The 142,019-nt window shown below is 46.9% G+C and overlaps 1 protein-coding gene and 1 long non-coding RNA gene across 2 annotated transcripts; both read right to left on the reverse strand.

The window, feature by feature from the left end:
- Window positions 1-3,740: 3,740 nt before the first annotated feature.
- LOC115318147 lies at window positions 3,741-91,882 on the reverse strand. The gene is made up of 6 exons (XM_029977876.4): window positions 91,496-91,882; window positions 59,807-59,828; window positions 29,862-30,158; window positions 25,596-25,904; window positions 10,490-10,771; window positions 3,741-4,288 (listed from the first exon to the last, which is right to left on the reverse strand). Exons 1-6 carry the CDS (start codon window positions 91,688-91,690, stop codon window positions 4,221-4,223), a joined length of 1,173 nt encoding a protein of 390 aa, XP_029833736.2. The 5' UTR covers window positions 91,691-91,882; the 3' UTR covers window positions 3,741-4,220.
- Window positions 68,268-69,885, reverse strand: LOC115313603. Its single transcript, XR_005717669.2, has 3 exons — window positions 69,804-69,885; window positions 69,007-69,206; window positions 68,268-68,361 (listed from the first exon to the last, which is right to left on the reverse strand). It is a non-coding gene; the product is annotated as an uncharacterized LOC115313603 (long non-coding RNA).
- Window positions 91,883-142,019: the final 50,137 nt, after the last annotated feature.

The following is a 142,019-nucleotide window of genomic DNA, read 5'->3' on the forward strand; positions in this document are numbered from 1 at the left end:
AGAGCAGCCTACATAAGAACCACGACCAACTCTATACATGATAAGACCAGGGCCTCTTAGATGTGAGGCTCTGGTTCAGCTCACGTCGCGAATCTGTTCGCACGTGTCTTGCGCCACGTCGGCTGCGCGAGAACCCGTGCCCCCATAGGTGCTACTGTCTGCTCCTGCTTGCAATGCCTCAGCTCCGTAGACAGGAACGCGGGGATTTCATCGAATGCATCACCGTGACCGAGACAAAGGTGACCAAGGACAAAGACCACGCATCCAGTGCAGTGGACGTCAACATTACCCGACAGACGGCCTCGAACGAGCTCACCTGGAATCGCAACAAAACCATCGTGAGGGTGGGCATTGCTGCCATCATCATTCTCCTCGTCATCGACTTGACATTCATATTTCTGTATAGATCTTTACATGGACAGCATCACTGAATTCTCGGCCAACTACAATACAACAGGTGGGTTCGTGAGCGTCTCGAATATACGCGGAATGCAGCGGCTTGAATGACCCACCAACAGATTTAGAAACACAAAGCCCGGTTAGCCCCGGACTAGTTATTATCGTTTCGGCCAATGAGACTCCGGAATTATTACATAAAGGCGCCGAAGCACGAATTATAAATCAGTGCGCAGAGAATAGAGAACGTCCTGACTTTCTTAAGATGCCGGCGACTACAAGGCGTTATAGAGCCTGTTATACCGGAAGAGTGAACAATTCTAAACCTCGTCTTGTCTGCATAAACAAGATAAACCCCCTTTCAAGGGGAGTGTTTTAAAGGAAAGCCTCACGTCAGAACAGTACCAATTCCCTTCCCGTCAGTTTTCAATATTGTGCCCTAAACTGCACAGAACCGTTTTCACGCGTATCTAACCTGCATTTGGAATAAACGAGACGAGAAGCTTAGGCGCCTATGGCTGTCCCGTCAAGGGGTCTTTTGAAAGGACAACAGGTCTGCTTGGTCTCGCTTAAAGTCAAACAGCAGTCGGACTTTAAAAAAGCGTTCTGTCCTCACCCCTTCTTCTCTTCCTAATCATTTGCACTTTTTCACATCACACAGTCGACACGATCTGAGGAACCCAAGCAAGTGGCGCGAAAATTGCATCATCATTGCGCTTGTTGTTTTTTTGGGTTCGCTATCATCGAATAAACGAATCACCCACAAAAAAACTAACCATGAGCCATTTTACCTTGTCAAGTTTTATGACCAGCGAAACTGTTTATCCCATGGCACAGACGTGACACAAAATTTGGTACAAATGTACGAACGACAGACTTCAATATCAAGTCTGTATACAGACTTGATATTCCCCGCCCAGAGGAGCCGGAAGAAACTAGACACGCGCGACGGGACCGCCACCCAAGGAGAGTGGAGGGAAACTAGGCGCGCAAGCGCTTGGAACGACGACAAATAAAGGGCGTTGCGATATTTTATTGACGCACAGAAAAAATCCGCGGAACCCTTGCTATAGACAGCTTCGTTCTGAAAACGCACAGGATCCTCTCGCATTCACTTTGCTTAGAGCGTTTAATGTGTGAAACCAAACGCACGGTCTTCGAGCGCCGAAACAATGCCTTTCTGTCACTACGTGAAAGGCTCCATTGGATCGAAGCGTCGGCTGGAGTTGGACTTAAAGGGAAACCAAGTTTATGATCGCGCATTCCGCTCTCGGTGAGTTACTTCACCCCTTCAGATCAGAAACGTTAAGGCAGCAGGGTACTGTCGGGCGTGATTTCACTTTGATTCGAGACTGCGTGTCCACCAAACTGGCCGGAGGAGTGATGTGAATCACGTTACACGTGTAGGATTCTACTGTTAATCCTAAGTTTTTCAAGACTCACAAGAATCATGTATTTCAATAATGTGTCGCTTAGTTAAAAAATGAAAAAAAAATACTAGTTCGGGATAACCGCGTTTTTGCCTTTTCGCTCCGTTATCTCGTGAACGCGGAAGGAGCAACTGAAAACCCCAGCTTCGATTGTTTTTTTTTTTTGTTTCAAGCGCTTTAGGAATGCCTAATATAACCCCCCCCCCCCCTCCCCCGAACCATTTAGTCACGTAAACAATGTTTTGTAGCATAAAACAAAACGCCACTTTGAGCTATGGCATCGCGCAAGCTTGGTGTTTAAATGCGACTCATACTTTGGCGATATTGTTTGTGGTGCCTTCATATTCAATAATAGCTTCAAGAAGTTGTGTCACCAAGATTGTCTTCACGTTGAGGTCCTTTTTCCCCTGCCCTCCCTCCTTGTATGCAGTTGCTGTAGTTCATTGAAAAAATACCGTTTGTGCAGGTGGCCTCATTCAGCCCCTTCTCGCCAAGTCTGTCATCGACTACCTCTTTGAAGACACACGCCAAGGGCTTGCATTGCTCTTCGACCATTACAAACAAATGGTGCTTGCTCTGCGTTATAGGGGGTTTCGATAATATGGAGTGACGGGCAAATAGCCATGACTTATCTCTCTTTCGTTTTTGAAGCAATACCATAGGAACTTGAGAATATTGCGGATACAGTTAGTCACCCACATGCTGCGTGTTAACCCATAAATAAAATCGTTTTCTTATTGATTTTTTCGATGTTTTCAAAAGCAATTGTAACAGCTCTGTTCAAGTTTAACCCCCCCCCCCCCCCCCCCCCAACCGCTCCGAAACAAATATATATTTTAACGTGCCTTAATATTGTTGGAGGAGTACTGACAAAGCATTTGAGAAATTTGCATTCAAGTAACAAGATTGATTGATGGGGCACCCGCACTGACAAGGCAGGTGTGGCTTAGGGCACTTATTCTCACCACTACATGTTTTAAATTGTAGCTAGTGGGTCCTAAGAGCTGGTTCAAATACTCTAATGTGATTACTGCACAAGGTCAAAAACTAGCCCAGTTTTCCACTTTGTGCTGGTGTTTACACTATTGTTTAACATTTTCATCAATATCCTCTTCAGCAAATATTGTTGCGCATGTGACTGCCCATTACGCTTGTACATTTTTATAATCGTTGTTGGATTATGCAAGTTTATACATCTCGTAGATCAGTTGAACTTGTTATAAATAAAACTAATGAAATTGCAACCCTTTCCGCGGTTTTTCTAATTTTCAACGCTTCAGCTTTGCGAACAAAACTTTTGACATTTTCGCAACCTCTTGCTTCCGAACCCAACGAAGACTAAATGGCTCCGTCCAGGTTTTCTAAACTTAATGACATGGCACGGTTCAAAACGTGAGAAAAGCGAAAATAATGCTGCAGCATCCAGACCATTTGTGAATAAAGCAACTGATTTATTTCTCATTTCATGTTCATTTGGTTGAGAAAGAAATCTGCACATTTATCCGAGCAAGGTCGTTGTAAAGAGGAAAAGTATTTGCTGTTTGCACTTAGATTAGAGTAGTTAACATCTTTAGTAAGCTAGCAATAAGCCATTGGCAAGGGTTCTATAGCACACGTTATTCGAGGGTTTCGTCCAGTGCTCTGGGTGAGGGCGTTAATTTAGCTGGACAGCCTAAAATATCACTAAATCAGGGCAAAAGCACATGAACACACAAACAGACACACATTTAAGGATGCACTAGACGGTTGCTTTTGTTACAGTGATAATGAATGAAGTTTGCGACTGCGACGTACCCTCGGCGCTCAAACTTTAACACCGTTGGACCTATTAGCTTTCAGGCAAAATTGATGGAATATTTTTTTCTTAATAGCTTTACATTCCAGATCTGCTTTCTCTGTGTTTTTTTTTGTGTGTGTGTGTTTTTTTCTCTTATTTGAGTCCGTGTTGCACAAACGCAGCATATTTAAATGATAATTTTTGTTTGAAGAGTGATTCAATAGTGTGAGGATCCGAGAATGAAACGATAACCAGATTCAATAGAACGCATTACCTGGCCTTGGGGAGTGCTTTCCCATGTTTTTGACGAGTGAAGTATTGTAGTTCGTTGACTGGCTAAAGTCGCTTTTCTCTTCTCATGCTGGGTCTCATCAGTCCGCTGCGTACCGATTCGGTCGTTCATATAAAACTGCAATGTGGAACATGCGGACAAGCAGCGCGAAAAACTAATTTGCATCAGTTTGAAGAGCTTGATAGAAACTTGTATTCTGACTTGTCGCTGCGTGTTGGAGGACAAAATGGCGGCATCGCGAAGACCAATGCTAAGTGATGGACGGATGTAGAAATGTCGAGATGCGGCGTCTCCCAACTGCCTTCTTTTCTGTAATCTGGTGATCTCATCGAAAACAAAATAAGAAAATTATCAAGAAGATAAGCCATAGGTAACTTGACTGTTGGTCAGCACCTGGAACAAATCATACGAAAGTAATTTATCATGCCCTTCGAGTGTAAGACCAGTAAATCGAAATAAAAATCAGCATGCCTTTTCACTTTTAGTGCTTACAAAAGCTTTTTTCTTTAAGTTCCGATGAACTGGGGAAAAACTTAATCCTAAAATATTTTACATAAAATATGACAGACGTTTACAATCCCCTGTAATGCCGAACTAGAGCGAAACTCTTGAGGAGCAGGAGGGGAAGGTACGGAGAGGAGTGTATGCCCCTCCTCCTCATCCGTAACCTCCACTCCTCTTCTCCTGCTCGTCTCCCATTTAGCGGGAAGTTTTCGCTAAATCTCCCGCTAAAGTTACAGCAAAAAATTTCCCCGCTTAATGTAGCGGGAAAAGTTTTCGCTAAATCGCGATGCCGCTTATGCCTGTAACAAACGCCTAAGTGCTGCGCTTAGAAAAAAAAAGATAGGTACATACTATAGCTACTTCACGCAATTGCCGACATATTAAGGAAGTTGCAATGACGTGCAACAAGCATTTGGTTGCTCTTTCTCGAAAAAATAGATTGCCGACTCAATCTTGGTTACTTAAAGGGACACTGACAGGGTATTTATCATCGCCGAGGTTTTTAGTTGAACTACGAATAGACTTCTCCCCGTTCAGAACTTCAGAGGCTGTGGTGGCCCCCCCTTGTCCACCACATTCGTAATGTGGTGGATGGGACGGAGTCTGCCCCGACCGCATAGGCCCGGACTAGGGCTGGGATGTGGAAAGCTCTATTTCCACAATAAAGTTTACTCTCTCTCTGACATAAGAGAACCCAACTACCCAGAACAGAATTTGCGGCTCGAAATTCGGTTTCTTTCCGCCCGAAAACCGCCGATCAAGAACTGGCCGGTTTGAGTCGCGCTCATTTTGTTTTCTGTGGTCACGGGCCGTTCTCTAAGGTTTCGACGCGACCACCAAATTTAATCAAAGTCGTGAGTCATTGAAGGCACACAGTCAATATTAAAAATAGAAAAAAAAATATGAAACGCATCTTTCGTGGCTTCAAAAAAGCTGCAAATACGTTGATTGAAATAAAAGGTAGCACAGAAAATCGGGAGCACTTTGTGCGTTCACTGCATAATTCTCAACATGGCGTCGTTCCCCGTATCGTGGGACTAGCGGATGGCAGCGGATGACGCGCCTTGGACCTCTACTTCAGAACTGTTGTTCACGGTACCGGCGATTTCTGTCTTCCTTCGAAAGAGAAATTTTGGACCGAGCAAAAGAACTGATATGCATTTCCGTACGACACGCCCGACCAGCAAGCCGATTGCGCGAAGACGTCGCCGAGCCGTCGTCCCGTCTCGTGGTTGAAGACATCGCTCGCTCAAACGGCAAGCACGAAGTGCGTACTTCGAGTTGAATACGCACGCGTACGGTTTCTTTATGAGGTGCGAATGTGGAATATGCGTGGTGTTGCCCGACTTCAAGCCGGGAGTGCATGTATTGAAGGGAAATCGGCATCAAACTTCCGACATAGAGGCTACCCGCCGCATTACTACACATAATTGAGTTCCTACAGTAGCTCAGTGGAAAGGCGTCCACTTCACACGCAGTGGGCACGGGTTCAATCCCTAGTGTGAATGTACCTTTTTTATATCAAGCATTTTGCGATATTTACATTTCTTTTTTTACGATTATCACAGAAAAAAAATTGTTGTAGACTATACGTCGCAAAACTAAAAGGTAGGGGACTCCATTTTTGACACCTGCGAACTCAATGTAGTCACTTTCCACAAAATGCAAAGAGCATATGAATGCGGTAGCGTCCGCTTTCCGAACTTCGCTTAACTCTTCTACAGGAATTGCAGCCAGCCATTGATCCCGACCCGTTGATCTTTCGGAAACTTGTGCACTCTGTCGCACAATGCCACTTTCAGATGCAGGAGATGTGAGGCAACTTTTCACGCAACATCTTGGGAGTATTCTTTTCGGAGCCGATCACGGGAATTCACCACGGCACTCAGGCACTCACTACTAATTGCCAACACTTAAATGTACAAAACTCATCTTGAAGTACAGAACAACGAGCGGACGTAACTGCAAAGGAATCGCACGGCGAACGAACGCATTTCGTCTGCTACGTGCGGAGAGAAAAAACGAAAAAAAACAAAAAAACCCGCACTATCGGGTGTAGCCACATGACTACCGCCACTCACTCTATTCTCTCCACTACTTCGTGCGGTGCAGGAATTTCGGTTTCGGTTTCATGCAGTTGCGTTTTTTGGCTTTATTAAAAAGAATACGTGGCTCTGTAGCAAAATATTAATTGGGTAGTGTTCCGACACCATAATAAAGCGCCTGACAAAAAATAAAAAAATTGTGGGGGGGGGGGGGGGGCGGGGTGTCAGTGTCCCTTTAATCACGAGATTAAAAAACACCGTCAGTCGCCACGGACGCTTGGGCCGAATCTTCGGGATTCCGGGTCGCACTACGTATGGAGCTGCGTGTGACCTTGTCGAGTCACTCTTGCTCGCGGTTGCTGTTACACAGCTAAATAGACCATTAACTGTATTACCCAAGCATCAAGGAGACTGCAGAGATTGGTGTTCCACGCGCCACACGCGCACGCCTTTTCTACATAAAAGGTTCGAAGTAAATAACCAAAATAAAGCGTTGACGAACGCACGTGGAAGATGCCATTTGGTTTAGGTATTTGCTTTAAAAAAGTTACTACTGCTGAGTCCAGCACGTGCTTCGCGTGGAACACCAATCCCTGCATTCTCCTTGATGCTTGGGTACTATAGCAATAGGTCTATTGCCGCCTGCCTGTCGCTGTCTCTGCGCTCGTTCTTTATTTCGTATGGCAGAAGTTCGCCTCAATAAAGTCTCAGTTTGCAACGGTTTTTTTGCCGCTTCTGCTCCTGTTGTTTGTGACAATGTTAACTGAAAATGATGAAATACAGTCTCAATAAACACGGATGACGAAGGCAGAACGAATACGATAGGACAACGGCTGACTCGCCAGCGAAGTTTGTTCTATAAAAAGGAAACAAAGAAAACTTCTTAACCATATTACTAACACACAAAATAAAACGAACGCCTGCCAGACAACTAGAGGCCACAGAGATATCGTCTGGTTAAGTGCTTGGCCAGTGTTGGAGCCTAGAAAGCAAAAAGCATCCCATGCATTCGATTGTTAATCACTCTGCGTGAGGTCAACGTTTCTCATACTCTAGGCAAGTCGGCACCAAGCTTGGGCTCGAGCCAGTCCTGAGACCTCCGGAGCTGGTGAATCTCGAAACAAAGGTTTCTTACAAGGCCTTGGACTGGGACCGTCGAAAAGCCTCTCCGGGTGTGTGGACTTCCTACATGGTCTGAAAACACCTGGTGAACAGGTGGGACTACTGAGGCATTTGGTCAATTACATGATAGACAATGAGTTGCGCGTGTTGGTGTCAGACTAAGAGGCGTTTGAAGGCATGTTTGGTAAAAACAATTCGATGCGGCTATTCATAAAACCTTCAAGCGGGTGGATGTTGTACTGAAAAAGGCAATGGTGCGGGGACATGAGCTGTGCGATAGCTAAGCTGTGAGTCATTTGGGAGCGAAGATCAAGAAGTCTGAAGGTTTGAACCTTCCAATTGTTTGGAGCGCAAAACAAAAAAAAAATTCTGTCCGTTTAAGCCTATTGTGCCTGAGAAGGGTTCCTGGCAAAAGCGGATGGGCTTATCTCTGACAAAACAGCGGTCATGTTTATTTACTGCGGAGGCGTTTAAGATTGCACCTCTGACCTGGTGTCCAATTTATTTAAAGGCATTGATCAATGTGTTTTACTTTTGCACCTCAATTTGACGATGGTGGACAGGAGTGTTAAGTTATATTTCTAAAAAAAACGGGCGTTTGTGTAGGGTCGTGTGTGGCCCCAATTCGAAGTGATTTTTTTTTATTTGGAGAAGTTGACAGAGCTATTTGAGGTGATCTGAGGATACCTCCGTGAGGAAGGCGTTTCGCTATGTGGGTGATTGTTTTTCCTGGGCGACAGCGCCGCGGGGATATTCCTAAGAAAAAAGTTATGACAGTTTTCGAGAAAAAAAGTGATTTACGTTTGAAGAGTATAATGAAGGGGTTATGCACTTCCTGGTTCCTAACTGTTCCTAAAAACATGGTTGTTGGTATTTTTGTTAGCGTTCTATGAAGGCGATACTTGACTAGATGTCCATCCACCCAAAAAATAGTAAAACGGGTATTGCCGCTTCAGGGCTTGGATCGGCCCTCAAAAAGTTATGAAAGACTATTTCATGGAGCACGGTAGTAGAGGTAGGACGTCGGGGTTTCCGTTTGGGCCTTTTGACTGAGGTGGCCGGCTCCCTTTCGAAACAGTCAAGAGGTATAGAGAAGAGAATGTGTTTGGAAGAGAAGAGAGGATAGAAGTTCTGAGGAAGTCTAATGGTGGTAGTCCCCTACATTTATCGGCCTTCCCACATCCTAAAACAGGTCATAGGTCAGTACGGCATCCTTGTTGTGTTCTCAGCTCAACAAAAGATTAGCCAGGTATACGCGAGAGTTCATGCTGGCGCTGAAAAACGTCTCCAAGCTAAGTGCACACAAAAAAAAACTGTGTGACCTATACATCGGGTGTCGTCTACCGGATACCCCTGTCGTGTGGGTGATCTTCTCTCCGCTAGACACGAACGTGTTTGAATGAAACGTTGAGAGGGAAGGATCATTCTCTTAGGGCTACGGTCAGAGGACTCCTACCGCTTCATTCAAGGGATTGGTCATGTATCCCCCCTTTGGTGACGCGGCTGTTATGGGTAGACTCCCAGACAGAATGGCTCGGGAATAATTGAAGCATTCTTTATTTCTTCGTGGGCAGAGAGATGAGTCAGTGAGCGATCGGTGCAGCTATCCGAGAAAGAGATAAGGTACCTTCGGTCTAACTTGAATTCTAATTTGTAAGGCGATACCATTGCAGCTTCTAGTTGCCTGGTAGGCGTGTGCGTTTTAATGTTTGTGTGTTTTGTTTAAGAAGTTTCCGTTGTTTCCGTTTCATAGAATTAACTTCAGTTGCGAGTCAGCCGTTGTCCTTCCGTGTTCGTTCCCTCCTCGTCGTTCGTGTTTACAGACACTATATTTTATCATGTACATCCGTTACCAATTGGCACAACTTACAATCTACTTCAGTTGATATAACTGCGTTAATTTGTACGCTAATTATGTAATGGAGTATATAAAGTTTGCATTCCCATTCTGCGTATCTTAAAATAATTTTGTTACTCTTGTTCGTTGTAACTAATTTCATTGGAACCTAGAAGAAAGAGTCCTAGCATATTGTGCTTCAAGCGGGTTTCACACAAGAGATAAATCCCGGTGATTTCTCTCGGGCGTATGCATCACGTGACAAAAACGTCAGGCTTTTGCGATGTTGAGCTGTGATATCGTCTCGGCGGCGGAGAGAGGGAAGGATGCTCTGTCGGTATAAACAATGATAGCTCGGCGGCGGATCAGTTTTATCTAACAATAGTTTCTCATTAGACGCCTTGGTGTCAAGTGCGCAAACCGCTGAATTCGTCTACAGTGGTGTAAAGAATGGAAACCGCTAAATTGAACTGCAGCACAGAAATCTTTTCACCCTGCAGCCGGTCAGTGTGAAAAACGATGCTGAGGTAGGATTTGTGTACACTGCCGACGTCCCTCACGTAACTCCGCAAATTTATCCATTCAATCTTTTTTTTTGTAGCGTGAGCTACACTGGCTGAGGTTGAGCAGTTTCGCGTGGCTCGCATAATGAGCCGTGCTCCGTGCTGCGCATGCGCGAGGAGCAGTGACGACACACGGCGCACAGCAGGCGCACCGGAGCCGCCGCCGCCGCTGCGCCCGCCTCGCCGGTCTGTAAATTCCAGAGGAGTGACTTCATAGCCGCGGCAGACGCACTGGCGCCGCCGCGTGCCCAGCTGTGCGCTTCCGTTGCGCAGTAGCCAAGACTGACGCTGCACCGAACCGGCTTGATAGCGCCTCTCATTGTGTGCGCATAAGCTCAAGCTACGCATATCCTGGCATAGCCGAGCTAAGCCACCGCAATTTTTTTTTAACTGCGGAAGCTGGCCGGTGGTTAGCACATAAGTATGATCGGTCCTGACATAAAAACTGCAGACGAAACTCTACACGCACAAACAACGCTCCCTTCAATCAGCACGTCTACAACAAGCGGGCAGCCGAACTTACGGTTTGGTGTAAGGACGCCAACCTCTTGCCTTGTCTCGAGACGCTGACCATCGTGATTATTGTAGAATGTCACACGGCAGGTGTATTGGCTACTTGGGATGAGACCCTTCACCTCTATGTCCACGTCATCTGGAGCGCAGTTGGTCTCGTACTTGTTCTCAGAAGACGAGCACTGCGCGGAGCAGCCGTCCAAGTTGCCGTTTTTTTCTTTGGGAGGATCTATGAGCAGCCGAATGGATGAAGGGCTCGTTGCCTTAGCAGTTACTGTGAACTTCCCGGGCGCTGTAAAAAAATGAGGCACGTATTAAATCAGGGAATTTTAAGCTGACGATTGTGAGGAGCGCAACGTGCAGCGCTAACAAAGATTTTTTTCAAGCTATAAAACATTTTCACTGGTGCCCATAGCTCTGTGAGTGCAGAGCTGCCAAGGGCATATGGACGTTGAGCTTTCACGGAGATATCGCAACGTTAATTCCACACCATCAAGATTGCTCCTCTTGAGAACCTACAAGGAAGGTGATCGACCGCACCCGAACTCGAACGATAAAACCGTAACTAAATCGACATTTTTCGCCGAGTGGAACAAAAGTGTAACTGAAATCAAAGTTTTGATATTGAACCCGAACTGGAAAGGAACCGCAATCTGCTGTGGCTGCTACCGGTTCATTGGAAAATGTTTCGGCGTATTGAAGTGTGAGCTCCGTCTATTTCTGCGGTTGTCGAGAGGAGGTGAATTAAATAATCGCGACGGTGGTGTGAGCGGCGCGTTGTTGACTACAGAAACTACAGCGACAGAAGGACGGCTCAGTAGTAATGAAGGAAATAAATAAATGTCACGTCTATGCGCAGCACGACTTGGCGTCGATGCAAAGGACTACACTTTTGTAGTCGCAAGTATATACATGGAGGCGTGGAGAATAGAATCGGGATATAACTGTTGTGATTTGGCAGAAAGGAAGAAACAGAGGGACTGGGAGCTTGTGATTGTTTCTTTTAAATTCGATGCGCTATGGTCGCGTCCATGTAAACGCAGCCTACGATCCGTTTTTTCTTGCGATGGAACGCAGCGAAAGCTACGAGTCAACGAAGTTGGTCTGATATTGATAGACGTGCTGCGCTGCGAAGTTCTACAGCACAAACGCGTGACCAAAAATGGAAAGGAAAAGGATGAGTTTACATTGAATTGAGGAGAAACACAACGAACACGAATGGGCGCCAGTTCGTTGTGTTTCTCCTCATCTCAATGTAAACTCGTCCTTTTCCTTTCAATTTTTGGTCACGCGTTTGTTCTGTAGAACTTCGCAGCGCAGCACGTCTATCAATGAACAACCAACTAGCCCAAACCCAAGTCCAAGCTTTATTAATCGGTCTGATACCGCGTGATTGTCACGTTGCGCTTGTGGGGAGAAGCGACTCGCGGGGCGCGCAGTCGCAAGAAACGATTACGTCGCTGAAGTCGCTGGGATAAAGTTGTTAGTTGGGCGAGTTGGTAGTGATCGAGCATGGTTAAAATTGCGCACAAATAGAAACGAACAATGAAGAGGGGAAAAAGAACAGACAACGCAAACTCACAACTTGATGTATTGAGGGAAGAAAAAAGAACAGCCCGCGGTATCAGCTCGAGCCAAGGCCACAATCGCACGAAGGCACCCGAGCACGCGGAGGACACGCGGAGAACACACACGATCAACCACAGTCGAAACGATTGTAGAAAGACGATTTTCTTGTCGGTAAAAGCCACAGAAGGATGGCTGACAGAACGCTCCCCTAGGCGGTGTATAGCCAGCCGGCAATGGTCAGGCGGCGCCAGCAGCGTCAGAGGGCACGGTTACACCCTGTCTCGTTGTAACTTGGCAAAGGGTGAACGTTAAGCGCCACATTGCGTGCCGAAGGCTTCAAAATGCGCGACGTATAAGAGCGCAACGCACACATATTGGAGCATGACGCAGCGAAAAGCCTGATACTTCTTCGGAGTTGAGGCGCGCTCCGGTGATACGCAGTCAAGTTCCGATTGGCCCGCCAGGGCCGCAGCTTCCGCTCTACTGGCACGTTACGCGATCACCACTTCCTAGGATACCCAGTATTTCTTGCTTCAGACACTAGGCTAAGCGGCGCCACCAGAGTAAAAGCTCACGTTTGAACAATGAAGCCGCTACTCCCAGGGGTACCCAATATTTCTTGCTTCAGTCACTAGATGGCGCCAGACCAAACAGCATTGCAGGTTGCCTATACTAAAAGCTTCAGAGCTTTCCCTAGTGTGTTTTTCGTGGAATCTGCCAATTATCGTTTTTTTTTTTGTGTTTTTTGTTTGTAAAGAAGGTGTACACACTTGCACGCTTGACAATGCTGAGGTAGGTGAGCCCCCACCGTTAAATTTAGAGAAAGATTGTGCTCCCTTAACCGGCCATTAATACACCGTCCTTTCTGTCTTACGTAGGCTCTACCACAGAAAAGGGGAATGGTATAAACCACTGGTAGAACCAGAGGGGTTTATAGCATTCCCCTTTCCTGAGGTAGATCCTACGTGGGAAAGATAGGACGGTGTGTTAATGACCGGTTAAGGGAGCATAATCTTTCTCTAAATTCACCGATGGGGGGTCACCTTCCTCTGGATTGCCAAGCGTGTAAGTGTACACCTTCTTTACAAAAAAGACCGATATTTGGCAGACTCCACAAAAAAAAAAAAGCACACAGTAGGGAAATTTTTGAAGCTTTTAGTATACTCCGCCTAGGCGAGCGTTCTGTCAGCCATCCTTAGGAAATCACCCTTCTACAATCGTTTTGAGTGTGGTTGATGATGTGTGTTCTCCGCGTGTCCTCCGCGTGCTCGGGTGCCTTCGTGCAAGTGTGGCCTTGGCTCCAGCTTATACCGCGGGCTGTTCTTTTTTCTTCCTTCAACACATCGAGTTGTGAGTTTGCGCTTGTTTCTTCTCTCTCCCCTCTTCACTATTCCTTTCTATTTGTGCGCGATTTTAACCATGTTCAATAGACGTATTGCTATATTACCCAAGCATCAAGGAGAATGCAGGGATTGGTGTTCCACGCGCCGCACGTGCTGGCTTCAGCAGTAGTAACTTTTCTAAAGCAAATACCTAAAACAAATGGTATCTTGCACGGTGGGCACGTCAACGCTTTACTTTGGTTATTTACTTCGAATCTTTTAAACGGGAAGGCGTGCGCGTGTGGCGCGTGGAACACCAATCCCTGCAGTCCCTTTGATGCTTGGGTTATATAGCAAATGGTCTATTGCTGGGATGGCACGTAGCGCCCGCCGCTCTCCGTCAGGTGAAAGGTGTGTATATTCACTGTGCCAAGAGTCAAAAAAGCTATTTTTTCTCTGCGTGTGTTTTTCTTTACTTTTTTGTTGCTGTACAATAGTAAGAAATAAAAAAAGAGGTACAAAGTAAAAAAAAAAAAAAGAAAATCCACGGCTGTTGGCATGTGTCTCTTCCGCAAGGGCAAAAACGAGTCGCCACTGAAGCGGCGAGGTTCCCGTCGCCGGGACGCCAATCGCCGCGACGCCAGTCGCCTGGACTCTTCACGCTGTCCGTTGAAAGCATTTTAGTTATCTCTTGTTTAGTCAAGTGTCGCATGCCGCCTGTTTTTGTTTTTGCTCTGTGTCTGGTATTCCGGTCCGTTGTTCAATTATGGTAGTTTGAGAGTAATACCCGTGCCACACGGGCAACTCCTATGCGTTCTACAACGAATGATATTTGAACGATGGGCCAATCAGCGCGCGACACTCCGAGCGTGGGGCGTTCCACGCGCGACAGATCGCGAGCCGATTCGTTGATCACACGAATGTCATTCGTTGTAAATGGCATAAGAGTTGCCCGTGTGGCATGGGTATTAGATGTCTGTTCCACTGTCGCGGAGTCATTCTGCGTGCCGGCTGATTGACTTCATATATGTGAGTTCTGCAATATGGTACTTTTCCCGAGCGCCCGTATAGCTAAATAATTTGCATACAATCGTGCTTCGATAAATTTAAGGTTTGTAAAGAAAGCTACTTATGGTCAACAATTTTTTTTTATTAATGCGAATGATGCCGAGTTGGCAACAATTTTTGTTAGGACTGAGAGCAGTGTACATTTTGGTTGGTTTAGAACAAGAAATGCATTGGCGGCCGCGGTCTAAGGTAGCGTTTCGAACCAGTCTGAACCGGTTCGGGCTCAGTGGAACCGGTAGCCAAACCGTTATTTCAAATGAATGGTTCAAACCGGAAGCGAACCGGAACAAAATGCAAAGCTACTGTGCACCAAACTCTATCCAACGAAAATATTGCCCGGTTGGTCAACTTGCCTGTAACTGTGAACCTGTGCTGAGCACGCCAGAGGAAAGTGCACTCAAAAATTGCGTCCAGTGAATACCGCCTATAGGTTTAAGTGAGAACCTTCGACGGAAATGTCTTGCTCGTGTTGATCTCACCATACGACGTCATAATATAACGCGAAGTGTTTTGTGTCACGTGACATCACAGTGCGATGTGACGTCATGGTAATACGCAATGTTACTGTGTCCCGTGAGCTCGAAGTCTCACGTTTCGTCATCATGCAGAGTGACGTGACAGCACAACTTCCCCGCTAAGTTGCGCGCGAAAATATTTCCACTAAATCCCGATAGAAAGTGATGCTCTTTAAAAACTCCATCAGTTTTTATCGCACATTTATTCTATTTCAATGGATGAAGCAAGGCAATTCATTTCTCACTCTTTGCAGCCAGGACGTGCAGTAAAGCACAGCTAAAAAGGACAAACCTTCCGAACGTCGCAGCCTCTTTCCCGAGATTTTACTTCAGGGTGCTCAGAGTTAGGCAGTAATTATTTAAAAGTGAGACCGGATATACTTAACATTTTCATTAGAGCTCAAGAAAGGCCATGCAGGCAAGAGGCGGGAGGCACAACTCTCATATATTAGAGCGGGAATATTTCGCAACGTTCCGGTTATGTTTAAGATTTTCGAAAGTCTTTCGATATGATTGGTGTCTCAAGATGCAAGTTAAAAGCGGAATGTCGCACATTGCTTGCTTTGGGTAAAGATAGAGGAGAGATCTATAAGCTGTATATTACAGAATAGCAACGTTCGTTTTCCATCCAAAAATATTTTACGCTGTGCGTAGATTATTTACTGATCTGGGCCTGTAAAAAAAAACAAAACACTTTTTATTGTTTTGGAATGACAGCTGACTTGACTAGGGTGAGCGTAGAACATTTAGGAGAGCATCGAATAAAATACGGAGCCTTCCTAGTTCTTTTTTAAGTTTTTATTTCCCCTGAGCAAGCGAAGTGGTATTGAGAACGAGTGATTATGGAAAACGACTGGTCGGACGACATTCACCTCATTTCGAAACTGACTGCCTGGTTCTTAAAACGACATACCTCTTACTTCCTTAATTCTTAATTTATTAAAAGTAAGATCACTTATTTTCTATATAGAAGCACGGTGTAGACCAGGTGTCTACACAGTGCCGTCTTGTCATCTCTTATGTGGGACGGCAAACAATTAATAATTCGTCGCTCACTATCATTTAGCCTTTAACGAAACATTGCCGCTATAAAGTGAGCTGTAGAACGGCACCATGACAGAACAGCACATGAAAAAAACAGCACGCGACAAAACAGCACGGTCAAAACAGCACGCGTCAAAGCAGCACAGCGTTAAAACAGCACGGCGACAAATCAGTACGCGTCAAAATAGCACGCGACAAAACAGTACGGCGTCAAAACAGCACAGTGTCAAAACAGCACAGCGACAAAACAGCGCAGCGTCAAAAGGGCACAAAAGAGCACAGTGACAGAAGAGAACGGCGTCAAAACAGTACCGCGACCAAATAGTACAGCGTCAAAACAGGACATTGACAGTATAGTTAGGGTTTGGCCTTTTCGGTTTTTATTATTTTAAAATTCGGCGTGCTTTTTTCGTTTCTAATTCCAAACAGAAGTTTTCGGTTTATTGCGATGTGTATTTGTAGACTCATAAACTTCTCACTTCTTTTCAGTTTATTGACGAAAACCAGTATACTGACGAAAATGCAATAGTTTTTAAAAGCGTTTGTTTAAAATGTATAGTGAGTAAACCATGTACTGGTTTTCTTATTTGTTGCAATCTGTGGCAGCCGAAGGGACCTGATCTGCAAGACGAACTGGGGCTCTGTTGTTATCTGCCATTATCGTCGTGTGCTCGTATTTGTACACAGGCCGAACATGATCGTCACCATACTACTTCGGACGGAGAGGAAAATATCAAAATCCAGAAATTCGCAAGCATTGTACTTACTCAGTGCGTTTTTTCCATATTTTCACGACTGCGAGAGGTGATAAGTTCGCGCGGACCACAGAAACGACAATAAAACCATCGTATTTATGCCCTCCAGTAGACGGAAGCTAGAGCTGTTAAAATGTGCCGCATTTACGGACGCCCATGATCTTCATTGTTCAGTTCATAACTAAACTCTTTTATTTGAACAAAGAATTCTGCACACAAAAACCTGTAAGGTTCAAAAACCCAGCTTTCGTCCTGAAGACACCTGCGCCCCGGGAACTTTTTTGAAAGTTGAACTGATCTCGAAAACAAGATGCAAACTGCGAAAGGAAGTGGTCATACGGTCAGTAATGAGTCACCCCCCCCCCCCCCCTCCAAACGCCCTGGAAAAAACTGACCTCTTTCAGTAAAAACAAAATTCGGAGAAATGAATTCGGCGTACGTTTACCGGTTTTATTCGGTTTAAGCCGACAACGATATACCCTAAATATAGCGTATGGAGTTAAAAAATGCATGAGTCAAACTAGGCACTGAAGAGGAATGAAGGGTCAAGGCCAATTTATTCATTTATTTCAGTACCCTCAAGGCCCGAGGATATTACGCAGGGGAGGGGCAAGTAAAAAACCATATTACAGTATGAGAATGAATACAAAAAAAAATAACAAGAGACAAAAAATAGTTGGTGAATGTAGTTCTAAAAGAATCAAATGGTGATGTAAATACTAAAGATGCGGGAAGCAGGCTTTCGACGAATGCCAACTCGTCGAAAGCCAATTTGCGATGCGATACCGCATTACCCCTCATATATCCACTGGGAAGGCCCCATGCGTACTTTTGCACCAGAGACACTATAGGACTGTGCTTGATTTGGTAAAACCCTCGGCCAAACCGTCCAGGTCTCCACAGATCCGCCACTTGAACTCGCGCTCGTTCGCAATTCACCAAAAAGTCTGGATCAAGCACCCTCTGAGAAAACAGCACTGGATTAAGGGTGTGATTCAAGGAAGGGTAGGCAGCGTGATTTTCGAGGTCCTGGATGAGAACTTCAAAGTTCGCCGTGTGCATGCTGACCACCTAAAGAACAGAGTCACATCCGACGCTTTCGAAGGCCTCCTGTTTCCGGTCAGCAGAAGTCCACCGGTGGAACGCACTGCGTCTCCAACGAAATTTCCGACTCCAGCAAGCCCAGGAGCTTCACACCGTAATTTGGAGCACATCCCAAGGTACCCTCAACGAAGACGCATGGCACCGGAGCGCTTCCAGTCTTTGTAATCGGGTAGATGTAGCAGACAGCCTGCTATCATTATCGAAGGGATCATCAAGCCAGGGCACGGGCTCGCGTGGCTGGCAGCTCGGGCGTTCGGCACCGTATGTTCCTGGCGGCCGGACCTGCTTAGTTTCGGCTTCTCGAAATAAATATATTTGCCACCTGAACCAGGTTACAACAATTTTGATATACATAAAATCATTGTTGCCAGTTATATCAATTTTTGTTTGAAACTGTGCGAAACGGTTTTCCATCCTTCAGAGTTCCTAGATTACTCCCCGACATAGCAAAACGCTACAGCCCAAATTTCATGACACTGTATCTAAACCTGATGAAATAGCAACAATTTGGGAATGGTAGCGGTCACCAATAGACCATACGCAAAGTCGTTCGAAAGTCTGGCGACAGTCTGTGCGCAGCCATCTTTGTTGTGTCGAGATTCCTCTGCTATTTGTAAATTTCGTAGCGCTGTCGGTCACGATCGAGGCCTAATGCTCACCGTCATCGATCCTCACCCACACCTGCGAGCCTAAGAGTTAGTATTGCTCTACACTCTTCTTACGCATGTACGTGCTCGTCGCTCCGTCGTTGCTCTCTTCTCGCCACAACCAACATGGCTGACGTGCACTTCAACTCTAAATTTGGCTTTGAGTGCCGGCAAAGATTCGGGCGCCTGGCTTTCCGAAGCGTTTTCTCTGCGCGAGAGCTTGTGCGAGCGAAGGATTCTTTGGAACGACGCTTTCGCGCCCTTTTGCCAGGGCGCGAAAGGCTTCGGCCTGGCCTTCGCAAGGGCTTCGGCGCTGGCCTTCGCCAGCGCCGAAACCAGCTGGTGAAACGGTGCATGTTTTTCGGCACCCCACTAGATGGCGCCACGCATTTCGCGTATGCTCTGTTGCTCCCGTGCTGCGCTATACACTAAAATGGCAGCGTCCACAAAAAAAAAGAAAAAAAGAAAAGAATTTAAGAATAAAGTGCCCATACTTTACGGGGAGCATATTTAGTGGCTTTTCTTAGTGCCATACTGAAACTTGAACGGCAACATGTAAAGGAAACGCATTGCCATTGAATATGATTTCCACTGATGTTGCTTAGAACAACTGTGGTATAATATAACGGTTTTCGAAAATGTTTTGTTCTCTTCCACTTCCTTACCCCGTTTGATTCTGGTAACGGTATTATGGTAACCCTATTCTAAGGCGATTAATTATTACACCATTTTCATAAGTGTGCGGACTCCGGCGGCTAGTGTGTAACCAGTCCGAGCGCGCCATTATTGCGGCGTGCACTTTGAACATGTGCTGAACAAGGGTGCGGCGTCACAGACCACGAAGTATACGGGTCCAATAATCCACATGATAGCTGCGTCAGCTCTACAATGAAATCAAATGCAATCGCACGCCTCGCGCTGCAAGCTGTTGCCAAAATATGGCGGCCGCCAGTGCCGCTTCATAGACTTTTGAAAATGGCCCATTGGCATGTCCTTGGTCCCAGCTATATTCGCTTAGTTAAGGTATATTTTTGGGTATAGCAGATAATCTAGCGGTATCAGTGCCAATATTCAAAGTGAAGTCAGCCTAGTTAGCTCCCATTAGGAATGAATAGAAATCTGCACAATGAAACGCAGCGTACATAATCCTTCAGAAACCGCATCTACCGCAATCATAAACCGTACGTACATAGACTTGGCAGCAGCAACGGCAGGAGCTAGCACGCTTACAACCCGTCATTTTGCAGACCGTGCTCTCAACCCATCCAAGAACGCATCATCATCCCTGTGTCCCGGTGGCCTGCCAGACTGCAAATCTGTTGTGCTGCCATCTACCCAGCGTTGATCTTCCACGGGACACCGTGCCATTGGTCAAGAGCTAGGGGACGTCAGCCCCTCTTCGCTACAAAAGACGCACGCATCTCGTCTTCCATCACTTGGCAGCAGCAACGGCAGGAGCTAGCACGCTTACAACCCGTCATTTTGCAGACCGTGCTCTCAACCCATCCAAGAACGCATCATCATCCCTGTGTCCCGGTGGCCTGCCAGACTGCAAATCTGTTGTGCTGCCATCTACCCAGCGTTGATCTTCCACAGGACACCGTGCCATTGGTCAAGAGCTAGGGGACGTCAGCCCCTCTTCGCTACAAAAGACGCACGCATCTCGTCTTCCATCACTTGGCAGCAGCATCGGCAGGAGCTAGCACGCTTACAACCCGTCATTTTGCAGGTTTGTTCCAATTTCTTACGTTAAATACTTTAAGCGTTGTCACCGTTGCTGCTGCCACAGCTTTTGAAAATTACGCCTGTCTGCTTGCTTTGTTTGTTTTTGAGTGATCCCCTATGACGAAGGAAATCTCCAAATTATTAAATGAACTTAAAGATGAACTTCGCCAGGAATGGAAGACTTTTAGGGAGACACTGGAACGAGATATTAGAAGTGATATACGTGACTTGCGGAATGATGTTAAAGAGGCGAAGGATAGTATGGATTTTATGAACCGCGAGTTTGAAGACATAAAGAAAAAGCTTGATACAGTACTTAAGGAAAACGCTCAGTTAAAGAAAGAGAACGGAAATCTCTCGCATAAGTGCGATGAACTGGAAACATGCTTGAGGAACTGCCAGGATCGGCTTACGGACGCTGAGCAGTACTCGAAGAACACCACCCTGGAAATTAAAGGAGTCCTCAAGCGTGATGCCGAAGTACTTCCAGATGTGATTCGTAAACTGGGAGAATCAATTGGGGAACAAATTACTCGAGCGGATATCGCCATCTGTCATCGTGTACCGACGCGGGACACTGAGACTACAAACATAATCCTACAGCTTGTAAACCGCAGCAAGCGCGACGCAATACTTCAAAAGGCAAAAAAGAAGCGCCTTACAAACTCGGATGTAGGCCTCGACACAAATACGCCGATATTTGTGAACGAGCAGCTTTGCCCGTCATTAAAACGTATTCTTGGCAAAGCGATTGCTAAGAAGCGGCAGTCGAACTGGAAACATGTCTGGGTGAGCAATGGAAAAATATTTGCTCGTCAAGCCGATGGTTCCCCACTCGTTCCAATCAAAAATGAAGCTGACATCGAGAAGATTAGTTAGCTTATCTACTCGGTCTCTTTGTGTTTCTTTTTTTTTTTTTTTTTGCAATGGAATACAGGGAGTTAGTTTTGCCTGTAGACCTTGGTCATTGCTTGTCATCGAAAGATAACACTCTAATCTATCACCTAAATGCCCGTTCCGTAACAAAAAAACATGACAGTCTCATATTACATTTAAATCAGTGCGGTGTTTCTTTTGACATAATAATGTTTACGGAAACCTGGTATCAGCATGAAGCTGACATGCTCATTGTACCAGGTTATAATCATTTCTATTTGAACCGAACAGATAAATGTGGTGGTGGTGTTTCTATTCACGTAAAATGTTCTATTAAATGTGAGTTGCTACATGCGTTTTCTCAAATATCAAGCGATTATGAGATACTAACTCTAAAATGTGGTAACACTATTTTTACTGTTATATACCGCCCCCCTTCGGCAGATTTTGGAAACTTCATTTCTTTTCTTGAGCGCTTCTTTGACCATGTCTCGGTAAATAACTATCGCCTTGTTCTTGGCGGCGATTTCAATGTTAACATATTAGATGCCTCCTTCTATTCAAATTCTCTCAGTAGTACACTCAACTCCAACGGCTTTGTAAATGTAATTACGTCTGCTACTAGAATCACCCAAACCACGTCAAACGCAATTGATCTTTTTATTACGAACGTTACAACCAAAGTTAAGGTATCTGGCACTATAAGCTGCAGTATCAGTGACCACATTCCCATTTTCTTGTCGATACAAAATTATAAAACACCGAAAAAAGTGAAAAGCACCACCACCTTCCGTAAAATGTCCGATGACTGCCTCCTGGCATTTAGGGATGCAGTTCTTAACTGTGACTGGAGCTTTGTTTATTCTAGCTTAAACGTCGATGTCTCTTATAATACTTTCCTGGACGTTTTTAAAGAACTTTACCATTTGCATTTTCCGTTAAAAACCGTAACCGTAAACAAAAAGATAAGGAAACCCTGGGTGACCGCCGTACACATTAAAATGATGCATAAAAAAGACCGCCCATACACGGCTTTCCTAAAAACGAGGGACCCAAACAGGCTCTCATCTTTTAAGAAATTTAGGAATAATCTAACTTCTGAACTTAGAAAAGCAAAATCTTCATACTATAAGCATATGTTCCATAATGTCACTAGAGAGCGCCCTGATGTGGTTTGGAAAATAATAAATGAAGTCATAAATCGTACAAAGGTGTCCCCCTCTATCGGTGAATTAAAAATAGACGGTCAAGTTATGTCCGATGAAAGTCTGGCGGAATGCTTTAACACTCACTTTTCGGTTGAACAACCCACTGCTTTTAATCCTAGTGCCCTTTCATTTGTGAGGCATAATAACGATACTTTTTTTCTAAATCCAACTGACGAAATTGAGATATGTAATATATTCTTAGGACTAAAAAACAGCAAAAGTAGTGACGTTGATCAATTACAAATAAAGCCGGCTAAATATGTAATAGATATAATCGCCCCATGCTTAGCACACATATATAATTTGGCATTATCATCTCGACAATTTCCAGCAAACATGAAGTTGGCAAAAGTTTCTGCTATATATAAAGGAGGCGATAAGAACGTCCCGAATAATTACAGGCCTATATCAGTATTACCTATCTTCTCTAAGGCACTTGAAAAAATTATACTCGCACGTCTAAATTCGTTTTTTACAAAACAATCTATACTATCGGACTGTCAATTTGGTTTTCGACAAGGTAAATCCACTGAAGCCGCTTTATTACTTCAAAAAGAAATTATATTGCAAAATATTGAAAAAAGGCTTCTTACGTTAGGTGTATTTATAGACTTCAGTAAAGCGTTCGATGTTCTCAATCACCACATTCCTCTTGCTAAACTTGGCAACTATGGTGTCCGCGGAGTACCCCTTGCTTTACTTACATCATATCTACAATATAGGAAACAGTGCGTAGTAATTGACGGTCATTACTCTTCCTTTCATAATGTTATTGCAGGTGTGCCGCAAGGAAGCATACTTGGGCCTTTTCTATTTAATGTATACATAAATGATATTGTTAACATCGATCACCAAGTTCAGTTTGTCATTTATGCTGATGATACGAGCCTCTTTGTTTCTGCTACTGATGCTGATGTTCTGATATGTAAAGCGAATAATATCTTAAGTAAATTTGACATGTGGTCCAATGTTAATGGCCTTAAAGTAAACACCCAAAAATCTAAAGCCATTTTATTTAGATCTCTTAATAAACCAGTTCTGGTTAAAAATGAAATCAAACTTGGTGATTCACAAATTGAATTCGTTAGCCAACATAAAATTTTAGGAGTACTTTTTTCCGAGTATATGATGTGGGACAGCCATGTTAGCTATCTAATTGCTAAACTTTCCAGAGTTGTCGGCATTATTGCCCGCTGTCGTCATGTTCTACCAATCAGTATTAAGTTAAAACTTTACTACGCACTATTTGAGTCCAATTTAAATTACTGTAATCTTGTATGGGCTACGACAACTAAGACAAACCTTCAAAATATACTATTATTGCAAAAAAAAGTTTTACGTTTTATCGCGGGTGTCTCATACAGACTATACAGAACCATTATTTTCTAGATATAAGATACTTCCCGTAGAACGCGTGTTTAATTATCGTTTACTCTGTACCCTTCGTTTCTCATCGCCAACACTCATAGATTTTTTGTATTTTATTTCTGAACTTCAGAAACGTGAAAGTAATCTAAACACGCGCCGTGTCGACACTTGGCTCCTTCCTCGGTGCCGCATAAATTACAACCTCCAATCATTGCATTACAAAGTACCATACGTGTTAAATAAATGTTCCACGAACAACATAAACATCTACACAATCGGCAAAAAAGACTTACGTACCTACTGTTTCAACTATTCATAGCTAATTTTGTTCTTCTGCTACTCCAATGTTATGTGACCTTGTTTTATTTTTCTTATCACCATGGTAAAGTGTTTTATATGTTTGCCGTCCGAGCTGCTGCCATGTATAAGGGGGACCCAGACCCAGTCAAGCTGCTGTTAGCAGCTTTTTGTCTGGGGACCCCTCCAGTACTTCTGGAAAAATAAAGTGTATTGTATTGTACTCTCTATCTGTGTCCCCTTTCTTCCTTAGTCGGAGCTGGCTGTGCCCCATAGAAAGGAGCGGTCATGCTGCATAGGTTCCCATTTTTTTTTCTTTTTCATCTTAAAATAACAACAACGAGTTACTTGTAAGTTGATGGAAAGTGAATATTCTTGAGGACTGCAAAAGCCGTTTGCAGCTGCCAACAATATTAGAGGCATGGCAGAACGTTCTAGCAATTTCATGATTAAAGGATCCACCCATCACACAGAGGGAGGATTGAAACCCGCACGCAATGAATCAAGCGAAAATCGCACAATATTAGAAATATGCCAGGATGTCTTCAGGCTATATTAAAAAATCGGGGGTACTTACCGGTCATAAGTATGATATTGCGTTGCTAAAAGTACTTCAGTCATTGCTCTGCTACAAATACAAATGCAATGTTTCTTTAAAAAACGATGGTGGGGATCAAATAGTTTACTCTAAATTTCTTTTGCTTTTCGGTAAGTTTTTCTTTTTTTAGAGGCTTTTTCGTTTATACGCTTGGTGAAGTATTTATCAAATTATGATTATAGAGTTCACTTAAGGAGAGTTATTTTTCCTAACCGCAAAAGTTGGCTAAGTACAAAACGCGCATACCTTGCTCACCCACCAAGAACACCCGTTATGAATAGATCTAATAATATTAAACACGGCGTAGAGGCCCCTTTTTATGATGACAGTTCATGGTTTGGAACCTTATAGTGAAAGCCTTTTATGCTCAATGAATGCAATATTTAAAGTCACCTCGTAATTAATTATTCTGCGTGTTTATTATAACAAAGGTTAGTTATCCGCAAAAGGTCGTCTGGTGTCTCTACTCTTGATGAGATGTTAAGCCATTTCATTACCACTGCGAGCGGGGCGCCTTTAGCGTGCACCACATAGCAGTGACAGACAACAGCACACAGGTACAATATTTATCTACATCGAAACGGGCAGGGATGTTGATTAATATTCAAAAGGGAAGCTTGTGCGTGTTATTAAGACATAACGATTAAAACGTACAGCGCAAAAAGACAGGACAAAACGAAGAGAACACGCAATCACTGAAGTTACAACTGAAGTTTTATCGTGAAGACGCAAACATATATTAAACGACCAATTAAACCCACACACACACACACCCTCCGATACACCAGGAGGTTGCAGCACCCTTATCACGGTCGCGGTTGTCGTGCAAAACATTGTGACTCAGCGATTGTGTGTCCTGTTAATTCTGTCCTGTCTTTATGTGCTCTAAGTTTTAATCATCGTGGTTATGAAACTGTAATTCCCGGACTCTGCAGCGACTCTGGAGCTCGAGCGTATTGCTATGTGCTCCCAGCTGCGTTGTGCTAACAGATTCGACCTCCGACCCCTAAAGACACTTACCAAAGGCGGGTGTCTTGAATGCCTTAGCTGCGGCTTGACTCTTGTGGACTTGTCCGAAGCACGAAGCGGTCGAATGAATGACGGCGCAGTAGTCAGTGACCGGCGTTGTGTTGATGACCAGGCTCATGGCACGAGTCTCCTCTTCGTAGCAGTCGACTTGCCGCGAGCTCGGACACAAGTCCGGGTTCGCACACACCGTGACCTTGTACGGACCCAGGGGTTCCCACACGAGTTGAGGAGGAGTCCAGTGTAACTTCGTTTTTCTTGGGTCAAAAGGGTCATGTTTTATGTACATTGGAGGTCCTGGATCTGTAGATCAGAAAAAGTACACTTCCAAGCGAATGTTGCTTTATAAAATTGTTTTACGCATAGACTACAGACTTACAAATACCTATACTAATATGCAAATGTCGTTCATCTTGCCCTCAATGAATATTATTGTTATTTGCTTTTAGAATGCCTATTGGCATTTAGAGTAATATATATCATTTCTGATGAGTCTGCTTATGCTCTTTTGTTCATGTTGTATGCGGTTGTATACCGGGTTCGTTAGATATAATCAAACACGAATTTTCGGTTTGCATAAATAATGTACGCATTGCAGAAAGCTGGCACTCCGCCCTATTAAGATACCAGTTGGATGAGATGCGCAAGGTTGAGAATATGACGTTACCTGGATCAAACGATAAAAGGGAAAGACAAAATTTCTCATCCTTGTTTCGTCAAGAACAACGAATATTATTGTTGGCACCTGTGCCATTTATTACAGTAAAAATGTTTTGCCAGCAAAAAATATTTTTGGGGTAATTTTTTACTGATTAGAAAGGCCACAGGCTCCCACAATACTACTCCCTTGTTTGACCAAATTAAATTTATGTGTTCGCCTTTTACCTTTATATTTGTCTTCGTCCTTCTCTTTTATTTTTTTTTCTTGATCAGGTAACGTCATATTCTCAAACTTTCATATCGTAATCCCACCGCTGACGTCATATTCTGACTAAGATTAAGCCTTCTGAAAAGCAGAGTTTATTTATGCAAACCAAAAAAAGAAAACGACATTAATTTTCTCGGTTGAACCAGGTGTATCATAAACCAGTCAAGCAAAATGCGCCAGGAAGGTAACTTTTAGTTTGAGATATATTTTTATTTGCACTAGTGGGCAATAGCCGGGTATATTAAAAATAGCATTTAACGTGGTCCCCTGTAAATAGAAGGGACGAATCTCAGACGAAATAAAGTTACAAAACCATTTGTTGAAATTTCAAAACTAATAGTACTGAGTATCAAACAATGAATAGTTATTACTAAGCGTCATTCACTTATTAGGCATTAATTACGTTTGACATTACAAGACCTCAATTCACTTGCCACCAGTAATCGGTAGGTCAGGTACACATTGGCTGTTCTTTGATATACTGCCTTGTGTCAAGCGTAGCTCGAATGCCTCGGTCATTCACTGTCATAACTTGGCTAAAACCTCACAACCTCTGCGAACGTAATTAAACAAGACTGTGTGGATGCGCCTTAGAGTGGCATAAGACTACGTTTCAATATGTTGTAAAATAAAGACAAGGCTTCGGTTTTTGTTCCGGTAAGTACCGATAAGCTCCAAAAATTAACTCCCGAACATTTCTTTTTTTTTTTTTTTGAGGGGGGGGGGTTGTTGAAAGGAGTTTAAGATTTAAAAAAGACCGGATTCGGGTTGTACTTGAATGAAACAAACTGAAGCTTGACGGAAAGTTTTAGGCACCAACTCAAAACACTACTCCCAATCAAGTGTCCGCAATAATGCATATTTTGTCGCGAACCACACACCTGACCTTGTTTTGTACATTCGCATCTTCCCGGGAGGATGTACATAAAAGCTAGTTCGCAAACTTGTGCCGGTGTCGCTCGAAGCAAACTAGACGACAGCAACGACGAAGTACATGGCCAAGTGTTTGGCGCTTGCGGCGTGGGAAGCGATGCGAGAGGTAGCTTCGCGAAGCCATTATGAGTCATGGCTGATCCGGAGTTCAACTCGCTTCTGTTGCTTTGGTTGTTGCGAACGAAACTTTCGCCAATGGCTGAATTAAAGTCATTACTTTCTGGAAAAGTAGCGCCAAACTCTCTCTTGGTCGCCATTTCGGTTCATGGAGTTACTAGCAGTTTCTCCTTGCCCCCTCTATTCGTGGCGAGCCAATAATAATTTCCTTTGACAGGTCGTGTTATAAAGTAATTTCTTGAATACGAATACTTTGCTATCCACACACGGGCGAAACAAGGGATTCTTTTCTCACCACCACCACATGCGGCATTTGTGATTGGCGGCGTCAACACGAAAGCGCCCACGTCTTGAAATACGCGAGAGCAACAATGCCCTTGTAAGAGATCTGTGGAGGCAAACATGATTGGTAAGTTGATTGAATGTACAGTGCCAAAACTCTTATACTGAGGAGGAACGCTTTCAGTGCGATAATGTTCCACTGCGATCTTGGTGCGACTGGTTCCGAACGACCCTTCCGAAGTTTCAACGATATGAATGGACAGAAATGGCAATTGTCATGGCAACCTAGGCAGAGCAGCCAATCAGCTTACGAGGTTTTGTCATCGATATTTTAGTTGCTGTTTGTGGCCGCATAGGAGGTAGGCAAGGCGATGGTGCTACATTCTGAGGGTTGAGTGACTTTAGTATAAGCCCCAATTAAGCCCCGGTAAACCAAAATATTCCTGGGTTTTTAGAGCGCAGCTTTTAGGAGCCCAGTTCCGGGTTGAGTGGCGTCGGCGTCGGCGTAACCGCGCGCGTTGCACAGTGAGACGTCGCAGTTTTTCCCGCTAAATTTAGCGGGGAAACTGAATTCGTGCTGATGTCATGTGGCGTCAATTCCTCCTCTAAATTTAGTGGGGAAACTTAACCCACTAACCTTGGCGGGAAAATTTTCGCTATATCTCCTGCTACATTTAGCGTGAAAATTTTCCCGCTAAGTTTAGCGGGGAAAGTTTCGCTACATGTAGAGCGCAGATATAGCGAACATTTTCCGTTAAATGGGAGGGGATGAGGAGAGGAGGGTACAGAGAAAAAGAAGGTGCGTACCCTCCCGTCCGTACACTCCCTTCCTCCTCCTCAAGAGCTGCGCTCCAATTCCGCATTACACGTTTTTAATTTTTCTTTGTCCGACAGCAAAAATCGAGAATAAACAGCACTCCCAAACGGAAGAAAAATGAACCTCCAAAACATAGAACACTAGTTAATACGTGTGAGGGCTTACGTCGAGTGGCAACTGCGAGTCACTTGGGCACTCGTGCCTGGCATGAAGCGTGGCGAGACATTTGAGTATACTTGTATGTGACATAATAACCAAGGGTGAGCAGGTGAATTTAATTTGGCCTCTAGAGAGCGTAGCCTGACAGAACATAGTCGAACGCTGGTGCACGAATGGGTTTCAAAGAGCGCACAGGCAAGATGCCACCGAGAGCGCCCCCCGTGATGACAATTTTGATCTAGACTAGGAGTGGTCACCCGTCAGTGCTCGTCAATGCGTGTCGCTCGTCGCAGCAGACATAAAGAAATCCAGCGTACAGACTTGTAATTTATAGTCAGCGACAGCTCAAGAAGAGCATGTATGTCTTATTAGTTATTCGCGTCTTGCTTTCTGATTTGTTCTTCGGCGTCCTTGTCAGTTAACACAACAAGCTCGACTGGCTGAGGATTGATAATAAGATGCGCAGACCTCGCCACACCCTGCGCAGCTGTCAGTCACAATTTGAGGTGTCGGGGGATGCTGCGGGGGCAAGGAGAAGCACAAAGGCCGTTGTCTTCATTTGTTGCGTCCTTTCTGCGTTCTACTTGGAGATTTTTGCAAAATAGTTGGTCAAACCCAAAAACACTGGATTCTGCAAAACGCTCCCGTTTTACATTTTCCTAACTGCGGTGTCCGAGCCCGCTTGAGCGTAGGTCTTTTTTTTTTTTTTTAGGCAGTCTTTGGAGACACATTATATCCCAGCAAATTTTCAGGTTTAATAAGGGAAAAGTCGCGCGCATATTTTTCTCCGGGTGCATGAAAAAATACTAGTGAGCATACAACCTGCTGCGTGAAAAGTTTGCTGATATCATTCCTGGAACCTTGTGTCCAAGCGAGCATTTATTGAAAAGAGACAAGCTAAAAATCTTGCCCAATAGTGGTTTTCGTTTGTTAGTTCAATTGCGACTGTGCCAATTTCCCTCTGCCCTTCCATCTCCCTCCCATTTTCTTTACACCCCTTACGAAGCATTTGAAGGAGCCCTACCTTTCCCTGGCACTTGGATGTCGCTCAGTGTAACTCCGGCTGAGATTTCAGATGACGAGGACGACTTCTGCGTGAAAACTGTCACGTCTAAGGTGGTACACGATTCGAGGTCCTCGCAGGTTATCTGCGTCTGTGTTGGGTCCAGTGTGGTTCCGTTGAGGCATGTGCCTATTCTGGTGCCGCTCGTGCGGAAGATCACCTTGTAACCTTCGAACACCGCAGGAGGTCTGTTCCAGGCCAAAGACACCGAGCTTGGAGTTCGGAACAGGACACGGAGGTTGGTAACTTTGGTGGGTACTGAAACAAAAAGAAAAAAAAAAATCACAACATCTCCACGTGGTGAATGATGTTGATTGGGGTGAAGCTCTAGTCGTGCTGATGATACTGATTTTATTGTTTATAGGTAGGGCTGATGGTGCTGACATTTTTTTATTGCTCATAGGTAGTGCTGAGTTCCGGGTTGCGTTTTGATTATTACTGCTTCATGGTCGGTGAAATGCAAAGCCAGTGGTTCTTTTAGCGGATCAGGTTGGATCCGCTAGAAGCCGTGGGAACGCATCTCCACCGCTTAAGTCAACGGTTCATGTCGGAAAGAGAATGTGTGGTATGGGAACGTGGTTATATACGCATTTGAGCATTTGACCGCAGCGCCCTCTCGTCTATAAGCGTTGAGAAAATGCATGCAAAGTTTAACGCGATTATATACGCACTTGACCGCAGGGCCCTCTCCTCAATAGACGTTGAGCGGCTACATGCAACGTTTCATCTATGACAGACAGATGGGATGGCAATCGGTGTGAGCATGGACGCCGAACGGATGAACAAGGCTAGGCCCTAAGGAGCTTCGCCCCTAAAAAACACACTGCCGTATTAAAAGTGGGATAACAAACATATCGTAACTAATTGTGCTTTTTGTTACGTCGGACAGCAAAACGTTGGTACACTACAATGTGCGTCTTGTGTCTCCTCTATTGGTGATAAATTTAGACAGTGCAGTACTACTGATAGCATGGGCTGTTTGATCACACAGTTTAGAGATACACGAATGCTGATTAAAACATGGTGGGTGCATGCTTATACAACCACAAGTTGATCTGCATCAGGGGGCGTCTGGTGTTTCAGCTGTATATGAGCTATTTAGCACATGCGTTACGACCGCTAGCCGGGGGTCTTTAACGTGCACCACACTGTAATGACACACGACCGAACGCCGGTACGATACTCATCCAGATCGAAATGGGCAGGAGTGGGGATTGAACCCAGGATCTCTGGGTTCTGCAGCGCGAGCTTTCCCTCCACGTTCTTCGAGTTTATGTGCGCTAAATCCATTGAACCCTGGAAAAGTAGCGACATTGCGTTTCCCTGCCTGCTAGCCAAACACAACAAAATATTCACATACAGACAGCCAAAACCTCAATAGGCGATTGGCTAATCGGTCTCTGTTGCCATGCAATCGCCATTTTTGCCCTTTGAAATTTTCGAAGCTTCGAGTGAGTCAATCTATTACAGTCGCACCATGATCACTATAGAGCATCATTGTAATGAAGGCTTTCCTCGCCAATATACGCAAATTCGGCATTGTATGCCTGCAAAATCTTAATCATGGCCACCTCCACCGATATCTTACAATTGACCGATCTCACAAACCAGTTTGACTACGTCACCGTTGTCGCAATGCATTAAGAGAATTTTAGTCTTTCTGCAGGCGCGACAACCTCGCTGGAGCTCTGCGCATGCACAACACAAGACGGCACAATATCTCGCATAGACGGCCGTCTGTCTCCTGTTAACAAATGTTATGGCGGCGTCACGCAAACGCGGAACGCTTAGTTAGATGTGTTTATTTTATTGTTCCTGCGTATTTTAAAACAGGAAAATTATTTTAAATGCTTCGAGGCTCCGGTCATCGCATGTGGTGATGGTACGAAGATGGACGCTTGTTTTGGTGGTGTGTGGATAGGAAAATCTGGGAATACAAGAAGAAGCTTTATAAAGTTATCCGTCACCGCGCATTTAGATCGGGTCACCAAGAATGGAGACATCATGGAGAAAGGCATGGGAAGCATTGCGCTACTCTCCCACAGTCCACGTGCTAGCTCACCGCGACTCAGAGCATGTGAAGCGTGTTCAATGCCCACACTTTCCCTTTTTTAATTGGATAAGTATAAGAGGGATCGGTGGCCGAGTGGCCGAGTGGGCTAGCAAACCATCTCGGAGCACTTGCAGCGAAAGCTTGCGCTGTATAGCCCAGGATTATGGGTTCAATCTCCTCCCCTGCCCGCTTCGATCTGGATGAGCATCGTACTGGCGTGCGGTCGCCTACCTCTACTGCGTGATGCACGTCAAAGTCCCCAGGCTAGCGGTTGTACTGGACTGGCTAAATTTCTTATCCAGAACTGGTAGACTCGTCACCGTTGAGGCAGACCAAGTTCTAGACTTCATAAACATACATACAACCCAAATATTTTACCTTTTACAGTAACGAGCGCCATTCGCGGAGGTGTTTTGAAACGACAAGTCAAGGGCAGCCCAACTCGCCTTTGCCCGTCAGAATACATCGGAATGGAACCGTTGTATTAGCCTTTGTTGCTTTTATGCCCCGAACTAGCGTATATTTAAACAAGGATTACCAAAAAAGAACAAGTGCATGTTAAGATACGTGCTTAAAAGGTTGTTAGAAAAGCACATTGTCCTGCGAAAATGGCGACAACGGGAAGCAAGGCCAAAAGATGTGGTGTACCCATGCCCTGAAGCTTACTGGAGAGAGGTACAGAAAGAAGGGTATGCCTTAATTAACGCAGCCTCATATTCTAACATTATATTATGTTGCGAACGCTTACGGACAACTCCTCGAGACATATTTGCTTCATATTCAACGTGGCTACCACTGTTCAAAGGGGATAGCCTGGAACGCAACATTCTGTACGGGCATATTTCGGTGACCTATAAGTAGCGTAAGAAATGGCTACTGTGTGAATCGGCCTTAGCTATTTTTTCAGCCTCCGCAACGCACACTGAAGCACATCCCAAAAAAGTACCTCCGATCAATCCAGGAAGACGTGTTCTACTGTCAACGATCTCTTTCACTAGTGTTGAAACACCATGGTACAAACAAACCCTTCTCTGCCATCAACATCGTAGCCAATAAAATTCCGGGATGTAGCTTTTAAAACATTTCTGAACACAGAGTAGAGTTTTCGCCATTCAAATTCGTCTGAGAGCATTCTGCCGCGGGCTTCTAGATAGAAAGATCGAGAGGGAGGGAGGGAGAAAGAGAGAAAGAGCACAAGAACCACAACGTGCCTGTAGAGTTGCTTTGGAAAAACGCTGTTTGAATACTTGAGAAAAAACAATCATGTGCACAAAAGACGAGCCGCCAGAAACAACTTCTTGTAGGTAGCCTTGAATCTCATTTCCACATACACAAAAAAGTACAACTTCAGACAAGGCTTTGAAATAACGCACTTTGCCCGTCGCGCGTAAAAAAAAATTGTCACATAGAAAAGAAATATTACAGTTTGCCGCAAAGATAAATTTAATGTGCCTATAATAAAACTTCCCACATAACGCGCTAAAAATGCTTGTTCGACTCGTTAGTTCCCAGAGAATATCGAAAAAAATACGATGCAGTTTTTATACATTTACACGCGAGCAGTAGAATACCTGCAATACGTGCTCCAAGCTCGATAAGAACGACTAAATTGCACACTGTGGAATGTGTAACAATCAACAGATGCCTCCCTGTACGCTTATCTGGCTTTATGCGCAGTTAAACAGCAAATTCCGCCTATACGGGCCACTGTAGAAATAGCGTATTTATAGGACTTTTATGTGGTGAAGTGACGTGGTTGCCCAACTAACGATTTCAGACAAACTAGGCTCATGATCGCACTCGCTAATCCAGAAACCTATACATTTCTGCCAATTTACAGCACTTCCACTATATTTCCAAAACTTGTTGACAATGCGCACTGCTTAAGTTATGCTATTCTTGTCGGCACAAAATAGGGTAACATTATTAGCATACGCAAACACCCGTAGCTCAATACTTGCAGAGTAGCTAAAAACAATTGTTTGAGAGTAAACACTTGCAAACAAGAAGTTTAAATAAAGATAAAAAAAAGAAGTGGCGACTAAAACAACCCTGGTGAAACTCGGCCATCACTCTAACTTCATACATCACGTGACGCAACAAAAGTCATTCAATATATCCCGATAATGAAATGTGGGCGATGAGTCTTTGAAGTGGCTGTTGGGTCAACCACCGAAAACATTTGCTTGACTACAAGTTAACATACAGCGCGGTGCATTGGTCGCTGTTCTGGCGCCATGCGCAGAGCGAACACACCTGGCCAATCGGAAGTGCCTTTTTTTTTGCTATGAAGTCTCTGCATTCATCATGTAAAGAAATCGGTTATAGAAATATGCCTATTCCTAATTTACCCAAGCATCAAGGAGAATGCAGGGAATGGTGTTGCACGCGCCACACGCGCACGCGTTCCCCGTTTAAAAGATTCGAAGTAATTACCAAAATAAAGCTTTGACAAATGCGCAAGCAAGTTGCCATTTGTTGTAGGCATTTACTTTAAACAATTTACTACTGCTGGCGCCAGCACGAGCGACGCATGGAACACCATTCCAATATCTATTGGATACGTACTAATGGGGTACCCGGTGATAGAATGAATCGACATTTTAATCTATAGACTATTAGTAACCCAATGCCTTGCGTCCCGTATTCGTTACGCGAAAACATTTTATCAGACTGCTTGAGCGGTAGAAATCAGGGTGTGTGAGAAATCGGTACAAGAAATGACCGCTACTTTTGCCATACTTTTTTATCTAACGTGATTGTGACAAATCACCGTCACATTTGGTGCGTTTTCATGCCTGGACTGACCTCATGGCAGCTGCAAGTGTGATGGGCTTGCTGCTGAGCACGTTTTTCCGATGGAGGTTTCTTTCACACCACTTAAGTTGTTTTTCTCGGCAAGAACACATAGCACAGCCTCCCAGTGCGGTGCGATGACGTTCTGTACAAACCATGCAAGGATCGCAAGACGAATCACTCTAAATTTCAATCTGTTGAAGCAATATTGTTGCTTCTAAAGAGGGTGGCCTGGTCGAAACATAATATTGTAATACACAAAGAAATAACTCTATTAAAATAAATGAAATTATATATATATATATATATATATATATAATTTCATTTATTTTAATAGAGTTATTTCTTTGTGTATTACAATATTATTATATATAATATATATATATATATATATATATATAGAGAGAGAGAGAGAGAGAGAAACGAAGCGCAGGATGACGAAAAGTATATAGGGAAGAAAACGCACCTGAGACGGTTGTTGGAGTTTTTAAAACATATTATTGGTAAAGTTGGTCGTCGTTTCGGCCTGAGACAGACCTTTTTCAAGACTGGCACATGAGAGGTCACATTGACGCTCCCTGACCACGTCACGTGGCATTCCAAACATCTGGTTTCTCTCAAGAGTTGACGGTACCCCCGACGCAGGCGTCCCCCCCCCCCCCCCCCCCCCCTGCGTAAACCTGACCCTGGTGAAAGAACTCGCACCATGTCGGAAAATCTAACTGAAGCAAAGCGGTGGAGGAGGGAGGAGGAGGGGCAGCCCCAAGAACAGCAAACGGCAAACTCTCGCCGAAAAAGAAAAAAAAAAAAAAAACTTTTGAGAAAAATGTTTCGAGCGGTGTCCGAGCGGTGCACCAGCCGCCCCCTCTGTCCGTGAAAAAAACACACATCTACACATCCCCCCTTCACGTAATGAACTTCAAGACAGGGAAGACGAGGGGTGGTCCTGGACGTCCTCGCCGAAAAAACAAAACAAAAAACAAAAATAAAAACGGTTGCAGTTTTTGAGGAAACTTGCACCAAGCGGTGCACGAGCGGTGTGCGAGCCGCCTCCTCAGTGCGTAAAAAAACAACACACACAGGCACACATATCCCTTTTCTCACATAATAAACTTCAACCAGGGGAGGTTCTGGATTTTTAAACCGATATGACTGCTCAAGATGTGTTAACTGCGTTCATGGACGTCATTATTCCAGGGTGTTCATTAAGGTAGATTGCATGCATAGATGATATTATACCGGGATCTTCATTAATACCTGCCCGGATTGAATTAAATTTGTTAATAAGATACGATTCTCTCAGCTCGCAACTGTTCAGTCAACAATATTATTAGAACTAACATGACATAAATTGTGGATGGCCTAAAGTCTTTGGAATGTGTACGCTCACGCTGATACAAGGAGGATCGTGAATGTTAACCGCGTGAATGGAAGACATAATGCCGGGATGTTTATTGATCGCGGCTTTGAACTTGTGAATCAGGTAAGATTCTTTCTGTTCGCGATCTCGGTTGCTTTTGAAACCAGACTGTAAAAATGTGACTTGGAGCTCATCAAATGAGTGTTTTGGATCGCTAACATGCTTTGAAACGGGAAGTGTGGGGTTTGATTTTGCATGTGATCTGTGATTATTAAACCGCAATCGGAAAGGTGTCTCTGTCTGGCCCACGTACTGCGCGCCGCAAGTGCTACACTGTAAAAGGTATACTACATTACTGGTGTCGCAATTTAAGTTGCCATAAATTTTGTAGGTGAAGTTGGAGTTTGTACTCTCTATGGAGTTTCTCGGTGTTACGTGTGGGCAGACCCCACATCCCGACTTTCCGCATGGCCGACTCCCAGTGCTCTCAGTGGCAGTTATCTTGGACCTGACTAAGGAATCCTTAATGTTCCGCGAGCGTCTGTACACCACACGTGGAACGGTAGTAATAACTTTTGCGAGGCGTTCACTTTGTTGCAAAATATTAAAATGTTTCTTTAATATGGCGGTGACATTCGGAGACTTATTGCTGAAGGTCAGCACGAGGCTGGCCTGTCGGCTTGTCTCCGCCTGGGGACCGCTGTCACCTAACAAGAGGTTGCGATCGAGGGCGCGCGCCTTACTAATTGCGTCATTTATGATTTTTTCTGGGAACTTCTGTTTTTTTAGAACCTCGCGTAGTTGATTGGCGTTGGAGTCAAAATCATCGTTATTAGAACATACACGTTTAAACCTGTGAGCCTGGCTGTACGGAATACTGGTTCGGCAAGGTCGAGGATGGCAACTGTCGAAGTGCAAATATCTCTGGCTGTCCGTGGGCTTTCGATACAGTTGAGTGACCAGAGTTGTGTCCTTAATTATTACTCTAACGTCTAAGTAATTAATGTCAGTTTTCGAGTAACAGTGTGTGAAGCGAATGGAAGGGTGCGCGGAGTTAAAATCTGCGATGAACTTGAGAAGCTCATTTTCTGAGTGTGACCAGATAAAAATACGTCATCAATATACCTCCTGTAGATATATATATATATATATATATATATATATATATATATATATATATATATATATATATATTTGATAGCATAATAAAGAGATTTGATCAGCACAGCAAAAAAAATGAGTAAGTCCTTCACCAGGCAGTACATATTCACTCCTGAGTATGACTAAAATATATCTGACCCATTTCTTTTTTGTACGAGATAACAAGATTTGAAGAATATCAGTACATTTCCGGATCCCTTGCTGGAGCTCTACTTGCAAGTCCGAGCAGCGGCGGCACTAGGATAGGTCGTGACGTCAAATGATGTTTCCGAGGGCAGTGGCTCCCTCCTTTACGGCGTTGTGCGCTGTAATAATAGTAAGCGTTTGTGGCCTTACGGGTTTTGACTTGTTTACGCTATTTGGCGCATACGATGAAGGGGGAGGGGGAGGAGGGAGGTAGGGGGAGGGGCGGCGGAGGGGTGAAGTAACTGGATCCTGGAAAAGTAGCGACAGTAACGCAAAGCTTCCCTAACCGCTCATTCACACTGGAAGCGGATCCGCGTTCGCAAAGCAGTTGCGAACGCGGTTGTATAAAGATCCAGTACAATTGCACGCGCACTCGATGACATCAAGTGCGCGTGACATTGAACTGGATCTTTATACAACCGCGTTCGAAACCGCTTTGCGAACGCAGATCCGCTTTCAGTGTGAATGAGCGGGTACGGTCGTCGTCTCGGTCGGTTAAATGGGCAACTTCTCCTTGACCGGCCGTTTTTGGTGAGCCGATCTAACTTAGCTGGTGACGTGAAGCTTTATGAAACCGTTTCTTGTAAACCGAGATTTTTCTATCCACACACCAGCGAAACAAGCGGACATCGTCGTGCCACCATCACTTGCTGTGTCGGTGCTTGGAGGCGATGGAAAATAAGTTTACGGTTTTGAAATACGCAAGGAGAATAATCTGCTTGTAAGAGATCCGTGGAGATGGGCATGATTGATAATTTGATTGCATACACAGTGTCAAAGACGCGTATATTAGCGAGGAACGCTTCCAGTACGATGATGGTCCGTGATGATCATGGCGCGACAGGTTTAGAACGACCCTCTGGAGGCCTTGATGTCGATCTTCAGGGCAACGTAGACAGATTAGCTAATCGCCTTGGGTGGTTGTGATTGTCTGTATGTTAGTATCTGTATGAGTCCGGCTAGCAGGTAGGGAATGCAATGTCGCTACTTTACCAGGGTCCAGAGTTTTGAGAAAAACAAATTGGGGAGGTAGTGCTGTCCAATGAGGTGCGACAGTACCCAAAAATATTATGTAGATGATTGACATTACGCCGGCTTCTGACCGAGACGTGTTTGCGAAGGGAAGTGGGCTCGAGAAGGCCGACGCAAAAGCTGGCTCCCAGCGCTCGGGTTGTGGTAGTCGACAGTTCGCACAATGGTGGAAAAAGAAAAAGCCTGCCATTCCATTTTGATTATATAGCGGCATCTAGGTCGACTTGTCAAAAATTGCGTATGCAGCCCTGGGGATATAGACCGCTCATAAACGATGCCGGCGAATCATACGCGAATTGCGAATCGTTCTAAATATCGTGCTGGAGCTATTTAAACATTTGCTGGGCATTGCTCAACTCAGACAAGCTTGATTAATACTAGTTCAACTTTTTTCCCGCGGAGGATCGCGGCAGACTTCTGACGGCTTCTGACGCTGGGCAAGACAGGCTCAAGCTGACCCTGCGCTGATATTTATACATCTAGCGTCATGGCAAGATGACAGAATACTAAAGTTGCAAGTTGGTTTCCATTTAGATATTATCCTTTTCTATAATTAAAAATTATTCAGACTCCATCTGAATAGAGACATTACTGGTACCCCCCTACCTATCCACACCCCATTCCCCCACCCCCTTCTCTCTCCGATGTCAGTGGACAATTGATTAGAGAGAGTCGTACGCGTTTTACTTCTTTTTTTTATTAATAAAACATGTTCAATCAATCAATCAATAATTAAAAATTATTTAAAGACTTTAAAGTAAAATTATTGGCTGCCCTTAGCTTACTTTCTGTTGCTCTTTTAAACAAATGTTTGATCAAAAACGTTTAAATTGACAGTTTTAAAGGCAGGTACTTTCTTTAAAACTAAATTATACATACATCGCCTGTAAGATCACTCTAGATCAGAAGTAATCAATCGAATTAGTATAAAACATAGTTGTGGGCTGGACGACCCCATTTCGATGCGACCAACACGAGCAAGCCCCATCCCATCCACCTCATCAAATGCAATCGGACCTCAATTTGATTTGACGAGATATTTAAGCCAGGCGATTTAAGCAGTGCGTTCTTCACTTCCCGAAACGACTTTTTTGATGTCTCCTAAACATGTGTGAACGATTTATGCTCAAGTAATTCATTTCATGAATTATAAGATTTTGAAAATAAGGGTAACTGTAATTTCTTTTTACAAGGAATTTGTATTGATGTGTTTTAATGTTTATTTACTTTTGACAAATCTGTGCATGTCGGCTGTTGGTTTCGTGAGGACGCTTAAACAATTATAACAAGTAACAAAAGATTTCCAATACATAAAGCGCTAATAACAAACAAACGGTTTAAATTTAATTTACCAGTTGTTCAAACCCTATCACGCTTCACGCGGTCAGATTTCCGATACTTTCAGACGAAGGGCGGCGTATTGGTACACGGGTCGGGGAACTTTTCATTAAGGCTGCGGTCCCACGGCAGCCATCTTGAGCAAGGCGATAGTTTAACCAATAGATGGCGACACGTACCCGTGGGGTGGCCGAAACATTGGTTAACAGTGGGATGGCTCGAGCACCATCACGTTCCCCTCGTGGCCTTGCTCGCGCCGCTGCCAGCTGTGCTCAGCTAGCTCAAGTAGCGTGGCCCATCAAACGGATGTATCCGAGAATGTCAGGCTGGGTATAAATTGTTCTCTGATATAGACGCTTTCAGGCAGTTGTGCATGGGCGCCGCCATAACTGACCTTCAGTTTTGATTCCCTCTTATTCCGTTCGCTTCACTTCATCATTACCACAGCAGGACAGGTCATTGCCATTTTAGGTGTTACTCTGTCCTCCTCCTCAGCATAGGCCTTGTAGAGACTGGTCAACGCCCGCTTCAGTAGCTCGGCATCTCGGTAAGACAAGAGAAGGTCGGCAATGGCGGCTAAATTTGTCACGCGCTGAAAGCGTCTATAGGAAGATGCGGTTCGGCGGTTGTAACGGGCTTTCGCAATAAATCTTACCAAGAAGGAATCAAATGTTGATTGACGTGTCAATATTCTATCAATGAAAATTTCTTCTGCAGGAATGCACGCTCAGTAGACTCAATCTTCCAAGACACCGTGGAAGCGGACGTCTAGTGAACGGCTTGCGATTTACGGTACTTACCTCACCATTTTAATGACGACTAAAATAACGTCACGATATATTGTGTTTCATGGGATTCGGAAGATGTTGTAAAGGTTGTAGCATTTAAGGGGGGGGGGGGGGGTTCCCAGAAAACAAACGCCGTTGCAATATGTTCGGAAGTACCGACACACATAATGTTGTAAGTACAGCTTAGGGGGAATATGATGAAAACCATCAGAAGAAATAGGGAGGCGTTTATTTGCAATGATGACGCTATGAATGAATGGCGTTTAGCGACGGCAAGTTATGAGCGTTCGGGAATTTATAAATTCACGTGATTGCTAACTATGGACATGCGTTTTTGTCGTGAGATGGTGTTGCGGTGATGACCTGATATCGGACGACTCGTGGCAGACGAACAAGCAAGTTTCGTCTCAGCGAATGATAAGTGTCCAGTGTCAAGCACAACACGTGGCTACCGACGTTGTCGACGTTTCGAACACTTACCGCTTCAGACAAAAGTCCTGGCACCTAGGCTAACTTTCTGGAAAGACTCAAGGTCTTCTTTGAGTCCGACGCCATCATGAACAGTAACTGAAAACGATCCACTATTCAATCGGTGGGTGGCGAAATGTATTCGCATCTGCAGAGTCATGGGCGATGCGTACTCTAAGTGGCTGGAAGTTTACACGATGCCTGCCACGACGTCCAAACATGTCATTGACGTTCTACGGTCTCTTTTACCTACTTTTGCCCTACCGAAAATACTTTTCTCTAATAACGCTCCAAATCTTGCTTCAAACAAAATAAACAAGTTTTTGAAGAAAAAAACCGGCATCAGGCACCACATTAGTGCACCATACCATCCTGCAACTAACGAACATGCAGAACAGATGGTGTGCGAAACAAAAAAAAGCCCTTACGAAGCTTACGGAAGAAGCAGTTCAGTGAAGAATCGCCAGGTTGTTGTTCCAGCAGCACGCGACGGTCACCTCTTACACGGTAAAAACACCCGCCGAAGAAATATTCGGTGGACAAAGAGCCACACCCCTCGATCTCATGATATTATGGCTTACAAACGAAGATCGAGATTCCCAGATCGGGAGTAATTGCAGTTTATTCGGTCGGACAACTCGTCTACGTAAGGAATTTCAGCGTAAGTCGGGCCTTCCATGTAAAACTTGAGTAGAAAAGGCTCTATGTTGGTTGACCAGCAGGTGTCATCTCTCTGTATACGTTGGATATCAACGTCCTTGAGTGTAAATATAACTAAATCCCAGAACTATCTTTGTGTATTGTGTAACTGCCCTTGTATTTGATAGTAGAAGCCATGGTGGGTGATTTGGACCTTTCACACCAGGCTACTTTTTATTATTTTTCGCCTCATACTCCTTTGCGGTTTAAGTATGCTTCAAGAATCTTTTGTAACGGGGACACTTTACGCCAATGAGGCCATTTGTTCCAAGTAATCAATCAGGGAATGCTGAGGGAAATCCGTCCCTCTTATTAACGAATAAGCCGCACTTCTGCACAGTGCAGTTTTCCTGTTCCACGTACAGTTGTAAAGTAGCATCCTCATTGATTCTACACTATTCTGTTGCGGGAGAAGAAAGTCTTTGGGTACACGATACTTGAAACAAGTATGGCACTGTGCGTTGTGGTTCGACTCTCACTAATGTCGTCGTCCTTATAGAGCCTCATCATTTAATCATTACCTCGTCCCCTCATATTGCTCTTCATCAACAGCAAGTACTATAGGCTACGGCCATATTACAATCCAAGAATAAAAAATTGAGTCGTTGAGTCCTTCAACAAGTTTATTATTTATATAATGTTATTACGTTACATTACCCCAAGACGATCGAAGTCCATCGTCGATCTGCAAATACTTATACCTGTATATAAATTAGACGCACAAGGGGGGGGGGGGGGTCGGTGGCCGAGCGACTGGTCTAGCGCACACCAGCTCGGAGCACTTGGAGCGAAAGCTCGCCCTGCAGAAGCCACCCCGCCCCTGCCCGTTTCGATCTGGAAGAGCATCCTACCGGCGTGTGGTCGTGTATCACTACTGCGTGGTGCACGTTAAAGACACCAGGTTTGCGGTTGTACCGCACTGGCTAATTTGCTTATCTACAGCTGAGATTCAGACGCCCACTGAGGTGGACTAACTTCCGGCTGTATAAACATACACACAACAATTTGCACTTAGACGCATAATAACAAAGAGCACAGCGTGCCGCCTCTTTTCTTTGGATGCCTTTTTTTTTTTAAACCAGCGCAAGCTCGCGCGTTCTATCTTTTGAGACGGTTAGAACGGTCGCACATAAAACCCGCGTTTCTCCTACCTGGCCGCTTCCTCATCTTGTGCAGAGCAGGCGCAACAGCCGATCGTCATGATTCAAAAGTGCGACATCCTCAGCATTAGATTCGGTGTTAGGAAGCTCATGTAATGTTGCTTCGCTTTGTCGCACACTGTTTAAAGTGGAAGACGGAAAAGCGTTTCTTGTGATTGCAGATAAAGCTTCAAATAACTGGCAACCATGATTTTAAGCCACAATATGGCCAAGTGTCGCTACTCTGACGCGTAGCTTATTTAATGACACTATTCATGCTCTTGTTCAAGAGGCGTCTAATACCTGGAGGGGCCAAGACGTAAGCACCGTGGATTCCACAAGCCACTACCTTTTGACACCTGCCTCTTCTTCATTGTTCCCGCTTGCGCCAGTAAATTAGCTACGGTTCAGAGTAACGACACTTGGCCATATTGTGTCTTAAAATCATGGTTGCCAGTTACCTGAAGCTTTATTTAAAATCACAGGAAACGCTTTTCCGTCCCCCACAAATGTCTAAACTACCCGCGACAGAGCATTTCAATATTGCATCAGCTTCCTAGCACCGCATCTAATGCTGAGGAAGTCGTGCTTTTGGATCATGACGATCGGCAGTTGCGTTTGCACTGAACAGGACCCAAAATGGTGGCGCCCAAAACAATTTTGGGGAACGGAGTGCCGATACTTTAAAGCTCATTCAGTGACTCTAGGCATGAAGTGAACTCGGGTGTATTATTTTCCTCTTCGTCTTTATTGTTTATTGATTTCAATCATATCGAATAATTAACACATTATATCACGCTACGCGTGTGTAATTATTTGTCTTAGATTTATTAACCTGACCCAGTACTTAAACCATTCATTTATCGATAGTAAATCTTCCAATATATTTTTTAAATGTGAAGGTAAAAAGACACGGCGATTGATGATGATACAGACGCCAACGCCGCCCTCGGAAATTTTTCGAACACTAGAAATCAGCACTTTGTCTGCCATCCGCCAGGTAGCGCAACAAAACACCCAAACAGTTTTTAATTGTTTTCAAAATTAGCTAAGCTCTACACCTATTCTGAAACCAAAGCAAGATCATTGTGAAAATTTAATACATCGCAATGTATGTCTATTCCAAACAATAAATGTTATTAGATGCCAAAAAATCTGTTTGATGTCCAAAAAGATATGCGTCAAAAACAGGTAAGTTTGAAGGGCTCCTGGAGCGTTATGACTTTGAAAATGAAAAAAAGCCATCGTCCACCTCTTGGGCAACCATTGTAGCTCTAAATGTTATAAAATATTTTATCATAGTTTAAATATTTCCTCAGCGGCATTTGAACTACGATGACTCAAAGCACAAAAAAGTGCTACGTTTGATATAAAATATCTAAACAAAAAATTTTTACACAACACTAATTTTTTTTTGCATATTACCAATTATAAGCACTATATCTGTAGCTAATTTCATTGCCTTAGCGCTTGTCAATAAAAACATATTTGTGCTGAAAAATGTCAATTTTAGGGCAATATTTGGAGGGATGAAAAAAACAAAGTAGTGCAAATACCAAAAAAGTGTATCGTTACATTTTGCTCCGACATCATCTTAACAAAACTGCTATATTGGAACCGTGCTATTTTTAATGGATCGTTCATAAAACATGAACTAGCGGAGCAAGTGAGGGTCCGCGCCATCATATTCGCAACGCTACAAACGCGCATGAACAGTAAAATCCAACACATACATAATATCAAATGAAAGAGGATTGCATTACCTTTCGAATGATATCAATCCCACAAAACAGTATTTATAAGGAGATGAGTAATGACCTGCCAAAAAGTACCTAAACTGCCACATTCAGTGGGACCGTGGCCTTAACGCAATTGCCCTGCAATTTTCCTCTTCTTTTACAGCGTGGCTTTAATGGGGTCTTCCTAACAAACTGATAATGACGTCAGGGTGATCGGTGGCCGAGTGGGATAGCGCACACCGCACACCACCTTAGAACACGTGGAGCGAAAGCTCGTGCTACAGAACCAAGGGTTCCTGGGTTCGATCGACACCCCTGCCAGTTTCGATCTGGATAAGTGTCGTACCGGCGTGAGGGCGTGTATCACTACTGCGTGGTGCACGTTAAAGACCCCAGGCTAGCGGTTGTAATGCACTGGCTAAATTGTTTATCTACAGTGGGTTACAATGTCGCCATATTCTGGCAGACTAATTTCCTTCTGGATAAACAACTAATGACTATTTTTTTTTAATGAGGTCTTTTGTTGATGTAGTTGCTGTAGTTGTAATAGTTGTCATTGTTCTAGTTGTTGCTGTAGTGTGGCAACGTCGTCGGTGTTGCCAAATCTTGAAAAAGGTCGACCGCCACCAGCGGGAATCGAACCCGTGTGCGCTGCCTGCGAAGTGGAGGCGCTAACAGAGAACTACACCATTTGTTTTTGTTTATTGCCTAGTCTTGAACAATGACATATAGCGCCATGCACTCATTAGATCCAGACGCTAAAAGACACCAATTTAGTGGCTGAGGCGGAAGTAACTAAATGCATCTGAAATTGGAAAACTCCCCAAGCAGTGGCAGCCACTCAGGTTGAGGTTCACCGAAGACCCCACAGTGTTAACAACACGCTCAATACTTGGTTTTCTATCTGTAGTACGGGTTGCAAAAGGTACAGTTTCTTTGGAAAGAATAATATTGATAACAAAATGCCGTGGAAGCATCGTTAATGCCAAGAGCTTGTGCCGGGAACTATAGACAATTGCAAGCATGGCGCCACAAGTGGTGCCCCATGCGTGCAAGCGCGTGCAACGCGCGGGTGAACGTAGCTTTGGCAAGCTCGTAATCGCATGGGCGTGCCTGCTCGAGCAGAGACATGGCGGCGGCCAGTTGCCCAGCTTGCAATCGTCTATAGGGAGTATTCACTGACGGCCATAGTTGTGTGCGCGAATGCTGAGCGCGTGCTGATGGCGAGCTTCCACAGTTATTTTGCAACGTGCATTCCGCACCATCAAAAGTGCCGGTCTTAGCAGCGTATTGATGTGAGCTCGTTCTGAGCATGCGCTCTAAACAGCACCCACAAATATGGCGTCTAGTCAATACTCCCTATACTTCGCCTCACCTTAGCATGGACTATTGCTAGCCACGCGTGCCGAAAGCCCGAGCTAGTTGCTTTGGATGAAGCCTCGGCGGCTGCACGAGCGCTCATGGAACGAGTGCTCCAGTCAAGGCAGTCGAAGCTAGCCGCTCGCGCTAGCACAGCCTTCGCAGTTAGTCCATGCTAAGGTGAGATGACACAGCCTTTTCACCTTAGCGGGGGGGGGGGGGGGGCAAAACACATGCCTTCCCCCCCACCCTGAGAGCTGGGGGGGGGGGGAGGCAAGGGCCCCCCTTGCCCCCCTTGCCCCCCCGGTTGGTACGCCCATGATGAGGAAGATGAAGTGTAATGCACCACAAAGATTAGAGTCAGCGCATTGTGAGTGTTCTTCCTTTGAGTGCTCGAAATTTATTTTTTTTGTGCGACTGCTTCCTAGCGCTATAAGTGTTAGTATAAATCAGCAACTCGCCGAAGCACAAGTATTGCTAATAAAGCTTGGCGGACTAGAGAAGCAAGACTCGACTGCAGCGCTGCTAGTTCTCGTGACCGCCACTGAGCCCATGTCGCAGGCGGAGCTGTGAAACTGAGCTTGCTTTAGTAACCTTGGTGCGACCCGCGTCGGCCGTGGCTACGCCCGCCCCACCCTTTCCTCGTCGTCGTCGCAAGCGCTTGCGTACCTAGTTTCCTTTCTTTTTGCTTTCCCGGGGTGGCGGTCCAGGCGCGCGTATCTAGTGTCCTCCGGCTCCTGGGGGCGGCTCTGTGTCGTGTGCTAAACAGCTCCGCTGGTCATCCACCTTCGCAGAGTCGAATGGCTCATGGATTGTTTACACCCTGCAGAATTTCTGCTCCGTTTGACGGCAAATATAAATAGCCTAAACGTGACGTCCTCGCAGTGCGCTCATGATTATTTGTGTTTGTTCTAGTCGCGAAGAACAAAGTTGGCGGTGTAAAATGTGTATTGAAAAAAGTACCCGGTCAGCAGCAAGGGCAGCACAATAGACCCTTTCCGAAATTCACTCTGGCCACTGTGATCACTATCATCATCATCTGAATAATGGCATATGTGCCATACCAATGGCGGCTTTCTAATTACTGATGAAGGAACATGTTGAAGATACTCCTAAGCTGAGGATTCGAGGCCTATATATTCTAGACGTTAGCACGTTGCGAAACCGGAATTGAATGCAAGCGCTGCGTAAGTGTTCATTTCTCTAATTCGAGCCCAGTGAAACTGTTAGTGGCACAAAATCGACTTCGAAACCCCTTGACTTTTACAACTTTATCAAGGCGTCTGTCTGGGTTGGCGCTTCGTTCTGACTGGTTGCATCGTTGTGGGAATCGACACTGGAAGAGATGGTCCAGAAAAACCTGTATAGCGAAAAGTTTATTCTCGTCTGCCGTTGACATGCAAAAGTGACGGTGCCCGATAAAATACTGCAGGCTACGGGTTTATTGCCGCCTTTCGTATGGCAAAAGTAAACCGCTATTTCAGCCACCAGATGGCACTGAATTTCGGAAAGGGTCTATTGCCACTTATTTGGCGCCAATGAAAGGCCGGGTTTGTTAATGTACCGCAGATCCAAGCATGTGGAAAAAGCTTTGCGCTGCGGCGTCCAAGGATACTGGGTTCATTCCACACCCCTGCCCCTTAGGTCTGGATGAGCATCACACGAACTTGCGGTCCTGCATCGCTTGCAACCCCACCCTTGGTTAGTGTGATTCTGAACCAACAGAAGGCGGTGGGATCGCCTTCAAGGCCGGTACATCAAGGCGAGAAATCGTGTGTGGTGGCGCTTCGATGCAGTGGGATATTTTTTCTTTATCCTGAATTTGACATCCCTGGTCCCTTGCTTGTTTTTTCTCTGCACGAGCTTTCTTTGGAACGCGCACAGCTGTACCAGTTCTCATGCAAGCGGGCCAGTTGCCTACGCTCCGAGCTCACGTCTCCAGCAAATGTAGGTAGAACAAAACGAAACAGAACAAAACAAAACTTGAGCCAAACAAAAAAGTAAAGAAAGAGCGTCTAGGCAGCAGAAGAGCAGGCGGCGATTCGGCAACGTAACAGATAGTGAGAGCGAGACTGACTCGACAAGGTTGCTGGCAGCTGCTTATTATTGTACAGTGCGTCACCATCTCGAAAGTTCGGTAAAGAAGGTTCGAGCGTCACGCGCTCGAAGCGAGGATGAACTGGCACTTTCGAAAACAAGAAAGCAGGGCGAAAGTTACGTCTGGTAGAAGAATGAACGCGAATCATCTAGAATTCCGTGACCGAGCGTTGCTTTTTTGGCTCTGCGGGCGGCAATATGACGGGCCGGCCCTTTTGTCGTGCATGTGTTTGGCTCTTTGTGGATTTCCAGGAAAACGTGATGACGTGATAGACTTGGGTTTCCGAAAATCTAGCTTGAAAAATTAACTACCTTAAAAATATAAAAATATATTTTTTTTTTTTTTGGGGGGGGGGGGAGGCGGTCAGGTGTCCTATTTAGGTGGCGGGTGTTTATTTTGACCTAAACCACGAGACTTTAAAACACAAAAAATGACACTTGGGTTTAGATGTTGAGTTTGGTAAACCCAAAGTAGGACTGGCGCGTGAGTCATAATAAAGAAATGCCGAGGTTAAAAATTAACTCACAATAATATACGATACGAATTAATTTTAATACGAATTCAGTGATAAATGCAACGACTGGCCAGGCAAAGATTCTGGGTCCATGGATAGCCTTTGCACTTAGTTTACAGTTTTTTTTGTTTTGTTTTTTACCGCAAGAATAAATTTGGTATCGCCGAACGCTCATTCCCCGCCCACTGTAGTGCTATAGGTCACAACCAGATGTCAAAGTTTCAGCCCGATCGGATACTTTATTCAAAAGTTGAGTGATTTTCTGAAAAGTTCAATGTGAAAATGGCGGCTGACGGAGTTTTCGAATACATGGAATTCTATGGCGCCAGAAACCGAAAACGCGCAAAAATGGGCTCTATTTTCCCATTGAAATTTTCAGGAAATCACATAACTTTTGAATAAGGTGTCCGTTCGGGATGAAGCTTTGGCATCTGGTTGTGACCTCTAGCTCTACCTCTGGGCGGAGAATGAGCGTTCGGCAATGCCTAGTTTATTTTTGCAGTAAAAAAAAAAAAAAACATATACTTTTCTTTTGCGGCACCCTGTACCAGTCTTAATTTGGTGATTTACGCGCGCAAGTAGTAGTGTGCAAAAATGAAAAGGTGCAAACAGGCAGAGTTTGGCGTTGTATACAATATAGTGTAAGCACGCACATGGTACACTGATTAAGAATGAAACAGCTCTACATTTCACACTAGCGGTGAGGGTATCGAAAGTTAAGGGTGCATCAAAAGCTAAAGCATGTACACATATACTGCTCAGGCCATTATGTTTCAATGCTCATAGCACTTTATTCCCCTCAGATTTTGTGTAAGTTGGCTCCTGATTGCTTACAACAGAAAGAAGGAATCATTCTAACTCTGGGCTGATAGAAAATCTCCACCTCTTGGCAGCTACCAATCATCTTGGCACCGATTATGAGTATTCACTGCATGCCAACGGTCGCGTGCTTAGAACGAGTTTTTCCCACGTGATTTTATACAATCACAATTGTTCTTGACAAACAACAATGTTTACTCAGACAAGCGGTCAGATGTGAAGCTTAGAATATTTTTTATTGATTGTGGCAAACATGGCAAGTTGCACAGGTTTTTTTTTTACAATCCGCGAAGTAGAATGCTCCTGAATTACCTTGGTCTCTATACCTTGTCTCATCCTACGATGGACTAAAGGTAAAAGCCACGGGCCGCCAGGTCCAATCAGTTTCCACGCTAAACCATGGCATGCTTAGCATTGGCCAGGGGCGGACAAATAATGCTCCGAACCCAAAAGCGCTGCGTCATTTCTATAGTTACGACACTGCAAACAGCCTGTATGTCATGATTTTTTTGCAATGTAAAATTGTTGAGTCATTCGGTGCCATTCGATTCGAACCACTGTCCGCCCACCCCCATCAGTGATCCGAGACGCGGGCACCGATACCTGCATCAAACCGAAATACCGCACCATTTCTAAGCGGCTTGCGATTGGATGTGGCGGTCTGTAGCCTTTGCCATCGTAGGGTGAGACGATGTATAGTGCATGTAGCACACAGAAGAGCACGAACTTAATTGCAGTGGGAAACGAAAACAATAATGATAAACAAGCATTTAATCACGTGAAAACTGAGGGCACTGCACATAAGCAGAAGGTAAGCTTTGTTTCACTAAATACATTACCAGTAAAGCATCTGGTTCTATCCTGCGAGTGAAGCGGAACATACAAGTACGAGCATACTGCCCTGAACTACACTTCCAGTGAACAAGCGCATCATCCAAAGCATCGAGCTCGCTTTTATACCTTTTTGTGCGCTCAAACCTTTGAAAACACATTTATAATCAATTGTATTATTTCAATTATTTGTATTAGGTGCGCCTATGTGCGTGTGTGTGTTTGTGTGTGTGTGTGTGTGTGTTTTGCGTTCACGTGCACTTTCTTAGTTATATAATATTTTTTTCAGAAGTCCGACAACTATAGTCTGTTTCATCATAAGTAAGAACCGCATAATCAAAGATGTAGACAAAAACAAACAAAAAAAAACGCGAACACGCGAACACACATTCAAATGCATTTGAAAGTCTTGAAAGTAAACATATTCGACAGATATCTGCCTGGTTGGGTGATAGTTAAAGTCTGAAAATGTATCTCCAACCAAAAATTGAAAAGCAACCTGACGTTTCAAAACCAACACGGTTTCTTCTTCAGGGGTGACTGAAGGCACGCGGACACAGCAGCAGCACCCAACCTCTTCGTCTTCAAAAAAAGAAAAGAAAAGAAAAAAAGAGAAAAGAAGAAATTTAAAAGGAGAAGTTAGGAAATTGAAAAAATCGTAAAATAACTTGGTAGTTATGAAGATGGTCGTCTCTTCCGCTTTGCCGTCAGGTCTCTGAAGCCATGCGCGTACACAGAGGGCAGAGCGCCCAGCGACCTGTTTAGGTTTCCTGGCGTGTGCTGGATTTGCCACGATTCCAAGAAAAGTCTTCTTCGAAAATTGGGCTCTGTGTCCACCACGTGCGGGTTCGCGAAGTCAATGCGATGGTCTTGGGTATGGCAATGTTCGGCGATGGCGCTGCGCTCACTGTCAAACTTCCGCACGTCGTTCTTGTGTTGGCGGATACGCTCGGGAAAGTTCATCGTCTGAAGAACTTTCCTGAGTTATGAAGATGGTCGTCTGAAGAAACGACCATCTTCATAACTACCAAGTTATTTTACGATTTTTTCTTTTCTTTTCTTTTCTTTTTTGAAGACGAAGAGGTTGGGAGCTGCTACTGTGTCCGCGTGCCTTCAGTCACCCCTGAAGAAGAAACCGTGTTGGTTTTGAAACGTCGGGTTGCTTTTCAATTTTTGGTTGGAGATACATTTCCAGACAATAAAAATGCAATGTAACGGCGCATTCAAAATTAGTCGTATAGTTTCTTTGAGAGCAGCAGTTTCGTTGGGCGACATTGTTACCCGTTGAAGGCTACAAAAAGCGCAGTACAACTGTTAGCTCGGGGTTTTTAACGTGCATTACGCAGCATATGTGGTACGCGATCGCACGACGGTAGGATGCAGATGGCCGACTGAATCCAGGGTCCTTGCTAAAGCCCCTAGATAAAGGCATTTTTACAAGTACCGCCAACCATTGTTGTGAAAACGCGCGAGACACGTGCCACGAGCGGGTGCTCCGTCGCCATTGGCTTTCAGGGAACAGTCATTTTAGTGCTGCGCCGCCATTTGCCTCCAAGGGCCGCTCGAGATACGGGACTGGCACCGTTGAGGTTATTTGAAAAACCAACGCAAACACATCGAGGGGATTTAGTCCCTACAGGTTCTGCAGCGTGAGCTCCGTGCTTTGAACGGAGCTCGAGCTCGAGCATTTCTCCACGTGCTCTGGTCTGTGGTGCCACACCACACTCGGCCAACGATCCCTCACCGCACTTGGTTTAGTCTGTGAGCTAAACTAAATGAGCTACGCTTAGAGTATCGGCGCTTTCCCCCCGATATTGTTGTGGCCGCCGCGATCTTGCTGGTTAGTAACAAATCAAACGCAACTGCCGATCGTCATGATTGAAATGCGCGACTTCCTCAGCATTAATTTCGGCGTCAGGAAGCTCACGTAATATTGCTTTGCTTTGTCGCGAAATGTTTAAACATTTGTGGAGGACGGAAAAGCGTTTCCTGTGATTTCAGATAAAGCTTCATATAACTGACAACCATTATTTTAAGCACCAAGATATGTATGAAGCGTAGCTTATTTAGTGGCTTTAGTTTAGCCCGACCGCATAGGCACACAAAGAGATACGAACAGCTTGACCTCGCGCTCTTGGCGCTGCTTCAGTGGTTTCATCAGCCCGTAGCGTCGGCTGTGCTCCGAACTAAGGTAAAGCGAAGCAAATACTCGGATCTTAGGGTATCGCTAGCCAACCCAACAAAAATCACTTAACACGCCCCCCCCCCCCCCCCCCCAAAAAAAAAAAAAAAATACTCCGGGTTTATTTTGACGAACTGGAGATCTTTTAACGTACAACCGAAATATCAGATTAGCCTCCGTCGGAATGCGGGCATCTCGGCGGATATTTAAGCCCAACCAATATGGATTCATGGGCCAGCGCGTTGGCTCAGAGACACTGAGGCGATTTAAAGTTTTGTGTTTTTCTTAAATATCATTGCCACTTAAAAAGCCACCGAGGTGGTTTTTAAGCAAAATATAGTCGAACCATTCTGACAAGCATAGTTTGATTGCGGAAATGATTTTTGCAAGTGATAAAAACATTAACATGTTTTCGCATACGTGGCCGATTTTGAAATTGCAGAATGCATTTCATGGCGCCCATTTCATTTGGATCGCGTCGGGCGTGTGTACCGACGCACAGTGGAACGCGCGCGAAAGTACCTGTGGTGCACCCTCAGCCTCGCGCTTGTTGTTCTGACATGTCTGGCTCGCTCACTGCGGGCATCCAGGCATCTGACACCCCGACATCTGGCGCTTTTTCCGTCTTTCACGTGGCGTTCCAAGCGGCACACGACGAAAAATGCACATCAAGCTGTTCTTGAGCTCGTGTCGCCATCTGTACTTTGTATTAAGAAACTACAATTATTCGTAACTTAATGGGAAAAGTTTGACGTCTTATAACATTCTTAACGTGTTGTATATCAATATGGAAGTTCCGGAAAATGTAATATCGACGCATGCTTCATAATTTAACGTCTCGTTACTTTGATTAGTTGACGTGATACCGTTTTTATAGCGCCATAAAATATTACCATTTTAAAATTTATTTTTTATTTTAAAATATACATTATCTGTATAGTTTGTTGCTTACTTCTTTCGTTTATTATATTCAACCGAACGCTCACGTAAAATATCGTAAACGGTGGGACGTTATAACTCGAGAAAACTTTTTTGCAGTATTAGAGACTGTGGTCTATTAAAAGGTGAATAATTAGCTAACAACTAAAAATAACTGCAATATCGAGACATTAAAGTATTGCTGAAAAAGTGCTGTTTAATTTGGCATTAACTTTATAATTGTAAGGTATATAGAAAAAAAGTTATAAGCCGTCAAAAGAGCACCAAAACGTAATGCACGGTGGGGTTGCACCTTAAGCACTCCAGACTATCGGTGGTTTTGCACTGAAAGAAACTCCAATCGGTAGCGTGTAACAATTCTGCATTGATTCTGACAGTTTAAAGTCACGTTGTTCAACCCTAACGGCAAATTTGTCTTTTGACTTTGACACACATTGAAGTATTCTCAAGCAATATGTTTCTGCCACGGGGAAGTGCTTCTGCTTCATTCGCGAAATTCAACCATGACCGCAAGTGTTGTTGTAAACACTAGTGTCCAGCTCGGACATGAATAACGCATACACACTGTGACACTCCTTAGGGACAGTAGATATATTAGATTGTTTTGGTCCCGAACCTCAATAGGCAGCGTGGAGGGTGCCTACCCTATTGAAAATTCCATCAACATACGTAATTTGGGGCACTGACTGCCAGTCAGCGGCCTTGGTGGAACGTGATGGACCATCAGACGTCATCTGATGGTCCATCAGATGACGTCTGACTGCCACTGCCAAGGGAATTTCATGAACAAGGGCAGCATTTATTTAAGAGTAAAGCTATACGCACTCATAAATATCGCCAAATGCCTCGATAAAACAAAATGTTCGAGAAAAGAGAAGCAGGACCACCGCGGATCGAACCCGCGACCAATTGCGTACAAATCGGACACCTTAACCGCTATGCTATGCCATTGCTTAGGAAACTCGATTTGACAATTCATTTTATACGAGATGCTTCGGCTGCAAATGCAGTTAAGCCTTCAGCATGTTATGCAAAGCACTCGTATATCACTCGCCGTACTTCAGTTCTACTCACCTGCCATGTAGAGTAATTTCGCGCCGTAGAACGATCCTTTTGTTCGCGCTTCTCCGGCCCAGTAGACCTGGTACACCTTGTCGTCTTCAACTACACCGCTAAAGTCCCTTACATCGTCGGAACTCACAACAGGCTGGGTCTTGTCGAGTAGAAATTCTACTAAAACATAAGACATTTTAGAGCCTGGGCAGGATCGACAGGTTGGAGCAAGCGGGCAAACAAAACGAGTCGAGAGCGATCGTTCATGAAAGCTCGGCGAAGCCTCTATGGGCGAAGCGAAGTCAGCGAACTGGCGTGTTCGGCGGGCTTCTGATCAAGGTTGTCGGTCGGCTGCGTGTCATATCTCTAACATGAACGGTTTTATGGGCTCGCGTCCCGAAATCGTTTTCTTGTGCATAGATTATTTTTCGTATTCATAGATTCGACGAAGTAGTGGTATCTGAAGGAACTTTACGTCCTTTGACCGTACGTCTGTCTGCACGTCAAAGCTTTTTGACGTACAGTCAGAGCCGATCGATGTACAATCAGAATCGCCATCAAGACATCTTGATGGCATTTCGCGGCGGCCGACTGCCACCAGCAAACCATCAGAAAGCCGACAAGTGGAGTCTGACAGGAGTTTGACTGTCGGTCAGAGTAACGTGTTGGCCAATCAGACATGCTTGACGTACAGTCAGGCACAGTCAGCGGTCCACTAGAAAACATTGACTGCCAAAGAGGGTTACAATGATAGATTTTTCCTTCGGGTACCATCGGGGACAGGGGTGATCTTGGAAAGTGGACAAGGATGCTTGATGGTATTTAATAGTTTTTCTTGCGGCCGACGGCGGAGAGTTAATCGACGTGGAGGCTCACGTTGTATTCAATACAACAAACAATAATAAACTTTACTGGTGCGTAAAAAAGCTACGCAAAAACAGTACGAACATTAAACACTGTAACAAAGTGATACACACGGCTAACGTAGTTAGGCAACCAAACAAAAACGGACGTCCTCAGGTGTCCTTCCTCACGTACGGTGAGGACAGCGGCGAGGCCGCAGAGCAGGGACTGTTTGCGCACGAGAGAAGAAACACGGCGAACTGCGAGCGAGAATTACTGGGCCCCTAGTTCGCGTTCAAACCCAACGGTACCCCGTCCGGTAAAGGGCTAAGACAGCGCCGACACCTGTCCCTTCCAATCAGGGTCTAGTCATAATCCCATTTGGTACGGACCCTGACGCACTCCCTACCATTCTGACTGAAAATACCACCCTCGTCTAGGGTGAACAAACGTAAGATTGACTCCAGCTGAAATATAAAAAGAAACTAGCTCCGGTTTGTTTATGAGCCGGAGAAGATATTCCTATAGAAGACAGTCTCGATGAGAAATGTCCAAACGTGCCTAACGAGGAAAACGGTCTTCTCAGAGGAGAGCGCGAGCATTAAGTACGTCAAAAAAAGATAAACGGAGGATATGCCGGACACAGCGCGCATGTGTCTCGCGAACGCAAGTGCAGTGGAGAAGCTCTGATTACGGGGAATTCTCGTAGACCGCATCTCCCCTTGGCTAAGCCCTCCGCAACGAAGAAGCCAATACTGCGCCTACGCTCTGTTGGCCTTGGCTGGAGAGTTACGAGTATCGAAGCGGGTTGCGGAGAGCGTTGGGGGACAAAGAAAGCGATCTACAAAAACTCCCCATTATGGCCTTTTCATAGACTGTGTTTTCCCCTCCGCTATCCCCTCCGCAACGAAGACGACAATAGGGACTTTTCGTAGATCGTTTCCGGTGTGCCGCAACGCTCTCCGCAACCAGCTACGCTAGCCGGAACTCCACAGTCAAGGCCGTCGGCGCGCCCGCGCAGTATCGGCTGCTTCGTTGCGGAGGGCTTAGCGGAGGGGGAATCACGGTCTACGAAAACTCCCTAATACCAGTGTTGCGGAGTTGCCACTCCGGAGTTGGAATGATTCCGGAATCAATCCACATTTTCGCGACCCCGGAATAGAATGGGAATGGAGTGGCGGCAACGGTGAGGGGAATGGAATGGGAATGGAATTAGATGCCTTTTGCCCGGAATGGAATGGGAATGGAATGGGCCAGGTTCTTTATATTTTATTTATTTATTTATTTATTTATTTATTTATTTATTTATTACGTTCAGCTATACTGAGCCAGTCAGGGAGTCGGTTGTTCAGAAATAAAATGAGCAGGAAACTGCGAACCCGCGTAACGCCCTACCAGGCTTATGCTCAAAAGAAAAAAATGCAATACAAAACACAAGCGTCAAAGCAAAGAACAGAGGGGGGGCGGGGGGGGGCGTGAACGTGACCTGCTGCTCTGGTGATCCGATACCCAGGAAGGAGGCCAGGCGTGGTCTCGCTGTGCGGACCCAGACTTCGTACACTTTCGAATCGTCTCGAGCGCGCTGTTCCTCGAAGAGCTCGCACCTGTGCCGGCAATATCAGGTCTCATTCCACGAGGTCTCTGTTTGAATGATGCTAGGCGAAACTTGAAGACTGCCATTCATGCGTTGGAGGCGGAGAGTCGGCAGGAAGGACCGTCACAACAGGGATGCCACCGTGTCGATTTTTCAACCGTAACAGAAGATAATACATGTGCTTTAGGATGCTTCAGGTGGTCCACTTTCCTCGAAAATTCCAAATGCAACTGCCTGCATGGTCTTCAACGAGGTCAGCTACAACGAAAGTATGTATTGTCCTTTCATACAGCAGCGTGGGTAAAGTTTCATGTTCAAGGCAACACCTACAGATTCAAGAATACTAGTTCATCCCACCGTGACGTCATGCGATCAGTGCTGACACGGGCGCGTTTTGATGGAATTTATTTTAGAGTTCGAAGTCTTTTCGCATCACTTGTCAGTCAGACAGGATGGCAGGGAAGGGACCGCGGTCAATCCTTGATGGAACGTTTTTTAAACCCATTTAGGACTCTTCGTCCGGAACCACTACCTTCAAGGCGAAGTGCCAAGCCTGCGGAAAAGTAACTTCAAGAAAAAAAAAAAGAAACTTCCACTTTAAACTTAAAGCCTCGTCTCAGTTGGCGTCTCAAAGAAATTTGAAAACTGTATTGCATTGTATTGTATTGTATTGTATGCTTGTATTTGTATTTCCAAAGACTTTTTCCCTCTTTTTAAAATGTATTTCCGATACGTATCACGATACATTTTTATAGATATATTTGAGACTTGAGTATTAGTATCTTAGCAGCTATTTTCACTATTTTCATCTATCCGAGTATTTGTATTTCCAAATACATTTTTGAATATTTCTGCCCAACCCTGCAACGTAATGCAGCTGTCAAGTGACACTTTTAACGTTTAGGAATTGGAGGAATGGAATGGAGCGACTCAGCCATTCCAGGAGTGGGAATGGGCTCAGTGCCTCCATTCCTAGGAATTGAAAGGAATGGAATTATCGAAAACTCTAATTCCCCGGAATGGAATTGGAATGGAATGGGGGTGCCCATTCCGCAACACTGCCTAATACTGCGCCTGCGCCGCGACGGCTTTGGCCGTAGAGTTCCGGGTATTGTAGCACGTTGCGGAGATCGTTGCGGGACGGCAAAAACGATGTATGGAAACTCCCTTTTCATCTTCGGCGTTCCGGGGATAGGAAAGCCACGCTTGACGGCGGCTCTGACGTTGCTCATTGCATGCCGACTCATAAACCCCAGTTTTTCTCAGAGCGACTTCAGCCAGCACCTGGAACCACCCGAACTTGACTTGATGGTTACGAGAACGTTGTTTGAGCTCGAGATGGGGGCACAGTGCTCGGTCTAGTTTGTAGAATGACGTGCCAGTCGTTTGACGGGAGCACCTTCTCGCTCCGAGCGTTCGCGTGGGCTCGAGTGGGATCGCGTTTCCGGACACCCCCGGGTCATGAGCAAGCTCCGAGGCCATGGCCCCGCCGTGGGATAGATATGTCTATGGTCACGGCGGAGAAGCGCGGTTCAACATTTACAGCGAAATACAAACAAAATACCTAAAACAAAACGCCGTCACGGCGGCAAGCGAAAATGCGGCCACCTCACAGGGTCCAACCGACGAACCTACCTCACATGCCACTATCTTCCAAAGTCAGTAATTCCACTGATTCAGAACTGGCAAGTCGTGCCTGATTCTTGGTGAGGTCCGACGGCACGTCTCGGAACGGAGTGTTTTCACTAGAACATTTCTCGCTTAGAGCAGAAATTTCCAGCAGCAAATGTCATTTTTGGTTATTTTTTAACCAATTTTGTAATTCTGACAGCAGCGGATGGTTAGCGGTGTTCTTCGGGAAAAACCAGGGATGCTGGGTTCAATCCCCATTCCTGCCCGTTTCGATCTGGATGAGCATCTTACCGGTGTACAGTCGTGTATCACAACTGCGTGGTGCACGTTAAAGACCATAGTCTAGCGGTTTTACTGCACTGGCTAAATTTCTCCACTTACAGCTGAAACACAACACACACAATGAGCTGATTTACTTCCGGCTGTATAAACATGCACGCAACACAATTGGTTTACCGCCTACATAAAAGAAATACCAATAACTTCGCTCGTCGCTAGTAATTTATTCAGAAAGTTTTTAATGCTTTTTTTTAAACTCAGCCATATGGGATTTCAGTGCCGCCAACATTCGCATTTCTAATGGTCGATAAAAACCCCAATAAATACTTACTCGCACAACAAGCTTGCTTTCAAGACATATTGCGCCTCGCATTTGAGCATAAGCAACAATCGCAATCTGTCTCTGTTGGCTATGTTGCACCGTATTTCATTACTATTTATGTAAAATAATCCTACGACCCATCCTTTAAAAGACTTTCCATAAAAAGTCTCAGGGAGCTTTCATTTCGCACATGCATCTTCAACCGAACCGCAGTTGTAAGCGCTTGCTTGCTAAACTGTAGTTGCTTTCCTGTTTCTTTTTTTATATAAACAGTTCAACAGTTTTATACCATAGTTACACGGGCGCCCTTAACCAGAGTTAAGTGCGACTGTGGTCAGATTCAACCATGGTTAAGTGTGCCCGGCGTGCATTATAACCGAAGTTACGCTCAAGTATATTTAGCAGTTACTGCCAACTGTACCCTAGTTACCCGGTCACCCTTTACCGCAGTCTGAAATGAAATCAGTCACACTTAAATGTGGTTACGGGTGCCCATGTAAGTGGGTATAGACGATTCCATTTTTTTTATTGCCAATATGCGTAACATTTTTCGGTTGCGCACGCCGCGAATAGTTTCGAATGTCTACAGCGTTTGTAGCCTTGAGCCGTCACGCCTCATCCTTACTAAGGCATCAAAGCAACCAAAAATATTTGAAAGATATAATGAGACAAAATGACTTACGAGTGTCATGGGGAACCTTTGCCTGAAAAAAGAGAAAGAAAGAAAGCAGATGTTTCAGCTTACTACACGAGCTTCTTTGAACACACTAAAATACGTGCACTAGCATTTCAACGTTAATACATAAAATAAAGTGAGCTCTCGCTTTCAATGCATCCATAGATTTTCATCAGGGCCCCCGTTGCAACACGGACCTCAAGCGGCCGTAAGGATCTGCTAGGGCCACAAATGAGCTGCGCTTATACTTCGTTTCAGCTTCGGTCCAGACGCAGCCGATGCTACAAGCGCGAGCATGTGGCCCAGAACAGTGCTTGCACTGCACGAGCGCGCGTGCTTGGCAGGGATGCTGAAAGCCCGGAGCTCGCGCTTGTAGCTTTGGCTGCGTCTGGACCGAAGCTGAAACGAAGTATAGAGTATCGGCACACTGTTCCGCAATTTTGTTGTGGGCGCCGCCATCTTGCTGCTTAGTACAGAGCAAACGCATGTGCATATCATCATTATTCAAAAGTGCGACTTTCTCAGCATAAGTTTCGGTGTTAGGAAAAGATTGGGTGTTAGGAAAGGCCCGTAATATTGTCTATCTCTGCCTCGAATGGTATAAACAATAATGGAGTACGAAGCGTTTCCTCTGATTTTACATAGAGCTTGAGATAACTGACGACCATGATTTGAAGAACCAAGACTGGTTAGTGTTGTTACTCTGAAGCGTTGCTTTAGCTCTAGGATCTTCCTAGGCCACATCCCCTACCTTCCTGGCGCCCTGGCTACTACTGGAGAGTGGAGCACGATAATCCCTGCTCACGTATCATTTAAGAAGCTTAGGGCATTGAGGAGTCAGTGGAACAGGATGATCGGTCCACCATACTTCTTCCATATGCTATCATAGTTCTGTATTTACCTTGCGCGCCAACTCTGGCAGATTGGGTGCCCTACAAACGTGTCCCAACATTCTATTGGTATTCGTAGGCAACACCAACAGTCTTATAAAATTAGGGAAAGTAACATATCCGAAACTTGAAGCGCTGTATTTGGTCATGACTGGATGTCGTGAAGTGAGACTGGAAAATCGAAACTAAAACTGCTGCCAATGGTATCGCTAGATGCTTCGCGCGATACTGTGCCACTAGGATCGCTTCGATTTTGCAAGAGGTCCATTTCCCACTCGGCGTCATCAGAGTGTGACGATGTATACGTGGAGGGAGAGAAAGTTGTTCGCACCCTTGGATTTCATGATATTATAACAATTTTCTCTGCAGTGAAGAGGTTGCATTTTAGTGCCGGTCTGAAGAAGTAAAGAAAGAGGGCCGCGAAATTCTGGAAAGGAAGTGTAAGCGGCGAGGTCGCAAGATTCGTCACTCAAGCAGTGAACTGGGTCACCCAGGTCAGGGGACAGTCTTTATCGAAGACGCTGTGTGAAGGGTTCGTACCGGACTTTCAGCAGGTGATAATATTTTAGTTCTACGAGTCCCACTTTGCCGGGACAATTGTCTCTTGGGCGAAACTATCGGTACCGGAACCTTCCATATGGCGGAAATTTGGCAATTGATGGCGCTTTTTTTTTGCAAATTATGCATTCCTTTTAATCGAAACATAATTCGTGTGCCTAGCGTACATGAACGACAGAAATTAAAGGCCGCGTATATTATAGCACCAAAGCTCGGAATAGGGTCGCTAAGCTAAACACGTCAAACACAAATATTCTTTGTGTTATGACATAGGGGGAGGGGGGGAGGGGAGGGGGCGCCGAAAGATTGCCGCGAAGTTTTCTTTTCTCACGAATCCGCAGATCCGTTTATCTTCGTGACGTTTTTCATTGAAGGGGCAAAAAATCCAGACCTTTCCGTCGGTGCCGAACAAGGGCAGCACGAGAGAGCGCGGAGACGACCGTGGTCCATACGTGTGATGTCGCGACAAAATTATCAACTGCGACCATCATCTCTGATCGTCTTTAAAAATCACGGCGGAGGCCAACGTTACTGGAGTGAGCTGTTTCGCAGCTCCCTATTCTCGCCTGCAGAGGCGAATGGCGCAGGTGGCGGTCACGAGAACTAGCGGCGCTGCAGTGGGATCTCGCTTCCCTGTCTCGCGCGTCGTCTACTACCACCGCGTTGAGAGCTTCTCTTTCTTTTCCTTTCTTCCTTCTTTTTACTTCCATCTGTGTAACAGCAGAAAAAAAAAAGATGAGGAAGATGAAGTGTAATGCACCACAGAGATGAGAGTCAGCGCATTGTGAGTGTTCTTCCTTTGAGTGTTTCAAATTTATTTTTACGTGCGTCTGTTTCCTTGCGCTGTAAAGTGTTAAGCCTGATTCAGACAGTTGCGATTGACTGAGTTTGACTGCGTTGCGGCTGCGAGAAACCAGGGGGGCTATGTTGCGCTTTTTGCACTCCCAGGAGACTTGGAAGAGGGAAGTGACGTCAACGACTAGAGCAAATGCAGATTGGATGCTGACAGAAGAAAACAAAATCAACATCCAATCTGCATTTGCTGCGTTGTTGACGTCACTTCCCTCTCCCTAGTCTCCTGGGAGTGCAAAAAGCGCAACATAGCCCCCCAGGGGTGCTATGTTGCGCTTTTTGGACACCCAGGAGACTTGGAAGAGGGAAGTGACGTCAACGACTAGAGCAAACGCAGATTGGATGTTGACAGAAGAAAACGAAATCAACACCCAATCTGCGCTTGCTGTGTCGTTGACGTCACTTCCCTCTCCCTAGTCTCCTGGGAGTCCAAAAAGCGCAACATAGCCCCCCCCTGGACATCCCTGCTACTTATATCGCGTGCGAAGATGATTCATTAAATTGGATTTAACGCTTCATAAGAAGCGCAGATATGCCGGTGACTCGCTTTCGGTTTTCGACGCAACGCAGTCAAACGAACTCAGACGCAAATGTCTGAACCTCCCTTTAGTATGAATTGCCAACTCGCCGAAGCTCAAGTATTGCTATTGAAGCTTCGCAGGCTAAACAATCGGGAAGTAAGACTCGACTGCAGCGCTGCTAGTTCTCGTGACCGCCCCTGAGGCCTCGTCGCGGGCGGAGTTGTGGAACTGAGTTTGCTTCAATAACGTTGGCCGAGGCTTCGGCTAATTGCATTTTAAAATCAAAACAGTCGAAATTGACAGTCTGGCATCGTTCTCATTTCCGCTGATAAAGAAGGATTTACTGAAAAACGTCGATAGTGTTCTTTTCATTGCTGTCAGCATTTTAATATAATAAACGTTTAGTCCGACATGGCTAGGTCAGAACAAACCTAGTAGCGTTGTCCGTTTTCGGGCGGATTTTGCCTCCGCGCAATTGTCCCCCGATCGGCGGGATAAAATCCTTTTACTGTTTTATATTAAGTATACAAGTGGTCACATAGGTTAGCAAAAGCGTCAGTGTGGTCGAGTTGCCAAGATTAGCTAAAGTGGAATTAATTCTGCTTTCATGAACGACAATAAGAGTTAGGTAAGGTTATTAATACTAACGACGGTGTTTTAAGAACGCGATGACTCCAAGCTTCTATTGTACACAATCAAACCTGTACCATCAATTGGAACACGCACCATTAAATATCTCGTTCACAACTGATAATCCTGGCCGTGACGTCAAGGGTCAGGATTGTTAGCTATAAAAGGACGTCACTGAACGCGCCTGCATACTACAAGCCCTAACAGAAGCCTCTCGCTTGAAAGTCGGCCATGGCCGGTCGTAGGTTCATGAAACGCGAACAGTCAGAACCTCGAGAAGCAGAAGCTTCGTTCAATTTACGTGCACCTCTTGTACCGGTGCGGAAAAGTGCAGGGCGGTGCACTTCTGGTCGTATCTCAATACACCCACCGGAAGTACAGTGCCCTACACTTTTCTGCACCGGTATGAGAGGTGCAGTTAAGTCGAACAAAGCTACAATTTTGAAAATGGCACGCTGAGCTGTTCCTCGCCATCTCTCAGTTGGGACACTTCTAAGCAGGGGCATTCAAATAGGAGGACGGGGAGGGAAGCAATTCATCCCCCTCCCCCCCTCCCCCCCCCCCCCAATTGGCGTCAAAAGAGGGGACCGAGGGCATAAATGGGTAACGGAGGGAGTCGATTGCCCCAGCCCCCGCCGCCCCCACATCTCTCAAACACTACCGACGTTACCACGCACAACGCCTCTGGGTGATCCCGGCAGCTTTGATCACAGTGTCGGAAGATGAAGTCTGAAGCCGTGAACGCCGCTCACAGCTTCACAATATTACGAAGTTCAATATTCGCCTCGATGCACAGAGAAAATTTCGGCCTTAAATAACCCCTTTCCAATTTTTTGAAACGTTACTTTGTCGTCACCAAAAACTTTCATATACGACGAACTTGTGACAAGAAAGTTCAGAGTATTCATAGCTAGCCTAGGGGCTATTTAGGAAGCGTTGAGGGTAACGCAGCGTATGGGTGTAGGGCACGAGGGCACGACGTGTAGCCGTTTAAATCGGCTGGCCCAAAGATGTTGCTCGCGCGCGCTCCGATAAAGCTCGCTGTGACTTTTTTTTTTTTTTTTTCAATCGCGCTAGAATATGAGCACCGAGACAGCTTGAATAATTGACATCTCGTCCCGCGTGATGCCATCGCCGCGAGTGTCCAGTCAGCACGCTCAGCGAACTTCGGCCCCAACTTTGTGTTTGACAAGTTTAGCGACCCGGTCGAAACTTCTTATTACCGAACACAGGGAGTCAAGGTTCTACCTGTGCTGCTACCACTTTTGATCCAGACGGACGTGCGGTCGAAAATTTTCTTTGCCGCATTGATCACTAAGGTTGAGGTCCCACAGCGGTCATCTTAAAGGAGCGATGCAACGATTTTTGTACTTTGAGCAAATATCTCCTAGGATGGATTCCTGACGTTAATGACCTGTGCAACACCCGTTCGTTTTTAACCACACGAAATCGAAGTCACAGAAACAACTAAAGAAAACAAGCAGTGTTCACCCCCTCTACTCACAGCTAGAGTCACTAAATAAAGCTACACTTTTAGAGCACCGAAACTCCCAAACTACGCCCCTGAAGCGCGTCAGGCGCCGCCATCTTGGGTCCACGCGCAGATGGAGGAGCGCCTGTAGCAAAGCCAAGCCGAGCTGTAGCCGTCGCCTGCGCCAGCTACCGTAGCCGCAGCTGTGGCAGCGAATCAAGGTCGTGTTCGTACCTCGACGTAAGAAGGAAAAAGTGCGTGCTGAGCGACGGACTTTAGTGTACGCGCCCAGTAAACAGTAAAACAGCTGCAAGCAGCGGATCGCTGGACCCAAGATGGTGGTGTTGAAAAAACGCGATGATGATGATAGCGACTCGCATGACTGCCGCTGTCCAATGATGCGGCAGCGAACCAGAATAATGTTGAATAGAGCTACTGCATTGTCGGCAAAGTGCCAAAGAAAAAGAATGCGGTGCTTTCAAAGCGTAGCTTATTTAGGGACTCAACTCGCAGCCAGAACAAGAGGCCACGTGATCTGTAGCCGATTATATACCGCCAATGTTGATGGTATACCCACGCTAGAACACTGTACCCACGCGATGGGGTCGGCAAGGCAGAGGACACGCGCTGAGTTCCAGAAATTGCTATAGGTTGGCTATCGTCGTCGTTGCAGCGATTGGACGCGGGCCCCTACCCGAATGCTTCTCGAGCTATTGATTATCACGAGCCCAAATCGAGCGTTCACGCAGTGTTCGGGTTCAATCTATGAGCCCCATTCAGATATCGTCACTGGGCGGTACTGTGACCGCCCAGCTACGTCATCAAGTTTTGCGAAGGAGAGCTTGAATGGAAACGTTCGCTTTTGTCCTTGAAATTTCACCGCAACAAAGGAGTTTCTTTGCCAGTGGCGTTGCGTGCGAGCATCCCTGAGCCCCATTAGTGCCACTAAGCTCGTGTAAAGTGAAAAACATTCCAATTGAATATCGTTGCACTGCCCCTTTAAAGGAGCATAAACGTTGAACTGTAGATGGCGACGCCGATCCTTGTGTCCGAGAAACTGTACTATGACTCGTGGCACCGATGGTGCGGCTAGTCCCATGTGCACTCTGCACGTTCACCGCCTGCTCTCGCCCGCGCCACGCGGTGCCGACGCTGCCCAGTTTGCTCGGCCGCTAAGCAAAAGAGCTAGCCCAGCCTAGGTTGCCTTCATGTGCGCTTTGGCCCAGCCAGCTCATCTAACGGAGTATGCCGAGCTGGGAGGGCTTGACGAAAATAATCCCTGGAGAAGGGGATCAAGGGGGACAAAGGACAACCACAAATCTCCAAGCACACCTAGGTGACTTGTGAGCGACAAAAAAAAATCGCCCTGGGCCTGGTATTGAGCCAGGGATCTCTCAATTTTCAGTGGAGCGCTCTACCAACTGAGCTGACAAGGAGTTAGACGTCAGTGGACGAAACGGGTTTCATCAGGTGCCCCCAATCTAACACCAACAAGAGTGAACGGCTTGCATTTTAAGATTATGATTATAATGCAATTAAATGCAAAGGTGCACCTGAGCTGGACAGGAATGAAAAAAAAAATTCCTGGAGAAGGAGAACAAGGGGAACAAAGGACAAACACAAATCTCCAAACACAGCTAGGTGACTGGTGCGCGACCAGACAAGTCCGCCAAGGTCCTGGTATTGAACTGGGGACCTTTCAATTTCCAGTGGATCGCTCTACCATCTGAGCTAACCAGGAGACGTCAGTAGAGAAAACGGGTTTTATCAGTTGCCACCAGTCCAACACAAACAAGGCTGAACGGCTTGCATTTTAGGGTTATAATTATAATGCAATTAAATGCAAAGGTGCAAGCGAGCAGGACAAGAATAACGAAAACAGTTTTGCAAGTTACTACGTGTAATCTATTAAAGTTATTCGAATTACCTTGATATGACCGAGAAGCTCAAATGCACCTCTTTTTATTTCATAGAATCCTATTCTTTGTACAAATTAAAAAGTATTAAATACCTGTACTTCAGTGACTAAAGTAATATCGTGATCTATCATGAACTGCAAATAAAATATATTATTTTGCCTATATCACAGAAAAATAAAGCTTGAATCTTATTTATTTATTTATTCAATATACCTATCAGCGCCCAAAGGCATTACAAAAAGGAAGGGGGGGGGGATAAAGTGAGAAAAAAAGACAATATTAAATAAATATATTGTTTAATCATAACATAAATCATAACAAAAACATAACAATCATAAACAACAATAATTGTACACAGATTACCATAATTTACAAAATCGGGATTACTATGTTCAAGCACTCTTCAATAACTCGGAGAAAGAAAACACAGTGTTTTATGAAATCGTGACATACGACTCGGGTAAACAGTTCTATTGGTAAGTGGTAAGAGGAGAAAATATTATTTGGAAGTGCCAGTACGGGATCAATATTCGGGAACCTTATTTTGATAATCTACCCTGCTTGAGTTTGACACAAAGATATTGTGTTTGGGGATTCTACAGTGGACAAGGAAATTCTATAATGGCCCGTATATTTGTTATATATAATGCCTCCTTAACTTTTGGTGGGCAGTTTCGAAAGTTGCGTCCAAAAAAAATAAAACATACAGGTTTCTTCAGTTGTAATTTTATTAACGTGATAAATATTCCAAGATAAATATTCTGTAAAATATACCCCAACATACTTCTGCTCTGGAATATCAGGAATTGCAGTTCCATTCAAGCTGTACAAACAAAAAAGCGTTTTTTTGTTGGTTTTTGTAAGACGCATTTTGTTTATGTTTAGCCTCATCTGACATCCTTGACACCACCCTTAAATGCAGCCTCTGTCCCGTTTAAAACAGCACTATCGTTGGAATCACGAACAGATCGATAAACAACGGAATCGTCTTCATAAACACCGTTTTGTTCAATATATGCCCTTTCATTTATCTTTTTACACTAGGTACTGAAACGTCAACCAGACTCGCCGGTGGCCGGGACATGAAAACGTCGTTTATTGGCAAGCGCTTTCTTTTTACCTCCCGCGCCGGTGACGTATGTCCGGCACGGGCATGCGCTGGAACGCGCCGCTCCTGGTTGTGGTGACGCAGCCGTATGGCGATACAGCATCCCCTCCCCCCTATAAGTTCAAACGGTCCGGCGGCTTCCGCAGGCGCGTAGAGCGCCTGAGAGGAACCGGGTCTGCTGTGGGCGTCACCTCGGGATCGCCGTTGGTGGCGACCTCTCTTTCGTCGGTGCTGGGCGGGCTTGCTCCCACCTCCGACCGGCCGGCGACTCGACGTGCCTTGTCAGCGCCTTCCGGGGACCCTGAAGCGTCTCGAGGTCGCAGCTGGTCCAGGTGCCGTCTCTGTTGGCCGTCCGGTGTGCGTAGCGTGACCATGCGCCGACCCTCACTGGAGACCACAGTCCCCGGTAGCCATCTCCGCCTCGGCTGGAACTGGCGTGCCCAGACCGGCATTCCTGGCGAAAATGGCGGTGGTGTCGTGGCCGGGGCTTGCGGCTTGACCACGCTGTGCTGCGCTTCCTCGCCCCTCGGGAAGAAGCCGGTTAGCCTTGTCCTGGGCCTGAAGCCTAACAACAACTCGGCTGGCGACTTGCCCTCTTTCATAGGGGTAGATCTGTAACGACACAAGAACCTGGAAATACGATCTTGCAACGAGCCTTCCCTGTTCTTCTTTAGCCCCTCCTTGATCGTGCGTACTGCCCGTTCGGCTAACCCGTTCGACTGAGGGTGGTAGGGCGCAGTGGTGAAATGACGTATATGGTTCCCTTGTAAAAATCGTGCCATCGCTGCACTTGAAAATTGCGGCCCATTATCGGAAACCACTGTTCGTGGCACTCCGAAACGCGCAAACAGTTCTCGGAGCACTCCAATGGTAGTCTCGGCCGAAGCTGTTTTGAGTGGTATGGCTTCAATCCACTTTGTTTCCGAGTCCACTAGTACTAGAACCATGTACCCTTCCAGTGGCCCCGCGAAGTTCAAGTGCAAACGGGACCACCGTTGGTGGGTCTCCGGCCACTTGGAAGGAACCTGTGCCGCGGGCATCGTCCAACACTGTATACATGTCGAGCAGTTATTTACCAGCTTTTCGATATCTTTGTCTAGACCAGGATACCAATAGAGGGAGCGAGCCAGACGCTTCATCGCAGTCATTCCCGGGTGGGTATCATGCAGTTCCGTCAGCATGAACGCTCGCGCAGCTTCCGGTAGAACTACGCGATGCCCCCAGTAAACCAGGTCGTGGCTCACTGTGAGTTCATACCTGCGGCTGAAGTACGGTAGGAACTGGTGCTGCTCCGGGCGCAGGTGCGACGGCCATCCGGCGTAAATCCAGGCTTTTACTTGGCGAAGCAGGCTGTCCCGCGTAGTCATGGTGGCCATCTGCTGGGCGGACATAGGTTGGTCGTCCCACCCCCGCGTGTACAGCACATATTCAGAGAGCACTTCACTGCTGCCCTCCTCCTGCGCCGGCAACGGGAGACGACTAAGAGCGTCTGCATTCCCATTGTGGTCTCCTTTTCGGTACTCGAGATCGTACTGGTAGGCTGCGAGTAGTAACGCCCAACGCTGTACTCTAGCCGCCGCCATTTGTGGAATTGCTCTTTCAGGGTGGAACAGCGCTGTCAGCGGCTTGTGGTCTGTGACGAGCGTAAAGCGGTTGCCGAACAGGTAATCTCGAAACTTGGTAACTCCAAAAACCAGCGCCAACGCCTCCTTCTCGAGCTGTGAATAATTACGCTCTGCCTTCGTCAGCGTTCTCGACCGGAACGCTATGGGGTAGTCTTTCCCATGCATGCGATGTGACAACACTGCACCCAAGCCGTCTGGCGACGCGTCGCATTCTATCCGTAACTGTTGCCGGGGGTTGTAGTGAACCAGGAACTTAGCTTCGGCCATAGCCTGCTTAGTCTTCCGGAAAGCCCTTTCCTGATCCCCGTCCCACTGCCATTGCGCTCCTTTTGCCAATAATCTATACAAAGGGGCCAAGGTGGTTGACAAGTTGGGCAAAAATTTGGCGTAATAGGTGACAAACCCCAGAAAAGACTTGAGCTGGCTTACCGAGGTCGGTCTTGGAGCTTCGGTCACTGCCTCGAGGTTGGTCCGCTCCGGATGAAGACCTTGGGCATCGATTCTGTGGCCCAAAAAGAACACTTGCTTCTCCCGGATACGGCACTTGGCTCGGTTTAACTTCAGGCCGTTTTCCCGTAGCCGCTGCAGCACCTGCCGGAGTGTCGACGTGTCGTGTTTCTTTTCTGCGATGACGATGTCATCCAAGTAGACTTGCACCCTTGGGAGCCCTTGCAGGAGGGACTCAATGCGCCGTTGAAACAGAGCCGGTGCGGACGCAATGCCGAAGGCCAGACGATTGTAACAGTACAATCCTTGGTGCGTGTTCAGCACAGTCATCTTTCGAGCCTCTTCGTCAAGAGGAAGCTGATTGTACGCGTTGCGTAAGTCCAGCGTGGTGAAGAGTTCCCCCCCATATAACGCCGCAAAAATGTCGTCAATTTTGGGCAAGGGGTATCGCTCCAGGTGTGTAGCTGGATTTACCGTCAACTTAAAATCCCCGCACAGTCGTATCTCGCCGTTTTTCTTTGCCACCGGAACAACATGTGTAGCCCATTCGACACGCTGACCGGCGAGAGCACGCCGTCCTTCTCCAGGCGGTTGATTTCCGCCGACACCTTGTCGCGAAGCGCGTAGGGCACCGGCCTCGCCTTACAAAAACGGGGTCGCGCATCTTCCTTCCTGTACAGCTTTACTGGTGGGCCCTGGCAGCACCCCAGCTTCTCTTCAAAAACGTCTGCAAATTCTTCCAGTAGGTCCTGCCCCTCTGCGCCGGCCTGCACCATGTTCACCCCAAGCGGTGCCCCAGTTTCTAGAAGCGGTGCCCCTGCGTCGTAAAACGCCCGCAGCGTATTCCTACCGCAAAGCAGCGGCCCTGGGCAGTTCACCACAATCCACGAGCTGCGCACCTGCGTCTGTCCGTACTGTACACTCATGGTGATCTTGCCGACAACGGGCAGCGGCCCCAGGAAGCACGACAAGCGTAGGGGGGTCGTTTCCAGGGCCGGCCACCGTTTACGGTGTCTTTTGAAAGCGCTCTCGGGAATTACGCTGACTGGGGAGCCCGTATCCAGAATCATTCGCAGCTTCCTGCCTTCCCATAGCAAATCCCACTCTATCGGCGGCGTCGTGTCTTTGTTGGCTGTACTGTGAGCCACCAGGGCGTGAAGCATTTCCTCGCCACTCTCTTCCTCGGTGTTGATGTCCGCCAGCGCGTACGCACCTGGCTGGCTGGGCCGACTGTACTTGCACACCCTCGCCAGATGTCCCTTGGTGCCGCACCTGTGGCATATGGTCTTGTGGTGCCGGCAGTCGTCCTCGGAGTGGTTCGCGTCGCACCTCCAGCACCAGGCGCGTCGATTCGCACCGCTGGTTTCTTGTCTTGGGGGCCTCCAGTTTTCTTGTCTTGGGGGCCTCCGCCGACCTTGGACGAAATGCGTACCGCCGGCTGAGTCCTGGGGGGCCGTTCCCATTGCCCTGACGTTGTTATCGGCCATCTCAGACGCGATTACGAATTCCTCCGCCTCTTCCCGGCTCAACTTTTTACGCGTCAGCAAAACCCGTCGCGCTTCGTCATCCCGTATGCCGCAGACGATTCGGTCTCGCAGCATCCGGTCCAGGGTGTCGCCGAACTTGCAATGCTTCGCGAGCCGCCGCAACTCTGCCACGAAGTCTTGTACTTTCTCCCCCTCTTCCTGTTTCCGCACGAAGAACGAGTAGCTAGCTGCAATCTCGTTGGCTTGCGGGTCGTAGTGTTCTTCTAGGTAGCCAACCACGTCTGCGTAGGACAGGCTGTTGATGGACGCCGATTGACAGCGGCCTTGCAGAATTCGGACCACGTTGTCACTTAGGGAAGACACCAGCAACGCGCGACGTTTCGCCGCGTCCGTGATCCCGTGACCCTCGAAGTACGCCTCCAACCGGACCCGGTATGTGCCCCAGGTGCCTGCCGTCTCGTCGAACTGCGGCGGGCGTGCCGCCATATCGGTTTACCCTCGTCGCCACTGAAACGTCAACCAGACTCGCCGGTGGCCGGGACATGAAAACGTCGTTTATTGGCAAGCGCTTTCTTTTTACCTCCCGCGCCGGTGACGTATGTCCGGCACGGGCATGCGCTGGAACGCGCCGCTCCTGGTTGTGGTGACGCAGCCGTACGGCGATACAGCAGGTACTGTTTTCGCTCAGTAAAGTAGTATTTTAAGAATAATAATACATAACCTGAGATATTGAATGAGAACACTTTAAGTACGTATAATTCGAGTGAACCGATTCGAATGTTTTCCTAAAATGAAGAAAAGCTCAATCTATTTGAGAATCTTTATTGTACGAGGACGCCAGATCATTATTTTTTTTAATAATTGTGCTCTGCCCGAAAAGCCGCTTTTAAAACCATGGTAAAAGGGAGAACAATATTTTATCGCGTACAGAAGATCGACTAAAGGCTGCGTTCTATGAGCTCGAACTGTTATAGCATGCATAATAAAGGCACGTAGGTCGGTAGTTATATACTTTATCTTTGAGCCGCTTTTATGCACAAGCACCAAGACTGGCTACCTTCCATTCTGCCGGCAGCTTTGAAGATGACAAGGACATTGTGAACGAAATAAATAGAAAATAAGAAGCAACGTTGGCGCATTCCTTCAAGACGCGATTAATAATTCCGTCAGGGCCAGTGGCCTTTTCTGGATTCAGGTTAAGAATGAGGCTTCCGATTCCGTCAGCATTTATTTTACAATTCACCATTGGAAATATCGGCTCGGCCAGAAACTGATGTGGCCCAATTGGCATTGGTGAGACGAACATTTATTGGAAGCAGTTGTTGATCCGCACTGCTTTTTCAGTGTCATAGATACCAATGTTCCATTACTATGAATTGGCGGTATGACAGCTTCTTCCTTTGTGTTACCCCTGATACAAATCATTACATACAGTTTGCGGGTGGTTTTAGACGATGTTCCTGAAAATTATCGAAGCTTTTTTTCGACGTTTTTAACTGGTGTCTGTCGGTACTACTTAACTGTTTAAGTTGCCTTAATTGATCGGGGGTTTGCTTTTAATGACATCATAAATTAGCATGCCTTTCTTATGATGGCCCTCAGCTCGCCATTCATCCACGACTTATATTTACTCTGTCTTAACCTCAGTATTTTTGATGGTACGTAAGGATCAATTGAATTCCTTGTTTTTTTAGAAAAACATATTTCAAAGATCGACGATTACCTAAAGACGAGCTTAGTTCTTCAAATATTTACGGCCCGTTCACACTTGCGACTTGGGACAGTCGCTGGAGCGACTAGCGACAAGCGACTGGCGACCACCAGTGTCGACACCTGATTGAGCGACGGACGAGTCGCCAGGCTCGCTTCTCGCTTCTCAACACCATCCCAAGCGGGCTAAAAAGTTTTTTTTTATTATTATTATTATAATTACAGGCGCCGGCAGGAAAAAACGAAAAACTTAATGGTTCTTCGGAACGTAAAACGACGGCCATGTGTGCGCTTTCTCAACCGTGATCCTCTACGTATCTGCCATGCCGAAAATGTCGCCGATCTTGTTCCAGGCTTGGAGCTTTTTGTCCCGATCCTCGTGGTCGGCGTTCCGCTTATTGTGAAAAAGAACGGATCGTCTTCGATAGCATTAATGAGAGCTTCAGCGGAGAACTCCTTGTCAGTCACCGCCGCCGTGCGGGCGTCGCTAATTCCGCGGAAAGTAGTGCCGGATGCAAACAAACGCACGCATCACTTCCGATGAGAGTGTAATTGACTCCGCCGTCCAGCGACTCGCTTTTGCGACTTGATAACTCGGTCAGGGAGCGAATGCCCAAAACTCGTAGCTAGCGACCAAAAACCAGTCCCTAGTTGCTGGTCGCTCCAGCGACTGTCGCAAGTGTGACTGGATCTTTAAAGAAAGGAAAAAAGCTCTCCCCTCAAGCTAGAATATAGTCACCCTGGTTATAGAAGTAAACCCTCATAGGACACATTCGGACGTTTTTGCGTGAGGGCACCTTAGATAACCAATAACGACGTCATGGTCGTTGATTCCCTGTAAAACCGACACAGAAGACATGAAAGCATTTTGATTTGCATTTATCAAAACTAGATCTCACTTACTGCAACGGTGAGCACCAGTTATCTTTGGTGATAATACTGTTTAGTAAAGACTGCAACTTGAAGTAAAATGCACTACACAAAATGCAAAATGTGCACTACACAAAATTTTGTAAAATGCAAAATGTACTGAAGAATAGAGGGAAAAAGTGTCAGCTGTTCGAAGAAGACTACATTGCCATTTCACATCAGGAAAGATAAAGTTTCCGCCTATTATCAAGAATTCAGGGCAAAGAGATAGCACCGTGCCTGATACTTCCAGTAGCGTCTGAATACTAGAACCCGGTGGTATGTGAAATGAGCCAACCGTCAAAACTGCACCGTTTCGAATAGCTACCTTAGACCACACTGGCTCAGCGCTGTTATGAATGTTAGGGTAAACACCAGTGCTCTGTAAAGGCCGTTTCACATATAGAGCGGAGCGAGTTAGCGCTACGTAAGCGTTTCAAAGAGCTCTCATATGGCGCTTCCTAGCGCGTGACTTAGTTATAATATAGCGCTCGATTAGTGCTTTAGTAGCATCTCGTTAGCGCTTTAGTAGCGCCTTTGTTAGTGCTTCAGTAGAGACTTGTTAGCGCTTGAGTAGAGCCTTGTTAGCGCTGCTTGTACGGCGGTTATTGCTACAGATTAGCGCGTGCACTGCGGTTCTGGTTCCCGTGGTTGGCTGTGCATTAACTGTACCATGGCGGGCATGTGGGACGCTGATATAGAAACGCGACAGATGCTTTTACATACGCAATTAGTGCATATATGTAAGGACGACTTAACGCCCAGAATAGTCTTCTGGGTGCGCCAAATCTCTTGCCACAGAGATAACGACGGGAATCCGGCAAACGTTGTTCCCAGGCTGAGGGACCAAGACACAGAGCTCTTTCAAAGGTGATTAATTTTTAACTGCGTGTCTTTGAAACCAGGGTCACGCATATCGAATAAAAAGCGATTAGGTCGTACCCGATCAATTAGCCGCTGAGAGTCCATGAATCTTGATCGTCTGCCCGACCCTTTGCATGGAGAGCGGTTCTTTTACTTCCTCTTGTTTCAATGCCAAAGGAAAAACAACAACAGAATCGCCGTGCACACGCTGTTCCGCAGCAGCAAGCACTGCACAAGGAGCGTGAGAGCCCATACGGCAGTTTGATACTTTACACTCATGTTACGGATAAAAAAAAACAGTACTCGGGTTGCCCAAAAAACTGAGTTTTTCGTGCAAGGCTCGTCAAATTAGGCGCTGGAGAAATGCAACCTTCTGCGTCAAGTCCTTATTTCTAACTTTTTGTGTTTGTCCTCCGCCCATTAAAAAGCATGCGGGAAGGGCCTTAGAACACACCTGGTATCGCTGCACCGCAGCGTACTTCCACAACATAAAGTTCGTCTGCCTTCCTCGCCATCATCATGGCAACGAACACCGAATGAATGGAAGAACGCACGGTGCCGCCGCGTGAAGCTAGCAACACCTGACGCCATTTTACGAATGCCGTCTGCTAGCCAAAGCCGAACGCGGTGTGTCAGATTACAGTCAGATCAACAAACAGCCTTCGCCGGTGCGCCGCTGGCGAAGACGACGAAGCCGAGACACGTCGACGGCGATTGAGCAAGCAACAGCACCGCGGGACGACTGCAACGACGGCATTTATTTGGATCAAAGGCGCGAAATAAGCAAGAACAATTTTTATTTGAATCAGGACACGCGATATCCAAGTTGGGGACCACATACCTTTGCTGGGTCTTTCCTGTGAACTTTTTTACAGAGACACGGGGTGCCGCATTCAGAAAACAGCTCCGTTTGCCAATGATGGGGGTCCTGAAAAGGGCCGTTTAGCCCGCTATCAGAACCTATAACTGACGTAACGAGCACTTGACACGCGGATGGCGCATAAGTCGTCTTTATACACGCAGGCGGGTGACGGGCTCAGCGCAGCGGATCACCCGAAGTCACTGGGGCCGTCAGAATCCTCGTCTTCCGCACTATAGAGAAGGTCCCATGTCTGCGTCGGGGCTGTAGATTTTGGCGGCCGCGGCGATGAACGACTGGAACCTATCAGTATTTCAGCGGGCCTTCTCTCTCCTCCAAAACATGAACTTTGCAAGGTGACCAGCGAAATGGTGGCTCTCGCGCCGTCCAGATGGAAGAGAGTTCTTGACGTAGGCCCAGGTGCCCTCCACCTTATTGGTGTGCGCACCAGTGTTCGGGTCGACAAAGTGCAGCTTGTGGTTGACGGTGAGGTGCGTGAAGTGAGCGTGGCGACGGAAGATGATGAACTGCCTGTTAAGCCAAACCCGGACGGCCCGAAGACTCGAATCTCTGCGCAAGCCGGAGCGTCTGTGGCGTGCAAGCTGAGCGTTGCCCCCTCATCTTCCTGCCGGAGAGCCTTGTTTGTGACCAAGCTGGTTCCGGTCACCACCTCTACTGACATCGTTTGGCATCTGTGCTCACTCGATGTGGAAAACTTGAAGTTTTCCACATCGGGGCCGAGTAGGAGGCGGTGTATTGGTCGCAGTTAACAGTCAATATAGTTCACGGAGACGTGAGGATTTGGAAAAATCTCCCGAGGCTCTGTTGGTAGAAATTGAATGTTCTAGAGGAGAACGTACGACATCAGATGATTTCCAAAGATGTCTCGCTGACATTGAAAATACAATGAATGATTCCCAGGGGAGCAATATCTTAATCTTGCGGGATTTTAACGCTCCAGGTATTAAATGGATACAGTTCAATGTCCTTACTGACAACTTTTATTGTAAACAAAAGCGCAACTATCTCCTCAACTTTACTTCTTTTCTTAGACAGCACAATAACATTTTAAACGACAAGGGCAATTCTTTAGATTTATGTTTTTCAAACACAGACGGTATACATTTGGCTCGAAGTGAACTTTATATGGTTCCTAAAGATACGTATCACCCTGCTCTTGATGTAGTTCTTTCTGTTTTTCATCCTCCAGTCTGCAGTCCCTCTAACGGTCCTTCCCCACACACATCGTATAAGCATTTAGCAGAAGACTACACCGGAATGTATCACTATCTACTCTTATTTTTGTCGATGAAAGAAAAAGATATCACCAATATCAGATTGTCAACCTCGGCGTTATTGTTACAAGAAGGTGATCAATTTAATCTTTCACCATTTTCTTTACACACAAAATTGAGCTTGTCGTTTGACGCTATATTATTTCCTCGTCGGAACGATGGAAAATCCCAAGATATCGGCGGGGTGGCGGAGAACGGGGATCAGCAAGAATTTCTGACGTGGCGAGGGTGACCTCGAATTGGGATGAAGTCTGCTTTTTTCTGTGTACAAAACCTTCTTTCTGCGAATACACCGTAAGTGATATGTTGTTAGACGTTTAGCCAGGGAAACGTTAAACTACCCTAAGAGTGTCTTCGACTTCGACGAGAAATTTAGCGCGACGGTATGATGCTCATTCAGATTGGAATTGGCGGCGGTGTGGTTCGAGGCGGTGATTCCCGGGTTCTACGGTGCAAGTTTTCTCTCCGCGGTATTCTCCTGACGTGTTTAGGTTCACACGGGGGAGAAATCCCGGGGATTTCTCCACGGCACGCGCTTCTCGTGACGAAAACGTCAGGCTTTGCGATGTGCAGAAGCCTCGCGTTTTCGTCTCGTGATGCGCGCTCGCCGGGGATAAATCCCCGGGATTTTTCCCTCATGTGAATACCCCTTAATGAGCAAGCGCAGGCCTCGTTTAGCAGTTGGAAAAACCATCGCCTGGAAGAACCAAGGAAGAACCTTACAGTTCATGAACAAGCGCGACCTCTTGCGGCCTTTGAACGGGGAGTCCGCGTACTTGCTCCTGCGGCGGCAGCTCGAAGGTGTCGCTGTAACCCTACGCTTGCTACAGCGCTTTAATTCCTTCTGAGAGGCACCTCCTCCTCAACGTGTTGGCCTCTTTGCTCCGTGGTTGAGTTTAAGGAGGTTCTAGAGTAATCAGATTCACAGATCAGTAGGCCGCTTGCCTCCAGGGAATTTATGCAGAACACCCATTTCTCTTCGCCTTCTCAAGGAACGAGTTTCTTTAGACAAGCATTTGACGATCGTAAGCCGAAGCATATTTCAATCAGCTGACTACAGTTATTACAATCAAGTATAATGGCACACATTTTCAGTCGCAATGGTGGGGAAAGATTTTTTTCATGATGGTTCAGGTGGTGTTGGGGATGTGGTCACACCACCAGCGGCTATACGTTGTCTCATCCTACGATGGACTAAAGGCCAAAGCCACGTGCTGCCAGGTCCAATCACGTTCCACCTTATACTATGACGCGCTTAACATTGATTAGGGGCGGACGAAAAATGCTCGAATCCAAAAGAGCCGCATCATTTCTATAGCTTCGACGCTGTAAAGAGCCTACATATCGTGGCTTTCTTTGCGATGTAAAATTGTTGAGTCACTCAGTGCTCTTCGATTCGAACCACTGTCCACCCGTCCTCGTATCGGTGATCCGAGACGTGGGCACCGATATGTGCATCGAAACTAAATACCGCACAATTTCTAAGTGGCTCGTGATTGGATCTGGTGGTCCGTAGCTTTTGCCTTTAGTCCATCGTAGGGTGAGACGAAGTATACACATCCGACCAGCGAAGTCGGTTTCGTCAAAATAAATCCTTCCTATACATCGTCTCATCCTGCGATGGACTAAAGGCCAACGCCACGGGCCGCCAGGTCCAATCATGTTCCACGCTAATCTATGACACGCGTAGCATTGGTTAGCTTTGGTCGAATAATGCTCCGTATCCAAAAACGCTGCGTCATTTTTATAGCCTCGACACTGCAAATAGCATACGTCGTGGCTTTCTTTACAATGTAAAATCGTTGAGTCATTCATTGCTCGATCCGAACCACTGTCCACCCGTCCCCTCGTCAGTGATCCGAGACGCGGGCACCGATAGGTGCATCGAAGCGAAATACCCGCAATGTCTAAGTAACTCGTGATTGGATCTGGCGGTTCGTAGCTTCTGCCTTTAGTCCATCGTAGGGTGAGACGAAGTATAGAGTCCCATTGTTCCTAGGCGAAGGTGAAAGCCGCAAGGAAAGCCGCTCTCTAGCCCGGCACTGGTCAGCACTGAGCATCTCTCTTTACTTCGCAACACTAGCCTCGTTCGATTTACATGTATCTCCTGCACCTGTGCAAAAAAGTGTAGGGCAGTGTACTTCCTGTATGTTTATCGAGGTATGACCGGAAGTACACCGTCCTACAATTTTCTGCACCGGCGCAGGAGGTTCTGGTTCATCGATCGAAGCTACTGATTGCGAAAGCTCGCAAGAACGAAAAAGAAGCGCGAGAAAACTTCACGACTTGTGACCCTGGGCCGGCTTGCTAGAGCAGCGTCTCAGCTGAGATTGCGTGAAAGAAAGCACTGCAAAGGCTGGGACGCGCGAGCACCTCGAGACGCGGCTTGAGTCCCGCTCAGCTCGTGCACTGGCTTTGGAGGTGCTTTCTTGCTCCCAGTCTCAGCTGAGGATGTACCGCAGGAAAGGCTACAGGAGCGAGCTCTCTGCTCTAGGGCACGTCTTGGCGGCACAATCTCTCGTGCGTTAAGGCCAGCTGCCAAAGCTATAAGCTCGCGCTTCTCCACTCTCAGAAATAGGGGTTTAGACCTTACACTCCTTGTCCCGTATATAACACCGCAAAAACTGCAATTCGTCGTTCAGTCCAGTGACGTCTAACCGACGATACCAACTTTCACGAGAGGCTTGATAGTCGGATGATACAACTGATTAAAATGGCTAATGTTCGCATTGAAGACTACGAGAAAACAGTCAAGTGTTTTTTTTGTTGTTTCGGATGTAGTTTTTGGTGCGTACATTAGCTCTTTAAGAAAAAAATATATCACACAGCTATGAAGCCACTCGTACAAGTTGGATTTGTCAGTTCGACGTCATGGGACTGAACGCCGAAATGTAGTTGTGGGTGTTATATGTGATAAAACGTGTGTAAGTACTACACCTCCAATTTCTGAGAGTGTAGCCTTCGCTGCGGTACAACGTAAGTTGAAACGGAGTATAGCAAGTAGACCATAGGTGCTTGTCATTAATTTCAGAGGACAAGAGGCACGGTGCGTGCACAGCGCACAGTGGAACTTGGAGTCATCGCATATATAAACCAACACCGTAAAAGTGTATCATCTGGCATTAAAATAATTTCAATAACTGAAATAAAAATTAATCCAAAGAAAGACGACCTAGGAAGAGTTTTGCCCATGTGCAACGGTTTTGGCAACGCACTTCACTGGAAAAGAATTTATTATATACTTTTCCTTGGCGTCACATTACGATGACTTTTTTTTCCCACACTGTGATGTTTCGTTACTTCTTTCGGACATAATATTCTTCGTGAGCTGTCTGCGACCAGAGCAATGTTGAAAGCTTAAAGGGGCACTGCAACGATATTCAGTGGAAATGTTTTTCACTTTACACGAGCTTACTGGCACTAGAGGGACTCAACACTGTTAGAAAATTCCATCAATCTACGTGGAAAAACCGAATAGAACATGTCCCGTTTTCTGGAAATGCACATAATGTGCTGTTTGCTTTCAAGAACGGGAACTGTACCATATGCATTGAAATGTGCTATTTAAGCAATAAGTATGAGCTTATCCGTATCAATGAAAAAGCCTTAGGAGATTAGAGTTTATAGTCTGTTCAACTGGTGTAAGCGAATTGAACGCGCCCAAAAGTGCCGGATTTCCAGGAATTTTTATGGAACTCAATCAGACCGCGGAAGTACAGCGCCCGAGAGCCGAGTTACGCCGCACGAAGGAAGACATCTCTCTCCCGCGCATGCGCAAGCCGCTGCCTGCCGGCGTGGGCCCGGGTAGAGCACTATATAGCTCCTTCGGAGCAGAGTAGCGCAATCTAGAACGCCGCTTCTCGGCGACTAGCGGCGAACGCCCGGAGGTTCCAACTGCGGTCAGAAATGCATGGAGAACGTGAGAAAATCGTTGTTTCTTCAGTGTTGTGGGAATATACGGAATCGCAATCGTTTTTGACATAATAATGGAACACTTTAGAATAATTCGCGCTAAGTTTTGTGCCCCGCAAGGACCTGACTTTTTTTTAAAAATTGCCTGAGAAGCATCATGCAGCAGACGACACGGCGACGTCACACCATTCACGTGACCCGCTTCGGCCAACCCGAAAAGCCCATTTCCGCTGCGAGCAAAAATCGTCTGCTTCAAACGCCATTGCCTTGGAAATTGCCTTCTCAAAATTTGCACACGCATCCGATATTATTAAAACTTTGATGAAGTGTTTATTGCTTTACTAACTTCACGGCAGACTAGTTTTGAAAAGTGTGAACTCGCCGTTCATTTTTAATCAGCCGTGTTGTGTCGATCTCCATGTATTCTCCCGTAGGGCGGGCCGCCTCCTGGAACCCTGAGTACCACGTGACTCGCGCCGAGCCGCTCCGTCGGCCATGTTGTCGGCAAAACACGGGGTTCAAAGGATTGCGCTACTCTGCTCCGTAGGAGCAATATAGTGCTCTAGGCCCGGGGGCTGCGGAATGCTGCTACCCGTTCGGAAGGCGAGTTTGGCGTTGTTGGCACGTCGTCAGCGGCGTTCTACGGTGCGTAGACGTCTTTGTTTTCCAAGGTACGTATACGTTAAGTTGTTCCTAACGCCAGTGTTAGTTTACTATCTCTAAAGGTGTCGTATATTCCAAGTTCGGGATGCCCATCGTGCAGCGTCTCGTCTTCCCAGCCGCATAAAGCTAGGCCTTTTATAGTTCCTGATTCGGGGCGACATACTGCCCGACCCTATTTAGTAGTTGGGCACTAGGAGAGCACGGTTTCCGCAATATTCCCGCGTTATTATGCCAAGCCGCTGTCAACATGCGTGACTTAAGCGCATCGAATTAAACTAGATTCGCCGCTAACTTCAACCTCACATGGTTCAAAGTTCAGCGCTTGATCGGGGAGGAGGATGGGGCAATTGGAGAATGAGGGAAGATCGGATCAGAAGACGTGAACATTGGTCATTTATGTTTTAAGGAACGAAGTATATTCCTAAGGTCGAAAGCGTAATATATTCTCAATACAGCGTTCGATAAAGGGGGCTTGTTTTTAACTTTTTTTTTTTATGCGTCTGAAAGGCATAGCGGAGCACTGCGTTTCTCAGCTTCTCGACCGTGTGAGCGTTCTTGGCAGCTTTTCGAATATGCGGTCAAATAAAGGTGGCACCTGCTTGATGCAGAGAAATAATGCAGGCTTTTGCATCTTAGTAATAGCTACGCATTATCGTGCGATACTCTGAGTCGCCCAGTAAACTTATCCGCGCTGTGCCAGTACTCAATCATCGTCTTGCTAATGCTCGTGTGCGCGCCGCGGATGCTCCGTCACTCCAGGTGTTTTGTGGACTAAATTGATGGCATTTTTTCGGGACTGATATTTCCAAAATAACTCAGGCTACTGATAGACGAATATACTTCGAAATTACCCCGGCCGAGTCGAAACTTCTATTGTAATAGGTGGTATTCACTCGACGCCACATTGGAGCTGTCTGAACGCTGCGCATGCTCAGAGTGAACTCCCGCTTATGGCCTGAGAAGGACACCCTTTTTATGTAGAGTATTGCTACACGCACGACGTCGTGCAGCTCTACTGGAAGTTTCTGTACGCACGACGCGCGTTAACGTTCTTTTATTGGACGACCCGAATCCTGGCCATAGTGGCAGAACTATGCTCTGCCAATACAAATTACTGCAGAGCCCTCAAACAAATATTTTCGCCATCATGACCTAACCAACCTCGCAATTCACGAGCTTGCTCGTGAATATGCGACCAGACTCGCGCATTGTGCATGCAGCCTCGCACATTCATGAGCATGCTCGTGAATTGTAATTGGGTTTTGTGTGTCAAGTTCCCTTTTTTTAGAGGATGGGATTTGACTTGTTTTCATCGCGTATCAAGTTCATTCACCGCAACGGAGTGCGGTTTTGCGTTGTGAATTAACGGAAGATACTATACATATCACCAGAATAAAGCGATAAAACTCATGGGTATACATGCTAACCGGAAGAAACTGAATGTCTCCTCCCCAGATAAAAACTGAAAAGGTGTGCCATGTTTGAAAATAGTATAACTCCCAAAAGTCCTAGGTATTAATGCTCTCAAACACAATTGCAATCATAAACGTTTGGTTCAGCGTTCCTTTATGACTAAAAAGATCGACTTTTTTTCAGGCAGAAGCATCTTCAACTGCCACTGGATGGCACCAGGTGCTTCGAAGGCGTCAGCTTCCTCTCTGCTCTGGAGCTGATGTACGCCACATACTGTTGTCTCAACCTAAAGTACCCTGCTGAGCTGCCAGCAGCGTTGAAGTTCGTTTAGACGTAACTATGAATGTGCCTTTCAGTTATGAAAATGTGCACTGTAAATTTGCTTTGGAAAAATGTATCGCATGGACAGTTCTAATTCCTTCAAGTGGTTGAATTGTCAAGTGGATATTGCATTTCGTGAAGAAATAAATAGGCGATTTATTTTTGTCTGGGAAGCAGCAATAACTGATAAGTAATTTTTGACAGCGTTAATGACATAAAAGGCCGTTAGCAATAAATTATGTACCTAATCTGTTATCGTGTCCTTGCCAACATCCTAAGCAGTTTGGCATACCTTTGAATGGTGGTGTGCTCCTCAACGTATTTCCGGCAAAGCCAATTGGGCTCAGAATTGGAGATTTCGAAGACTGTAGGCGACTTATTTTTCGAAAGATACTAACTTTGCCAAATCGCCTACAATTAGAAAAAAAAAAAGGTTTCGCGAACGATTTTGGTAAAATGTGAACACATTGGAATCTATATTGGGATCCCGCCGCATCGCGAAAATTAGAACCCGCGAATTATTCCAAATCTTCAACTTTTACCTCAATCGCGAAATATTGAGCCCGCGAAAAATAAGTCGTTTACAGTATAGGGTACAAGTCAAAAAGTTCAAACACTGTTTTCCTTTGGCAATGTGCAATGTTTCCGAAACTTGTAGGAACACACAAACTGTTCATTACCGCATAAACGTGCTAAATTGTCGGTGGCCGAACGCTTAATGCTTAATGCAACAATTTTGTGCGCTACGTCATAGATTGATGTAATTTTAAGAGGTAATACAGTCGCGTGTTCCTTTGGTGAGTACTGTACATATACATGATTTTTTTATTCTTACAGATTTGTTTAAAGAAAGCCATGAAAGCTACACTTACACGGTTTGTGCGAGTGAGTTATACGCCCAGGGGGACATTGTGTGGGTGGCTCATCTTTGCAAAAACTCGGCTAATTAATTAAAATTGGTTAACTTTTTAATTAGTGAAAATAGACCTATGGTTCCAATTAAAAACTTGCTAAGTGTTATCGAAAGCCATTAAATGAGTCATTTTCAGAAACACTTTAAGCGCGTGAGAAGTGTAGTAGTACAATAAAGTTACCACTTGTAGAGCACTAGGCTAGCGGTTGCGGTAAGGCGCCCGCGCGATTTTTCCGTCTCTTAGCTAGCCCCAGCCTTGTACCTGCTCCAGGAGTAGTAACTTCAGCACACTGTTGCGTTTTTCACGCGCTCAAAGTCTTTCAAAAATTACTGATTTAGGGGATTTGAACGACGCTCAGCAAATATCTAATTGGAAACATACGACTACTTCCACTAATTAAAATATAATTAACGGATTTCAATTAATTAGCCGACTTATCGCGAAGATTAGCCACCCCGGTAATGTCCCCCTGAGCGTATAACTCACTCGCACAAACCGCATAAGTGTAGCTTTCATGGCTTTTCTTTAAACAAATCTGTAAAGAAAAAAAAAAAAAACAGCATAGCAGACGCATAACGATTCCTCGAACGTATTGCAGTATTCCCATGTAAATATTAAGGGTTTCATTCAGCTTGGTCACACTGTCGCTGAGGCATTGCCAATTACATCAAGCAAAGTGTCTAACTTTCGACAGCAATTTGGAAAAAAATGTTTTGTAGAGCAGAATATTAGCCTTAGGGTTTGTGTTTGTTTGGCACCTTCAACAGCAACCTGGAACATGTTGAACCATGTTTTTGTTGAAACTTTACACTAATAAAGGCAAAGGTTAATGTGCTGCTTTCTAGACACCCTTATTTACAATTCGCTTTACAATTCGTTACTCACATTAATTGGATGTGCTGCGGAGAGGACCGCTTCTTTTTAAATCCTATTATTATGTTGCAATATAATGAAAGAATCAATATGAATCTGGTACTTAGATATATTGTCATATAAAACCAATACTAGAACATATGCATCCTACGGTACGTGCAACTTATATTTTAACCCGCCTTAGTATCACTCGGCCGAAAATGCATGGGCCCTTGTTCTGCAGGGGCACGTAAATATACCTGTGACCGGGCTATGCTTATCAGTTAGAATAAGTAATATGAACCAAAACACATGAATGTTCAGTGTTCTAATATTAACCACAATATTCTGCCTAAGCACTTCAGGCAAGCTTTTTTGTAATATTGCTTTGACTGGTACTCTGAATTCCCTTTTTAACCGAAGTATTGTTGTGTGCAACGTTACTAGGCAGGCGAGCTGGTTAATATGACATTCTACAGACCGGGATGGAGGCTACGAAGACATACGTCTCAATTGAGATGGATGTGTGTGTCCTCCTTTGTAGCCTCCGTCTCGGGTTGCAGAATGCCTTAGCGTTGTGTGCTCACGCAAGTTCCGAAACGTGCGCAGTTATTACTGAGAACTGATGCCAGTGGGGTAAAAAAAAAAAATTTTTTTTGTACAATCGAAATTTGTTTTGATGCAAGGATCAGACTTTGGAGGCTCATGGTGTGTGCACGGGCTGTCCAGATTAGCGGCGTTTGTCTCGGCTTGAAAGTATACTATAGTCAAGATTTAGAATTCGTTCAGATTGGATTACTAACCGATAGAGAAGTTAAAGAAGGAGTCAGGAACTCCTTAGCTTCTGTTAGACATCTTCCTCTGAATAATCCCGCCCATTATTTAAGTGCTCTTTCTTTCAGGCGACTTGTGGCAATGAACCCCCAGGAGGGGTTGCGGCAGTCTTGAAGAAAAGTTGCTCTGGTGCGTCTGAAGGCGCAGGGAGCCCTCCAAGAGTTCTCGAAGTTCCAAAAGAAGTGGAAAGAAAATTCGGTGATTGTTTACATTCATTTTTTTTTCTATTGTTAATATTACTATTTGTTGTCATAGGCCAAGATGGTTCTTTTCGAGGTGTAGCTTGTCAGCATAATTTTTTGTGACATTTTTCTTTAGTAGACTGCTCACTTTGATATTTTTTTTGATAGCTGAGCTGCCCCAAATATATTTGCGGCATGAAATGTATTCTTATTGTGTATGTGTTCTAGTCATTTAAAAGAAAAATAAATGTAAATATTTTTGAAGCAGCAAACTGTTCAGTCTTCTTCGCAATGGGTCCGTTCCTATGGTTTGGAACCAAAACGACCAAGCGTGAAATTAGTTTCATAAAGATGTTTACAAATGTTTATATGCCTTTATCCCCGTCCCTACATGTACAATGATCTCTAAACTTGACGTAGCATGCGAGCACTTTCTCATAGCATTCCTGGCTGTTCTATTAAGTATATATGTCACATATTCATTGTTCTGTTTTTCAGGTTAGTGCTCGCATTAGATACGACAGTTCAAATTTTCCATACAAGTTTCGGGAAAATTTCCGCATTGCAGGTAATTTTATGTTGCAAAGACTTGCATCAAGTTGCGCCTGCAAACTGTCAGTACATCCCTGTTTTGCATGTCACATATCAACTTTTTTAAGGAGAAGCTTGGCATGTGACATACAAAGCCCGGATGTACTCGTGAATAGCGGTAGTAACATAAAATGGGGCGAGTACCATCACAAACAAGACTGAACTTTTTCCGTAAGTACAAGAAATTTAACCTGTGTCATTTTGGACGCATTGGAACATGTGATGTACTTCGTGAAAATGGTACATGTTCTAGCATGGCTTGCAACCGAACATGTGCTGCTGTGTGCCATGATGGCACATTTCCTGTGGCATATACTACCTGTTCCGTGATGATGGTGTATGGAACTTACTGTGGCTGCCCATACAACAACAACATGTCCCGTACTAAAGAAGTATGGAACATGTTCTGTAGTCCGGTAATACAGTACATGTTGTGGCAACAAGGTTAGTATGTATGTGTCCCATACTTTGACAGGAGTTTTTCTAACAGTGAAGGGTACTCGCACACAACGCCACTGGTCAAGAAACTCCTTTGTTTCGGTGTAATTTCAAGGACAAAAGCGATCATTTTCATTCAATTTCTGCATTGCAAAATTTGATGACGTAACTTGGGGATCGCAGTACACCCCAATGATGATATTTTAATGGGGTTCATTGATTGGACCCCAACATTGCCTGGGGTCTCGATTTGGGCTCGTGATAATAACTAGCTCGAGAAGCATTCGGGTAGTGGCCCTTGTTCAATCGTTGCAACGACGACAATAGCCGAACTATAACAAATGTCTGGAACTCAGCGCGTGTCCTGTACTTTTCCAACCTCAGCGCGTGGCTATGATCAACATTGGTGACATATAATCGGCCCCAGATCACGTGGCCGCTTGTTCTGGCTGCGAGTTGAGGGGGCGAACGCTGCTCGTTTTTCTTTAATATTTTTCTGGGACTTCTATTGCGTGGGGTGAAAAACGAACGCGTGCTTCATAGGTCATTAACGTCAGAAATCCGTTCAAAGCGGTATATGCTCGAAGTACAAAAATTGTTGCATCGCCCCTTTAAGAATCCCCTCAGGATGGCGGCTAGAACAGAACAGGCACGGTTGAAAAGCTGGACCCTCAAAAAATGTCTGTTTGTTTATCTTGTAGAGAAGGAAACGAAATTCCACTTCGTCGTCGCTATCAGAGGTAGTTCAATATTTGCACCTTTCGAGGTGTGTGTCGCAAGATGGCGGGAAGCATTCAATAACTTATTATAAGCAGTAGGTGTTTTCGAGAACTCGCTTGTGACCGTTGGAAAACGCTTCTTGATTTTTTTTTTTTTTTGCAAGTTTAGTTGATTTTTTGCAGAATCTAGGAAGAAGCGCGAGCAAATATTTGAGACAAGAATCATCTGCGTGAGAAACAGTTTCAGCGCCACCTTTTTTGAACCTCTCAACCTCGTATTTCAGCAATCTTTCAAAAGATGGAGCAAGTGCGCGTCGTCTGCTACAATATAAGTCCTTTTTGATATTTAGGACAAAGTCGTCCGCTTTAAAAAAAATTACAAGTATGGAGACTGATTTTAACTAGAACGAGAAAAGCTGAAATTCCAAAGTCGCCATTTAAACTGCTGTCCTCTTCTTTGAAACCGGTTTCTCGCGTACAGAGTCGAGCTTCAAAATAGCCTCATGATTTAAAATTATTTAAAAAATTGTGAACATAAATACAATCAAGCTAGCCCTACAGAGAAGCAGCCTGGTGACTTTAGCATACAGGTTATAAAAAATGCAATCAGATGTCAGAATGCTATCTGAAAAGAAAAAAAAAACAGGAACGCGTGAAAGGCATTTCTTTAAAATTGTGTCATAATAACGTGGTGTTTACGATGAACTGCTAGCGTTTCACTTCTAATAAATTTTTTATGCTGATTTCTTTTGTGTACCAGGAGCGTAACCTTATGTGTTGTTGCTGCGTCATGATGGGAAACTGAGTTACGAAAGTTCAAACTCGCATAATAATGACTCCTTTTCAACAAACATTAAAAAAGATGAATGTACTAATTAAAAAAACACGTAAACACGGAACCATACGGGTCCTTCTTCTGTTCATTAAAAATACGAACTCGATTTCAGTGCATGATAATTCTAGAAACTTTGAATGCTTTGAACGGCGCGTCGTTGAAGATATCAAACTTTGCACGTTTTTGCTTCTTTATCGAGCGTTAAGGCTTGGGGAATGCTTGCCGCATTCTGCACTGAGTCAGTGATCATAAATTGGTCATTCCTTTGCAGAAAGAAACCAAATAAGTCACACGCGCACATACACAATAATGTTACCGCAAACAGGAGCGTTAGAACAGCTGCCCCCGGTATTATGGTCGTGGCCACGGGACCGCCGTCTTAAAGGTGTTGCGTTAGCAGTCGCACTGCACCACGTAAATTGCACTTCAACAACGTTAGAACAAGTGCAGTGATAACCCTCCCGCTGACGCCTTGCCGATTCCTAGATCTCAGTGCAAGATCAAACTCTCGCTGTGTAAATCTTCAGGAATTACCATTGTTTGTATTTACTGCGTTCACACAGCTAACACACTATACACCATATAGCCTGGCGACACTTTCTTAGTCGAGTTTCCTCCTCCTATGACTGTCACACGGATCATACAAAAACTCTTGGCAAAAAAGTTGGAAGCAGAAGACATGGGGCTGAAGTAATAATGTGTCCAACATGTTTTATATGTGCCCGCAGATAATTATGTCATCATTTCAGCAACGAACATAGTGTTTTTTGTATGATGTAATAGCAAAGCGACTGCGGATTTAACATACAATATTATTTCCACGTTATCAACTGTTTTCTTCCTTGTTCATAGAGGACATCCCTGTTTTAACAGCGAAATATATTAAATCACGAAAGCAGCTGTTTTGAAAAGCGACAGCGCCATGCGGTGGAGCCGGCGACGCAGCCTACGCAGCAGGGCTGGAGCTCTCGCGTAGCTGATAAGAGAGAAACTAGACCGCACGTTCGCTCCCCTTTTCTTTCAAAATAAAGCACGAGCCAGCATAAATAATAAACGTCGCTGCCTAGAAATGAAAGTTAGAAAGTTATTATGACTTGTAGGCTCGCAGGCATACAATCCAGCGTAAAACAGCGAGCGGCGCTGAGCAGACTGCAGGGAAACATCCAACCTTATCTAGAAAAAGAAATCGAAGGATTTCCGCATTTTTCGCGAAGGAAGACCACGCGGCTAGCTTCTTGTGGAGCACGGATGTCGCCACTTATTTGCGTCTGCGGAATTCCATTGGCAAAAGGTGATGCTTGGAAAGTTAATTTCCAAGCTTGTGACCCGGGATGTTTGGTGACATACTTTTTTCACCCATCAGATACTATTTTTGTGGTCGAGGACATATCAACCTCATCATTCGCTAGGTTCCCACCGTATAATGCAGGGAGCTGTCGCTGTCTCGGGGGCCAGAAACTAGATAAGTAAAACAAATATAATAGGTAACTCTAGAGACGGTCTTAAGTTAAAAATTCAAGAGTGAGTTTTACAAACGTCTGAAGGGGTTTAATGTATACATGTTATTTTGAAATCCAATTTTTAAGTAATTATGACATCATGCAATAAGCTTGAACCAGAAACGTCGGGGGGCGTATATCCGCGTGCAGAAGAAGTCTAAATTTTTACGAAAGGCAGAAGAATAAGGATAATGGTAGAACTGGTGATGGCACTATGAAATAGTTCTCAGATGTAACACTAAGCGTGTATACATGAGAACTCAAAGGAAGTTTGACATAGTTACGCAGACACAGGTGGTTAAGAATAGTGATGCCAGTGATGACACCGTGCAATACATGTACTATGTTATATGACACGTACCATCTGCTAGTGATCAGAACGGATGTGATGAGTTTGCTGAGCGACGCAGCGTGTTTATTTTACGCGCGCGCTTTTTCTTTTTGGCGACGTTAGCAGTGGTGGAAACTCGCAGCAGGATGGAAGCCATTGGTAGGAACGCGGGCCGTATCTTGCCCGCGCGCCGTAATTTGTTTGGAAACGCCTGAATGGAATATCTGGTTTTACGCAAGGTGTGACAAAACACAGACACCGTGAATTTGTTTACATTAACAGCGCTATAATTGGTGTCAACTTTCTTTGCCGATTCAGCCAAGTGTACAAGGAGCGCGGGCTCCATCTAGCACCAATTAAAGCTAGGCAGGCGCTCGGCTACTCTTTTCGTAAATTCCGCAGAAAGTCGTCCCTGACTGTCTACGGAATACTTTCAATACACCAATTATTTGTTATATAAATTGCCGGTCTATCAAAGATGAAACACGCCTTCACAGCCTTCTAAAATACCTGTCAATGTCAAAAGATAATATTATTATTGTTTATTTCCATTAAACAAATCATGGAGCGAGATCGAGGTAAAAAGCTACCTCCTGCCTTTGCGAGTCCTCGCTCCCTCTCTTACACAAACAGTAGTGACACAAGAAAAAATAAACAAGACACAATAGTACTCAAACACAAAACAAAGAAAGGAATCAAAGGGCAATATTCACGTTTTTCACAAGATCCCTCGCAAACAAATGGTGTAGAGTCCTTGATTGCGCAGTCGCCACTAGATTTCTTTTTATTTAAAGAGGAAGCGAAGCGCAAGCCACAAGAAATTGTATGTTACCCTAAAAAATACTTGCGCTGCACGAGAATGCTTGCGGGGAGATCTGAAAGCCGCGAATTCGCACTTGTAGCTGTGCTACACTCGTACTTCAAGTGAACGCGGGTATAATGTAAGGAGCCAAGGCAAATTGAAACATAGCTATTCTCCGGATCGTAACTCTCACCATTGTTTAGAGAGACCTTCAGATGCATAAGGGTGATATTTCCATTCTTACCTTGGTTGTCGATGTTGCCGACTTGTACAGGAGGACAAACGCCACGACGAGAGCGGCGATCGCTGTGCACGGGACGGCATATTTCGCGTAGCGGATGATCTCCCTCTTGATCTGTCTCGTCGTCGGCAAAGCCTCAGGTGTGGTTTTTGTCTCACACTCACCACCTCCAGTAGACATTCTAATAACTTGGTACATGAAACGGAGCAAATTGGGCAGTTATCTGGATCGGCTGAACGACCGGGCGACGCAAAATAACGCGTAGGAAGTCGGAACCAGACAGATGTTCCCAACGGCGCGAAGAGTTCGTTCGTCGTCGGGCGGCGCTTGCGTAACTGGAGAATTCTATGCGCAACCGGGCGGTGGGCTTGCTTCCGCCGCCTTGCGATAGGCGAGCTTCTGAATGCGGTAGAAGGGAGGGGAGGGTGAGCAGACGCAGGAAACCGAAACTATGAGTCACATCCGCCGTGCAGAGTTTCTGACCGGCACCTTATTCTTTAACGCCCCGGCTGCACACGACTAAGCATAGAATCGATATGCAACTGCACTATTCTTTTCTCGTGTTCCGTTTCTTCCAGTACACTTGGGGAGCAAAAAAGAAAACAATTTTGAGGCACCACTTGGGGTGCGATATCTGGGAATTAGCCGCCGTAATTATACGATTACGCAGCCGAGCTGCGTAATCGTATAGACCAGTTAGACGAGGACCGCTACGATGAAGCACAACCAAGGCGGCTGTGCCGTGAACTCGTTCGAGGCACGCAGGGCTGCTACGACCCACACACTCAAAGCAAGCACTAGGCGGCCGTCCGTCTCGCTAATTGTTTTGCGTGCTCGTGTTCACTTCGAAGGTTACACCCGCCATTAAAGCTGTATCTTATCAAAACACGTTCCTTGAGGTTTCGGAGTCGTGGTGCGCTGCGGCACATGTCTTGAGCAGAGTGTCGAACAGAATGGTTTTATCGGTTCGGTTCGGGTTTGGTGCTCACGGCTTACGGTTCAGTTCCGGTTCAGATGTGGGAAACAAACATGACGATTCGCACCGTCTTCGCATCGGTTTGAACTACAAAATTGAGACTATATTTTCCTCGTTGTTTTGCCAATAGGCACAATTTAAAACGTGAAACGAGTAATTATATAGCTTTTTATCGTTCGTACTATCTATTTTTGTTTTCAGGTAACAAAGATAACAGCTTGCGTCATTTAATTAAAAAAAAAAAACTAGATTATTTTACAAAACGTCGTGTTTATACGCGTTAAAGTGTATTTGTTTACCTATTCGCATATATTTTACCTGAATCGAAATGTTACGAGTCTTGTAGGTTGCCTAAAATACCCGTGATTGAACAACTTTGAGTTGCAGTATTAAAAGTTGAATCCTATTTGGGCTCTTTAACTTAGGAATTAATCAGAGTGCAACAAAGCGTGGACTGGGTACCTCCTCGCCATATATATCGTGAAGTTGAGTTTACAAAATACGTTCCACAACATATATGATGGCGACGCAACTCAGCTAAAAGCATTAATATTTTCAAAAAAATCTCAAAAGTTATAGGAGGAGCCCTTTCAGTCAATTACTGTCAAACCAGTTTGAACGAACCCAAGTACTGTGAAATATTGTCGACATCTAACTCACGGAAAAATAAAACAAAATATGCCTTTAAAAAGTACTTTTTTTATAACGGACAACACACTGACTATATCGAACTTTTCCGCCCGGCGAAGGCTTTCAAAAACGCGCAAACAATCGTCTTCCAGCCGGTCCCTCCCCCTCCCCCCCCCCCCAAAAAAAAAAAGAAAAGAAAAAAGAAAGAAAGGTAGGAAAAAAAGAAAATTCCGAAAAATTCAAGTGGCCAACAAAATTGAACGAAGTGAAGCAATTCAGAATGGGAGAGAGCTAAAAATACGCTCTCCACGCGCGCACAGAAAAGTGAAACTTTTTATCCCAAAACTGTTGCCCGCAAACAAGCGATTCAGAAGGGGAGATAAGCTAAAAGAACAAGCTCTGCCCGCATGCAAAATAAAAATAAAAAATATTTTGATTGCGTTGTTAAAACGCGGAAGCAAAAAAGATGAGAAACAAAGAGAATCTCTCGCATTACAACGAACGCAACGTGGAGGTTCGTTGTAAATGAAGTTTGCTACACCGAATTCCGTGCTATAACGAACTGTTCGTAGCGTTTCCTGCTGTTCGTTATAAACGGGTTTGACTGTATTTATAGAAACATTGAGTGGCAATCACGAGTGTTGTTTTCCTCATCAACATAGCTTACACTCAGCACCTTGATGCTGGCGAATAATCATGAAGACATGAGTGATCACAACTGTCCGCTCTAATCTAAAGAAACTTTCGTACTGAGATGGACTTTGGCCTAAAATAGCGCGTACCCAAGTGAACTTTTTCGGTACAGCTTGGCGTTTTAGCTTTGTTTTCGACGAGATGCCAGTCAATTCAATTTGGGAATCGGTAATTTTTGTTGAACATAAGAAAATAGTATTTCTTATTAAAATTCACATTGCAGCTAGTTATCAGGATGGTCCGGCAAAAGTTTTTCTTTCAAAAAACAATTACATTATATTGTCCTGGCTTTTAGGAATATCACCCGCAAAATATCCGAAATTGAAATTATTCGCCGCACATGTAATTTAATATCAAAAAGAACCCAATTGCTCTGATTACACCCGCAGAACGCACACTGTTTTCGTTGGCCATAGCGGAAGCTGTTATGTAACAATATATGCACAGAAATACCCGAAAGCTCTTGAGTGCTGTCTCAGTAAAATAACTTCATTCTAAGAAAGTCAAGATTTACGGTTTGAGGGAAGCTTAGTTCTTCGACGATGATCTTCGTACGCAACATAAACCACGCTAATCAAAAGCGGGAAAAAGTAACCCTCGCGACCCTGATGTCACCATGCCTAATGGAACGTCACGTCACGACCAGCCATGCCTACTTGCGAAATTTCGCGCCAAGTTCAGTATTGACGCTTATAATTGATTGAACGAATACTGGTGCGTGTTCAACTAAAATCGATGTCACATCTGACTTTATTCAGTCCACTTCTAGATGACCAGAATAGAAACTAATTGCGAATTTTACCGGTCTTTTCGGAAAGCGCAGAGATCAGTAGACTAGATCTGAGGTGGAGCACGTGATTCGAACAAAGTCGCTGTGCCCCCAGATCCCCCGTGAAACATGACCACTTCTCCAGGATCGGCGGATGCCTTCCCGTCATTCACCTTCCCGGGAACCCCCTTTCAGAGATCCCGGATCTTTTCCGTGGCGAGATGCCCGGCGAGAAAGAAAGTCACGTGTGCGCGCCGAGGGCTCGCCAGGCATGCAATCTGGCGTGGGAGCTGATCCAAAGCGACGAGTGGAACACGTCCGTCCCGATCCCGACCGTTCAGTAAAATAAGGCGCGCTCCAGAAAAGTCGATCCCGGCGCGCTCCAAGATGACCGATGAAATTCGCCATTAGTAACTTACGGATATCACTGGACAATCCTTTTCAGACCGTCTACGTGCGCAATCGTCATAGTTCCTCCACGCGCCGCTGTATGTTTTTTTTTCCAGTCTACAGACATATAACAATGTTGAATCACCACATAAAAGGGGCCATAACAGACTTCCATAAACTTGAGATGTTAAATATGTCAGGAACGCGTAATTATTTTAATCAACATAAAAATAGATGAAATTGTTCGAGGCTCTCTCAAATCAGCTAACAGCTTGAGACCGATATTCGAAAATAAAGCAGCTGTTGGGTCACCGGAAAGAAGCTATTTTGTTTGTTGGTTGGAAGCGTGAAACACCGGGTCGTGGGTAATGCCCAGAAGACTGTGTGCTCAACAATATATATGCAGCCAGATACACGAAATGAGCAGAAAGAGAATAAGTAAATAAAATTCTTCTAAATTATTACATACACAACGCCTTACTTCCCGAAAAATGCATAGAGATACATGCAATGGCATTCCTAAACACATTCAATGTGTGATCAAAACGTGGCGATATCGATTTTGTAAAGTTAAAAGAGGAGAGCACAGTGATGATTGCGCAGCAGTAGAAGTTAGTGACCTTCCTGGGTCATTATGCAACAGATGGTGTACAGTTGGAACTGCGCTGTAGGAGTCTGTTTGATCACACGCACGAGCACAATGATGATCTCTCAATAGACTGCAAACCAAAGCGATTGCGAACATTAATTTTACGTCACAAGGTAGATCTTAACTACAGACTTCTGGAATCATCCAGAAGGCTTATGTCAAACAGCAGTGAGGTATGCGTGCTCTTTTGAGTAGTATTGGCCCCCCAAGATTGGAAGAACATCACTTAAGTCAAGGAGAGGTCGAATAAGGTCGCCATACCGTTCTTCGTCTTCCAGCGATATTCTGCTATTACTGAAGCGCGTGTTGAGAATATAACATTTCAACCGAAACTTGAGCTGCTAAATAGCCGATTCACACGATCATTTTTTGGGTTGAGTGTATGTTTATACAGCCTAGAACTTGGTCAGCCTCACAGGGGCGACGAGTCTCCCAGCTGTAGATGAGCAATTTAGCCAGTGCAGTACGACCGCTAGCCTGGGGTCTTTAACGTGCACCACGCAGTAGTGATACACGACCGCACGCCGGTACGATGCTCATCCAGATCGAAACAGGCAGGGGTGGGGCTCGAACCCAGGATCCCTGGGGTCTGCAGCACGAGCTTTCGCTCCACGTGCTCCGAGCTGGTGTGCGCCAGCCCACTCGGCCACCGATCCCCCCTTTTTTTTTTCTTTATTGCATGATAGTTACAGCAAAATTCAAGAGCTGTGCAGTGCTGTCATTCTAACAGCACTGCACAGCTCTTTTGCACAGCGTATTAAAAATCACGCATTTCGAGGAGTGATTTTAAAATACTAGTCCACTCCGGTTCAGGTTCACAGTTCAAATACACACTCTGTACTTGTTTTACAAGGTTGAAGAAATATATCCGCACTTCTTTTGCGTCGAGGTCAGCATGTCGAACAGCCATACGTGATCTCCAAATGCGGCACAAAGCTAACAACATAATCATGTCATAAGGAACTTCATTATCATTATCCACACTAAGGAAACGTATCACTGTTGGGGTTACAGGAAATTCTTTCATTAGAGTGCGTTGGAGGACATCCCAGAAAAATACCGCGTCCCAACAAAAAATAAACACATGTTCAATAGTCTCAGGTTTTTTACATAGAAGGCAATTTACCGACCATGGCACATAGATCCCTCTTTCTTTAAGCCAAGCCTTAACTGGCAAGGTATTCGTGTGTAATTTATAAAAGAAAGTCTTAACAGCCGCGGGAACACACATCCTTTTTACACGTCTAAGCACATTGTGGCCATGTTGGGACACACCTTGATACAAGGGCATAGGGAAAACACACACAACTAAATCGCGATAGAGCGCTTTTTTACTGACATCACAAAGGTAATTCAAAGAAAAACGTGCTGTCAGAAACCCCATCGTGGCAACAACTTCTTTCAAAAAACCAGTGATTCTTGTTGGCTCGCCGCCATGAGAAGAAACAAGAAAAGATGGCAAATGTGGTGACACTTTTGTTTGAATCAGTGTGCGAATAAACGGGTGCTCTTGGTCTCTCTAAAAAAAAGAAGTGTGACACAAGCTGCTTGACAAAAAGGTGGGAAAGCCCCACGCCACCGTTACAAACTCGATGAAAAAGATTGCCTGGTATCATCGGCTCATACTTCTAGTTCCAAATAAACGTGACGAAAATTCGATGAAATTTTTGAACATTAGTTCGCGCACAATGGATGACCTGAAGAACATACCAGAGCTTCGCAATCAGAAAAAACGTTACAAACAGTCGCTCGGGCAAAAATGGACAGCTCGCGTTGCTTCCAACGAGAAGCACGCCTGTCCAGGTCGATAGCGACACCCGACCAGTACGTTTGGCTATTCCGGAAACTTTGCAATGGCACCCCGAGGTACTTGCACGGCACTGTGTCCCAGCATACACCCTCAAATTCTGAGGGTGTAGTGGCCCAAGCACCATGCCAGAAACCACGGCACTTTTCCCAGTTTATAACAGCACCAGTAGCGTGGCAAAACCTTTTAGCCAAAGTTATGACTTCGGTGACGCTTTCTTTGTCCCTACAAAAAACAGCAATGTCATCTGGCGTAACTCATTATTTTTACTTCTGCATTATAAAATTGGAAACCTCGGACATGTTGACTATTTTTTACGCTTAAACAGAAAAGCTCTAAATACAAATCAAACAGAAGGGGAGACATAGGGCAACCTTGTCGTACCGACTCTCGTACGTTAATAACAGAACTGAGCTCTTTGTTCACTATAAGCCTTGTTGTACAGTCCTTATAGGCCATCTTTACACCTTTTCGGATGGCGTCACCAACATTGACATGACTCAAAACATCAAAGAGTACATCATGGCTAACACGGTCGAATGCCTTATCTAGATCTATCTGTAGCACTGCAACCTGCGTGGTGCTGTCACTGCAGGCCTCCAGGACACTACGAGCCACATGCACATTTGTCAAGATAGTCCTCCCCTGTATCCCACACGTTTGATGCTCGCTTATTATCTCACATGCGACACCTTGAAGGCGACGCGCCAGAATTTTCGCGAAGATCTTGTAATCGGTATTGCATAGCGTTATTGGGCGATAACCGGTGACGCTGCGCAGTTTCACGGGGTCATCAGATTTCGGTATCAGGACAGTGTAGGCACAAGAAAACGAAAAGGGCAAACATTCTCTTTCATAGGCAGTATGAATGACGTTCAAAAAACACTAGCTATTAGGCTCTTAAAGTTCTTGTAAAATTCTGCGCCCAATCCATCCGGTCCCGGCGTCTTAGAGTTCGGCAGGTCGTCGATTGCGCGCTCCACTTCTTGGATCGTAATTTCTTGCTCAAGCTCTTCGCGTTCATCATTCGATAGCCTTGGCAGTTTTTCTAAAAGCTGGGCATAAATGTCCGCATGACACCCTTGAGCTTTGTTAGCAAAAAGCTGTGCGTAATGCTCGAGGAAGGCCTGTGCTATTTTCTCGGGATCCGTAGTAATCATTTGCTTGAATTCAATTGCGGCTATTTCGTTCCGAAGTGCGTAACGCTTCTCGTCTGCCAAGGCACGCTTAGTGGGCTGCTCCCGCATTGTGTATTTTTCTGCACGGGCGCGCACTATTGCACCACGATAGCGCTCGCGGTGGAGCTGATCTAATTTTTCTCTGACATACTCCACGTCTTTTACCCCATTACCTGGTCTTTCGCACTATGCTTTACATAGCTCTATCAAGTCCTTATTTAAACTGCGTTCCTCACACCGGGCGTTGTACGAAAGAATTGATGACCTCTCAATGGCGATTGCCTTAATTTCTTGTTTTGCCAGTTCCCATTTCTCGAAAATGTCCCCACTCGGCTCTTTAAAAGCATCTTTCAAAAACTGTTCTGCGTTTTTTAGAAAGACGTTGTCTTTTAGAAGTTTTATGTTTAGTTTCCATAGGTTCCAATTAAACTTTTTCTTTTCAGGTGCTCTGTCACCTATCGTCGCGATAACCAGACTGTGGTCTGAGAAAAAGACTGGAGTGACACGGTACTTTCCTGAATGTTCTGCTAGAGGGGCAGAAACATACACCCTGTCCAAACGCGCACTGGACGACGCTTGAAAATGGGTAAAGCGCATTTCCTTCTTCGCGTTTTTTACAGTGCCCACATCAATCAGGTCACAATCCTCCAACATTTCACCCAAAAGTAGTTCACTCTTATCAGCGTTCCGTCTTATTGGCGATCTATCCAACTGTCGTACAACACAATTAAAGTCACCCACAAGAACTAGAGCTCTATCGCAATCAAGATACCGACGTAAACCGCCAAAAAATAAAACGCGGTCAGTGGTCACATTTGGGGCATAAATGCAAATAAGCCTGAATTGATTTGACGTTAGCACAAAATCACACATAATGAAACGTCCTTCAGTGTCCGTAGTAACGCATAACTGCGACAACGGTACCGACTTCTTCAGAAGCAGGAAACACCCTGCCGAATGACCAACTGCATGCGTCACACAGATTTCGTAGTTAGGCATGAAAGGTCTGACTGCTTCCTCTACCTGTTCCGCCTCAGCCAATTTAGTTTCTTGCAGCGCCAAAAAATCGGGTTGCTCTTTCGACAATAATCGCTGTATTTGGTACTGCTTTTTCCTAGTGCATAAACCACGAACATTCAGCGTTGCAACTGTAATGGCTGACTGGGACTCACAAATCATGCGCTGTGCTTCGGTGCAGACACTAAAAACCTAAGCAGTCAGGGTCGAAGTTGTCTTGATGCAGCAATCTTAAACACCAGGAAACCAGGCAAATAACGCCTTACTTGCTTTCCCTGCGCCGACGTTCCTCTTTAGGATCATTGGGCGCGGGCTGGTAACGCCCCTTCTTCGTGCGTTCCATCTAGGGGTGTAGTTGGCGTGCTCCGTTTCCTGCTGCCGTATCGTCATCGAAGGTTCGCTTAGTTGACTCGCTGGTGTCGTCCATATCTGAAGGTCCGTTGGTGCTTGCGTCGTTCGATTACTTGTCTGCTCCGGCATCAGAGGGTTTCACGTCGGCACCGCTGGGAGGTGTGCCTTCCGGTTAACCTTCGTTCTCTCTGGCTGCCTCTAAGGAGCTGTTTCCTTCACTCTTGCGTTCTTTGGCAGGGGTTAAAACTTCTGGCGCCAAGCCCTGGATAGTACGCTCCGCTTCCTCGGCATCCATGGCGTGGTCATTGGTCTCGGCCGTCCCGGCCCCGCTGGCCACCCTGGCGTACGACCTGACACATTCGGTGCCATAATGCCCGAAGCGAAAACACTCCGAGCACTTCGGCGCCCTGCATTCTCGTCGAATATGACCTGTGCGCTTACAGCGTAAGCACAAGGGCGCCCGACCAGGGATCACAACAAGTACGTTACCACCTTGGATCCGAAGCTGGTGTAGCATGGTATCGGCTGTGCCGCCTTCGTTCAGTGTCATCCGCGCACACCTGGTCGTTGATTCGATCCCTTGGAAGCCTTCAACATTCCACTTCTCCCGGCTCACTTCCAGGACCTTGCCATACGGCTCCAATTCCTTACGCACAACGTCGTCCGGCACATCATACGGGATCCAGTGGAGACGAAGCCGTACCTCCGTGATGCTGGGATCCACGACGAGGCACCGAAGACCCTTCACCTGCAGTTCTTTGGCGTCCACGAGTCGTTTCTTTGCTTCATCCGTTCTGAGGGTAGCCATCCAAACAGGATTCATTTGGTACGCACCACGTGCTGCGATGTCGCCGAGTACGCCGCACCTGGCCGTCTCTTGTCGAAAATCCTGGATACGGTAGGGGCGTCCTTTCAAATCGCAATGCAGAAGCACCGATGTTTCACACGTAATTCCTATAGGCATCTGTGGTAAAACAATTTTATAGTCATCGTTCGTCGATTCACCGGAGTGATTAGAACCGCGGCCAGCAAGGGCCGTTGCAGACGCTTCCACGGAGCTCATGTTTCGAACGTCTTGCACGTTCGGCACGCGCGCTCGATCTCCGGCCACCGATCCCCCTACACGATCATAAAGGTACCTTTAGCTAATGAACTAGAGCCACAAAATAAGCTGCGCTTAGAGTATCGGCACTCTTTTCCCCGACATTGTTGTGCGCACCGCCATTTTTGGTCTTGTGCAGAGCAGACGCAACTGCCGATCGTCATGATTCAAAAGTGTAATTTACTAAGCATCAGATTTGGTGTTAGGAAGCGCATGTAATACAGCTTTTCTCTGTCGCTAACTGTTTCAAAATTTGTGGATGACGGAAAAGCGTTTCCTGCGATTTCAGATAAAGCGTCAGATGACTGGCAACCATAATTTTAAGCCACAGTATGGAAAATTGTTGTTACTCTGTTACCCTGAAGCATAGCTTATTTAGTGGCACAATAATGGACCTTAATGGACGGCGGCGAATCAGTTTGCTATCCTTCGAAGCGCGGCATGTGCTTACGGCCCATGAAAGTGGGCTGATTCGCCGATCAAAAAGGAACCTATGTTAAAAGCCACTTTATGCTGGCAGCGTGAATGGCATACGAACTGGCATATACCCGTTACGCCATTTAACTATACGCTGGTGGGCATTGTAATTTGTTCTTGCTGAGGATATTAAATCTCATGGCGCAAAATGCACGCCATACAAGGTTCGCGCCCAGTGCAAGTCGTGTATTTCAAAGATACAAATTATTCTTGCTTGGTGTAGCGCCGTGGGGAACGGCGCGAGCGTCTGGCACCACGAAAACGCGCATTATTGCAAGACTGTTTTTGCAAACAGGGGAGTTCCCGGCACCAAGCTTTCTGGCCTGTGCCGAAGATGCGGAGACGAAAAAAACCTTTACAACACCGTGTGGTTTTAAAACACCCCCTTCCCATTTTTTTAATTTTCTTCGGTGCTCCTTCAAAAATCAAGTTATATTCCTGAGCGACACCCTCCTTCGTTTGGGCTTGGTAGTTCGACAGTTATATTTGTGTTATTTGTTAACAGAAATCCTCCTATTATTTTATTTTGCACCCCGAACTGTGAAGTTTAGACATAACGTAAGCAGTGGAAGCTAGACAAAGAACGAGAGAGCGACACTCCTTTGATACATTAGAGCGACTGCCAACGTTGGGCTGTCCCTCTGAGGCCACTAGTATCTTTCTTTGCAGGTATCCGTCCCGTACACACTTGTAGTTCCATTTATCATCAGATTAGTAAGCCACAGTTATTCCTTTCAATGCCTCTATTCACGCGGTCAACATTCCGCGGGTGTTCTACAACAAAATCCTGCTTACGTGCTTCAAGTTGATGTGTACATGTAGAAAGGGTCTTTGAACAAAGCTCTTAATTTCACAAAATACATCTAAGTGCTGATCCCTGACGTTGAAAACATTAAAAGAGCAATAATAAGTATTCTTCTCCGCTCAGTGGCAGACGCTGGCAAAGTAAAGGAAAGAAACAGCTTTCCCCTTCTCTACTCGCTATTAGAACAAGCGGCCACGTGATCTGTCGCCAGTTATGTACTGTGAGTGTCATCATGGTCATGCGCTTGGGTTGCCAAAGAATAAAGCGTGGGTCGACCTTTAGACATTTAGAGTTCGGCGATTCTCATCATTGATTGAACACGAGCCGAGCAATTACCGTTTTGTTGGACGACAATCGAGTACGTCATGGTGACACATGACTCCCGGTGATAAGTTGTGATGCCATGTGACGTCAAGGTGTCAACAACGCTAATACATCTTGTGACATTTTCAATACGAGTCGACTTGACGCAGTGACTGCATGTTTTGTCACCATAACGTCACTTTACATCGCGACGCATGATTAATCATGATTTCAATGCGAAAGCACCACGAGACCCACCTTTTCGCATACATTGCAATTCGGTATATATGTAAATTTTATCAGTACGTAGAAATACCACCGCCAATTTGTATTTCTGAAGCATTGTCGTTTAATGTTAAAAAAGAATACTGTGAACCGTTTTGAACCGGGTACTGGTGTATGTTTTCCTGTTCAATTCCGGTTCAGTTCCAAGATGTCGGAGAAGATTTCGGTTCGGTTCAGTTGGGCTAGAAATAGACGGTTTGGTTCTGTTTTCGGTTCGACACTCTAGCCTTCAAGAACCCGAGGGCTCCTAGAAGTGCCCGTACGCTGGCGCAGAGCCCGTCGTTTCACTTCTGCTACCATATGCATTCGAGGCGGACGTCTCACGTGGTTTGGTTCCGACGTCTCTCGTGTAGTCCAGTTGACTGGCGGCATTTTCTTCACAAAAGACGCTACTTCCTACATCGTAAAAACGCGTAAATATGTTGCGCAACCACAACCAACGAACCAAGAATCGACTCAGGTGAGCAGACGGCGGATTTAGATCCATGAGGCCTACTATGTGACTGGAGCTGTGAGTAGGTTAAGCAATTAGGAGCGTAAAGTATGTGCAAAATATACGTTAAACACACTTTAGAGCTCATCTTCCCCCAATGTCAACAAAGCTACCGGGGTCACACAGAGGCGGTTAATGTAGTGACGTCAATAGTGCGTGATAGATGAGGAGGCGACGAGGGATGGCGAGGAAAAAACCGAGCGAAGGGAAATAAAAAGGGACACGACCAACACACACAGACACATGCACACACACACGCACATACACACACGCATATACAAATAGGGGTCTGGAAGTGCCGTAGAAAATGGTCGGGAGAGAAAGAGGGGGGTGGTCTTGAAGAAGGGGCATATTGATTCTCTGAAATGTATGGGCACTATATAAGAGGCTTTGGTATGGGGCTGGTGCAAACGCCCCCCCCCCCCCCCCCGCCCATTCACATTTGTGCTTCTTGTCCCCTCTTGTGTAGCCATTGGGAGGGAGGGGGGGGGTGACTCGCCACCCTTCTAGTTCCCCTGTTTCGATGCCCCTGCTTAGAAGCGTTCCAACTGAGCGACAACAAGAAACGACACAACGTGACATTTTTGGAAATAATAGTCCTAGAGATACATGAATTGAAATGCTTCGCGTTCCATGAGCTCCCAGGCGTCCATGACAGACGCTCAGGAGAGAGGCTCGTGCTAGGACTCGTAGTGTGCAGGCGGGTTCGGTGGTGTCCTTTTCGAGTTTTTATATCCTTGACTTCACGATCACGATTATCAGTTGGGAACGACAAATTCAATGGTGCGTGCTTAAATCGACGGTGACAAGTTTCATTGTGTACGATGCAAGCTTGGAGTCATCGCGTTCTTAAAACATCACCATCAATATGGACAACCTGACATTAGTCTTACTTCCGTTGAGGAAAGCAGAATTGATCGCAGTCTGGCTAATCTTCGAAAGTCGACAACACCGACGCTTCTGCTAACCTACCTGGCCAATATTAATTCAATAAAAAAGCAATCAAATAATTTTATCCCGCCGATAGGGGGACAACTGCCCGCAGGTGAACTCCGCCCGAAAGCGGACAACGCTACTCGGCTGGTTCTTATTTAGGCACGTTGGGATACACTCGGATAGCTGAAAAAAATAATAATATTACCAGGGACGTTTTTTTTTTTAGAAAATTATGCTTTATGAGCGGAAATAAGAACGATACCACACTGTCAACTTCGATGGTGTTGGTTTTAGAATTTCCCAACCCTCCGCCACGCTTTTTAAAGACTATCAAACTTGTTGGTCGCAGCTGATGATGTCTCTCGTGACATTACACCTATAACACACAGTCGTCTCCGCGCTCTTTCTCCTGCTTTTCTTGTACGGCGTCTAGGGAGTGGTGGAGGTTTTTCGCCCCTTTAATCAAAACCGTCACGGATATAAAGGGATCTGCGGGTTTGTGAGAAAAGAAAACTTCGAGGCTATCTTTCGGCTCCTCCCCCCACTATGTTATAACACAAAAAAATATGTTTGTTTTACGATTCTAGCGACTCTGGTTAGGAGCTCTCACACAAACAAGGACAGTTGTGCTCAGTTAGGCTCCCGCATTCTCCGCCTTGTTTCCTACTGGAGACACGTTTCAGAAGGAGTATAGATCCCCGATTTCATTTTTTTTCGAAAACGTCATGGTGCTTAGAACAGCCACATGTAATCTTCTTCCACGACTGTTTTGCCGGCGGATGAAAATGAAAATATTTCACTCCTTTCAAGATGTTTATTTTCTCGAAGTTCTTTTCTGTGAATAGCAAGCATCCGTGTGGAAGTTTAAAAAATAAGAGTACTTTGACATTTGAATACTTGTCGTACTCAGATGGGACATTATTTACAAAGTTTAAAGTAGTCGTATCTTTGGAGCTCGCCCTGGATTGCCTAGCCCAGTGTTCCAGCTAAGTTTGTAAAAGCTTGTATAACTATAGCTCCCATCACAGCTCGAATCCTGATTAACATTATCATCAAATAATAAAATACACAAATATTATCAACGTTGTAGCACGCCTGTATATATCGTTTTGCCAGATCACGCAAGCACCAAGAGGAATGTTGGCAACCTATAAAGGGACGTTGTCCGCATTTTCTTTATCTGTAAAAAAAACAAATAAATAAAGTATTGACACGTGCAACTTGCCGTTTTCTTAGGTTTTTGTTCTAAATGTTACGGCTCAGTACGCCATCACGAGCAGGGCGTTTAACCGCACTCTAGCCACTTATTGGTGCTTGGGTAGTTTAGAAAATCTCTCGCGGTCCCTAGTTTTATTCCAGTGCACTGTATGATTAATACTGCGGAGCTGCTCTGCAAGGCCTGCGATGTGAACACATTACAGAAAAGCTCCCGAAGGATCCACGATGCAGGTTTTGGCAGTCCTTCATTCGGCACAAATTGATTTCCTCTATTTTTGTGAACGTGAAGACTTAATACAATATTATTAGACAACACCACTTTGCAGTTACGTGTTTCATTAAAGTATACAAAAAAAAACACATTATTTTGCTCAGCTCGATCCACACTATGGACTTCCACGGGAGAAACCGAAATCTTGTAAACACGCGCGATCTCGGAAAAAAAAGCGTTAAATAATTAGACATTCGCAACCCCCAAGAAAGAAGTAATAAGGTCATCGTTACCAACTGGTGTTTCCGAACTCGACAGAAATAACTAATTGAATACTCTATGTACTATTAAAGCTAGTGATTAGGTAGAATACGATCTGACAGACGTTGGATCGTATTGTATCATCTGAATTTTCGACAAGTACACTTGATAACATTTTGTTTTTAGAAAATATGTAATTGAAAAATTTAGGTAAGTGTCCATTTCGATGCACAGGATATAAAATAACTAAAAACTAGATGAACCCCGGTCACTGCCAAAAGGAACACTGCTTGCCGGTCGCCATCGGCTGGCCACTCTGGCAATGAAACGTTCTTCGAAATAGAGCGGAGTGTTTGGCGGCCCCGTTCACGAATACGGCGCCGTCAGTCTCCCCGCAGTGTCCCAGAGCCCACAGGACGAAGAAGAGCTGGCCGTTGGTGTGGTCCGGGTGTAGTCGAGCACCGTCGCCGGTCTCTTCGCGGACCTTCCTCCGGTAGAGATCGAAAAGCGGCACTAGAACCGCCGACTCCCTGGCGATCTGCGAGCAAACAGGCAAACAGGATGACTATGCAATTGACAATTAACATGATGAAACCTGAGACGTAAATGAAGAATGAGAGATGTAAAAAACAAAAACACACCGTCTCTGAATGCAACACCACACCTGGTGTCAGGTCTAACTGAAACTGTAATATTAGTCATGTTCAGAAAGCATGTGCGCGTCCTTTAAGAGTGGCGTCTTTTACAGCAATATCTGGTATCGGCTGTTCCCACCACTGAAATGGAGTCCATTGTTCATGTAGTTTTTGATGTTGTAGTAGTTGATGTTGTTGATGTTGTAGTTGGCGATGTAGGGCGTCCGTCGTCGATATCGCCGAATCCTTAAAACGTTTGCCCGCCTACTGCTGGATTCGAGCCTGGGTTGGCTGCATGCGAAGCGGACATGTTACCACTAATCCATGCCACAGAGTTAACGACACGCTCTAAACTTGGTTTCTTTTGTAGCACGCGATGCCCACTGCACGGCTCTCTGGAAAACAGAAGAGAAGAATACAAAATGCAGTTGTAGCACTGTCAATGGCAAAAGCTCGTGCCAGGAGACGCCCTTTCACGCGCGCCGGTACAAAGAAAACAAACAAACGAAAAAAAAACAAAAAAACCCGAACACATTTTGCAAAGAATGTTCTGGTGGTGGTGGTGGAAAACCTCTTTATTGGTCCTGCGAAAACCCCTACCCCTCCGTCACCCCTTCACCAACACACCTACGCACAGTCTGCCGAAAAAAATATTGCCACGCGCGCGCTGTCTACTTGGCCAGCTGCGCTCTGACGCTCTGTTATTATCTTTTGTACCCTTTATTTTTTTGGCACAAGTTCGCCACATTAAACGTTTATTTCTCCCTGTTAATTTCTTGTTTATTGGTCATCACCCGTGACATTTTGGTGCAGGTGCGGGGTAACCGCATGCCCGTGCAGCGCTCCCCTCCGAGTTCCCCCAGTGCAAGTCCGAACACAAGCCCCCAAGAACCCAACGAGGACCAGACCGAGATCCGATTAAGTCGCCGGAACCTTGGCCTACCCCCGGAGTTAGGACCCTTGCCACCCAGGACCAGGCAAACAAGGAGGACGACGATGGCCAACCAGTCGGAGACCCCGGCCGCTCCAGCCGTCGTTTACCTGCCCGTCGTACCGCGGACGGCTGCTCCATTCCACGGCGAGCAATACGAAGACGTCGAAGACTGGATTGACCAGTATGAACGCGTTGCCCGCCACAATTGCTGGACCGACAAGCAGCGCCTGAACAACGTCTATTTTTCGCTTGAGGGTACCGCCAAGCACTGGTACGAGAATCATGAGTCCTCTTTGACGTCGTGGGACATGTTCAAGACCGATCTCAAGGCTACGTTCAGCAACCACCACCGCCGAGAGAGAGCCGAGGACCTACTGCGAACCAGAACCTAGGGCCCCAACGAGAGCATCACCGGCTTCGTCGAGGATGTTCTTCGCCTGAGCGCCCGCGCCGATCCTCAGGCTACAGAGGAGAAGAAGCTGCGACACCTTATGAGGGGTGTGAAAAGCGAGATATTCGGAGGTCTCATTCGCAATCCCCCGACAACTGTGGACGGGTTCGCCACGGAGGCGACGAATATGGAGCGTGCCCTACTAGCACGCGCCAGACACTACAAGCGACACTCTGGCGTGACTACTCTGGCGACATCTGGATACAACCTTGGTACCGACCTCCCAGGCATCCGTGATATCATCCGTGAAGTCGTCCGGGAAGAAATCCGCAAGATGTTCCCCACTATGGATCGCCCGTCCTCCCTGTCGCTCGCCGAGGTCGTGCGAGATGAAGTTCACCGGGCCTTCCAACCTGAGGTTCCGATCAACATGACGACGCCAGAGGAGCCGACTTTGAGCTACGCCGCCATGGCCCGACGACCGCCGCAAGCTAACCGCCAGGCCACGGCGCCACCTCGACGAGACCCTCCGATGCCACAGTATCCTCGACGCCAGGAAGGGCAAATCCAGGACGTCCGCCCGGAGCAACCCTCGTCGAGGAAGACCGACGTGTGGCGAACGGCTGACGGACGTCCGCTCTACTACCACTGCGGGGAAGCCGACCATGTGTACCGCCGATACCCATACCGCCAACTCGGGCTGCGCGGATTCCACCCAAACGACCCGCGCCCCCGGTATGGTGAACGCCCTCGGGAGATCGACGAGTACCTGCGACGACCCCAGTCCCCCGAGCCTGCGTCCCGCAGAGAGTTCCGGTCGCCGTCGCCGCTACGTCCAGCTTCGCCGATGCACCGACCCCGACGTGAAAGCCTGTCGCCCCACGCTCCTCGCCGGGGAAACTAGGCCCGGCAACCCCTGGAGGTGGAGTTGCCGAAGACGACCGACGTAAAGAGCCTCCAAGGACGACGAGCGCTCCCACTCTGCCGACGCCACGCATCACAACGACGCTCCTGCATCGGTGTCCAACAACCTCAACGTTGTGATCGACGGCCTCTACGCATCGGCACTCGTGGACACCGGAGCAGACTACTCAGTCCTGAGTGGGAGGCTCGCCCGCCGCCTTCGAAAAGTCATGACGCCGTGGGATGGACCACAAATAAGAACCGCCGGAGGACACCTCATTACACCAGTCGGGAGATGCACTGCTCGCGTAGATCCATGGTGAGACATGCCCTGTGAAGTTCGTCGTTCTGCAAGACTGTTCGAGGGACGTTATCCTCGGAATGGACTTTCTCTGCGAGTACGGCGCCGTAATCGACCTCGCGGCAAACCAGTTGACGCTGCGAAAGCCTGTCCTGCCGCCGGTGGAGACCAACACGACGTCAACTGCTATCCGAGTTATCGCCGACCATGTGAACCTACCACCGCGGTCGTGTGTTTTCGTCACCGTTATAACCGATGCAGCCATGCACGGTGAAGCTCTTCTGGAAGGCAGCGTCCAACTGCTCCTCAAAAAAGGAATTGGTGTCGCAAGAGGCGTAACGGATCTCCAAGAAGGACGTACAACTGTTCTTGTGACCAACTTTCGAGAGGAGCCGCAGCACCTAACGAAGGGTACCACCGTGGGCCACGTCGAGGAGCTTCAGGCGCCAGCCGTGGTCACCGTAATATGCGAGGAAACCTCGTCGCCACAGCTGAAGAGCACGACGCCGCCGCGGCTCGACATCGACCCCGAGCTCCCAGCTCCGAAGCGCCGAGAACTGGTTGATCTCCTCGCCGAATACAGTGACTGTTTTGCCAAGACATCGAAAGTTCGCCAAACACCAATGGCGAAACTTCGCATTATTACTGACGACGACGCACTCCCTGTCCACCAGTCGCTGTATCGAGTCTCCTTAAAGGAAAGGAAAGTGATTCAAGATCAAGTCCGGGAGATGCTCGACGAAGACATCATTCAACCATCAAGAAGTCCATGGGTGTCCCCAGTCGTCCTTGTAAAGAAGAAGGACGGAACCCTGCGGTTCTGCGTGTACTGTCGTCGACTGAACGCTCTGACAAAAAAGGACGTCTACCCGCTGCCACGCATCGACGACACCCTGGACCGGCTGCGCCACGCCCAATACTTTTCGTCGATGGACTTGAAGAGCGGGTACTGGCAGATTGAGGTCGACGAACGAGATCGTGAGAAGACAGCCTTCGTCACGCCGGATGGACTGTATGAGTTTAATGTAATGCCGTTCGGGCTGTGCACAGCACCGGCCACTTTCCAGCGTGTTATGGACACCGTCCTTGCCGGCTTGAAATGGCAGAGCTGCCTCGCCTACCTGGACGATGTCGTGGTATTCTCACGAGATTTCGACGAACACCTCAGACGACTTCGGGCCGTGCTTCAAGCCATCAAGACCGCCGGCCTGTCACTCAAGCCAACAAAGTGTCGGTTCCCCTATGGAGAACTAAAGTTCCTCGGCCACGTCGTGAACAACAAAGGTGTTCTACCTGACCCCGAGAAGACCCGCGCCGTAGCTGCATTTGCGCCGCCGTCTGACAAGAAGGCAGTGAGAAGATTTCTCGGACTCTGTGGCTACTACAGGCGCGTTGTTCGAGACTTTGCAAAACTATCCGCACCGCTGACACACCTCACGAAGGACGCCGTAAAGTTCGAGTGGACAGACGAACACCAGAGGTCATTCGACGAGCTCAAACGAAGACTCCAGACGCCCCCGATTCTTGGCCATTTCGACCAGTTTGCTGAAACCGAGATCCACACCGACGCCAGTAACACCGGACTGGGTGCGGTACTCGTCCAAGTGCAGGAAGGAGCAGAGCGAGTTATCGCATAGGCAAGTCGGACCCTGTCTAACGCGGAGAGGAACTATTCAACGACTGAAAAGGAGTGCCTCGCTGTCGTCTGGGCAATAACAAAGTTACGCCCGTATTTGTATAGAGGTCCTTTTCGCGTGGTCACAGACCACCACTCGCTCTGCTGGCTGGCGAATATAAAGGACCCCTCCGGACGCCTCGCCCGGTGGAGCCTACGACTGCAGGAGTTCGACATGACCGTGGTGTACAAGTCCGGCCGGAAGCACAATGACGCCGACTGCCTGTCGAGGGCCCCAGTCGAGGCCGGTCCTTCCTACACCAAAGAGGACGACGATGAGTGTTTCCTCGGCGCACTGGATGCAAGCGACATGGCAGCACTCCAACGAGACGACCCTGAGCTGCGAGAACTTTTCGAGCACCTAGAGGGACAAGGAAGCGCCGTTCCCCGCGGTTTTGTACAAACACTGCCAACCTTCTCCATCCGACAAGGTGGGCTCTACAAGGAGAACTTCAGAGACAATAGCACGGCGTGGCTGTTGGTGGTCCCTTCCAGTCTTCAAGAAGAAATTTTTCAAGCCTGCCACGATGACCCGACGGCGGGAGACCCTGGTTACAGCAGGATTCTCGCCAGGATACGCGAAAAGTACTACTGGCCCAAGCTTGCGAAGACAGTGCACCACTACACCCGATCTTGCCACGAGTGTCAACGACGGAAGAAGCCACCGACGAGACCGGCAGGACTTCTTCAGCCTTTTGCGCCACCATCTGCCCCATTCCAGCAAATCGGTATGGATTTACTCGGACCTTTCCCACCGTCGACGCAAGGAAACCGATGGATTATCGTCGCAATCGATTATCTCACGCGGTACGCCGAAACGAAAGCCCTTCCATCAGGAACCGCTGTTGAAGTCGCGAAGTTCTTCATCGAGTCCATCGTCCTCCGGCACGGCGCTCCCGAAGTCCTGATCTTAGACCGTGGATCATCATTCATGGCCCAGCTGACGCAAGAAGTCCTTCGTCTCAGCCACCCAGCCATCGTCGCACCACGGCGTACCACCCGCAGACCAACGGGCTAACTGAGAGACTCAACAAGACCATCGCCGACATGATATCAATGTACGTCGACGTGGAGCACAAGACATGGGACGAGGTGTTGCCGTACGTCAAATTTGCCTACAACACGGCCGTACAAGAGACCACCGGAGTGACACCATTTCAACTGGTGCATGGGCGCAAGGTAACGACAATGCTGGACGCTATGTTGCCCCACGAACCGGCTGTCGACGTAAGCGACGACGCCCAGGTGGTTTCCCAAAGGGCAACGGAAGTCCGTCAGCTCGCCAGACTCCGGATTAAGGCTCAACAACGTGTCGACACTGGCCGCTACAACCTTCGTCGTCGGGACGCCCACTTCCAGCCCGGAGACAGGGTGTGGGTGTGGACACCAATTCGCCGCCGCGGTCTCAGCGAGAAACTCCTGAAACGTTACTTTGGACCCTACAAAGTGCTTCGTCGACTCGGAGATCTGAACTAAGGGGTGATGCCCGACAGAACACGGACTTCGTCACGCCGCCCTCCACGACCGGAAGTCGTCCACGTCGTGCGACTGAAGCCGTACTACGCTCGATAGGACTGTGGACCTTATGTGTTCCAAATGACTCTTTAGTTTACCGTTCTTTTTATTTGTTTTGTTTTGTTTTGGGGTTGCATCGGGGCGATGCACTTTTTAAAGGGGGGAGTAATGCCGTGCGCGCAGCTGGCCAAGAAGACAGCGCGCGCGTGGCATAACGGGTATCGCGCTTGCTTTCCACGCAAAAAAACCGGGGTTCGATTCCTGGCCGCGGCTACTAATTTTTGTTGACACTGTAATGTGATGTTCTAGTGAATTCGAGAACCGTCTTGCTGATTCGAGGTTAGAATGTTCTACGCGCCGAACTTTCTACGCCGAACGATCCAGAAACCCACGGGGGTGCATAAGGGATTCCGCAAGGCGAGCGGGGCCAGTTTTCGCCCCAGCGTTCGACTCTGCTGCTACGCCGACTTCGACGCCCGCGACGCTCTGTTATTATCTTTTGTACCCTTTTTTTGGCACAAGTTCGCCACAATAAACGTTTATTTCGTCCTGTTAATTTCTTGTTTATTTGTCACCACCCGTGACAATATAACAAAACTAAAGCATTCACAACGCAATATAGAGGTATGTTTTGTTTGGAGCGTTTTTTGTTCTCGTGCACAACGCTGCGCGAACACGCGACGCCGATGTCCAACGACTTCGCGTAGACGTTTAGCAGCTATGGCTCTGACTGTATAGTCTAGATTAACAAAGTTCGGCTCAATTTTTTTTTTTTTGAATCTCAGGTCTAATTGTGTGGACTAAGGTTTACAGACGCGCTAGAGTTTCTATGGTCCAGTATTTACTGTGGCACTGGGGAGTAAGAAGTAGCACTTGACGTCGCACAAGGAAAACGCTTCCGTCTGAAAAAAAAAACGTGTCCACGTGTCCCACATTTTTAAATATTTCTCGGAAATCAAATTGTTGAAATACAGATCACAAGCAGCAGACTACGTCACCTCAAGAGACGCACGGATGTATGGGTTCCGTCTTCACTCATCCACTGATCTTCACGGTTCGAAACTGCCCAGATCCTAGGGAGTTTCTGATGTTAAAAGAGCTTAGTCCCAATCACGGTGTAAGAAAGGAGGTTAGGTGAAGATACTCCGCCGGGGAGTCGGCCAGAAGACGTTCGCGCCAACTCTCGCCTCCAGTGCTCTTTGAGGTAGGGGGCGCTTCACTCATGTGGCCTCGGATATGTCGTGAGGAGCGCTGCGGCGCGGGCCAGCGTGGCCGGCTGCCTCGGGTATTCGGCAAAGATCGCGTTTTTCGAAGTCATTCCTGAGGTGCCCAGTTCCCCAGTGACTCAGGCATCGCTGCTATACTTTGCTTCATCTTAAATGTGAGCGCATACAAAGCTAGAAGCGCCCAGCAAGTTTCCCTGAACAACCTTTTCATTGCACTTGCGCGTCATTCATGTCCAAAGTGAGTAGCTCGCGCTTATAGCTTTGGCTTTGCTCGTACTTATGGTGGAACAGAGTATGCGTATAGCTACTACTATGCCAATAGCATGCACTTCGTTACAAAGTGCCGCTCTGTTTATTCGAGGATGTGAGGGGAGCTGCACGATGGGAAGTCAAACATATAAGACGTTCAAGGCTCTACGTCTGTGCGCTGTCACGTAAACAAAGCGTTTCTCAGCGTAGTAGCGATTTTCAAACGCCTTAGGAATCGTACATGGCGCCGCAGTCGCTTATTTCTCCATGTGGCTAATATCAAATTTTTGGTTCGTGCCTCCTTCAACAAAGATGGTCAGTGAATAAAACCTGGTCACTTAATAGTACGCTCCCTTCTTTACACAGTGGTCTTTTATCAAAAAGTGTCTGCAAAAGTATTTATTAATTTTATTATTTCTTCAAGCTTCGACACGGGAAGCGTCTCGCGTGCATAAAATGGGCGAAAACGCTGTAATTCCTTGTGACGCAGAGCTCCCTTCTGTCACAGCCCCGTTTCTGATAAGTATAGAACTTAAAATACAACATTTTCATTTCATTCCCGTCTAAACTCATAAAAGTCGTGAACAGGGGAGTTATACGTACTTTACAAATATTATGGAATTGTGACATGTTCTATGACCTTTTTATCAAGATTTCGAGAATGGAGGCAGTAAAAGTACTGGAAACTGGTCAAACCTTTTCAAGTCTAAATTGAATTTATAGCGAACAGGCACATTATTCAATACATGGGAACATTATAACCCAGGAATGAGTGAACGCAAGCTACATATTTTACAGATAAACACGTTTGCACATTTGCAGATACGAGTGAGTGAACAATTTCGTGAAGTTCACTTTTTTCAAAACAAAACAAAAATGAATCAGTCGCCAGTTCTTTCAGCTAGCACAAAGTCGTGCTTCTTTCTTCTTTTTTTGCGCCTCCTTTTTCAGCGAGGAGCTTACGTGCTTGCAGTGCTGCCCCATGCGCATGCTCACATAGAAGTGGAGTATCTGGGGGATGACGTCCCCTTTGTGCTCACCGCATGGAAATGACAGGGCGCAGGTTTCCAGAACATAATCAATGGTGCCCCAGTAAACGTCCTGTCTATCTGAGTTCTTCGAAAAAAAACTCCTCAGCAGATTTCAATATCCGGTGGAAGTGAATGTTAGGGTGTACAAGTCCCCCTCTGCTCTTGCAGTTCGTCAGGGCAGCCTCTGCCGAATCACTCCTCGTCACAGTGAATGCTGCCAAGCAAGAGTCACAGCTGGTCATTTTTATCATTTTCCTGCTGAGGAATCCTGATAAATCATAAACAATGCAATCTGAGACCTCTGGCACCGATGGCTTTAGTGTGGATGCAACGTCTTCGCATTCCCATTCTTCTTGCCGAATAAATTCATCCCTCTTTTTTACCTCAGTCACAAAGTCAATGTTGTCCTTCTGGCTTCCTGAGCGAAAAAGACTTCTGAAATTAGAAACGTTTAAAGCTGGCTTCTCTCCTTCAACCCCAGCACAGTTGCTAAACATCGGAGGCTTTAAGAGGCTGTACAGAGACAACGTCTTGTACAACTGCAGGAACGTTGGCAGAGTTGGGTGGTCGTTTTGACACCCAGCTTGTCCTATTTTTCCAAAAAAGCGTTCAATGGGGTCCTGGTTGAACTTTCCGGTTAGCACATACCCGAAGTTGCAGGATTGTGTGAGAAAGGTGCGCATGTCTTTTGTGAACTGCAGTGTCACTCTCAAGCCTTCACTCGTGTTTTTTGTTAGGAACATGTCCTTCACAATTGCGTTGTTGACCAGCTCGTGCTCCCACTCGTCGAGCCACTTTTGCCCGTATATGATCATGGCAAAATCACTGCTTTGGCACGTCACTCCTTCTTTTTTGAAACGGCGATTCATTGCATCAAACAAGTCATTGAGAATCAGTGTAAATTCTTTTGTTGCATCGCAGTTCCAAAGTTCGGAAACATTCCGCTCCTTGTAATACTCCACCCCGCAGGCCATGGAACGGCTGAAAACTTGCGTGGCCAGTTTCACTCTCATCATCTCGGTATTTGAAGGGTATATGTGACAACTGGTAATCTTAGGGCAAACCCTTAAGCCAGCTGACACTAACAGGTCCTGCTTGTACACTGCCGCATAATCCGACCACTTTATCCAAGCTCCACCCTTTTTCAAAAACCTCTGTTTCTTCAGCCTGTTCCGTACGCACTCGAACAGATGTGGTACATCAGAGAATGCGAAGATTTTCTTAGATGAATCACTGAGATGTTCAAACAAATTTTTGCAGTTCCCTATTTGGCCACTGATCCCCAAAATGTTCCACATGCTTCGATTCGTGCTTACTCCGTCACACACAAATCCGTGTACCTTAGCTCCTGCTTCCTCCAACATGACGATCGCTTGAAGCAGCAACAGCGCCACTAGCGTACCTTTTGACGCATTCTTTGAAGCAAAAACGCCGATCGGTTGGACATAACTGTCGCCAAACGGGCAGAACATAAACACTAAGGCGTGGTCAGCAAGCTCTTCACACGTGGCACTGTCACCATCGCCAGTAAGGCCGACATATGACATAGTTTTTGGGCTCAAATATTTCGCTTTCCGAACTTGCATCTCGTCGAAGAGAACCATGCCGTGTCGCTGAAATTGGTTTTTTACGAGCAACTTCTTCTTGAGGGCTGCAAAGATGTTCTTGTCAAAGCCGGTCTCGAACCCCGCCATAGATATGTAGCGCCTTATTTTCCTTACACAAGGCAATGGAAGGACCTTGTTTTCTCGCAGGAACCTGTAGCCCGATGGCGTACGGATGTGAAGAAGCAAACAAAGAAGGATCCAGTCATCGGTGTACTTCCTCCCTTGCTTTGATTGGCGACTTGCAGCCATGCACGCCTTCAAAACGAGGCACTGTGGCTCAGGCAGGTTGGCTCAGGCAGGTTGGCTTTTGCTGCAACGGAGGCAACTGTCTCATCGTCCAGTGAGGCTAACTTACTGCGGCATGCTGACAGCTCTTGCTTGACCTTATTTTTCCATTTCAAAAGTCGCACTTTCAATCTGAAGGCAGATATTCTTGCTTTGCGTAAGGTAACCTTGGCTTTTTTGGAAGGGCTGAGAAGAAGTCCCGAGCGTTTCCCTCTGGCATTCTTCTTGCGTGAAGCGTGAATTCGCAATGTGTCCCGCAGCCGCAAACAACACTCACACTGAGTGCCAGCTGTGTAGAGGGAACACCGAATGTGACGCCAGACACCCCACCTATCAATGTAGGCACATTTAGGACGACGATTTGGGTAGTTGTCCCCCACTGTGCCTCCCTCGCAAGCTTGGAGGTCGTCGAACACTTGAAGTGCTGCTGAGAGGTCTGAAGTGCTCGTGATTTCGGAGACTTGAAGTTTGTCGTCAAGGTCCACGTAGCTCCCCCAGATGAATGTCTTCAGTTGAAGCTTGTCAAAATCGCACGACACGGTCATCGTCTTCGCTTGCGACGGCTCTGCTCCATGAACCCGGCTTGGCTGCAGCTTCGAAAGCACTATAGTTTTTGTTCCAAAAGCGTCTGTCGGGTGGGTTCCCCAGGCGCTGTTCGGAAGTACCACATCTTCAGCAGTCGCAAAGAGTGCCGTAAAAAACAGGGACGAGCCTGTAGTTGTTGAGAGGTTCTCACCTTGTTCACTTTCTGTAGACATTTTTTCCTCCTCCAGTGCATCGGTTGCAGTTTGCACAGGATAAAGGGAACACACTTCCACTGGTTTGGTTTCTTTTTCTCTTCCCACGCTTTGAATCGGGTCATCACTACAAGAGGCCGGTGCAGGTTCTCCTGGTAGGGTGATGTCAACTACTGTGGTGGACTCACTCTGCGACACGTTCAGCGAGCAACGCCGCTTGGAGGATGCTTTCTCGGTGCTTTCCGAGGCGGCTTGGACGAAGTTGACAGGTAGTTCGGACAGTTCGGGAAAATATATGGCACTGCTTCCGTGGATAGCACTGACCTTTTTGGTGCGTCCAAGAGCAATTTCCCCTCGTGCTCCACATGGTAGGTCCGTGAAATCAGGTGTGGACTAAAATATTTTCACACACACAGTCGCCGGGCAGCAGCTTGCGGTCAGATCGCGGAATTCCACGATCCCACAATGCGAGGCGATCAAGGTCCGTGGGCGCTTTAAATAAGGAGGCCTTCTCCTTACACGAACGGTACCCAGAACTACAGTTCGGCACGAAGCACTTCTTACCCATTTTGAAATCAGAAACTCGACAGTTGAATAACGAAAGACGGTTTCTGCCATCAAAACATGCGGGAACAATCGGGAAGGCAAAGCTGACGGCGGCCCCGCAGTGGTCCGAGTGGGCCCCCTGACAATAGCGCCACAAGAGCAGCGCGGGGAATAGAGCTTTAGGAGAGAGAGAAGAGGCGAACGAAAACCGGTTGCGCGCTCGCTGTCGACGGGATGGGGACTGTCTTCACCTAACCTCCTTTCTTACACCATGGTCGCAATCGTTGACCGTGGAAAATTGATATTTTTGTCTGCATAACGACAGTCAACGTGTGTAAAAACTTGGTTTCAAAGGGTGCTCTCGAGAATGAAACAAAATATAATAGAAATTGCACCGCGGACTGTTGTGTCAATGCGAAAAAATATTGACCCTCTTTTTCTGCGTAAACGCAAACGCTTTCCATTGAACTGCTTAGGAAGTGCTGTGAAAATTTTTGGAATATCTTGGCGACGTCGATGAAATCCTCTATTGAGTTAAAGAACCTAATCAGGTAATTCCATTTATTTGTCTATTTCTCACCGCCCGACCTCCCACGATAAAGAAACAACTGTTGTTGTAGTATTACATCCATTGAAATGCGTCTCTCTTACTATACGTGTATAGGCATAAACGTAAATTAGCATACGGCCCTGGCCAGCTGTATTCGCCGTTCATAAACTACTATAGTATATAGCATTTCTTGGGCGCATTATTATCAGAATGCATAATTGAAGTCGGAATAGATCATTCTACTAAGGGTGCCCTTATCCGTTTTTTCAAACCGGCCGCGCCTCTCTGCGACGTTCTCTCTGCGATGTTCTCTCTGCGACGAGCCATACACTATGATGTCATCGAGATAACATTCTCGATGACATCATATTTGTAATTCTCCGCTGCTGTGGGGTCAAACAAGCCTTGAACGCCTTTGGACCTCACTAGATCCGCGCTTACATGGATGGTGTCGGCCGGCTCCGGGGCAGAACCTGCCGATGGGAACGAGACGACAGGCAACCGATCTCGACGGTGACGAGGGCAGATCTGAGGCGAGCGCCTCGAGCAGATTGATTTTTCATATTTTTGGTGGCCGAATCATGTCTTGCCGTCACGCGGCCCGTGGTTTTATACAACACGTGACACGTGCAATCGGCGCATTGTAAGTGGTGCCATCTCTGAATGAAGGACGGCCGTAAACATAATCACTACATTCTCCTCCCCTTATAAAAAAAAAAAGAAACGTAAAAGGAAGACAACATATCTACAGAATCGTAGTAACAAAAATACCTGCACATAGTATATAAAAAAATCATTTTTTTAGAGCGTATATGAATAATTCATCAATCTCCCCTCCATAAAAAAAAACAGTGCAGCGGTAACACAGACAATTCCAACTGTTGAAAACCGACACACTTAGTAAATTGTCTATGATACACTAGACAAAAAAACAAAAAAAAAAACCAGGCATTGTTGCTACATTAAGCTGGGCACAACACTGTTCAGTTCAGACACAACCGCGTGGAAAGTCCCATTACAGTGCCAAATAGTTCAGTTCGTGAGAGGTGACATTTAAAAAAATCAGAAAAAGTCGCTTCAGTTCATTGCACATGATAATTGCCAGATGAAGAAAACAGATTACTGTTTCCATAAAATGAAAGCACGTAGTCCTTCAGTCGCTGTGGAAGTCTTCTTTCACGTACTGGCCGACTGTAGAGTTGAGTTGGCGTAGTCACGGTTGCTTCCGGGACGCAGGGGTGAGTACTGCTACCGTTCACGCTCTCTTCAAAGGGAGGTATGGAGGAAGGTGTTCCCGGATTAGATACAGCGGGGCTGCTGGTCGCCATCGGGATGAACGGTTGAAGAGGATCTTGAACCTCGAGACTTGGGAACACAGAGTTAGACGAAGGCACCTGCGGGGATGGATCTGGGACAGCAGGTTCAGAGCTGCAACTAGCTCTACTTGTAGCTGGACTGCAGACAGGATCGGGTGGAGCCGTGACAGTAGGGTTGCCCAACGGAGAATGGTGTCTTATCGGAGCAGGTTCGTTTTCATCTTCATCATCCCAGGAAAGATCTGCATCCTGCTGCTCTGGTGGAATGAACGCTCTTGTTAATTTTTCGGCGTTCCATATTCGCCCGTCAGCGAATTTGTAAGTGGCCGGGCCCACTTGAGTTTGAATAATTTGTGACATTGAATACTTAGTTTGTAATTTATTATTGTGTTGTGGTCGATAAATCCGGACTGCTTGGCCAGCGACGAACCTCGGCCACCGAACAGCCTTTCGAGAGTCCGAGTAGGACTTCATGTTCTGTGGGTAACTACGCACTCTCGCGTGAAGATCAGTCCGGCTTGACGAGACAGCCGGAGCTTCGGGGGTCGACATCCCTTGAATGTCTAACTTGGACCTATGGGTCCGTCCATGAAGCAGTAGGGAAGGTGCTTGGCCTGTTGCCGAGTGGGGAGTTCGTCGGTAAGCTTCCAGGTAGTCCCGGACAGCATCCGGCAGAGGGCGTCCTTGTACAGCGGCTAGCTGAAGACATGACTTTAATACGCGATTAAACCTTTCCACTTGGCCATTTGCTTGAGGGTGATATAAAGATGTTTTGGAATGCTTAATTCCATGCTGGTGTAGAAATTCTTGAAACTCGTGTGAAACAAACTGGACGCCGTTGTCCGAAACTATTTCGCAAGGAAGACCCTCGCGGGCAAAGACAGTTTTCAGGAAGTTAATAACAGTTGTTGAAGTTACTGATGCCACCGGTTGCACTTCCGGCCATTTTGAGTGATAATCTATTAGTACGAGAAAGAAACGTTGACTCGGAGGTGCGTGTTCAACCGGTCCCACAATATCCAACCCCAGCTTTTCCCACGGTTGTTTGGGAAACTCAACTGGTTGCAATGGTGCAGGTGCTCTCTTTGCAGTTTTGTCAGTTGAGTTACATACTGTACAATGTTGAATCCGTTCTTTGATTTCCTGAGACATTCGGGGCCACCAGTACTTGTCTCGGATGATGGTCGTTGTCCGGGAAATACCTTGGTGAGTCTCGTGGCCCAGTTGGACGATGCGGTCACGTAACTGTTCAGGTACCGCAATCTTTTCCCCTTGGAAAAGGATCCCGTTATGTAAGGACTGTTGATCTCTTACATTGAAGTAAGGTCTCAGGTCGGTCAGGGCGAAGCTATCATCCGGCCATGATGAAAGGGTACATCGAATCACACGAGGAAGGACAACATCTGTGGTGGTAGCTTCTTGAAAATCCGTTAGTGTCAAAGGAAGCATAATAAGGGAAACTACGTCCTCTTCGAACTGCGTACCGTTTTCTGTGTCTGACACAGGAAGTCTGGAGAGGGCATCGGCGACCACGTTGTCCGCCCCTTTCTGATACTCCATTGTAAAGTTATAATTTAACAACCTTGCTGTCCACCGAGTGATCCGGAGAGGTCGAACTCCAGACCCTTTGTTAGAAAGTAAAGTTACCAAGGCTTGGTGATCGGTGCGAATTACGAAATGACGACCCCAAAGGTAAACGTGCAATTTTTCGCAGGCCCAGAGACATGCCAGTGCCTCTTTTTCTCCGGTGGAATACATGCACTCAGTGTTAGTAAGTGAGCGTGAGGCAAAAGCTATTGTCCGTAGTTGGTTTCCTGTCTGTTGTTGCAACACGGCACCCAACCCATACATGGAAGCGTCAGTGGATACCACGACTGGAAGCGTCGGACCAAAAAGAGAGAGAATTGGTGCATTTTTAAGGCACCCCTTTACTTTCCGGAAGCTGGCCTCTACTTCTGGGGACTAGACAAAAGGAACGTCCTTGCGAAGTAATCGACGAAGCGGCTCTACTAGAGTGGAACAATGCGGAATAAACTTGTTGTAGTACTCCACAAGTCCTAAGAAAGCTTTAAGCTTCGATGGATCAGAAGGAGCCTCAAAGTTTTGAACATCGTCTACCTTAGACGGGAGAGGAGCTAGCCCTTCCGTGGAAAGACGGTGTCCTAAGTACGATAGTTCTTGAACCCTGAAAACACCCTTACAGTTCAGCTTCATCCCTGCGCGTGAGATGCAGGACAATACCTCTCGTAGGTTTTCGTCATGTTCTCTCTGCGACGAGCCATACACTATGATGTCATCGTGATAAAATCGGACACCTTTGCAGTTCCTCAAAACCTTGGACATGATGTCTTGAAAGGCCGCAGGTGCTGAAGCCAGTCCAAAACAGACTCTTTTAAATCGAAAAAGGCCTTCATGAGTGATGAAAGCTGTCAAATCCCTGCTTTCCGGGGCAAGCCGGATTTGGTGGTAAGCTGAGGCCAGGTCCAACTTAGAAAAGTGGGAGGCTCCTTGCAAGGAGTTCAATAGGTTGTCGATATGTGGTAAAGGAAAAGAGTCGATGACGATGGCCTGGTTCGGCGCACGTAGGTCCACGCACAGACGAATACTGCCATCTTGTTTCCTAACCACAACAATGGGCGAGACCCACTCAGACGCATCGACGCGCTCAATGATGCCTTGATGTTCCAGCCTGAAAATTTCTTCAGATACCGCATCACGCAACCTGATGGGCAACCGACGTAACTTAGATTGAACAGGTGGCACATTGTACCGCACCTTGACGGTATGGGTGTGATTGTGCACCAAACCCAGCTCCGGGCTAAAAAGATGCTGGAAGTCTTCGAACCCGGGAGGAAGCTGCGATACGTCCTGCGAAGTCGAAGATGCGGAGTGCGCAAGAGCTGTCGACTGTGGGGTTCTTGATGAAACTTCTAGGTCCACTAGCTTGTCGGGTGACAGATGTGCCTGTGATAGGTTAACACCCGGTTGTGAAGAAAACAGGATGCCGGGGACATCTGACGAACTTGGCTGGTGCGGTGGTTGGCGGGACAAAACAGTGAACGGCCGGCGCTGTGGAACTTTAACCGACGTCACATCCTGCTGGGGGTCCGGTCTTCCGTCAGCTGCGTTAACATAAGAGCAGCTGTGATCAGCTCCCGACAGAGTAATTTGCAACTCGCGCACAGCATCGATGCCGAGTAAGGAACGTCCATTTTGACAGACATAGAACTCCAGTGATGCAAAACGGTTCTTAAAAACGACTTGGCCAGTGAAGCTTCCAAGGACAGGAATGGTTTCATGCATGTAGTGAACAAGTCTTCGTGCAGGTGGATGTAACTGAATCTGTCCGGAGCGATTAATGTCATTAAAAATTCTCGCGTTTAAAATCGAGACGTGGGATCCGGTATCGATCAGGAGCTTTAAAGGCAGTTCATTTACCTGTACATCAGCGATGAAGGCATTTAGCCGGCTTCGGTCGACTACAGGTCCCTCCAAGGTCCGCACAGGGGCGTCGTCGACGGACGTGACGTTATACTGGTAGTCGCAGTCGTCGTGCACTCCAACCGTGGCTGGGCCGGATCTCCACGGAGGTGAAGGGCCGTGTTGACGTTCATGGGCGTGGCCCCGGGAAGGAAGGGACGCTTGTCGTTGATCATATACGAAGGAATCTGACGGTGGTTGGCGACTCCTACAAACAGCGGCGAAGTGGCCCATCTTCAAGCAACGGAAGCACTGAGCGTGGAGTGCCGGACAGATGTCACGCGCATGGTTGCGACGTCCACAAAACCAGCAGAGGTCGGGGCCGCCTGCTCGCTCGCCCATTCGTGAAGGAGGAACGTCACGACGCTGTTGAGGACCCACTCGCGCTTGCGGCCGCGGTACATGGTTGACTGCTGGAGGGCAGGGAGTCATCCGGGACGTCCTTGGTGTTGGCGTGTACTGACGATAGGGCCAGGTAGAAAAACCTGGGTGGCCATCTTGGTTGAGTACCTGGGATGCCAGTCGCCCTTGACCATCTTGATATCCCCGTCTTGGTGCGTGCGCCTGTTCGAAACGGGGTTGCTCGATGTACTGGACTTCACCGGAGCTTGAAGATGTCCCCGATACCGACGTCTGCCGTTGGTGAAATTGTTCGGAAGTCCGAGCCAGTTGCTCGAATTGTAGAGCGAGCCGTACTGCCCGGTTAAGTGTAGGTACCGCAGTGCCAACGCACTCACGTAGGATACGGTCCTGAACTCGTCTGGAATCGAGGCCCTCAAGGAACACGTCGCACAGATGTTCGTCTAGTGCAGTACCATATGCACAAAAAGAACCCCGATGTCTTAGAGCAGCCAGAAATTCTGAAACTGTCTCTCCAGGCAGCTGAGTCCGAGAGCGCAGTTTCTTGCGCTCCAAAGCAACACATCCCGAAAATTCAAAGTGTTTTTCGAGCGCGGCTAAAAACGCTTCAAACTCGTTCAGATGCTCCGTGGCCGGCACGGTGTTCAGCTGAAAAGCAGAGACAATGCGCTGCCCTTCTACTCCCAACATCGAAAAAAGGACATGCTTCTTCTGAGCCGGCGGAACGTCGTGGATACCGGTAGCATGGAGGTACGAAAGAAAGGCGTCCTTCCACGCCGGCCAGGCTTGTACAGGTGTGCCGGGAACGGCCAAGAAGACTGGAGGTGGAGGAATCGCCGCCGCGATATTAGTCAATGCTGATTGAGCCATTGTCAAGTAGGCTTAGATGGGCATGTGCATTCTAATATCCCATCCTCGTCGCCATTTTGTAATTCTCCGCTGCTGTGGGGTCAAACAAGCCTTGAACGCCTTTGGACCTCACTAGATCCACGCTTACATGGATGGTGTCGGCCGGCTCCGGGGCAGAACCTGCCGATGGGAACGAGACGACAGGCAACCGATCTCGACGGTGACGAGGGCAGATCTGAGGCGAGCGCCTCGAGCAGATTTATTTTTCATATTTTTGGTGGCCGAATCATGTCTTGCCGTCACGCGGCCCGTGGTTTTATACAACACGTGACACGTGCAATCGGCGCATTGTAGGTGGTGCCATCTCTGAATGAAGGACGGCCGTAAACATAATCACTACAGTGCCCTTATCCGTTTTCTCAAACCGGCCGCGCCTTACGCCTTCTGTACCAGTTGCTACTTTAGTGCAGTACCGCGCTTCCCACGCGCTCCAAGTTCTAAAATAAATTAGCTTAGTGGTTATAAATGACGCTCATGAAGTTTATCATTGAGCATATTTATTTTAACGAATTAAAAAGTAATTAACAAATTTTAGCATTTTTGTTTCCTTCTCATGAACATTGGCCCCCTTCTATTTGTCACCCTCACCGGAAAACTCTCTCGGAAGCACTTCATTACTGCACCTTTTATTATTTTTTTATACTTTTAATAAATTTGTTTTAAAAAAAGAATGTTGACGCCTTGTATAGCAAATGCCCGAACCCTGCACCGATGGACACAAACCGAGCTACAGAGGCGTAAGTGCACGGAAGGCGACTTTTTTCCTCCATAAATATAGATTTTACCTCAAGGGCTATATCAGTATCGACATGCAGACTCCTGGCGAAGCACCCGGTGATGCGGTGCAAGTGGACGTGGTGTGACCTGGGCCAGGGGTACGGCCCGTTGCGACGGGGCAGGAGGGCTCGCAGGATTTGGGCGCCCACCGCGGGGACAAAGATGGGCTCTATGGTGGACGACGCGTTCACGAGGGCGCCCAGAAGGCCCTGGGGGATGACCAGGGCCCTGCGGTGCTGCTCGAACAGGACCTGAAATTTGTATTAAAGTGTCAGCTTTATATGAAAACCCTCCACATACCTTTCTTGCTCGTGCAAGTGACGCCACAATATCACGTGTCATTATGGTATCGTCACGGTCACGTGTAATCGTGCGGTCACGGGACGTGATATGGCAGTGTCCCACCTAAATTCCTATAGAAAGTACGTGTTTCTCGTTGAAAAGACCTTCAAGAGCTATGACAGATTTATGGCATTTAGCCGAATATTCAAGGAAGGCGATATTTTTTTCGTGAGGGTGAGATCAGGTTTGCCTTTTTTAGAGAAAGCAAGGGTGTCGTTAGGAGTCATTTAGTTTGCAAGCGCAAGCAAAAACGGATTTCGTCTGCTACGAAATGTCATCCGCCAATAAAAAAAAAAAATTAGCATCTATCTACATCTCGAAAACTCCATACGGATTATCAACAAAGGGGATGACACCCAATGATAATTCTGGTCATGTAGTCCTCCTTCGTGTCTTTTGATCTCTGGTTTCCATGGTATTGAAAGTTCACCAGCTCGGAAATATATTGTTATTTTTACAGCAAAACTAGATCACGATGCCATCTGCGACCGGAACCGAAAGAGGATGGAGTGTCTGCTACGAATTGCGTGCAGAGGCAAAGTAATGTTGCGAAAAACATACTTGGCTTGTTTGCTCTCGACGACTTTCGGAGGTTTTGATAAATGCAGCACATAAAGCTGTTAATAAAATTAAGATATTCCCATCCAATCAAAAACATAGAGATAAAAATTAAAATACATTAACATTAACTATGCCATAATCAACATATAAATTATTGGCGATGCTGCACATTCATTATTTAATTTTTTTTCATCTTTGTTTAAACTGTTATGGCGGTCACTACAAAATAGGTAGCAGTAATGTAAGGAGAAAATTAGCCGGCAAGCATCTTTATATATACAAAAAGCCCACACCTTATGGGGAACATGGTCTTTGCATTGGCATATTTTCGGTGTTTGTGTTTCCTTTCTTCCTAAAGTGACTGGATTTTAGAAGGTCATCAAACTGCAAGGTTAGAGCGCCGAATAATAACTTTCCGCTAAGCTAATGAACTGAAATAATTTCCAATTGCTTGTTAGTGATAGCATGATTGGGCTCTGTACATTAGTGCAAATACAACCGTCCGCGATTTCTTCAATTTCGACCTGCATCTAGTTTGCATTCAAGGTAAAAAGGGAAAAAGAAAGCGTCTAGCCGATCACGTAAGAAGTATATTTGGGTTGAAGTAATCAAGCAAATAAACAGAACGCATCTGAATTCAACCTCACAGCATTATTTTCTTAGAAGTGAATGACGTAAAAACTGGCACTCACCAACCACGAAAAAATTGACATGTCCGAGGAATCTCTCCCGGATCCGTTGAACGTTGCTGCCTCCAGAAAGTTAAGACTGTTCGCGGTGTCCAATACATCTTTGTCCACGTTCTCTCCAGTGTCGCCACGCGCGATGCTGGTCACCCACTCCGCCAGCCGAGGGCGTAACACTTGCCGAGCCTCCCAGACCCAATGAACCACGGTGCCGGGCAAGTCATCGACGGCATCTTGAAGTGCTACCATGGCAGCCCTTACCGCCTGGGCAGCAAAGATGTCCTCCAGCAGCTCAAGACACGCGTGGAGACGGGGATCCGGGACGTTGCCGTAGCTCAGTGTCAGGACTGCATCCGCCTGTGCAGAATTTCGGTAGACCCTGAGACTATGCTGCAAAGACTATCTGCCATAACTCCAACAATCAATTTTTTTCGACATCAGAATCTAGCGTTTTTTTTTCACGATGTGGAAAGACACAGTGCAGAAAATTACCAGCGGCCTCGTCTTTGGCAGTAACTTGACAACTTTTTGTCATCCAAAAGCCGGCAAAACCACCACACTGAACTAGAGTCGTGCGTTCAACTCGATATGCTTAAGGTCGACAAATCTATAGACAATGAGGCGTTCGAAGCACAGTAGAGACTGTTCCGCCAGCACCCACTGTATATCTGCCGCCGGGCGTAATCTGCACATTCGACGAAATATTATCAAAGGCAGAAAACTCGAGCTCGAGGCCGAACATCTACTGCGCTCTTAACCTGTCACCGGCTATACACCAACTCATGTTTACAAACAAACCGAAGCGCCCCTAGCGGACGCCACCGGCGCCGCGCATGCGCGATGGGGGTGTGGGCAAGAAGCTCGCCGTCGCCCATAAGCAAACCATTGAAATGCGATGTTGTGGGCGTCGGTGTGGGTCCCCGCGCTTTTTTTCGCGTTGGAATTGTTGATTCTACGTCTTCTTGGCGATCTCTGACTACTTCAGCGGCGTCAGCGAAATTAGCGAGGCTCGTTACACCGAAAAACTTCGCGTGTATAATGTGACATGTGGTGATTAATTCCGCGTGGACGCCGCAGTATGTACGCTGAAACCTGATTCGCATGATGAGATTTCGCTCGCAATTTTCAGTCGCGACGCCGCTCGGGCTGCAAAAGCGTGAACCCTAGCTGAGATGTTCGACGTCGATACTGAAAATCGCAAGCAGAATGGGACCAAGTCAATTAGGCATAGCAAGTCAGTGATGGTCACTGGGAGCTGTGATCAACATCTCCTTGTATTTACTTTTTACGTCGAGCCTGCTTACCAACCTTCAAACTTAAGTCTTTTGAGGCTTGCACTTACTGCCTATAGCAAGTACCGGGTCCACATTTGGTCTACGGGCCGGCGTCGTCTAAGAGAGCAGACGACAAGCAGAAACGTTTGAAAGAGCAGACGACAGTTCGAACGATCAGGCGGCCGTTTGAACTTGAAGACGCACTGAACGTAGTCCGCAGGTGGTACGCACAACTTGATGGTTTTCTGGCGTTCATGTTGGAACAAAACAAATAAATCTGATGACCACAAGTATCCGTGAACTCAACCCAAAGTGCTTCCCGCCCAAGCAATCGTTGTCCGAGGGCGCCTGTTTTTCCCTTTTCACGGCACATATTCAGATTCTCGGACGAACCGAGCACGTGAAAACTAACCTTGAAACCTTTCTCGACTCTTTTTTATCAGCCCCAGTCCCGGCATTTTGACGAGAAGGCAGGTTTTTGTCTGGTTCCTTTCAAAACAACGCAGGAATACACGTCTGGCATGGGGACTTCTGCCCACAGCCCCAGACCGGAGGTGCGACCGACGCGCCACCACCGCGCCGTGACGTTACAGGGATGAGTTGGTGTATAGGGTGCATGGTGGCTGGAGCGCGTCTCCGACTGGTGTGTTTACCGCGTCCAAAAAAGAGGTCCCCAAATTTCCGCCCAGTGACGTCAGAGAAGTCTCATACTGTCGCCGGTCGCAATCTTGGAGTTGTCTTAGCAGTGGTGCGGGACCTGGCAAGACGCCCGTTCTCCTGCAGGTCGGTTTTCAGTGTGGAAGCTTCGGCAGCCAGACGTTTGGACACCACGCCGACACTTGTGCTCGCTTGTGCTTTTCTCCAGCATTTTTATGACCAAACAGCGTGATTTTGACATCCGACAGCCTGAAGTTCAGTTTTTGTGACGTCATGTATTGCCACTTCGGGACCAATTTTGATGTATGGGTGGAATTGAACGCTAAACACCCCTGTCGGAGACGCGCTTCAGGTACCGTATGGTAGTGTTCACTGGATGCCATATTTGAGAAAGCTGTTTAGAGTGCATTTTTAGAACGAGCTCACAATTGGCTGCTGAGTCCGCCAATCTTGATGGTGTAAAATGCACTTTGCAAAAACACTGTGGGAGCTTGCAGTCAGCACGTGCTCAGCAGTCGTGCACAGAACTCTGGCCGCCGGTGAAAGCTACATAATAGGGCATAATAATATTAATTACTCTCAATGCCAAAATAAGTTCTCTGCGCCAAATACATTCCGGAAACGACTCTCGGAATCCCATGTGTTATAGTTTCCGCTCTTTCTGGATGCTGTGGGTTATACTGAGCTCGCAGTCGTTTAGTGCGTCGAACAACGCCACTCATACAGAATAAAATACTTATCACTTCTGAGTGCATGTGAGGCCTCCATTATTCCAAGGGATTAAGTGTATCCCTAAGGTCGGTTGCACGACGCCTCGCCACGATTCATATTTCGAGTCGCTCGTCATAATCATCTCATGGTACATGCCAACAAACAAAGATACATGTCGCTGTAGTTCTTGTTAGGTTTACCAACCTCTTTGTATGTTTCTTGGATTTCGTTTGTTTTTGAACAGCTTCAAAGGGAAGCGGGTTTTGCAATATTTATGACTGTGGATGTCAAAGATGCGGCCGTCTGCGCTTGTGGCTTCAGAAGTAACACGAGTCTTTTGGCAGGGCAGTTTAGAACCAAGGGATATACGCGCTCCACCCCTGAGCCGAACACGCGAGGTGAGAGGAAGGGAATTACCGACAGAGGTGCCGAGCAACATTTCCCGTACTCGTCGGGAAATTACTAGACTTGTTGGCGCGAGGGAGAAGAAAGTGCAGTCAACACTGAGCATCGGACGGGGCATCATGACACCAAGATATCGAGTGGCCTCGCGTGGCTGCTAATACCTGCAACGCAGTTTTAATATATTATGTAAAAAAACTGCATAAACTATATATATTCGTCATCTTCAGCCGCGGTGTTCCTGTGCTTCTCTACGATCTCCGACGGCTAGCTGCAATCAGGGGTTGCCATAATCCCATCTGCGGCAACCACAGCAACGAGAATTTAACTCTGTCCGTAAAGCCGATGTTACACTGTTTGTGCATCATACAAAAGACAGCCTGCCTACAGATTCGAACGCAAGTTACCTCTATAACCGTGCCTCTAACGCGGCACGGTAAAGACTTTAAAATAAAACTTGGCCCGCGGCATTCGAATCACGGATAATGCGGTGACTCGTGCTTGCAGGTTGTCTTTTGTATGACGTGTCGGCAGTGTGACGCGGGCCTAACAATATATTGACAGAACGTACAGTTATCTGCACACACACTAACCAAAACTTCGAGAGCTCACTATCCCGCATAATACAAAACAGCCAATCACAGCTAGCTATAAAATGGCGCGATTTAGGCTACACACACACAGTCAAAAAAAGGTTCGTGAGTTCACTTTTCTGCAAAATACAAGAACAGTGGATTACGGACAACAAAAAAAAAACGACGAGACATGTGATACACACACTCTAAACAAAGCCAGTGAGTTCCTTTTCCTGCACAATAAAGAAATATCCTATCACAGCGAATTCTAGAACGACGTTGTTGCGTTTGGCCGAGCAGGACTCTAGGCCAAGGCGAGAAGACGACACCGGGAGCAGGGCAGACTGACTTTTTAATCCAGGCAAGCTTGCCAACAGACGATAACCGAAGAACAAAACCGGCGGCGGCGCGACCGACTTTTATTGGCTGCTGCCAAGAACAAATGAAAGAAAAAGTGCGATGCCGAAGGTATCGCTTTTGGCGCGGCGGCTATCAACAATCGCGCCTTCCTGCTGCGCTCATGCGTGACAACGCAACAACTTCTCCCCCACGGAAGAACACGGGGGGGAGGGGGGGGGGGTGCGAGTCCTTGGCTCGTATCCCCGGTAGAGTCCGTGGATCGTGTTTCCGGCCGGCGCACGATGCAGGAAAAGGTATGTTTTGCCGTGGAGGCAGTGTCCAGGGGCCGACGATGACACCGCACGGGGGTGCGAGTCCTTGGCTCGTATCCCCGGTACAGTCCGTGGATCGTGTTTCCGGCCGGCGCACGATGCAGGAAAAGGTATGTTGTTGCGTGGAGGTAGTGTCCAGGGGTCGACGATGACACCGAACTGGAGAGGCGTCTTGTTCCCGCAGAGTTGGTCTGTGCTTTGCAGGCGTTGAGTTTTTCCGGCCAACACACGAGGCAGCTCCAGGTACATCAGGACGCTGAGCGAGGGGTCGACGATGACACCGCACCGGAGAGGCGTCTGGTCCCTGTGGGAGCTGGTTCGTGCTTTCGAAGGTGTGGAGCCTCACGTCAAGATGCCTGGGCAACGGAAGGGAAGGCGAACCCAGAAACTTCACAAACAGCGGCCAAGCGAAGGCAGGCCCGCCCCCTGGTACGCAGAGTGCTTTACATCGAGCAATGCTACATACAAGAACCTATGGCGACCAGAAAGAGAACCCCTATCGGCACTGGCATAAATGTATTGTTTAAAAAAAAATATTTGCCCATGCCATTCCTCGCCTAGACAGAGAAAGCCCTGCTCAAGCTGTCTGCATTAGTGTGCAGGGATCCTTTTTTGCGCTTAAAGGGTAACTGCAAAGAAAAAAAAAGTTTTTTTTTAAACAGCCTAATTGGGACAAGCATGTCACAAAACAAATGTTCCGCGAAAAAAATGATTTTTTTTATCAATATTTACGCCACAGGACGTAATTTAGTAGAGTCAGAACCTCTCCACATTTGAAACTCCCGCTCTTTCGACCCCCGCGGAAGAGGAGTACGCCCCATAGAGTTATTATAATGTACGCTAGAGGTTCAAGTGGCGCTAGTGTGCTGACGCAAATTGAAGCAGACAGCAACCAGACAAAATTGACTTCCGGTAATGCATTTTTATGGGAAAAAGTGAGTGCATTTTCTCTCTGCGCTCGATCATAAGAGCAAATATCCCGAATAATTCGTACGTACTAGGTAGCTTGGAACATTTCTCAGTCAGGCCGACGAAATAATTGGTCAGTTACGGTGTTTTTCTTTCAAATTCATCGCATTAAAAACGGTGCTAAAACAGCTTCGTACGTGTATTTATGTGCACTGTCGGACACTGTTAGCGCGAACACGACGTCGGCGCTTTTCAGCGTGAGGGATATACGTGCCAAACGAACGAAGAACATCTGGAAATTAAGAAAGACGGCAAGACCTACGCAGTAACACCGGATCAGTAACTACACGTGCATATACGATCAAAATTAATTGAAGGCCACGTAATCTATTCCTATTTTAAATAAGTAAGTACCGTTTTATTCTTTCTGCTCTGAGCGAAGCTGCTTGTTCTACGTTCAAAATATTGCTGCGCGCAGGGTCACGGACTTGTAGAAAGTTCTCGTTCATTCTTGCTGCGGACATAACTATCGTTCATCCTTGTTTTTGTTGTTCTAGAAAGTGCTTGTTCATTCTCGCCCCGAGCGCGCTACGCTCGAACCTTCTCCGCCGAATCTTCGAGATAGTGACTCACTCTAGATAAGAGGCCGCCCGCGACCTTGTCGAGTCAGTTTCGCCCCAGCGCTCGACTCTGCTGTCTCGCCGACCTCGACGCTCGCGACGCTTTGTTATTATTTTCTATTCTCTTTTTGTATTGGCACAAGTTCGCCACATTAAACGTTTAGTTCTTCCTGTTTATTTATTGTTATTCTGGTCACCACCCGTGACATTTTGGTGGAGGTGCGGGGTACCGCATGCCTGTGCAGCGTTCCCCTCCAAGATCCCGCAGTGCAAGTCCGGTACCAACCCCAGTGAGAAGACCACTCCCCGCGGAACCCGAAACTCGGACCAGCCGGCGCATCAAGGGAGAGGATCCTGAATACGGTTTGCTACTGGACAAGCCCAAGCCGAAGAAGACGACGATGGCCGACCAGGCACAGGCCCCGGCTGCTCCTGTCGTCGTATACCTGCCCGTCGCACCCAAAACTCCGACGCCGTTCCACGGAGACGCACACGAGGACATCGAGGACTGGCTGCAACACTATGAACGGGTGGCCCGCCATAACGGGTGGTCAGCCGAGCACTGCTTACAGAACCTTTACTTTTCGATGGAAGGAACTGCGAGGCACTGGTTGGAAAACCATGAGGCTTCTTTGACGTCGTAGGAGGTGTGCAAGCAAGAATTGAAGAAGACGTTTGCCTGCCAACACCGACGTGAGAGGGCCGAAGATCTCCTGCGAACAAGGACCCAAGACCTACATGAGAGCGTCACCAGCTTCGTTGAGGATGTTCTCCGCCTGAGCGCCCGCGCCGATCCTCAGGCTACCGAGGAGAAGAAGCTGCACCACTTGATAAGGGGTGTGAAAAGTGAGATATTCGGCGGCCTCATTCGCAATCCCCCGACAACCGTCGACGGGTTCGTCACGGAGGCGACGAATATGGAACGGGCCCTACAAGCACGCGCCAGACACTACCAGCGACACCCCGGCGTAACCACTCTGGCGACATCCGGATCCGACCTTGGCACCACCCTCCCCGGCATCCGTGAAATTATCCGTGAAGTCGTCCAGGAGGAACTCAAGAAGCTCCTGCCCGCTGCAGTACGCCCGGCCTCACTCTCCATCGCCGAGGTTGTGCGGGAAGAAGTCCAGAGAACCTTCTAGAAAGAGGCTCCCGTCGTCGTGGCAGCCCCCGAGGAGCCCACGTTGACTTACGCCGCAGTGGCTCGACGGCCACCGCCTCCTCCTCGTCGCACCTATGTCGCGCCGCCCCGACGTCAGTCTAATGCGCCGCAGCACGACCGACACCACGACGACCAGGTCCAGTACACCTGCCCGGAGCCTCTCGCACCCCGCAAGACCGACGTGTGGCGAACGCCCGACCGACGCCCTCTGTGCTTCCATTGCGGGGAAGCGGACCACACCTACCGCCGATGCCCATACCGACGACTCGGGCTTCGCGGGTTCCACCCGAACGACCCGCGACCCCGTTATTGTGAACGCCCTCGGGAGATCGACGAGTACCTGCGACGACCTCAGTCCCCCGAGCCTACGTCCCGCCGAGAGTTCCAGTCGCCGTCGCCACGACGTCCCGCTTCGCCGATGCACCGACCCCGACGTGAAAGCCTGTCGCCCCTCGCTCCTCGCCGGGGAAACTAGGCGCGGCAACCCCTGGAGGTGGAGTTGCCGAAGACGACCGACGCCAAGATCCTCCACGAACGTCAGAGGGCCCTTACTCGAACGCTACCAGAGACCCAAACGACGCTCCTGCAACTGTGTCCAACAACCTAAACGTCGTCATCGACGGCCACGACGCATCAGCGCTCGTGGACACTGGAGCAGACTACTCAGTCTTGAGTAGGAGGCTCTCCCGCCGCCTTCGAAAAGTCACGACGCCGTGGGATGGACCTCAGATACGAACCGCCGGAGGGCACCTCATCACACCGGTCGGGAGATGCACTGCTCGCGTCGAGATCCACGGTGAGAGGTGTCCTGTCAAGTTCGTCGTTCTGCAAGACTGTTCGAGGGACGTTATCCTCGGAATGGACTTTCTCTGCGAGTATGGCGCCGTCATCGACCTTGGAGCAAACCGGCTGACGCTTCGAAAACCTGCTCCACCACAGGAGGACCCCAAAGTGACGTCATCCGCGGTACGAGTCCTCGCAAACCACGTGAACCTACCGCCGCAGTCAAGTGTTTTCGTACCCGTCGGGGTCGATGAGACTTTCTGTGGCGACGTTTTGCTCGAAGGAAGCCTCCAGTTGCTTCTAGGAAGAGGGATCGGCATCGCAAGAGGCGTCACGGAGCTCCAAGACGGACGCACTACTGTCGCACTCGTAACGAACTTCCGACAGGAGGCCCAGCACCTTACGAGAGGCACCGCCGTGGGCCACGCCGAGGAACTCCCGGACGCAGCCGCAATCGCCGGAATATCAGAAGACCTCTCTTCGTGGCCACCTAAGACAACGCCGCCTTCGCAGTTTGACATCGACCCAACCCTGCCTACCCCACAACGACGACAACTCAGTGACCTTCTCGCCGAGTTCAATGAGTGCTTCTCCACGTCGTCAAAGGTGCGCCAAACGACCGTTGCGAAACATCGAATTGTCACTGAAGACAACGCGCTTCCTGTGCAACGGTCGCCGTACCGTGTTTCCCTGAAGGAAAGAGAAGTCATCCAGAAGCAGGTCCAAGAAATGCTCGATGACGACATTGTCCAGCCCTCAAGCAGCCCGTGGGCTTCACCGGTAGTCCTGGTGAAAAAGAAAGACGGGACTCTTCGGTTCTGCGTGGACTATCGCCGACTAAACGCCATAACGAAAAAGGACGTCTACCCGCTGCCACGCATCGACGACACCCTGGACCGGCTGCGCCATGCCCGATACTTTTCGTCGATGGACCTGAAGAGTGGGTACTGGCAGATCGAGGTCGACGAACGGGATCGTGAGAAGACTGCCTTCGTCACGCCGGACGGACTGTACGAATTTAAAGTGATGCCGTTCGGACTGTGCACAGCACCGGCGACGTTCCAGCGCGTAATTTACACCGTTCTTTCCGGCTTGAAATGGCAAAGCTGCCTCGTCTATCTCGACGACGACGTGGTATTCGCAAGCGACTTCGACGAGCACCTGAGACGTTTGCGAGCCGTGCTACAGGCTATCCAGAATGCTGGACTGACACTAAAGCCGTCAAAATGTCGGTTCGCTTACGGCGAGCTCAAATTCCTGGGCCATGTCGTGAGTGCTCAGGGTGTAAGCCCTGATCCTTCCAAGACATCTGCTGTTGCAGAATTTCCCAAGCCATCAGACAAGAAAGCTGTAAGAAGATTTCTTGGACTGTGCGCTTACTACAGGCGTTTTGTTCGCGATTTTGCCAAGATTTCCGCACCGCTCACGCACCTGACCAAGGACGACGTGAACTTCCAGTGGGGGGAGGAGCAAGAACAAGCGTTCAACGAACTGAGGGAAAGACTCCAGTCGCCCCCTATCCTCGGACACTTCGATCCATCAGCGGAAACGGAAGTTCACACGGACGCCAGCAACGCCGGACTCGGCGCGGTACTCGTCCAAAGACAAGACGGAGCAGAGAGGGTGATCGCTTACGCAAGCCGGGCACTGTCCAAGGCAGAGAAAAATTACTCGACGACCGACAAGGAATGTCTCGCTGTCATCTGGGCTTTAACCAAGTTCCGCCCGTACCTGTACGGGATCCCGTTTCGCGTTGTCACGGACCACCACGCTCTCTGTTGGCTCGCCAACCTCAAGGACCCGTCAGGACGCATCGCTCGCTGGAGTCTGCGACTGCAAGAATTCGACGTGACCATTGTGCATAAGTCTGGCCGCAAGCATAACGACGCCGACTGTTTGTCTAGGGCCCCAGTCGAATCTCCTCCCGAAAGCACTGACGACGACGTCGACGCCCGTTTTCTCGGTGCAGTGACAGATGCCGACATGGGAGCACTTCAACGAGACGACCCGGAACTTCGCGCCGTGATCGAACACCTCGAAGGCCAAGCAAGTTCAGTTCCTCGAGTCTTGGCCCGAGACTTGTCAAGCTTCGTTCTGCGGCGAGGTGTTCTCTTCAAGAAGAACTTCGGAACGAGCAACCCTGCTTGGCTGCTGGTTGTTCCGGCCAGCCTGCGAGAAGAAATCTTTCAAGCATGCCATGACGACCCGACGGCTGGACACCTTGGATACAGCAGGACGCTCGCCCGGATTCGTGACAAGTACTACTGGCCGAGACTCCCGAAAACAGTCCACCTGTACACACGGTCATGCCATGAGTGCCAACGACGTAAGAGGCCTCCGACGAAGCCAGCAGGACTCCTGCAGCCGATACCTGCCCCGACTAGGCCTTTCCAGCAAGTCGGAATGGATTTGCTTGGGCCGTTTCCAACATCGACGCAAGGAAACCGGTGGATTATCGCCGCGACCGATTATCTTACACGATACGCCGAGACGAAAGCCCTGCCATCGGGAACAGCCGTGGAAGTCGCCAAATTTTTCGTCGAGTCCATTCTCCTTCGACACGGCGCACCTGAAGTACTGATTACAGATCGCGGGTCATCCTTCATGGCCCAGCTGACGCAAGAAGTCCTTCGTCTCAGCCACACCAGCCATCGTCGCACCACGGCGTACAACCCGCAGACCAACGGGCTGACGGAAAGACTCAACAAAACCATCGCCGACATGATTTCCATGTACGTCGACGTAGAGCACAAGACATGGGACGAGGTGCTGCGGTACGTCACGTTTGCGTACAACACAGCGGTTCAAGAAACCACGGGAATGACACCGTTCCAACTGGTACACGGCCGGACGGTTACCACGACGCTCGACGCCATGCTGCCTCACGTGCCAACCGGTGATGTCAACGACGACGCTCAACTCATCTCCCAGCGCGCGGAGGAAGCTCGTCAACTGGCAAGAGTCAAGATTCAAGACCAACAGCGAGTCGACGCACGCCGGTACAACCTTCGTCGCCGGGACGTCCACTTTCAACCCGGAGACCGGGTATGGGTTTGGACACCAATACGTCGTCGCGGTCTCAGCGAAAAACTCCTGAAACGCTATTTCGGACCCTACAAGATCATCCGATGCCTCGGCGATCTGAACTACGAAGTTCTACCCGACGGAACGCGCCCATCTGCAAGACGTCAGCCGCGACCCGAGGTGGTGCACGTCGTCCGGCTGAAGCCGTATTACGAACGATAGAACTTTCCACTCTCGTCGGCGGGTGAACTGTGAACTGTGAACTGCGACTCGCGATTCTGCTGCCTTTTTGTTTTGGATTTGTTTTTGTTTGTTGTTCTTCGTTTTGTGCTGCATCGGGACGATGCACTTTTTAAAGGGGGGGATAATGCCGCGCGCAGGGTCACGGACTTGTAGAAAGTTCTCGTTCATTCTTGCTGCAGACATAACTATCGTTCATCCTTGTTTTTGTTGTTCTAGAAAGTGCTTGTTCATTCTCGCCCCGAGCGCGCAACGCTCGAACCTTCTCCGCCGAATCTTCGAGATAGTGACTCACTCTAGATAAGAGGCCGCCCGCGACCTTGTCGAGTCAGTTTCGCCCCAGCGCTCGACTCTGCTGTCTCGCCGACCTCGACGCTCGCGACGCTTTGTTATTATTTTCTATTCTCTTTTTGTATTGGCACAAGTTCGCCACATTAAACGTTTAGTTCTTCCTGTTTATTTATTGTTATTCTGGTCACCACCCGTGACAATATCACTCGCACGCTCGAAATCTCTGAGAACAAGTGCCCGATAAAAGCTGCCCGGCAGAGAAAACAATACGAAGAGACAACTTTTATAGCCCACGGACTTTATTCTCTACGTTTTGAACGTTTTTATCCGCTCATGCACGACGGGGTCATTTTTATATAGTGACAGGACTGGCATATTATCAATATATAAGCGACACGGGATTGCTGGCGAGCCTTGAACACACTCTACATTCCTTTCGATTGTAATTTTGCTTCGAATTGTCGCTTGTTTTTACACACCTGCTGCGGAACACACGTTTGGGACTGAAATGTAGCGAAGTTAAACATCGGTCACTGATGAAGAAAAATGCGCTAACTAAAGCAATTACACTTTTACAGTGTTAATCAAGGTGAATACTATTCGGTACGACCCAAATAACCAAAGTGTTCCGTGTTATTTTCTGGCGAAGAGACAAAATGCACGCGCGCTTTCCCATAGGAATACACGGGAAGACTGGAAAAGTAGACTGGTTGCTGTCTGCTTCAATTTGCGTCACGGAAGTCGCATAGACACTAGTGCCAGTTGAACCTCTAGCGTACATTATAATAACTCTATGGTACGCCCCGCCCCTCACTCTCCTTGCGTTGCGGAGTTGAACGACGCAGCGTCTCGACTTCCGGCAAGATCTGGCAACTACGCCAGGCCGAGGTATTGTTTTGGTTTGACGCGGTTTGCGAGCACATGTAGCGAAGACGTGACCGGAGAAGTCCCCCTGTGATGTTCCCGTAAGACGGAAAGTATCGTTCGTAATCGTCGTGCGCGCTTTGAAAGCGAAGGGAGTCACAGAATCCACGAGTGCGCAACCACAAGCCAAGGTTCACGACAGCGCTGCGTTGGTTTCGGCGATCTCGTTCTGTTTGGTGCAACACGGCGATGCGACAGAGCTGAAACGTTCGTGGTGTGTGTAATGCGGTGCTAACACGGAGCGCAAATTGGTTGGTTGTTGTGGGGTTGACGTTCAACCAGTTAAGTCCCGTCGTCGTCAGCTGATCCAGTCAAACTGGTCCGGGAGGACGCTGGGAGCGTTTTTAAAAGTAAATCTGCCTCGTTCTGTTAGAAATGTGGAAGTTTCCCGACGCATACCGTGAGTAAAAAGCTGCGGGCGTTTTCAACAAAATTACGTCGTTTTAATTGAACAATGGACTCCGAATTGTTGTCCTAAATCTGCCGTTTTTATGCTTCGTGTTGGACTGCGTTTGCACAGCGACGTGTTGCATCGTACGGTGTGAATAAATTTGGGCACGATTTCGTACCTGCCTACAAATGCATGAACTGAGACCATTTTTACGTAGTGGACATAGTGCTTTTTTATTTTCTGTCTAGTCGCGGACGTTAGGTGCACACGGGGCGAATCTCGGCGGCCTCCAGAGCGATATGACGAGAACGTAACTAGACACGTTGGTCGCTACGCGAACGCCCGATTGCCTCCAGCCAAATAGCATTCCTTTCGGGGCGACATGGCTGCTGGAAGGCTCACTGTCGGGATCACGCATCTGACATCTCCGAAAAGTCAGCATTTGCACGCGCAAACAAGCCAAAAAAAAATTAAATAAATAAGGCACGCTAAGCAAGCGAAGAGGAAAACGAAAGAACCGCGCTATGAAAGCGTCGCGTCGCTTCCTATCACTAACACCTGCGACAGCTGCTAAACACACACTACTTCACTTCAAGAAGTCTCACTCAAGCACCTGGGTCAGCACGAAACGACGAAACACTGATCACTTCGGCTAAACGATTAGTCGAGGTAGGCGAGACAGGCGGGAGCAGACTTCAGCGGCCATGAAAGAATGGCGAAGTTTTGTTTGTATGAATCCAAACGGAAGTGCCCGTCTTATTAACCTATTGTAAAGAATAATAACTCTCATCACATGGGTTATTCTTTAAACGTAAAAATATGCAGCTCAAAAGGAAATTGCAACATATAACAAAGGTTTAACAACCAAGATCTAAGCTGTCAATCCAACTCTTAGCCAATGAGAACCTTTTGGGATTGACGTCACATAATCACAACTTCGTGGCGCGCGATTTAAAACGGACGAAATAGCCGCAAACTAAAATGAGTCTCACGCAATAAATATTGCTGTAAAAAATGTTTTTTCTCGCGAAAAAATTGTTTTTTGACATGCTTGTCCCAATTAGGCTATTTAAAAAAAAACTTTTTTTTCTTTGCAGTTACCCTTTAACAGTGAACACGTACGGTTGCAGACTTAGACTCCAACGGAGCAATCTACCATTCTTGTTCGACATCTGTTGGAGCCACATTAGCGGTCGGTGGTCTGCGATGAAAACAAATGGCGACCCCGACAAGTAACATGAAAGTTTTTCGACCGCCCACACAAGGCAAGCGCATTCTTTCAATTGTGCTGTACGCCTGCTCTCGAGCTCTTAATTTCCTGCTCACGTACAGGATCGGGTGCTCTCCCCCGTCTGCGCTTTCTTGGCTCAGGACTACCCCCAGCCCCTTTTCGCTGGCGTCACACTGCACGAGGAAAGGTTTCGAGTGGTCCGGGCTTGCCGAGACGGGCTTACTCGTCAAGATGCTTTTAAGGGCGTCAAAAGATGCCTGCTTCTCTTCGTCCCTGTTTACGCGAAAAAGGCGCGTTCTTTTTCAACGGATCAGTAAGTGGACTAGCCAGCTTGGAGAACCCCTTGATGTAGTGTTGGTAATACCCAATTAAGCCCAAAAACGTACGAATCTGCATTTTTGTTTCTGGACGTGTAAACTCCTTGATCGCCAGTACCTTTGCTTCCAACGGGCTTCGGTGTCCTTGGCCTACGGTTTGTCCGAGGTAATCTACCTCTGAGCGACCAAACTTGCACTTCTGTGCTTTCAGAGTTAGTCCCGCCTGGCGATGTCTCGAAAATACTTCTCGTAGATGGTCCAAGTGTTCGGACCAGGTGTCAGAAAAGATTGCAATGTCGTCTAAATATGGTAGAGCAAAACTTTCCAACCCTGCAAGGACTTCGTTCATCAACCTAGAGAATGCGAAAGGAGAATTTTTAAGGCCAAAGCTAAGGACCAAAGGCCGAAAAGCGCCAAAAGGGGTCACGAAAGCGGCAAGACTACTTGCACGCTCGGTGAGCGATACTTGCCAATATCCACGAACAAGATCTAGAGTGGATATGGCCTTTGCCTGGCACACTTTTTCGAGGCACACTTTTCAACGTGCGGAATGGGAAAAACCCTCGTGGCGGTCACTCCGTTTAACTTACGGTAGTCAACGCAAGGCCGTGGTTCCTTGCCGTTAGCTTCCACGATTATCATCGGAGGTACAAAGTCACCCTCGCCTGGCTCAATTAGCTTAAGAGCGAGCATCTGTTCAACAGCTTCCTTCATCAGTTTTTCTTGTCGAGGCGAGTACCGGTAAGCTTTGCACGTCTTGGTGTCACTCGAAGTCAAC

The sequence above is a fragment of the Ixodes scapularis genome, unplaced genomic scaffold (assembly GCF_016920785.2).
Source record: "Ixodes scapularis isolate PalLabHiFi unplaced genomic scaffold, ASM1692078v2 ptg001264l_1___fragment_5__unscaffolded, whole genome shotgun sequence".
Classification (NCBI taxonomy): Eukaryota; Metazoa; Arthropoda; class Arachnida; order Ixodida; family Ixodidae; genus Ixodes; species Ixodes scapularis.

Bases quoted from the DNA above. Each gene is read 5' to 3' on its own strand.
- LOC115318147 (XM_029977876.4), bottom strand. From the start codon at position 91,690: ATGTACCAAGTTATTAGAATGTCTACTGGAGGTGGTGAGTGTGAGACA. The intron at 25,905-29,861 runs GTAGGGCTCCTT...TCTGATCTACAG, and splicing joins CATCCAAGTGCCAGGGAAAG to ATCCAGGACCTCCAATGTAC. The intron at 4,289-10,489 runs GTAAGTTCGGCT...GATTTGTTCCAG, and splicing joins TGGCGTCCTTACACCAAACC to GTGCTGACCAACAGTCAAGT.